The sequence below is a fragment of the Coffea eugenioides genome, chromosome 7, assembly GCF_003713205.1.
Source record: "Coffea eugenioides isolate CCC68of chromosome 7, Ceug_1.0, whole genome shotgun sequence".
Taxonomy (NCBI): domain Eukaryota; kingdom Viridiplantae; phylum Streptophyta; class Magnoliopsida; order Gentianales; family Rubiaceae; genus Coffea; species Coffea eugenioides.
In genome coordinates, this window is record NC_040041.1 from 7,467,752 (window position 1) to 7,610,792 (window position 143,041).

The 143,041-nt window shown below is 34.8% G+C and overlaps 14 protein-coding genes across 17 annotated transcripts; 6 read left to right on the forward strand and 8 right to left on the reverse strand.

The window, feature by feature from the left end:
• Positions 1-3,511: 3,511 nt before the first annotated feature.
• LOC113778664 (homeobox-leucine zipper protein ATHB-6-like) lies at positions 3,512-6,713 on the reverse strand. The gene is made up of 3 exons (XM_027324138.1): positions 5,893-6,713; positions 5,157-5,530; positions 3,512-5,021 (listed from the first exon to the last, which is right to left on the reverse strand). Exons 1-3 carry the CDS (start codon positions 5,954-5,956, stop codon positions 4,380-4,382), a joined length of 1,080 nt encoding a protein of 359 aa, XP_027179939.1. The 5' UTR covers positions 5,957-6,713; the 3' UTR covers positions 3,512-4,379.
• A 14,780-nt stretch (positions 6,714-21,493) lies between these two features.
• Positions 21,494-22,898, reverse strand: LOC113778344 (BURP domain-containing protein BNM2A-like). Its single transcript, XM_027323729.1, has 2 exons — positions 22,682-22,898; positions 21,494-22,542 (listed from the first exon to the last, which is right to left on the reverse strand). Exons 1-2 carry the CDS (start codon positions 22,742-22,744, stop codon positions 21,706-21,708), a joined length of 900 nt encoding a protein of 299 aa, XP_027179530.1. The 5' UTR covers positions 22,745-22,898; the 3' UTR covers positions 21,494-21,705.
• A 5,142-nt stretch (positions 22,899-28,040) lies between these two features.
• LOC113778571 lies at positions 28,041-28,827 on the forward strand. Its single transcript, XM_027324012.1, has 2 exons — positions 28,041-28,115; positions 28,312-28,827. Exons 1-2 carry the CDS (start codon positions 28,071-28,073, stop codon positions 28,624-28,626), a joined length of 360 nt encoding a protein of 119 aa, XP_027179813.1. The 5' UTR covers positions 28,041-28,070; the 3' UTR covers positions 28,627-28,827.
• Positions 28,828-30,263: 1,436 nt separating this feature from the next.
• Positions 30,264-35,488, reverse strand: LOC113778230 (dicarboxylate transporter 2.1, chloroplastic-like). 2 transcript variants are annotated; one of them, XM_027323554.1, is made up of 5 exons: positions 34,722-35,488; positions 33,426-33,739; positions 32,177-32,625; positions 31,518-31,644; positions 30,264-30,693 (listed from the first exon to the last, which is right to left on the reverse strand). In XM_027323554.1, exons 1-4 carry the CDS (start codon positions 35,397-35,399, stop codon positions 31,529-31,531), a joined length of 1,557 nt encoding a protein of 518 aa, XP_027179355.1. In that variant the 5' UTR covers positions 35,400-35,488; the 3' UTR covers positions 30,264-30,693; positions 31,518-31,528. The 2 variants fall into 2 exon arrangements, with proteins under 2 accessions (XP_027179355.1, XP_027179354.1); XM_027323553.1 differs by having other exon boundaries at positions 30,264-30,751.
• A 2,541-nt stretch (positions 35,489-38,029) lies between these two features.
• Positions 38,030-43,783, forward strand: LOC113778859 (bifunctional riboflavin biosynthesis protein RIBA 1, chloroplastic-like). The gene is made up of 7 exons (XM_027324376.1): positions 38,030-38,286; positions 39,513-39,873; positions 39,954-40,175; positions 40,512-40,834; positions 42,013-42,142; positions 42,550-42,846; positions 43,327-43,783. The coding sequence occupies exons 1-7, from the start codon at positions 38,237-38,239 to the stop codon at positions 43,552-43,554; spliced, it is 1,611 nt and encodes a 536-aa protein (XP_027180177.1). The 5' UTR covers positions 38,030-38,236; the 3' UTR covers positions 43,555-43,783.
• Positions 43,784-50,110: 6,327 nt separating this feature from the next.
• Positions 50,111-57,899, forward strand: LOC113777689 (ATP-dependent RNA helicase DEAH12, chloroplastic-like). Of its 2 annotated transcripts, none has more exons than XM_027322852.1 (3): positions 50,111-51,092; positions 51,910-55,048; positions 56,435-57,899. In XM_027322852.1, exons 1-3 carry the CDS (start codon positions 50,199-50,201, stop codon positions 57,673-57,675), a joined length of 5,274 nt encoding a protein of 1,757 aa, XP_027178653.1. In that variant the 5' UTR covers positions 50,111-50,198; the 3' UTR covers positions 57,676-57,899. The 2 variants fall into 2 exon arrangements, with proteins under 2 accessions (XP_027178653.1, XP_027178654.1); XM_027322853.1 differs by lacking the exon at positions 50,111-51,092 and adding an exon at positions 51,576-51,616.
• Positions 57,900-58,029: 130 nt separating this feature from the next.
• LOC113776781 lies at positions 58,030-58,647 on the reverse strand. The gene has a single exon (XM_027321842.1). It carries the CDS (start codon positions 58,645-58,647, stop codon positions 58,030-58,032), a length of 618 nt encoding a protein of 205 aa, XP_027177643.1.
• An 8,841-nt stretch (positions 58,648-67,488) lies between these two features.
• LOC113777745 lies at positions 67,489-68,917 on the reverse strand. Its single transcript, XM_027322933.1, has 5 exons — positions 68,580-68,917; positions 68,406-68,480; positions 68,208-68,290; positions 67,890-68,092; positions 67,489-67,734 (listed from the first exon to the last, which is right to left on the reverse strand). The coding sequence occupies exons 1-5, from the start codon at positions 68,753-68,755 to the stop codon at positions 67,627-67,629; spliced, it is 645 nt and encodes a 214-aa protein (XP_027178734.1). The 5' UTR covers positions 68,756-68,917; the 3' UTR covers positions 67,489-67,626.
• A 7,147-nt stretch (positions 68,918-76,064) lies between these two features.
• Positions 76,065-79,369, forward strand: LOC113778746 (cysteine synthase 2). Of its 2 annotated transcripts, XM_027324235.1 has the most exons (6): positions 76,065-76,329; positions 76,430-76,504; positions 77,373-77,516; positions 77,935-78,324; positions 78,401-78,636; positions 78,972-79,369. In XM_027324235.1, exons 1-6 carry the CDS (start codon positions 76,114-76,116, stop codon positions 79,192-79,194), a joined length of 1,284 nt encoding a protein of 427 aa, XP_027180036.1. In that variant the 5' UTR covers positions 76,065-76,113; the 3' UTR covers positions 79,195-79,369. The 2 variants fall into 2 exon arrangements, with proteins under 2 accessions (XP_027180036.1, XP_027180038.1); XM_027324237.1 differs by lacking the exon at positions 76,430-76,504.
• A 4,094-nt stretch (positions 79,370-83,463) lies between these two features.
• On the forward strand, positions 83,464-85,181 carry LOC113778747 (E3 ubiquitin-protein ligase RING1-like). Its single transcript, XM_027324238.1, has one exon. It carries the CDS (start codon positions 83,527-83,529, stop codon positions 84,754-84,756), a length of 1,230 nt encoding a protein of 409 aa, XP_027180039.1. The 5' UTR covers positions 83,464-83,526; the 3' UTR covers positions 84,757-85,181.
• Positions 85,182-88,982: 3,801 nt separating this feature from the next.
• Positions 88,983-90,482, reverse strand: LOC113778598 (transcription factor bHLH96-like). Its single transcript, XM_027324053.1, has 3 exons — positions 90,064-90,482; positions 89,404-89,808; positions 88,983-89,184 (listed from the first exon to the last, which is right to left on the reverse strand). The coding sequence occupies exons 1-3, from the start codon at positions 90,454-90,456 to the stop codon at positions 89,089-89,091; spliced, it is 894 nt and encodes a 297-aa protein (XP_027179854.1). The 5' UTR covers positions 90,457-90,482; the 3' UTR covers positions 88,983-89,088.
• A 10,929-nt stretch (positions 90,483-101,411) lies between these two features.
• LOC113778712 (probable glucan 1,3-beta-glucosidase A) lies at positions 101,412-106,372 on the forward strand. Its single transcript, XM_027324193.1, has 10 exons — positions 101,412-101,580; positions 101,703-101,818; positions 101,924-102,043; positions 102,555-102,740; positions 103,368-103,526; positions 104,045-104,214; positions 104,303-104,455; positions 104,981-105,333; positions 105,585-105,770; positions 106,035-106,372. The coding sequence occupies exons 1-10, from the start codon at positions 101,505-101,507 to the stop codon at positions 106,118-106,120; spliced, it is 1,605 nt and encodes a 534-aa protein (XP_027179994.1). The 5' UTR covers positions 101,412-101,504; the 3' UTR covers positions 106,121-106,372.
• On the reverse strand, positions 106,215-112,656 carry LOC113778711 (magnesium-transporting ATPase, P-type 1-like). The gene is made up of 8 exons (XM_027324192.1): positions 112,506-112,656; positions 112,169-112,285; positions 110,197-110,423; positions 109,886-110,097; positions 109,681-109,783; positions 108,964-109,334; positions 108,232-108,730; positions 106,215-107,566 (listed from the first exon to the last, which is right to left on the reverse strand). Exons 1-8 carry the CDS (start codon positions 112,642-112,644, stop codon positions 106,418-106,420), a joined length of 2,817 nt encoding a protein of 938 aa, XP_027179993.1. The 5' UTR covers positions 112,645-112,656; the 3' UTR covers positions 106,215-106,417.
• A 23,686-nt stretch (positions 112,657-136,342) lies between these two features.
• LOC113776782 (protein MIZU-KUSSEI 1-like) lies at positions 136,343-137,236 on the reverse strand. The gene has a single exon (XM_027321844.1). The coding sequence runs from the start codon at positions 137,234-137,236 to the stop codon at positions 136,526-136,528; it is 711 nt and encodes a 236-aa protein (XP_027177645.1). The 3' UTR covers positions 136,343-136,525.
• Positions 137,237-143,041: the final 5,805 nt, after the last annotated feature.

Sequence of the window (143,041 nt, forward strand, 5' to 3'; positions counted from 1 at the left end):
GGATATACTAGAAATAATTTTATATTTTAAGGGTTAAGGTGGAATGAGTTACATACTTGAGGGGCTAAGGTGGAGCAAATTTTATAGTTTAGATACTAAAGTGTTTTATTTTAAAGTTTAGGAACCAAAATGAGAGTTTATGTATAATTTAAAGGTGCAAAATAAAATTAACCCAAAGTTTTTTGCATCGACAAAATTGAGAAGTAATATACTGAGATCAAAAGATAACTAGTATAAAAGGGTGTCGAAGGAATATTCTTAAAATTTACAATTGGAACAGGACCTTGGATTTTTAGTTTTCGACATCACAATATATAATAATTACTATTTTAGTAATGTTATCGGGGGAAATATGATCATATAACAGGCCACTGGCCAGAATAACCCTGAGGGTGGTTTTTTTTTTTTTTTTTTAGCTTGAAATGAACTGTAAAATGTCCAAGAGGTTAACGTAATTTATCGATTTTAATTCCCCTTCTGTGAATGGGCACTCGAGTCGTGAATATGTTTTCATTCTTGAAATAAACAACGCATTGAAAAAGTTCAAAATCTTCTTTGAATAAATATGCAAACAACAGTTGATGGGTATATTTCAAGTTCAACAAATTTGAAAGAATATTTCTTTACAAGAAGAGTTAAGCTGAAAACATTTTTTTTTATGGGAAATGTTTCTTCTTTTTGAAGCGTAAATTATCCAAAACATAAACCGGTTAGAAATCAAAATCAAGAGCTTATGTCTAACTATATTTGGAAATTTTTCTTGTGACTAAAACAGTCATCTATATGATTCTCTTTTATCTTATAGGCATCATTATTCAGTAAATTAGACTCTCTCTTTTTTTTTTTTACCTTAATCACGTATACAATTCTTGCACCTTAAAACAATTCCTTTTAAGTATAGAAGTTGTTTCTCCATTAACAATTATGTATGACTCAGAGATAGATTCATCGGCCTTTGTTTACCATATTAGCACATTAGCTTATTGATGCTCCAAGATATGATTCCAAAGACAGATACTGATCTGATTGCAAAATGGCAACACAACTCCAAATTTAAACTACAAAATAATCCCTGCTTAACCAAAAGTTCAAGGCATCTCCAAACATGATTAGGTTGGTATTATTAATTAAAATGATTTATGTTAGTATAATAATGTAACAGTTGAATTTTCCCTCTGCAAATAAATCCATGTCGGTTGACACATCCCCACACAAAGCCGATATGATGAGATTTTGGGCTGAACTAATGATATATCGTTTTGGTTGACATGTTTTTTTTTTTTTTTTTTTTTTTTTCTCTTTTTTAGTGTAAGTAGAAGAATTCGAACCCGAGACCTCTTGCTTACACTCTCTCCCCCCATACCACCCAACCCATCCCTCCCCCCCTACAAGCTGATTAACCTCTCATAGGATTATTTTTATTTCTTTTTAATTTTGGTTGGAGTGCTACATGAACATTGCGAATTGGGCTGAAATTGATGGCCTTTTTTGACCTAAAGCATTTTATCAGAAAAATTCATTGGTTTAACATTTTTTTTGAAAATGATAGATATAAATAATCATAAAAGATTAGGATGATGTAGAGCGGAAGAATTTAGTGGCTCATACTTGTATGTTGAATATCATCGTTGTAGGATAACTGCAAAATTGTTTGCAGAATGACTAGAAGTTGGTGACAAAATATTGGGCTTCATCTAAGAAAATTGTTTCTTTTTTTTTTAAAAAAAAAAATCAAATCTGCAACTCCTACTCCTACTTCATACTATATTAAGGGAGAACTAAACTGCTCTAAGAGAGACTAGAAGGAGAGGATTGTATCTCTAAACCAAAATGGTGCACTATCGCGCATCCTTTAAAATTTTACTGTAGGTGCAGGGTTTAGAAAATTGATTCGATTGCTTAAATCGTTAACATCTAAGATGATTAATAAATATTTTGTAATGAAAGTTTGACCAAGCAAAACCAATGAATTGGATCCATTTAAGACCTAGACAAAAATTGTATATATGTATATGTAAAGTGTAGTTATTACACTACATACATTTTTTTTCAAATTGTTGTTTGTCTTATCTATGTGTGAATTGACTACACTTTTGTGATGATTTAGCACGAGGCAAAGAAGGGGGAAAATATATGAAATCGGAAAATGCAGCGGACGAAAGTGCTACAGTAAACACATTGGTTAAGCTTATATTTTTCGCTTGTATTATAAACACATTTCTCAATCTACCTTTTTTTATTTTCAATCATTTTTTTATCTCACATACATCATATCACAAAAAGTGCTACAGTAATTATTCTAAATAATTATTTGGAATAATACTCTATCCATACAAAACAGTACTAACGAGTACTCTTAATTCTTAACAAAGAGCCAATGAATAGTTATTTGCTACACGAAGTATTCAAATCAATGTAATTCCTTGTAATTTTTTGACGTGAATATGTACTTAGAACTTTAAAGCAAAATATTGGTTAAGCCTGATTACTAATCAATTATATAATTTAAAGGTGGCAAAAATTTTATAAGCCTCATATCTGGCAAAAAACATAAATGGTCAAAATGTCTACAAATTTTAAAAATTTAGGTAGAACACATATGAAGTATCAAGAAAATAGTAATGTGTCAAACACAAGTTTTTACAGTTCTTAGAAAAATTTTGAACTTCCCGAATTTTATCTAACATGCTGTAGTAGCACAGTTTTCTTCTCTAATGAATCCTACTGCATTGTTTTTTCTGTTTTAATTGTTGGTTTACACTCGTATTGATGGGACCAAAAGAACATTTTACATTAACCTACTCAAATTCAAACGTCAGTTTGGGAAGAGTATATATATTTCTTGTTAGTCCATTAAACTCAACTAATTCAAGTGTTCACTCTCTTTTTTATTATTGTATTATTTTTTACTGTTTCTTGTGCCGTGCACAGCCAAATAAATTCTTTTAAAAAAACCATTACCGTCCTCCTCCTTTGGTTGGGCTTCTAAAAAAAAAAGAAATTGCTCTTGCAAATGAGACGTGGGATAATCATATCTTCATATAGCGGCCCTGAAAAAATAGCAAAGCTAACTTGAAATTTTTTTTGAATAAATCTTATATACATTGACAGTGTATATACTATATAATGGTTGGATGCATAACACATATATGTAAAATTTGAATTTCAAAATTTAAATTCATATTACGTATCATGTATTCAACTGTGAAAGTGTATATATTGCCAGTATATAAAAAAATAATTTAAATTTTCAATTACATTATAAAAATGTTTTCAATTATCTTAATATATTTTTAATTATTTTTTATATTATATATATTACATCATAAAAAATAACGCAATATTATTTTTTTAAAAAATTCTCACATAATCTTCAATCGAAAGAGACCTATATTTGTTCTACCCTAGTTTTTTTTCTCTTTTAGACAAAATAAAATAACCGAAAGAAGGCACAAGGGCAAGAAACCAAATATGAGTAGAGGCCAACACACAAAACACAAAACACAAAACAGCAGCAGGCAATGTTAAGCTTCTTTTATTAAAGAACTACGTAATTTGAAGCTAGGTTTCACGAGGCTCATGAGTCTTTTTGCTTATTCTTTCATGCACTTAAACAAGTAGCAAAGACAGCTTAAACATTGGATAACATATAATATAGAAGATGCTAATAATAATAATATGTTACTACTTTAATCCATCTTTTACCACTTTCCTATATGATAATTCTCCATCATTCATCATAATTTACATCTCCCTTGGAACCCTTTTACCACTTTCCACCATCATAGGAATTCTCCATCATTCATCATAATTTACATCTCCCGTGGAACCCTTCTTTTTTTCCTCTCTTTCTTTCTCCAATGGTAAGCCAAAAAGCACAGGAGCGTGTGAAAATGTTGATCAAATTACGGCAAACCTATTACCTAATCATTCCCAAACAAAGGCCAAGGCCGCTTTTACCCAAATCCACACGCTTCTTTCTCTGTCACCTCCATTCCCACCTCTACACTGTCTGACTACAACCCCACGTGAACTTTGTATGTCATCTCTGTCATCTACCCATGCCCTTCCTCTCTCTCTCTCTCTCTCACTCATAATCTTGGATCCTGATGGAACTGCATTTGTAACTTCATTTTTGTACAATGAAGAGACCTTCTTCTTGATTAATTACATGATCATATTCAACTAAAATAAAATTACCACTATACAAAACTTCTTTCCCCTTGGAAGTGGGCATGGATGGGTTCAGAATTGAGATATATCTTCTTGATTTCTCCTTGTCTCAAGTATCATTAATTATTTTTTCCCCAAGGGTGGTTTTTTTTTCTTTTCTTTTTTTTTTATTGGACCAGGGTTTTTCCTTTTTTTTTTTTTTCTCTTCAATTCCACTCTTCAGGGCAATACCAATGAAGAGTGGGAGGTTGATCATCTGAAAAAAAGGTACTGCATGAGTCATCACCGCTGAAAAAATTGTGCTCCTCAATTTTCACAAACTGTGGCTGGTATGCGGCTGCTGCTGCTGCTGATGATGATGATTTGTGAGCTTCTCCAAGAATTGCTGCTTTTGAGTCATGACCAAACTGAAATCCATTACTAATGGTTGTTGATGAAGAACCACCACCTCCTCCTCCTCCATTGGATATCAAGAACTGGTGGGGTACTGTTTGAAGAACAACCCCTCCTCCAGATGAAGAAATAGCAGCATTTGGGCTGCTGCTGCTGTTATTGAGATTCTCCTCATTCAAGATTGCGCTTGAGTCACTATCACACGATCCATCTTTAAAATCAGTAAAAATTGAGGCACCATTCATTACTCCATTGCTGCTGTTAAAGCTCTCAACAAAGTTGAGCTCATTTGCATCATCATCTTCATCACATTCAGCTAGAACATCATCCATTGATGTTTTTGCTTGATGATCTATCGCCTTATCATCATCACTTTCAGACACCATTACCTCTTCTTTAACTAAAACTTTGCCTTCGCTTTTGTCATCTTGTAGCTTAGATTTCAGCTCACGAATCTACATAATAAGAGAGAGAGAGAGAGAGAGAAAAGCTAAAAATTATTCTTCTATCTCGTGTGTATATTATCGAGGACAACACATAAAAATGGAACTGAGCAAGTACGATTTAAAAAAAAAAAAAAAAAGGGTTACCTCTTTGATCAGAGCTTCATTGTCATGCTGGAGATTCTCATAATTGTGTTTGAGGGTATCATAATTGGCTTTGAGGACGCCGTAATCTCTCTCCAACTGCTTAGTTTTCCACCTAGCGCGGCGGTTTTGGAACCAAACAGCAACCTGTCGAGGCTGCAAACCAAGTTCTTGAGCAAGCTTAACTTTTCTCTCTGGTTCAAGTTTGTTTTCAACCTCAAAATTCTTTTCTAATGCCTTGACTTGATCCACACTTAGCCTCCTCTTTTTCTCTGGGACATGGCCAGATTCCTCCACACAGCCTTCCTCATCTAAGCCTTCCAACATGGATTGAAATTCCCTTGGGTAAACATGGCTGTTTCCTTGGTTATGCTCATCTATAGTGACCAAATAATGGGAAAAAAAAAGCACCAACAATCAGTAAAAATCTTAAGAAAAAAAAAAAAATTTTTGCTGCCCATAACAAAGGAGCTAGTACTAAAACTAGAATTTTCTAAAGATAGATTGAAGAGAAACCATAGTAGTGAAAACAGTAGTTTAGGTATGGAAAAGTTACTACTAAAACATGTAAAAGATCTGCTGTTTGGCGTAACAGGTTTCATTTTGAATGTCAGAAAGAAGAAGATTAGAGACAGGAAGACATGCAGTTGGTACATTTGAATCTTTGGAAAAGGAAAAAAGAAATTGAATGAAAGCACTGTAACAAGTCTTGTGTGTACAAAGTAGCTTAGCTAAGCACCTGTAGAAGTTGGACAGATAGACATCAAAGCACCCAAGGAATCAGAGCTGCCAAGTCTCTTCATGACTGATGACTGATCAAGTTGTTCAAATAATGGAAGCAGTAGAAGTAAATGGTAGTAGAAGTAGTGAGCAGTGAGTGACTTAGTGGTGTACTCTAATCAGATCTGTTTTAGATCAGAATCAGACCACCCCAATTACACTTTTGTTGTTTTTATTGGTGGGATGTTCTCAATTGTACGCACTTTGTCAAGACTCAAGAGTGAGAGAGAGCTAGAGATAGAGATATAGTCACAAGTCACAAAACTGATTAGTATTTAGCACAGATCACACTGAGCCAAAATAGGCATCATATGCTCCACAAGCAGCCCATCTTGCACAGTTTTGTATGCAGAACATTGATTCAACATGCAAGTCATTAACTTTCTTGGACACTCCATCTTTCTCCTTTTTAAACACTACTGCTTCCTCTACTACTACTCCCCCCACCTCTGAACCCATTAAAAGGAGGCAAACAAAAATACTAACTGAAACCCAAGAAAATTGAGTACCCCAAAACAAAAAAAAAAAAAAGAAAGAAAGAAACCAGTGGAGAAGTAATCAATTGTTTCCCTTTTTCCCTCCCAACCCCCTCTCTCTACATAATTATTACTCAATCACTTCAAGCAGTGTAGGAAGACTAGTAGGGGGGCTGATGAACATGGTCTAGGACTGTTCATCTACAAAAAGAAAAGTAAGGGAAAAGAGAGAGGGGAGGGGAGGAGGGGGTAGGCACTTTGGGAGTGGGAAAATGGTGAGAGAGAGAAAGAGAGATCTTCACAGCCCAGCTGGCCTTCAGAATTTGTGTGCCTTACTGTCTTTAAATAAACCAACTGGGGTCAGATTTACAAGGGTTAGAATCTGACTGGGGTTAGGTGTGGGCTTGCAATTTGGAGCCAAATGTGAAATGAAATGAAATTAACGCCAAATGCATCCCAAATGCAATTTCTTGGTTACCGTCTATAGCCGGTAATTTCAACCGATTTAGCAGATATTTTTAGTGGGCTGTGATGATTTTCAAGGATTTTAGATGGGCTCTGAATTCTGATAAGTGGACTGGGAATTGGGTTTTGGCTAACGGCTAGTGGCTAATGGCTCGGCTTGGCTGGAGTGGGTGAGATGGGTGAAGATGCGGATGGCGTCAGCGGATCCTGGTTTAATTAAAGTTTAACACAAGCGCGTGGTCGGTGCGAGTAATCGCGATCAAACAGAGGCTTGATTTTGCCAATTTTTCGTCTTCATTTTTGTTTTGTTGAATTGATTTTGCCAAGTGAAAGATATTTCCTTTCTATGTTATTTTTTAAATGATGATTGCCTATTGGAGCACTAATAATATTTATTTATGATAAAAATTTTCAGATGTTATGTATGTAAGATAAAAAAAAGTGATTAAAAAGATAAAAAAAAATGATTGGAAACGCATATTTATTTATGATACAATCCAAAAACTAACAAATAATACCAATGTTATTGAAACACGGTCTGTCCATAGAGCACTCGTTAAAATATATTTTAAATATTATATTTTTAAAATATAAAATTAATTAGAGAAAGTAAATAAATATAAAGAAGGGTATGCAAGATTAAATAGTGAAAGTGTATAATTGCAAAGGAAGATAATAATTATTAGTATATGTATACATATGGTAGGTTAAGTGAATGTTAGGTGTGTTAACGAGTGCCGTTAGACTGAAAAACCTATTGAACTACTTGACTAACAACACAAATAGTTAAGTTTTAAAACCTTTAATTAGTATAGATATTAATCAGATAAGGGAAAATCGTTCAAAACGTCCCTCACATTTTACAAGATGACTTTGTTTGTCCCTCACTTTTAAAAATGTAATTTTACATCTCTTACAAATTCACATTAACCAAAATTGGTCCCTACCTAGGTTTCCGACTAATTTTTGGCCGGAATCCACCACGTGACTTGCATGTGATCATCTTTAAGAGCAAAATTATCAAATCAAATTTTTACATAATCTGATTCATAGTCCCTCACATTTCACAAAATGAATTTTTTCATTCCTAACATTTTACAAAATGAGTTGTTTCGTTCCTCACATTTGAAAAAATGAATTTTTCCAGCCCTCATATTTTTCAAAATGAATTTTTTCATCCCTTATTGATCATGTATACGAATAACTTTTGTAATTTATCTCTATTGGATTTCATCTAAACATACTAATCGTAGTTATACACATGCTTTTTCAATAGATATATATAGGGGTTTAAAACTAATAATTTTGTTTGAAACCCATGTATATATTTATATGATTTCACCATTTGAACCTATTCAATAATTGTAACATTTCTCTTTTGGTAATAATTTATTTATTGAGCTGTATAATAAGGTCATCTAATAATTAATGGGTCCTAACTTGAATTCTATAATTGTGCTAACAAATTTCAATTTAAATCTGAAATTTCTACTCGACACTTTTAAGATCAACAGTTGAATTACTTGTCTTGTGATTGTATTAAAATTTGAAAGTGCCAATCACTTATTTCTTTTTGTCATACTTTTCTTTTGTTTACTTTTTCTATCCAAATTTAATACGATATAAACACTCGATAATATTTAGGATTAAATGTCTTCTTTATTTTCAAATTTCGAGTAAAAGAAAATGAATATAAGTGAAAAATTAACAATTTTTTTAAATCCATGTATATATCTATTTGATTTCACTTGAGCAATACGAATAGTGTATAATATATCTTTATTTGATTTCACATGCTATTCGTACTGTTCAAGTGATATCAAATAAATATATACATGGATTTAAAAAAAATTATTCACACACATGATCAATAAAAGATGAAAAAATTCATTTTGAAAAATGTGAATGATGAAAAAATTCATTTTGTGAAATGTAAGGGACGAAAAAATTTATTTTATGAAATGTGAGGGATTATGAATCGAATTATATAAAATTTGATTTGACAAATTTGCCCTTAAAATATGATCACGTGCAAGGCACGTGGTGAATTCCGACAAAAAAACTAATCGGAAACCTAAGTAGGGACCAAATTTGACCAATGTGAATTAGTAAGGGATGTAAAATTTCATTTTTAAAAGCAAGGGACGAAAAAAGTTATTTTGCAAAATATGAGGGACGTTTTGAACGATTTTCCCATCAGATAATTATGAAAATCCTTGATTCGATTCAGAAATCCTTCTTCATTCCCCCGTTTCTCTTGGTAAGATTGCGGTCTCCCATCCCATGTACAAAAGAACACAAATTTGGTGCAAATCTTTATCAAATAAATGGCCCTTTTACGAGGTCAGTGACAACTGATATAGGAAGTACCTCATTTGAGACACGATTGTAAGTCTAAAGTTTTCAAGCAAGTGATCAAATTATTTATGTAGACCAAAAATTAGGAGTTACGTAAGGAAATTAGCAAGTACCTAATCAAATACTAATCTAAATCGAAGTGCAAGAAATAGGGGCAATGCAAAAGCCGAAAGGCAATCTTTTCATGCTTTGAATTAAGACTATTACTGTCGTATTCTTTGATTTCGTACTTTGAACTCATACCGTGAAAGTAACAGCGTACATTTATGGCACGGCTGGGGGCTTCAACGGTTGTCAATCTTTGTTGCTCTATTAATCTTTGTATATTCACAACCAATTATCGTTTGAAGATGCTTTTAATTTATTAGTAAATAAAGATGACAAATTTATTAATGTGTGGAAAATAAATGGTCCCAAACAATTGAAAGCATGGATGGTTGAGGCCCTTAATCGCTTAACACAATTACTTTTCAACTTGTGTTTTCTTTTCTTCTAAGGAATTAGTTGGACCAGAGCATTTCAACTATGAGACCTGAATAGATAAAAATTGACTTGGATGGCATCTGCTTGGTAAATTTGATCTATTAGCACAAGCACTATTCCCAAAAAAAAATTTTAAAAATTAATTAACCATTTTTTCTTGTTATTTGGTGAAGAATTTAAATAAGTATTGCTTGCCCAATTGGCTGGATTTGTAGCATGTATTTTTTTTTAACGCTTAAAACTTGCCCCCTATTAATGGGCTTTGCAATTTGCATGTAACTGTAATTAGCCCATTAAGTTCCGTTTACACCATTCTTTTTCTTCTTGTAATTTGGTCAAAGCTAAATCTACAATTCGGGTTGGTCTTTTTCGAGGTTCAATGAAGGAGTTATTTAACTACGTGGCGTTATAGTTGTGCTGTTGAACCAGACACGCAAATAGTATCCGAGGATATTCGCATCAATATGAACTCGTAGGAATTTTTGCCCAAGTAAACAGAAGAAGTCCATGGATGTAGTAAAACTTTATGAAAATGGCAATCTTTTTTGTTTCTTGTTTTGGTGGTAAAATTAGTGCTCTTTCCCTCCTCCCACTTTGATATTCTCAAATAATGATCCATTTTTTAATTGAAGAATATAATTTACTTAAAACTTTTTAAAAATATTCTTATTTAATGTACTTTGTTATCAGCGAGTATAACCTACGTTATTCATCAATTGCTTAGATTCATGCCTCTTAGATGGTGCGACTTTTCATGATATTATTGTTGTAATTAATCATACTCCTAGTATTAATGTAAGGGTATTTTAAACAAATAGTAGGCTAGATTTACTCTCTCAATAAAGTTAACTCATATTTTTTTAAATAGTGTGAAAAAAAAAATCAAAACTATCAAAGAGAGATGAAGGAAGTAGATGACAATTGATATTCTAATATAGGTGTGATTTTGACTAGATGTGAACAAAAAAATGCCTTGTAACCCTTGGAGTTTGAAAATGGAAATTTAGTGTATTTTATACAAGTAGCAAAATCATGTTCACGTGCTTCATTAATTATGATTAAATGGTGGAAGGAGACATACATAGCAAGATGGGCTCTTTAAATTACACCATTCCACACTTGGAGAGCTGAATTAAAACTACTAGGGCACTATTTATTTGGACAATGTATTGATGGTATAAGCTGAAACCTCTTAAACAATCTTAAAACTTCCCAAATCAATGCTAACATTCCTATCATCAACAGCTGTATTTGTAGTGGGCAGAGGTAATTAATTATAGCAAGATGTCAGAATTAGGGCTCTGCTAAAAGAACCTCATTATGGCAAAATATTCTGCTTTGGGTTTCACATGTGTTCATAAATCTTGTTATCAAATTGACATGGGTTCTTAATTAACTCATTATTCACTCTTTCTTGATTCAGGCGTCTGCATTGAAATACAGTACCAAACAGTCCATTGAAGGCAGAGGATGCCAATTGCGACTGACATAATGACACGAATGTTAGATAAACTGTTTTAATCCGCCTTGACTAAGGAAAATGGGAATACTACTATTACTTTTTCAACTTTTACGGTACGAGATGCATATAATATTATTATTATTTTTTATATTTATGGAATAGACAAAGGCATCAAATAAATGAATAGGGAACATGTTACATAGAAAACGGATAATATACTGTGTGTCTAGAACTAGCCAATGTATTACACAACATGGGGCAAAACAACAGATTCTTTTTTGGGAGAAATTAAAAACTTTCTCGTTATTCAATTACAAAAAGAGAAACATATAAATTGGCCCTTTGTGTCTGAAAACCTTACTGATTACCACTCGTAGAAGTTAATTGGTATCATTCGTTCTCGAAACTTTTACCTTAATCTTTTTCTTGCTACTAATTTAGGGTTCATTTGTCGCGGTTGAAATTTGGGGTCATTATCGCATTATCACTCTTCACCTAAGTTTTTTTTGGGCATTTTAATTATGTTCACTTTCTAAGGATATATGAGAACTGTTAGACTTTCATGAATGGCATATTTATATTTCTTGGACATGTTTTTCGTTTTGGCCTTATTTTCAGATTAACTAATTGTTTAGCCTCTCATGTTAGTCACTCTCGTCTAAGTTATTATTTATCCCACCTCTTCTTTTTTTTTTTTTTTTTCTGTTGGGGGTACAATTATATTTTCAACTCTTCATATTCCTATCAATAGGACCAAGTCAATCTAGGTAGCCTAGTTATGAAGGAGTCTTACTTCGCTAGCTCTTTCTTATACCCTGGCAAAATCGCATTTCGACTTTGATAATTATATAAATGCCAAAATAAGTTCTGTCAAATTGAGAATGACTACAAAATACAATGAATCTAAATCCAAATTTGATGATATTTTTGCAAATGGGATTTACCCTACCCTTCCCGGGTCTTCCAGTATAATGTATAACATGGATAGCATCCTTTCTTCTCTCAGCTTACTCTAGTCAGAGATCAAGATTGCTGGTAGTTGAGTAGTGGCTGCAAAAGCAGCAGCGATACCATTCAATATCTCAATATGGAACTGCAAACTGCAAAGTTGATTGGATTCTTCTGTCGTCGAAATCAGCATATTTTGTTTTCTCCTCTTGTAATTTGAGAGAAACTGACAGCAAAAGTTGGAACTGTCTCCAATATCCCATATTTCTTATGTCACTTTTTCTCATAGAAAGAAGGGATATGCCTTAAAGAAGCCCCTTTTGCCTTTAGATTGGTGTCAACAATTTCATGCTAGTCCAACCAAATTTTCTTGTACTATCTTCTTACTGGTTTGGTCTTCTTCAATCCTTTACCGCTCTCCCTCTATTTTGCTTACTTGTACCTTGAATGTGCAGGAGATAACATATTGAAACTGATAATAGTATCTCATTTGGTTAAGTTGTCCCCTTATTTTGAATTTATCTGGAACAAAAGTTGGAGTGAATTATATCCCTTCTGGCAAAGAATTAGAAAACCAAATTAAAAACCTCTATTATTAGACGATGGGAGTTTCGATAAGAGAAATCAATTTAAAAATATTGAGCCAAATATAGTAGTAACATTTGCACCGAAAAAAATCTGCACTCACAACCATGAAGATATTGTGGAAAGCATCAAATTCAGTGCCAAAATTAATAGTAATACTAACAGGAATAATCAGAAAATTTGGGTCCATCTTCCCTGTTAAACACAAAAAACCACCAGTCTAGCAATCGTCCTCCCATTAGTGGCACAGAAATTTTTCCCAAGTATCTGTCGCATAAAGCTTGAACTGTGCCTGTACGTTAAAACTCACTTCATTCCCTTTTCTGATTCAACAGTCTCCAGCACAAAAGAATAGTAGTACTATTAGTTGCAAGCATTAATTTCCTAAGCTATGATATGAACATAGCCAGTGGAATTTGGCTGTGGTAGACTGAGGCCTAGGATTGCAAACGAACCGAATCACTCGCGAGCGGCTCGAGTCGAGGTCGATCAATATCTAACTCGAGTCGAACTCAAACTGACTAAATCGAATTCGATATCAAAATATTAAACTCGTTAATATATATGTTTTATTAAGCTCGAGTATATATATATTTTATTTTTTATTTAATAGTAAAATTACATATATCTCTAATATTTTATTATGTATTAAGAAAAAATAATTATTTGTTGTTTTTATTAGATTAATTTCTAGAAACTCGAGCTAATGAACTGCTTACAAGTCAGAAATTCGAGTTACGTTACGAGCTGATAATTCGAGCTGCTTACGAGCCAGAAATCGAGCTACAGCTCGCGAGCCTTGTCCACTCGAGGTTGAGCCTGGCCTTTCCTTGGTCGAGTCGAGCTCGAGCTCAATTTTCTTGGTTTATCGAGCTCGAGCCTACCTATTATTAAGTCGAGTTCGGCTCAATAAATTCAAAACTTGATTCGACTCGACTCGTTTGCAGTCCTATTGAGGCCTTGTTTGGCTAGTGGAATTAATTCAGCACCTAAATTTAATAGATTCAGATCTTAACATGTTCAGACGCGTTTTGATAACAAAAAATTAAACATCTGAATTAATTAAGTGGCACTGAATTTTTTAAGCAAAACTTGTTTTCAAAATTAAGTAATAAGCTATTCATTTATTATTGAATGTGATATACATTCAAATATATTAGATTTAATACTCAATAATTCAATGATTTAATGAATTTAGACTTCAGATTTCAGTTCTCAACTTCAATTTTATCAAACGCACCCTAATAGTCACAAAATCACACTGAGCAGCCCACATCACCTAATTAGAAACCAAAAACAAAAGCAAAATAGTCATGAATTTTTTTTAAAAAATCTATATATCTGAACTCCACCTGATGGAAATAGAATGAATGCATTCTACCGTAGTGTCGAATTCGATATTGTAGAAAGCAAATTAACATCGTTGCATAAGCAATTTACTATTAAAAAAATCAAATTTGTCTGTTTGAACACTCATTTTTTAACTATCATCGGCCCTATCTAAATTAAACTTTGGGAAAATGGTTGAAAATGTTCTCCACATTTAGTCAAATGAATATTTTTGTCCTTTACTTTCAAAATGTTAATTTAACATCTCTTACAAATTCAAATTAGCAAAATTTGCTTTCAACATAAATTTTCGATCACTTTTTAGACTGAAATCACCATGTGACCCATATATAGTCATATTTAATATACAAAAAATCAGATCCCACTTTTTCAATGCCAAAAATGAATAAAAAGTGAGTCAAATCTCATTTTTAGGAAAAATTGGGTATACTTTGGGTTAGATTCTATTTTTTAAGGACAAAAAATGAATATAAATCAAGTCATTTATTTAACAACATATGGGGTCAGGTGATAGATTTAGGATAAAAAGTGATTGAAAATCTAGAATGAAATCAAAATTATCGACTTGATTTTATAAAAAATGTAAAGTTATCATTTTAAAAGTGAATGACAAAAAAAAATTCACTTGACAAATTATGATGGACATTTTGAGCGATTTTCTTCAACTTTTTACACTCAAAAATTTTGCCTTGCTGGTAATCTCTTGTTTCAACATTTGCATGGCTCAGAGGAAAAGACAGAGGGGGCACAATTTCTATAATGTGATCGAACACCCTTTGTGGATTTCCGAACTGGGGATTTCCAAAGTATTTGTTGTGTCACCACCAGAGCCCACAAATTCAAAGGAAAAGATGAGTCGTGAGCACGTGGTTGTACTGGCTTTCATCACTGAAAGTTGGAACAATTTTTAGACTTTTTAAGTATTTGCCTGCCTCATTTTCAAAAGGACGAAAGCCACAGTAAAACAGCAACACACTTTTGTTATTGTCTCGGGACAGCCTTATTTATTCACGTGAACAAATAATACGACTGTCTAGAAATTGAAGTTTTCTGTCCGTATACGCATCTGTGAAAAAAAAGTTACATCGTGTTTAATCAATGTTACGCGCAGTGCAAAATGACCTGCAACCGTTTGTGCCAATCGTTTGTGCCCCGTATCCGTATACACTAAATTAGAACTTTAGACACTTGTTTACGAGGCGACTCAAAGATTTCCATCGTTCTAAAATGTTATATTTTTTTTGAATATACTAGAATCCTTTATATGGATCAGTTTAATACGTCCGGGGCTTGTTTGAATAGTAAATTATTTATAAAAATTTATTTGCTTGTATCATTAACGTATTTTTAATCATCTTTTTATCTCACATACATGACATCAAAAAAGTGCTACAATATTTTTTTAAAAAAAATTATCCCAAATAATTTACTATCCAATATCTTCGTTGAAATTCAACTTCAAATTTTTGATAATCTCAATTGTGTGTATATTTTCTCATTCTCTCGGGCATTTAGCCGTATTTAGCCATTTATGCCTTGGATTGTAAAATTGACAGACCGGATAAATCCATTAAATTTTTAAATCGAGAAACATGATTGCTTTTTACCCCTTCAAAATTAAACATCCGGAGTTTTAAAGACCTTAGGACTTTTATAAAAGTGTATATTTCCTTTCCTAATTGCCTTGGTAACTTCCTAAAAAATGACAAGATAGAATGTAGAGAGAAAAAAAAAAAAGGAAGAGGAAAAGACGAAAACAAAAGATGCTGCATAAAAGAAGCAACAACCCCCATAACATTTATGCATCGACCATCAACTGGTCAGAAAAAGGTGCAGTGACCATATATATACAGGCACTAAAGAACTGGAGGGAATGAACTTGAATTCTGACATATGGAATGGGTGAAATGGAATTCTAGGTGCATGGAGAACGAGCATGGGAACATATTAATTGGTATCTGCGACTATACATCTCAAAGCACATCCATAACATTTATTTATTTTGGATAGCCAAAATTTTTCAATGTCCAGATCATTTTTACCACGAATGCAAACTCTGAGAAACTGAAAAGCACGTTAGCTTCTTGAATTGGGTAGAAATGCACAGATGGAGATGCCAATAAACAAATGATTGGGTTCTCCTCATCAACACGGCATTAGATATTTTATGACTCTGCTGCCACGGACGCTGTGAAATCCTCCGTACGTTCGGCAGAAAGGTCAGTGTCCAGACATTAATTTTCAGCACTTGCAAGTTGCAATACCTAAATGAGACCGATGCATCTCAGTCCAAATCTCGAGTTTAGGTTTGAGTTGAATTTGCATATAATCGTACTCATAATAACATATTTACACTCGTCACATATGCTAGTAGTGTTTTTTCTCTAGCATGAAACTTGTGGGATTTAAGAGGGGAGGGTGTTTAAACTCGGAACGTCTAAATCTTAGAATTTTAATTTTAGCCACTATAATAAGGATTTGTGCCAAATTAAATTTTATAGACTTTTAAAGTTCATTATCATTATTAAAACAACAACAATGTCACAGAAAATGCAATTATGATCAACATTTAAAATGTAAAATATGGCTTTTTTTTTTTTTATTCTGGGGGAAGAACTTTTGTCAAATTTAATACGAAGCAACTTACATCCATATTTTAGCTTAGGGTTACTCACAAATGCGACAACATTAGATTTTTGATTATCAACAACTCGTGCATGAGCCTAAACTCAGATTTTGTTATGTTAAAAATCCATCATTACACCGACAAACACACATTTTGTTTGATTCAGTCGGCAAGGGAACAGTCATACATATTGACTTGATTTACGAATTAATCATATTATTGTTAGTGTGTATCTCATGGGACTTATATTATATGTGCCTGAGTAGTTAAGAAGGGCTATTCTAATTCCTTAATTAGTAGGACACAACTTTTTTGTGGCTTCCAGTAGTATTTCGACACAACTCCTAGTTTACCAAAACTTTCTTCAATTAACCACGGTTTGCCAACCTTTGAAAAGCAGCAGCATCAGTCAATTTTCACGTCTCGCAAATATTTTAAGCATGTCGGAAATCAAGCGTTTGAGATATACAACCACAAATAAGAACAATATACATCCTTTTCTATCTTACTGGCTATTTTTTTTTTTTTTTTTTTTGCTTAATGTGGGATCCAGAAACCCGTAGTTTACGACAATCATTGCTTATCAAATTGGTAACTCCATGTTAGCAGGTGTTAATGGTGCAATTGGGATCATAATCCCGTTGAAAATTAGCCTTCGATCCCCAAGCCCAAAACTAGTTCATGCATGCAGCTCACATATATATTCCAGAGCAGGTAAGATAATGTTTGACTTTTGTCATGAAAGTGAATCAATCTGCTTCATGTTGATGGGGGCTTTTTCTTGATAAGTAAATTTGGTTATAGACGTTGATGAAAGATCCAAGAACTTTTGCCATTCATCTTCAAAATGTTACTACTTACTACTTGAAATCCTACGTCCAACAGCTAGCAACCGCATCACACATGTCTCACATGGTTCAAATACAGGACCACAAGACCTCGAACCAGTTTCAAATTTTATCGAGGGTAATTATAAGAGATTAGACGATGAAAAAAACAAGTAGTAAAAGAAATTCTTTTACTGGCCACTCGAACTCGATTATTTCTTGCAACACTTTTAGGGCAAAAACCAGGATAATTTTAACCACCACAGGGTTTTTTTGCCCTAAAAATAATACTAATGTAGTAAAGCGCATAGAAGAAGGAAAAAAAAATCTTTTGAACACTCAAGAGATAGGGTTGGGGGGGGGGGGGATGATTTTGGTTCAATCATCAATGGCAGAGCTAGAGTTGCAAATTCCAGTAGCGCTATGGACCGCCTAAATATGAGAAAGTGTACATGGAATATCTGATGCTACTACAATATTCCATAGGAAAATTTGTGTAAAAAACAAAAGACAATAAATGCGGGGAAAAAAGAGGCTGGGTTAGGTGAGTGGCTTTTGTTGTAGAGTGTAGACCCCTTAATGGTAGGCAACTTTTCTTTTTAGCTTTGATTTCTATTTTCATGGTGGTGTCCATTGTCCCAACTCCAAAGGCTAAACTTGAAAAGAAAGTGCAGGAAAGTAGAATCTTGACAATGACTTCTTGTGTTCCAGTACTTGCTCACTTTCATTTTTTTTGAAAAAGCAGGCGTTTTCGTGTTTGAAAGGATCTCTTAGCTTTTGTTGTTGTTGTTGTTGTTGTTGTTGTTGTGGGGTGGTGGGTAATGAGGGCATGGTATTTAGTAACATTTAGGAGGCTTTTGAAAGACAGGGAAGGCCTCTCCGCTCATAGCTTATGAGAAGTGGCAAACGGCAATAGTGGCTTTCTAATCGCAACGGATTTTTTATCCCACATCCTATGTCATTCTCCTATATAAATACCATATTTTAGTTTTTTTTTTAATTTTCTTAAGATTCAATAACTATTAATTGAATAAAAAATAAATACAACAGTTTCAAAAAAATAATATATAATAGAAAATTAAAAAATACAGCAGAAAATTCATAAAAAATCTCATTTTTTATGCATTTTGATTTTTTGAGTTTGTTAAATTTTGTCTATTACTCAGTTAATAGTTATTGGATCTTAAGAAAATAAAAAAAAACTAAAACATGGTCTTTATGTAGGAGAAATAACAATATAATAAAAAATAGGACAGAGAATGACATAAAGTGTGGGACAGAAGATCCATTGCGCTTTCTACAGAATGATCTTAAAGGGCCTGCAAAAAGTGAAACAATGATAAATTTGATCTTAATTCTGATCGAAGAAGAAAGAAAAATAAAAAATGGGCCTATTTTAAGTTTATGACCAGACGTTATGAATTTTATTCTATTTGTGGCTTTCTTTATTTCATAGTAGTATGTATTATGTTCATCCAGTAAAAAAATGGAGGATGGTAACCGAGAGAGAAAGAGAATGTAAGTGAAAGGTTTCGACTTCGAGACCTCCACTCACACTTTTTAAAAAAATGGTTAAAAAAATCTAGCAAAAAATGGATTAATCCGATCTAATTTCTGAACCAAGAAGTTATGAACAGGACGATTGGAATATAGAGTTAGCAGAGAAGAAATGTCCATTTAAATTTTAAGCAATATTTAAGTTTTGAGAGCTTAAATATTCCAACTTTATAAGCTTGTGCTCCCATTGATTGTTTTGTAAGCTTGTGCTCCCATGAGAGTAATATTTAAGTTAACCTGTTAAAGTTTCTCTTTTTATTTCTTTGAAACTTCAGTTACTTTTCTGGTAAATCCTTATGGAATAGACTTATAAAAATATTCCAGCTTTAAAGCAGCAAAATCCCATGTTACTAAATGAAATATAACAACTTTTCTAATGTTCATTCACCCCTGTACAAGCGAAAAATTGCAGAAAAAGATTGAAAAGTTCAAAGATATACTTCATGTTTTGTTGGATGACAGAGGGAAGTCACAGAAAAATTTCCTGTTGGGCATGGCAGAGGCAGATTGTAGGAGCTTTTGAGGGAAAGACAAGATGCACTGAGATTTGAAGTCTGGTTGCAACTTTATACTCTTTCACGAGCATTGAACTAAGAAATAGGGACCATGGCTACCATTTCACTTTTATGAAAGTGAAAAAAAAAAGAACCTTTTATTGGACATCTTTATTGGAGTTGCGACAATTTGGCCTTTTATTTCTTTAACTTTTAGTTCACAATTAGTTCCTGAATTATTTTCTTTTTTTTTGTTTTTCTTTTTTCCTATTCGGCCTAAGCCTGAATTAGATCTATCTATTCTACTCCCCTGAGTTCCAGATTTTAATCAGAATATGAATTAATTTTATATCCACTATTAGTGTATACGCTATCACCATTAGATATATGATACATGCGTAAAATTTGAATTTGAAATTTAAAATTTACTCATGTGAAATTCATCTAACCGTAGTAGTGTATACACTGACAGCATATATAAAATTTACCCTCAGAATATTATTCAACCCCCATCTTACTACTTTCCAAATGCCATTCAATTTAACATATTATTAAATTTTTATCCATATTTGCTTTTATTTTAATAAAATAATAGGATTGGCATTACTTTCCCGTGTACACATGATTTTGGCCAGAATAAGAAAAAATATGTAAAAGCTGAGGTTTAGCCTTCTGCCATGAAAGTTCTCACTTTCGAAAAGGAGCCCTAGCCACCATCCAGCCCAGAAGAGCCTAAAATTTCTGAGTTTGTCAGAAAAGCCTGAAATTTCTGAATTTGTGACTTTTATTTTAGTTTATTGCCATCGTTAACTTGATCAAAATGTAGGCAACTTCTGTTTCAGGCAAATTCATACTGAAGGGAAAGTGTTTGCTCCATTGTTTACGTCAACCATTCCCCTCAAAATTTCTTGGCCCAATTGTTTCCTTGAGAAATTTGAACAGCCAATTTCCCAATCAATGCAGTCCAATAGCCTACCTGGGCAGGTCAAAATGGGCCAATCCACAACTTATACATGGGCCAGTTAATTGAAACAAGCCTTATACGACCCAATCTAGCCTAAATAACTACTTCGGCCATTGGTAAACCTTTAAGCATAGTTATTAGACTCGTCTTGGTTTAGCCAGACAAACCGGTGAAATGATTACTAAGTCGGGTTGGGTTAGTAGTTGAACTCTACAACCCAAGAAGGAATTTATTGACTACTGAATCGAATGACCTGTCGGTTCAATCGGTGAAATCTAAAAGATTGGCCGATTCAACCACAAAGTCAATAAGTATATATTGTTAATAATTTACATTATTATATTTATTATATTAAATAACCACCAATTTAATTGGTAAACTTGTGATTAAACCAGTAATCCGTTGACCTATGACTTTTCTCGATTGATATCGGCCAGATTTAATAACTATGCGTTTTAGATTTTGGGACATTTAGCACGCAGAAGGGTTCTCATTGACGATCCAATCTCTTTTAGAAGCATGTACTATCTATCTTCACCTTGACAAGTACAATTACATTGTGCACTTTCAACACTTCAAAAATGGTAAGTCCCTGGGTTTGGTTGGGTAGTTAAGTCCCTGGGTTGGCTCTAAGAGTTGCCGGCTTTTAGAGTTCAATCTGGAATTAGGTTTAATTAATTCAACGAAAAATCATTTACTGGAGTTGAAAAAAAAAACACTGCAAAAATGGTAAGTGTGACTTGGCCCAATGGAAGTTCACCCGCTTTACTGCGGTTGTTTCAAGTTCTAACCCCAACAACTTCTAGTTCCTGAACTTGTGCTGGTGGTTATGTTACATCTTCATGATTACATTTTAATCCACTGGATTAAGTCAATTGCTTAATTCAAATCTGCCAACTTACGATTCATGGAAAAAGGAAAAAAAAAATAGAAAAGAAAACAGCAGTAAGGGAGGGCCACCAATGGAAGTTGAACATTTTTCTAATCAGGTATGGATCCAGATTCAACTTATTTTCGTTAATGATCAATACAGCCGAAACTGCTGTATGCGCCTGCAAACATTTAAGTATAATCCGTTAAAGATCAAGCATTTAAGAATGAAGATCCGAACTACACATAGGAGGCAAATGATTTGCCATCTTTATGGTAGTAATACATGTTTTTGTCATGCCTGAATTCAATTGGATAGAGACGGTGATGGAATCCAAACAAGATTATCTGCTGGAAAGAAATGGCAAACTGACGATTTTCCAGGCTCAGTTTTCAGCACCAGAAACGCAACATGGTCAGGGTTCCACTGCGAGGTATCCATGTGACACATCGCGATAGCTTCGACTCTTCCACCATCATCGCCCATTAAAGAAACCTTAAACAACTTATTATCACTCTCTTGGCTGTGGCAGTAGAAAACAGCATAAGGATAAGGCAAAGGATGGCATCCCACAATTCTACGAGCCGAGATTTCTTTGGGAATTTCAAGAATTGCGTAGTTTTTCAATTGGGAAGCCGTAAAATTGGTAAGATGATTTGTAGTTAGAACTTTGAATTGAACTTTTGGTCCAAAGATGGCACGGGTGGAATCAAGCAAGGACTCCAATGAGGTTGCACAGAACTTAGATTCTCCTTTAATGGGCTTGTATTCGCAATGGTGAAGCGTGTCTTCTATTGCTTTTGCTTGTGGGGAGTCATCAGAGAAGGAGAATAGTTTGAGAAGCTTGGGAAGTTGAGAAGATGAGAAAGGAATTGAATCAGCTTCTTCCCTGGAAAGAAGAGGTGGAGACCTGGATGGGTCTTTGATGGAGAAATAGATTGGCATTCTTCTCCCAACTTTGAGATCATTGATAGTGAAAAAGATTTGCAATTCAGGATCCTTAGCATCCACATCTCGTTTCATTTTTAGCATCCTCAGATGGTCACCATGACCGTCTGTATGATCTGCATAGCTCTGATGATTTTGTACTTTGTTGAAAGGGCTCTGTCTAACAATCTCCCTGGAGCTAATACAGCAAAAATACTGCAATCATGTCAACAGAAAACATTAGAGACGAGACTTCCATTCAGTAACAAGAAATCTCGATGAACTTCAACTCCGGGAAAATAGTAATTAGATGCCTTAGCAAGATTAAGCAGATTTTCTGAAAATGGTTGATTACCTGTAAGACAAGAAGTGCAAGAAACAGGAGGAATCTGATAGAGCCAAATCCAGAGAAAGCCATTGCCGCTTTGTTCAGATATGAACACTTTGATGGTTGCCAATTGATTTAACCAGGCACTGATGATGCTCAGTGTGATGATGCTTTGTAGTTGGGCATTTGCAAATTTGCAAATTTTGCATATGCCTCCTCCGAATTTGATCTTCCTTTATGGTTGAAAATTATGTAGAAAGAACTATATAATCAGTACCCTGCACGCAGTGCTGGCTATTATTAATTAATGCAGTCAATTCACCGTATTTTTTGCCTTTTTGGGAGTCAGATGTATATCCTGTAGCAAATGGAAATTAAATGCTGAAATTTCCTTTATGCTTCAAAGCTCTATTGTATACTATGTCACAAAGCCTTCTGAATTAAGTATGATTAAATTCTTAAGTTGATAAAACTCAATAACCAAGCACAAGTCTATGCAGTAGTGAGGCTATTTTGCTCTTATTGCAAACTTTTTTCTGGAGCTTTTATGAAAAAAACTGTACCATAGAAAAATGAGTTCATAAAAATGACAATCCAACTAAAAACCGTAGAAAAATGACATGTACAGTAGAAAAATGAGTTCATAAAAAACATAAACATTTTTTTGAAGAAAAATGACAAACCAAACAAGACTAATCAGCAAAATAAATTGAATCCAACCAAGAACCTAAAGTACATAATGTATCTGTCAAAACAAAAAAAAAACTCCAAAATGCTGTACTATTTGTAATTTTTTTTCTTTTGTCAATTATTATCATCTATACCTACTATTACTCCAATCTATTTTAAAAGGTGATCCAACAGAATCACGAGAAATCGACGGGAACTGAACCATTATCAGATAGATATAAGAGAAGCCACTTTCAGTGGCAACGGGAGGTAAAAAAAAAGAAAAAACTCCAAAATGCTGTACTGTTTGTGAATAGATGATAATTACGTCTCACATAGTCACTGTACCAATAGTCACCCACACCATTTCAAGAGGTGGAATCAACTGAGCTGTTGCCAATCTCATGCACATGCAGCCAAATAAAATGCAGGTCTGACTTTGGCTTCAAGCCTATAAAATGGGATCCATGTTGGGAAAGGTTAGAAATGGATCTATCCTGAAACCCCAATTTTAGTGAATGATGAGAGAGGATGTCTCTATGACACTGACGAGGTCAACTTCCTGCTGAGGAAGGTATCAAGTACTGCTTTTGACTATTGTTGAATGGGCTGAAATTAAATGAAGGTTGGTCATTCAAAATCTACACAACAGATTTGAATATATATGTGGCAGTTTTCGTGGATGAGACCAAACAAGCCGCCACATCATAGTGTTTTGTGACGTCATTTGTTTGCTCAGCGACCATATATCATCATCATTTTTGCCAAGTGTGATCAGAATCAAGACTCGTAGTCTTATCCATAGTTATTAATCCCAACCTAGGAAGGAACCGGCGAACGAGGTGAGTCAACGGGTTACTGGTTCAATCAGTGGGTGAGTGGTTGAACCGGTGGGTTACTAATTATATTTAAATATTATATTTCATAATTTTTGATATAAGATATAAGATATATGATATAAATTATAATAAATAATGTCATAACAAATGCTCATATAATTTAATTTGCTATAAAATAATTAATTCATATAAGAATCAATAAAATATTAAGTTATTTAGTAATATACCAAACTTCAAGTATAAAATTTTATCTATGTTTAGTGTAATTATCTAACTTATTTATGAATTTTAAGTGCAAAAAATTATTAAAAATAATATTTGTCTTTAAAATGAATTATGTAATATGTCATTTTTTAAGTCCATTTTATAACTTATAGAGTTTGGGGGTCATAAATTTTTATTAAAAGATTCCAAATAAATTTATTTTAGAGAAATAAAAAAAAGATAAAGTTGACAAAACGTTTATATATTATAAGTAAGCTACTCAATCAACAAATGGTGAAGTAGCTTGGTGGTATGCGCGTTGCTGCAAGGACCAGAGGTCCAAGGTTTGAGTTCCAGCAAAGGAATAAAATTTTTATACGAAACCCGGTTCCTAGACAAAATCGGTCGGATTTTCGGTTTCATAGATCGAACCGCCGGTCCGTTGATTAGTCAACAGTTTGATTGCTTAAACGATCTAATTTAAAACCCAACCCGGTCCAATGCCCGGTTCACCGGTTCAATCGCCGATTCGGGTCGGGTTTAATAACTATGGTCTTATCTCTCTCTCTCTACTTTTTAGCTAAGCATATCCATGGTAATTAAGTTCCCAAATTCAACAATAATTCTCTATCTAGAAGGACGGCTAACAAATTCTTTGGTAAATTTTCTTTTTCACGAAAGGTCCAAATTAAAGTTTCAACTGTTGTATATGCATTGCACTATGCAACGTTATGTTTCTTAACATGATTTTCAATGTGTGCTATGATGTTCTTTCTATAGCAAAATTAAAACGCATTAGGTGTACATAGCTATAATCTCTTTTTTTTTTTTTTAAATAACAATGAATAAGAACATGCAAATTCATTAAAAACTTGTAAGAAACTTGAAAAATCTGACTAAATGTTACGGGAAAATCGTTGAAAACATTTCTTACATTTCGTTAAATGAATTTTTTCGTTACTTACTTTTATAATGTTAATTTTACCTTCCTTATAAATTCAAATTAATAAAATTTGATCCCTACCTAAATTTCTGACTACTTTTTAGTCTAAAATCACCACGTGATACACATGCAGTTTTTTTTTAAATACAAAAAGGTTATATTCCACTTTTCTAGGAGAAAAAATAAATATAATACAGGTCAAATTCTACCTTTTTAGAGGTAAAAGTGAATATGGATCAAGTTATTTGTTAACTACAAATGAGATCTAACCATTTTACTCCATAAAAAAAAAACTATGTGTGAGTCACGTGATGGATTTAAAATAAAAAAGGGTAAAAATTTAGGTTGAGACCAAATTTTATCAAATTCATTTTATAAGGGACATAAATTTACTATTTTAAAAGTGAAGGATGACAAATATATTTTAAAAAATGTGAGAGATTTTTTTAACTATTTTTTTATATAGTAACTTGTATAGTGCAATAATAATAATAATAATAATAATAACCAGGGTGTCATTTGTAGATTGGAAGTACACTGCCGTATGGATGTCACTCATTGACTTTTGTAAAGGGGCTTTCTTTATCTTTTGTTTTGCTACTGCTCTGCCTCTAACGTGATTCATGTTCCATCTCATCATGTTTTTGAGTCATTTCAGAGAAACGTACTGTTTATTTAGCTAGCTTTCTATTTATTAATGTATTTACTATTTAAACTTCTAAATTAACACGTCTTATTAATTAATGAGGGTATCAATTCAACTTTTTTAGCCGTTCTAGAGAAAAAAATATATATATCAAGAAAGTCATTTGTGTCGGCAGTGTTCTGCCTAGATTCTGTCCAGGACGTCCAAAAATTTCTTCACTACTCATGACGATTTTGAATCTATCCTGCTTTGGAGGCAGCAAATTTTCTTTCAAGGAGACAAACAAGAATTTTTGGTATCATTTAGTATTTGTTTACTAACCATTTGCGCTAAAGAATTCCAGAAACATGTGGTTTCTGCAGTACAAAAGCTAATAAGAAATTATTGATGATACTGACAATATAAATCTACGAGGTCGGCAGCACATCCAGATACCCTGCATCTGCATGGTTTGCCTGTTTGATTAAAAGAGATCAAGTACGCTGTTTGATGTGTTGACCACAAATTTTTTATCATGAACAGGAAATGGATACACTCCATCAGGGCTCAATTTTAGTGCCCTTTTTCTTTCTTTCACCTTTTGGTTGATCTTACACCAGGATGCAGACAAGGACTCACCATTAACCAACTCTTTCAGTTCTTTCTGAAAAAGATTGCATAATATTGAATTATTGTATGGTTGAATCAAGTAGCATACACTGTTCCAAGTTCCAACTCCGAAGTTGCAACACTTGCTCCACCTTTGACTTTAAGTGATGTACAACCTCATGCAGAGTTTAGCTTGCATGTGTTCTTTTTTTTTTTTTTAATGGATGAGTTGCATTTTGCACCTCCGACTTTACGTCATTCTCATTTTGCATTCTAAATTCAATATTAGACGCTTTACGCTCTAACATTTCGTATTTATTTCACTCAAATCCTATCCACACAAAATTAGGAAAACTAATGGAATAAAGGACTATGCACAGCTACTTTACTAGATGGTAGTGGATTACCTTCATTTTGGAATCGTTATCGGCCATGCAAAAAAAAAAAATAAAAAATGCATGGGGTGCACTATCATCTATTTTTTTCATTTTTGCCAACACTGTCATGAATTGGAGTTTAGTGGGATAAATGTGAGAGATTATGGCGTACAGTGTCCAAAGTTTGACGCATAAAATGAGAGTCGGGTACAAGTTCAGGGGTGCAAAGTAAGATTATTCTAAATTTTTATTGGTAGAGTTTTTCAGTCGGCAGTTATTCTTGAGTGATGGGCCAATTATACGTCAGTCATGAGTTCATGTTTTTCTGTACATAGTTATCTCAGTTCTGGGATTTTGATCATATGCAAAAGAAAAATCATACGAAGCAGTTCATGCTAAAAGCAGTACCTTAAAGTCTGTGTTTGGTTCTTTGTAGCAGTTGGAATTACAAATGTATTCTAGTAAGGTTGCATTACGTTTTCATGGAGTTGCATCAAACCAATTTCACTTCTAATCTATAAACCAAAAACAGCCAAACTCTTAAAAGATGAGCCAAGCGGTCTCCTTGTTTATTCAGCATCAAGAAGAAGATGAACCTATCAGAAATGATAGTATCAAGCACGTAAAATCAAATCCCAAAGAAAAAAAAAATGGTCCTTGATGCTTGATTGATTACCAAACTATGATTAAATAATCCATAGCCCATTTGCATCGGTTATCATCAACTTGATTTTTATGAATTTACGATTGCTACAAGGTATAATCAGACAGGCAAGTACGTGTTCCTTCTATGATATAGGACGTGTTTTTCCATAGCCATCTGCGATTCTCAATGCAAAATCAGGAGAAACATTGGTCAAACAAACTCATTGGTCAAATAAACCTCTTTTCCAAATATTCTTCATGTTTGGGTTGGTAATGAATACAGATGGTTGATTCACACAATTTGATAATGTGCATAACCGACCGTCAGATTACTGCCCAGGACAAAAAGCAACACATATATTAGTCAACCATTCTTTCTTCCTAAATGTCAACTATACCTTTATGGGTCAAATAAACCTTTTATAAATACTATGTCAGAGGTTGCACAATCCCATTGAAGTTGTACAACATTAATAGCAAGTTGCCCTTCAATACAGTTGCAGACATGAGATCTTACTCAGCCTTCTTGGTTCTCTTCCTCCTTGTTTCGGTAATTCTTCTGATTTCTAATCTGCCTGATTGTTCCCTAGTTGTATTCAGCTGGAAATTTGGCACTTCTTTCCCCACCCCACAAACATAGAGTACATATACAATATCTTGTTAATTCGTATGAATTAACTTTTGTAACTTAGATTATGTTATTTTGCTGCAATTTGTATTACTAATATCTCTTGTTTTGAAATCAGTTCACTTTCGGGATTGATGCAAGAAGATGTCCAGGAGATTATTGGAAGAGTGTCATGAATGAAGAACCGATCCCTGAAGTAATTTCAGATATTTTGCACCAAGACACTGCCTCAGAACCATGTGAGAAGGAAACTGTGGACACAGACCGTTTGGCCAGAGATTTTGACATGAGGTCTAGTGTGATAATTTATCACAGGGATGCTGATTCCAAAAGAGTGAAGACATTTGATGCTGATGGTGTGAAAATGAGGGATAATATTGATAGTGCACAATCTGAGTCGAGACAAAAAGTTCAAGAGCAGAATAATGCATAAAGACTAGATCAAGAAGATTTTCTGCACTAGCCGTAGTTACTGTATTTTATATTTAGAACATAGATAGTTTAGACCTATGTTTAAGATCAGTGTTGATCTTGCTATCTTTGGTGGTATACACAGACAAATCTATCTACAGTTGTATTTGCTCATATTTTTTCTTGTACTCGATTAAGTGCTGAGAATGTTCCTTGGGGATGATATTGATGTTCTCAAAGTGTCCTATGGATCAACACTTATCAATGTCAAGTCATCAGCCCACAGTAGGCTGTCTGGATGTGAGTTTCTGGAATTAATATGGATTAAAGTGATTCGTATAAAATATGACTTTTAAAAGTGTTTTCACAGCATCAATCAATAACAGTTGTTTTGCTTCAACAAAAACATGGCCGATCAAATTCTTGGATATTTAACAAATAGAACTGCACCTCAAACACCCTCTTAGTATGATCTAAAGGGTAATAAACTGTCAGTGGTACTTTGACACTGGAGATGCTGTTTTTGGCATTTGTTTCCTACACTAATATTTATGATTGGTATTTAAACCAATATTTGTTCCAAAATTAACTGGAATACACAGGATATCTACCTGCCAAGAAGTGTTTTTAGATTTAGCAACATTCCTATAAGTTCAATTAACCAAATTGAAATCCAAATAAACAGGGTATTAGAATAAAAGTAAGGGGCCATTGCTGGCATTCGCCCTTTCACTGCCATTTTGCAGCATGCTTGACAGGCCCCAAACTTGAGCCAGCCACGAAATTTGCCTACAATAAGTGCGCAAAATAGCCCAATGATGAAGCTCAAAATGTGGTTGGAAATATAAGGTATCTTGAGAAGAAAGAAGTTTTTAATGGAGACTGTCTTACTTTTCTGATGCACATTAGACAGTTCAATCAGAAATCGTTAAGCGACCGATGTTGTGCACAAGCAATGACTTTTAGGCCTTATGAGTTGGTTGGTGACAAATTTGCCAAAGTATTCCTTTTCAACAATACTTGTAGGCCTTATCTTTTGATGGTGGGATCGTCCACCTTAGTCAACTTAATGAAATTCATTACTCGTAAGTGATTGCTATGATAATTGTTAGGAACGTAGAGAAATGGGGGGTTGGACTTCTGGATTGATGTTACCTGATTCTTTCCTTAAAGTTTTGATTATATCCACTGTACCTGATTCTACTGGTTAGTGTTGTCTTGGTGACTAAGTGCTTCCCTTGGTGGTGGTCTTTTCATCCCTATGTCAAGATATTGCTTATTTGTGCTTCTTTTTCTTCATCAGACAAGTCTTTTTGACCTCCTCTTAGTCTCCGTTTTGGACCTGCAACAATTGTGGCTTTTTACCAAGATTCATTCCTTTTGCCTGATATCTATGGCAAATCAATGTCATACACGGAATTCCCTTGTTCAATTCAATGCATGAATAACTTATAATGGGCATAACTGCCGATTATGTGACCTTCATTGCATCTCCACAAATGTTTCTGTGATTGGAAATTCTGCTGAAACCAGATCACGTACTAATGTTAGGTCTACAACCAAAATGCTCCTTTTCTGTTTCTCTGCTTCAGGAATTTTTAATCTTAAATAGACTAACACATAAAACGTATACAAGGTTCATCTCTTTCATCCCCTGGCTAAATGATAATTTTGACTTATTTAAGGTTCAGATTCAAAGGTGTGAAACGAAAACAAAAATGTATCAGTTAAATTATGTCTGTACATGTGAATAATGATATTGTCATCAGAACCAAACTACAAAACAAACACCAGCCCTGTACACTAAGGTACCCCTTTGTAAGTAAAAGAAAAGAAGTTTAACAGTTTCTTATGTAGTATATGCTTTTGTACTCCAAAACCATTTCCCAGAACTAAAAGAAGCAAATTCCAGGGAATGGGATCTCCGCAAAGTCTTCACAATTGCATGACCTCTGAAGTCTTCTTAAATGTTAAGTAGCCACAAGATCACACAGACAGACAAGATCTTTGATGCTTCATCAGTGGCATGATCTTTTCCCCTTATGGTAAGAATTGAATGGTCGCTTTCCCAAGGCTTACAAACAGCATTCTTCAGCCAGCTCATGAAAAATCAGTGGATGAGCTTTGTAAATAAGCTTTTCAGCTCTCTGGAAATTGGAATGACAAAAAAAATCAATGGATATACGACAGAAATAAAAAAGAATTCTGAAAGCACTGCTGGTAGGACCTAAATTTTCTATTGTAGTTAGGAATCAGTAGGCTTGTGATAAAAACCGTTAATGACATACGTGCCTAAAATCTGTTATACTCCACAAACAGCATGCATTCACACAAAAGCACCATACAAAACCCTAATTACGATTTTTTCGCCCTTCCCATGTCTGTTTAGTCCGTGTCTTTATTACATATATATATAGCATAGCATAATCTCTTTTGATCATCTGAAACCACAAACGGATGAACCAATCTGAAGGTGCGACAGATGATGGCATCGCAGAAACGGGAAGGGCCTAAGAAGAAGTGGTATAGTTTCGCCTGATATGCACATTATCTCAAGTTAATATAGGCTCCCATAGAACCAGATACTCTAACAAACTTACAAATTAACTAAAAATTTCCATCACAAAAACTTTAACATACTTGCCCCAGAATCTGGTTGAAGATAACGTTTGGAGTAACAACTCATATTAGGCCAACTGGGAAAACAAATACATGCAAACTAAATCTTTAGAATTGATGGTTTGATATGGTGGTGCATGCTGTGGAAGAAACCTAAAGACCTGAAATCCGCTCAGTATAAGCATCTTTTGATTATATTTCTAAATGCCTCCAAATGCAAAAAGTGATAATAGAAAGCAACAAGAAATGGATGATTTAAAAGAGTTAAGAAAAAAAAATAAAGTGCCGACTTACTGATTTTAGTGTCAGTAAAAGTGCAAAGCTTTCCACCAGCCCAATCCAATCAATCCCCACGTTATAAGGTTGATGAGAGCCATGACTATACCCAGCTTAAAAACATCATTGAGTCTGACATAACCAGCTGTCAAACAAAAGAAAACAAATTTAAGATCCTAAGGTTGTCATGTTGAATGAGGAAAATCAGAAGAGAGAGAGAGAGAGAGTGAGAGAGAGGAAAGAGGAAAGAGATTACTAGGTCCTGAATCTCAAAAACAATACGAATCTAGGAATAGTAATTGGTTAACCAGAAGAATAATTCAAGAAGCCAACGCATAATCATGAAGTGATACTTTTATAACATAGAAAACCAACTGAAAAAAAAAGGGAGGAAAATTTGTAATCCCATTTTGATTCTGGAATTCCGATACAAGCAGGAGAAAAGTTGCTTGAAATATTACTAACTTCACACAAGACTAGGCTCAAAATGTATGTTTGCTTACATGTACTTCGACCACTAACCTTTTCATATTCGCAAGGCTTGCATAATCCTTACGTCTAACCAAGATTGTACTACTTCTTACATAATTCTATTCAGTCCATCTTCCACTGTAGAATAGATATTCAGGAGAACAGGGTGATTTTTGTGCATGTTGTAAAGATAATAGAAAGATTACCTCCATAATAGACAGCAGACTGACCACTGCTATAGTGTGTCAATGCACCAAAAAGGTTTGTGTTGTATGCCAGGGCCATAGCAGCTAACTGACCTGGAACTTTAGATGCCAAATGCATTTCAAGAAATGCAGAGTATAAAGCTGCAACATGGGCAGTTTGACTTGCAAATAGATAGTGGACAAAGAAATATGCCAATTGGAGGATAAAAAATGATCCAAACCAGCCTATTGACTGGGATTTAAGAAAATGCGCTACACGACCGGACAACCATTGTATAACACCAAGAGCAGTTAATTGGCTTGCCATGCCCACCAGAACCCCAAACCAAGCCAAGGTATCCCATGCTGACTTTTCACTCAGGCAGTCATTCCAATCAAGCACCCCCAACAGCAGAAGTAATGACAAACCTAGCAATGCTGCTATGACACTTGATATGTTAAGAGCCGTTCTGCACAATCAATAAGAAGATGGATTAGCCAGTCAAAAAGGTACAGTGTAAAGAGATGACAAGATAGCTACAAGTGTTGTTGTGCTGCTATTCAGAACTGTTAAAAACCAAAGAGAGAGATAACCAAGAAAGCGCTGATTGTAAATTTGGAATATATAATTGGATTAAACTGAGTAGAGGTGAATATGTAACAGAGAAAATACTAAGAGGATAACCAAAAGTACAGATAGTTCAATGCTTCTTTGTGAATAGATATAAAATGATACAACTAGATTCAGAAAAATTGAAGCAGAAATAGTCTTGCAGATTTGGCAGATTAAGGAAACCAGCTTTAGAACAGTAGCTTTGTGATTACAAGTTGTGATACCATGGAGTTCCCAAGGGCTCTTACAAATTGAACCTCTTCCACCAACTCATAGTAACACCAAACCAAAATTTGTTCTTTGACAAAAAGGGACCATGACTTTTTTTGGGCCACTATTTTTCAAGATGATAATTTGTCACAGAAACGTTGAAAACTGTAATCAATGTTACCCAACAGGAATACATGTAGCTGTTGTGTTGTAGCACTAATCACGGAGGCATCCTGTTGCAACATTTATTTGATATAATCCGCGATTTGAGCAATCTAATCAATTCAAGCATGATGTTCTATTTAATCAGAAGGGAAAAATATGAAAGCGATTAACTTAAGTTGGCAATCAAATAGACAAACCTAACTGTAGTGGGAAAAAATCTGCACATTAAAAGTAAAAGAACAAGTAAATTTTTCAGGTAGGCAATAGTGTATTCCTACGTACCCAGAGATCCAAAGTGCAACAGTTATAAGCATGGTTGCGATCATAAACCATTCTTCCCTCTTCAAAGGACCCATCTGAGCCAATTTCTGCTTAGCTATGACAGCAGCATCAGGTGTACATTTTATTTTAGGAGGAAACATCTTGTATACTAGGAATGGAGTAACTAATAGATTGACAATCGCAGGTACGCAGGACCCCTTAAGCCAGGTAACCCATCCATTTGAAATTTCAACCACAAGAGCTTCAGCTAATTTGAAACACAACATGTTTTGAGCTGCAGCAGTCAGGAAAAGGGCACTTGAGCTGCTTGAAGACTGTCATTCATCAAGAAGAATAAATTATTAAATCCCAAAAAAAAAAATATATTGGCAATGCAATGGCAACATTGTTTAGTCAAGGTCATGGATGCATATGGGACCATCTAGTGGTCAACTAGATTTCAAAAACCAGGTCAACTGACGTCATCTTCAAAACCAATAATGCAATACAAACAAAAGAGCAAGAATCTTCCCTCATTGCAGATATGACAAATTTTCATGTGTTGCTCTGATTTCATGGTTTAATAATCTAAACACTTGGCTCTTTTTCATTGAAATTGAGACTATTTTCCATAGAAGTTTAGCTACTTCCCATTCAATTTCAAATTTTACTGGGAACCAAATGCAACCTTGCATCCTTGCTTTAAATCCTGTAAAGGGCTTTGCTGCTTTTGTATCACTTGTATCCTTATTGTTTATTTGCAATTTCAGAATGTCCCTTGTGACATCAATGACCGCAATAATGATAAGTTTCATGGAAGATTTATAGATGGGGAAAAAGAAAGAGTAGAATCTTAATAGTTGTTGTCAATTTTGTAAGCAGAACAAGACTCAGACTTGGTAAAAAGTCTTCATACACAGAAATTACTTGGGAAGTTATGCGTCTACAGTGATATAAATGTCTTTCGAGCATTGATCTTAAGATACTGCAAAACAATGCAATAAGACCAATACTATCAATAGTAACATAAATGAGAGTAGGACCATGTTCAAGAAAATGACCACCCTTAATTAAATAAGATCGAAGCTACAGATGAATAACTTCATAACTATAGATATAACTATAGCTATCACAATTACTTACACTCAAGATTCCATAACATATATTTTATAATTATAAGACATATGCTAGGTAAATCACTCAGTTCAAACAATACTAACACCTTCTGTCTTTGGAATTATCCACAAAAATCAAAAGGGGTACGACACATTGATGCATTGTCCAAACAGAAAGCAACAAAAAACAAAAGCAGTTTACCTGTAATTGAGACTGTATCAGATAAGCCCCCAGCTTCCTAGCAGACTCATCTTTGGGAAAACTGTCACTTGCCTCTGCCAATGACTTAATAATGGGCAAAAATATCCCCCCAGCTCTAGCAGTAGTACTCGGCATGGCCGGAGAAATCGCGGCCTCGCTCAAAACCAACCCATAAGACAACCCCAGAGTATTCTTCCCCAGCCACTTCACGAACATCATCGCCACCCTCTCCCCAAGACCCGTCTTCACAAAACCTTTGGAGAAGAAAAAAGAGATAACAATGAGCCAAATGACCTCGTTCGTGAAGGCGGAAAACGCCTGCATGAAAGTTAGTGTTTTAGTTATGACCGTCAGAGTTAGGCAGAACATTGCCCAGGCGCCAACAGGCAGAGGACTCAAGATCAGGCCAGATATTGCTGTGAGGAAGATGGAAAGAAGTTGCCATGATTTTCTTGATAACTGGTGAGGCTTTGGGACTGCAAAGTTGAAGATGATGCCTATGGAGACGGAGATGATGAAGGGAATGAATTTGACGCCTTTCCAGTTGGAAAAAGTGGTCGACAATTTACAACGTTTGGTTTTGAGGGAAGACGGTGGTGATGGCGGAGGAGGTGTGGTGGTGGGGAGGTGGTGGTTGTCATGATGGCCTTCATGGGAGGGTGAATGTGGGGATGACATGGTGGTGGGGTGGCAGCGGAGAGCTGGGGGGAGAGGCGGAGGAAAGGGAAGTTGGGGTGGTGGAGGTGGAAGTTAGTTTTGAGAGGGAATTTGACGGTTGAAATGACAGGAAGGGGTATTTATGGAAGAGAATTGTTTACGGGATTTCGCACAAATTGTTGGGGGGCCATTTACCCATAAACCAATATGCCGAGGAGGACCCATTTTGTGGTCCATCGTTGCCATTTTCCTTTTTCTTTTTTGTCAAAGTCCATTGTTGTCACCAATTCATCATCTACGTGTGACTTCTCAATTGAATAGGCATTAAGGGTGAGTTTGATAAAACTTAAGTTTGAAAATTGAAAATTGAAATTGAAATCTAAAATCTAAAATTTGAATCTATTAAATTATTGAATTGTTAAGTATTAATTTTGATACATTTGAGTGTATATCGTATTAACTAATAAGTGAATAGCTTATTACTTATTCGTGGAAGCAAGTTTTGTTTAGAAAATTCAGTGTCACTTAATTAATTCAGGTGTTCAATTACACCGTGATCTCATGTTTTTATCTAGAAAATTCAGTACCACTTAATTAATTCAAATGTTCAATTTTCTTTTTTTTTTTTTTTTTTTGGGTTAAGAAAATGTTCTGGATTGATTAGGACTTAATGATTACTACAATCTAAAAAGATAAAAACTTAATACTACATTCATACTGTCTTAATCGATACAAATATCGTGTTTGAAAATTTTACACGTTATTTTTTTTTCAATTGGTGATACATATGCTGATGAAAATAAAATGTATGGTATTTCTTGATTTATTGACAATATAATTTGGGATATGCTTTTTTTTAAAAAAACAGTGTATACATATAATGCAAATTTATAGTTGTAATTACTTGATATTGACAAATATTCTCCTTTTTTCAGGAGCGCACCAGTTGGAAGCTATAGACTTCGTTTGAATGGATGAAAGATTTAAAATTCATTCAAATCACTTTAGTTGTTTGAATTATTTAATAGAACATTTGGATTTGTAATACACTAAGTATTAAATATATTTTAAATGCAAAAACAGTTTATAATTTACAAATCTAAACACTTCCTAAAAAATGTAAACATCACGAGGATTTCAAATCCTTAGACCGATCCTCCAATCCAAACACAGGCAACTTCATGAATTTCGGCTAAAATTTACCATCTTAAACTTTCAGGATGATTCTCTAAGAAACCAACACTTTTCGGATTAAATTCACTTTCGCCTAAATAAATTGGCAATAAAGCATTCGACTTCAATGAGCTAAAGCCCTCTTGAACGTAATAATCAACAGATTCGTCCTTATCACGGTTGGCTATACGAATTCTTGTATGCTTTTCTGAGTAAGAAATACTAATTATCTATCAATTCAAAGGTTCTTCACTTCATCTTTTCTGAACTTTTGTAATTTACATGCTGAAGAATAATTTAAGCTCATCTGTTTGTCTTTATCTTTAAGTCGTCAACCCAAGTTAATCTTTTATACTACTTTCTAATCCTACTGAACGAATGATTGTATTCCTAACTTTTACAAAGAACAAAATCTCGCTCAGGCACTAATAAATCATTAAATTGACAAAAGCCCAGCATTAAAATATGTGGTCGAATCTTAGTTAATCTTTAAATTAAACACACACACACACACACACACACACATATATATATATATATATATAAAGCACTAGACACCTATAGGGATAATTTGAGAAACCTCCCTTAAGGTTTCCTTGAGGATTTTTGACAACTTCACTTGGTACCTTCACATTTTAAAAAAATTCTCACTTTTCTCTCATACTTTAAACTTTTATAACATTTGAAACCCATTTCAAAACATAATATTAAAAAACTCATTTTGGAAGAGAGAATATAATTTTCATTCCTTATTTGCCATTCTCTTGTGATTTCTTAGTTCTCAAAACACACCAAATTTATCTTTTAGTTTTGTAAATTGATCGATGTAGTTCTTTAATAAAAATTTAAAAGTTGATAACAAGATCGAAAAACTCTAATAGTTTTTGTGTCATTGCTTCAGATAAGAAATATTAAATTACTTAAAATTATGAATGATTATAATACTCTTAAAAATAACTTGCAATAGTTTACAACCATGATAAAATTTTTTGCACTAGATTAAAAATAATAAAAACAAGTTTATATATAATATTTAGTGTATTATATCTTTTTAGTTTTCAAGCCATCGATTTGGACAAAAAAAATTAGAAAATTCAAAAAAATGTAAACAATTTATAAGATTTCTTAAATTAACTCAAAACACTTTATTGTGAAGAAAAAATACACTATATTCGTTCCAAACAAAAAAAAAGAATTCATACTTTTTGTTTTTGTTCATCATTTGTTATTAATATACTTAAATTTTTTGTAGTAAAAAGTAAGACAACAGACGGATAAATTTAGAATGAGATTATAGTAGGCGGAATGAGATTATATTTACTTCTCAAAATGAATTTTTTAATATCATAGTTACGAACATGCCTAAAGTTTAAAGTAACGGAGGCAAGTGAAATTTTTGAAAATTCAAGAGTGTAAATGAAATTTATAAAGAGTGCTATATGAAGGTTTCGACTGCCTCAGTTCGATGCCACGTACGATTTCCCAAATGCAACCAATAGAATCAAACTCACTCTACCCTTTCTGCACTTGAATTATCCTGAAGGACTAAAATCCATCTTCACCAAGGCTTGCTTCTTTCGCGGGATTTAATTCTTGGTTCCAAAGACCAAATTAGCATTAATGTCAAGCTGAATTAACATTTTTCCAGGACAGGTTTCATTTAACTCAAGTCGGATTTTCAAGAAATGGCTTCATTCCAGCTTTATTGCTCTTCCATGGCTATTTCACGTTTGCAGTTGAGAACTTGAGATCCTTCTTGCAAAAGCTCCTTTTTTTTTTGTCCTAGCTCTGTTATAATCGCAGTGATGATTTTTGTCCTGTTTTCTTTGGTTGCATTTGTTGGGCTTGTAAATTGGGATTTGTTCTTTGATTATTGTTTGATCCAGGACATTCAGTATTTTGCCTGTTAGAAGACAATTTTTGCATTTTTTCTGCCTCTGGTTTGCCAATTCCTAGTTTCGCCATGCATAAACATAACATCAAGTATTTCTGCTGCTAAAGATCAGATTTTTCTGGGCTTAGTCTTTCCCTGATTTATCATTTCTTATGTAAATGTCGATAATTGCTGTTTGGCTTTGCAAACTTCATGTTAACCTAAATGATTTCTATTCTGAGTTGATGAGTGGCCTCAGGATCAAGTTGTAGGTTGTTTTTGTCGTAAACTGGATTTGATGAAAAAGTAAAAGAACTAACTTGAAGCTTATCACAGTGTTCTTTTTATGTTATTCCAGAATCCGAAGCCTTTCATTGTTGTACTTGCAAAGAAAGTTAAACTTTTTGGATTAAATCTGGTGGATTGAAAGAAAGAAAGAAAGATAGATAGAATTAAAAAAAAAAAAGATGAGATTGTTTGGACTTTGGAGTAGAAATATTGAATACTTAAGGTGAAAGGTTACGGTAAACAGTATATCCTGGTTTATTGAGGGTGTTACGAGGTGAACATTTGGAGCAAAATGTTACCTTGTTGTAGGCTTACACTACGTTAGTCCTTAAGTTTTGAACCTTGATCATCTAGGTTCCAAATTTTTTTTGATTTAGCATTCTGGGTTTCTGTCTAACTAGGATCTCATTGGTCGCCTGAGGCAGCATTGCATACCATCCCTGCACGATACTTTTGTTTGATGCGCAAAGCATATTTTTAGTTGACCTTTGTCTGTTCTATGAGATGCTTATCTGGCCATCAATACTAAATGGAAATGATGTCCATTGCTTAAATGAACTTGGAAATTAGTTCCTGGATTTGTTAATGCTCAGTCAATGTATGATACGGATTTCTTTTTCCTTGCCACTGATTCTAAATGGATCTAGATGATCAACTGCTTAAATTAGAATTGTACTAGCAACAAGTTTTCACATGGAAATATTGCAGTACTAGCAACAATTTTCCAATAACTCCGGTATATATCCACATTAATCATGGAATTATTTCTTATTAGATCTCTCTCTTTCTCCATGTCTCAGACACCAGGATGGCCTGTATTGCCTAAAACCAGTCACAGGAAGCAAATATACAACTGATTTCATCTCGTTCAGTGTAGCTCAAAGTTTGCACTGGAATTGCAAGACCAATGGCACTAGATCTGCATTATTGTCAGAAGGAAGTGATTTCACATTGCATAATGGAAGCATTACTGATGCAAGTCAAGGTGACCTTGTCAATGAGTGCACACAACCTGATACTGTAGCCTTTGGAACCCTGGCAGAAGAAATAACTCCTAATACAATTGGGTATTTTACTACTGATGATGAATTTGACTTGGATCGTCCAACTGAAGGATTTTCATCCATACCAGAAGCAATTGAAGACATTCGTCAAGGCAGGGTGTGTCCTCTTTTAGCTTCTTTAATGTGTTGCAATGAGTTCACTGTCTAATGAATTGCTAATGTCGGATTAGTTTACAGATGGTAATTGTTGTGGATGATGGAGACAGGGAAAATGAGGGGGATTTGATTATGGCGGCATCAATGGTCACACCTCAAGCTATGGCATTTATTGTAAAGCATGGGACTGGAATAGTTTGTGTGAGCATGAAAGGAGAAGATTTAAAGAGGTTGGAACTTCCACTTATGGTGTCACAGAATGAGAATGATGAGAAACTCAGTACAGCTTTTACTGTCTCAGTGGTATGATTATGATATGCTTAGAACTTTTGGTATGACATGGTAGACATTCCATCCTACTTGTGTGGAAGCTTACTTGCAATAACAAATTTTCTGAATCCCAGCTAAGTAGTGTGATAGTTGTTGCTTCAAATGTATGCTAATTTATAGGTGGCATTCAAGTTAGATACTTAGGCACCTTAAGCCCTTCTGCACGCAGGCTGAAATATAATTCCTCTGTGTAAATGTTTTTGTGTAAGTATGCCAGTGTATATTTCTACTTACCAGGAAAGTTACTATTGTTTGTTGTCATTTGAAAATTTCCCTCACTAATTAACATTCATCAGTTGGATCTGGTAGGATGCAAAACATGGTACGACAACAGGTGTCTCAGCTCAGGATAGAGCAACAACGGTACTAGCTCTGGCATCCATAGTTTCGAAACCTAAGGATTTCAATCGCCCAGGACATATCTTTCCGCTCAAGTACAGGGAAGGAGGGGTGCTCAAAAGAGCTGGTCATACAGAAGCTTCCGTGGATCTTGCTGTATTAGCTGGCTTAGACCCTTGTGCTGTTCTCTGTGAGATAGTGGATGACGATGGTTCCATGGCCAGGTTACCAAAGCTTCGCCAGTTTGCACAAGAAGAAAATTTGAAGATTATCTCTATTGCTGATCTGATAAGGTCAGTCAGTTAAAGCAAAGGCATACTATTATTGGCTAGACTGAATTGCTAAGCCACATGAATCACAAAAGAAGTTGGAAAAAATGGATATTGTCTCTTTTCTTTGGTTCATCCTGGCATGCAGGGAGTAAGCAAAGCAGAAGAGAAAATGGTAATATGTAATATGAAGAGAAAGGAACAAAAAATGTACAATATATTACCCTGTAGGTTTTTGTCTTGATCAAACTTGGATGGTCTCTAGGAAGTTCATTTGGATAATTCTAGAAACTTATTTTGATGGTATTGATGGTGGTTGCAACTTGATGTTGTGCCATTGGTGTTAAAGTGGGTAAACACTTTTTTTCTTATCTTGGGAATCTTCTTGTGATTGAACTTCAGTCTGCTAGACTGCCATATATTAACAATATAGTTGGGGTAGGGAATTTTCTAACATGAAAGGATAAGTATACACACGAAAAAACTATGATCTTGATGGATGTTGGTTCAAATCCTCTACAAATTGTTTTGGTCATTGTTGAAAACCAAGTAACACAACATGTTATCCGATTGTGAGGAGCCAATTCATCATATATAAAATAAACCAGAAAGTTGCTCGATTTTGGTGCTGAAGCTCTTATAATATGCTTTTACAGCGTGTCTTATTAGGCAATACTTCCTCTTGTTCTCATGCCACTTAATTTGGGTATCTTCTCTCTTAAGACCGTGACAAAACCAATAGTAAGACAAAACAGATATCACTTTATCATTTTTAAGTCAGCAAATGCATGGGCTTAAAGCTTACTCTTCAACATCTGATTTGAAACTCCAGCATTACGTTTATTCATGATCTCTCAATCTTTTGCGATGCTTGAAAATAATTCTACAAATAAAATATACGTTCAATTTGGTACCCCTTGGTAAATTGGTCAAAATACTTGAGGTCTGCAGCACTAAGAATTTCCTTGTATGTACCATGTCATATTTCTTCATCAAACAGATTAATTACTCCCAGATAATTTGTATTTGAAATTATGTGCTTCTTCATTTTTGTTTTTCTTTTCTTTTGTCCCTTTCTTTCTTACAGCCCCTTTATTGTAGTAGTTGTTGTTCTTCTTTATCTGGGTGAGAAAGGGATGCGAAAAAGTTTTGCAAGTAAAAACCTTTTCATCCTGAATCATCAATATTCAATGCTTTGACAGGTTTCGCAGGAAACGGGACAAACTGGTCGAGAGGGCTGCTGTAGCATCAATACCAACAATATGGGGACCTTTTAATGCATATTGCTTTAAGTCTCTCTTGGATGGGATTGAGCATATTGCCATGGTCAAAGTAAGAAAGCATAACAAAAGACTTAAGAAAGACACTCATTTTATCTTCAGGATATGCTTTGCAAGACCTATTTTTGTTGCATGTGTCGTATCTTTATTATATTTTTGGCTTCCATCATTAGTTGGTCAAGAGTTTCAACCTTCAAGGCCAATGTTTTGGTGTTTGACTGAGGATTTTTTTAATTTATCTCTTTGGGAAAAAATTTTACTCGAAAGATAATGTTTGTATTTGGACCATTTAATCTGTAGTGCTGTTATGATTTAGGAAAGTTAATGACATTCAGCAGATTTCATGGTCATGTAGATCTGTAGGAAGAAACATATCATTTCCAATTTGTATTACACATGAAAATAGTATAAATCAGCTTTTGATTTTGACGAACTCAGGAATGACAGTAATTTGAACAGGGTGAAATCAGAGATGGGCAAAATATTCTTGTGAGAGTACATTCGGAGTGCCTTACTGGTGACATATTTGGCTCTGCCAGATGTGACTGTGGTAACCAGCTTGCTCGTGCAATGGAGCAAATTGAAGCAGCCGGTAGGGGTGTGTTAGTGTATCTCCGTGGCCATGAAGGAAGGGGAATCGGTTTGGGGCACAAGCTTCGTGCTTACAACCTGCAAGATGATGGGCGTGATACAGTAGAAGCAAATGAGGAGCTCGGTTTACCTGTTGATTCCAGGGAGTATGGTATTGGTGCTCAGGTATAAACTTGATGCACGCTTTTTAATTTGATGGTGAATTGATTGTTTAATCAGTTTTTATTCAGGTATCAGATTTGAATCATGTGTTTGGGAAGCTAATGGTTAATCCTCTTTGCAAGAGGCATGCTCTCATGGTTCCCAAGTGAAAGAATAGCATTTTTATGTCTCTATAAGTATTCTTAGAACTTGATATAGCTTGATTTAGCCAGGACTTTTCTCTATCAATTGATAGTATTTGCCTCGAATAAGCATTTGGAAAGGTTTTCAGCTTTAACAAAGATCCTCTGCTTCTTATGCAGTTACCTTAGTTCATTCATTTCACATTAAATTTGATGGTGATACATCTTCTTGTTCTTTGGATACATGGAACATCTTAACACTTTCTTGGTTACAGGGGATTTTTGTTTCTGTCATTTTGTTCCCATTTCTTTCTCAACATAATCCAACTTTTCAGTGCATATTGTATGACAAAATTTGCAGATATTGCGAGATCTTGGTGTTCGAACAATGAAGCTGATGACAAACAACCCTGCAAAATATGGTGGTCTCAAAGGCTATGGTCTTTCAATTGCTGGAAGAGTCCCACTATTAACTCCAATAACTAGAGAAAATAGTAGATATCTGGAGACCAAGCGTGCAAAGCTGGGGCATGTTTTTGGAACGGATTCAAATAGTCATGGCAATGGTAGTACCAGCGAGACAGCTTAAGGTAGCGTTTATTGTATTTGTATGGTATGGTTTGGACTCGAAGAAAACGTTACAAGTAATGCATCTTTGTTTGAGCATTTTAGTGGTTAGATATCATATCAGGAGAGCGTTTGTACCGTGGAATTGGGTTGAAATTTTGATCATTTTTAGGCTTCGAGATTTTCAATTAGTATTATTCATGGAACCCACGTAAACAGTAATAATTGAATGTCCCACCTCTATTGTTGAATTGTACAAGCAATTAAAAATGAATTATAAATTGCACCTCCATGCATCCAGTTTTTGACTTGAATATCAAACTGAGAGTGGTTTTCACTTTTCGGAAAGTTGAGAATGTAGTCAATTTTCTTGACCTAATAGCCATTTATAACAAGAGGAACGAGTGGTTCCAATACTTGCCATATTGTAGTTGTAGCGATTTTTTCCAATACATGATATGATTGCGGCTGAGATAATGGGGGGAGGATTACAAGCACACACTACAATATGGACAATTGAAACACCTAAAAGAGTAAAAGCAACTAAGGTCCGAAATGACATATGAAGCTTCCTTGAAGACATACAAATTTGGATGGATATACCTACCCTACTACCCTAGAGCAGATGTCAAAGTATCTAATATAAATTAAAATAAATAATGAAACTTTTGTCCCTAAGGAGCCTCCCATGTTTATGTCACTAGAGCAGATGTTCGAGTATCTAATAGAAATTAAAATAAATAATGGGATCTACTTCTAATGAATCCAACAATGATAATATATATACTGTCGGTGTATATATAAAATTTACTCCTTTTGTTTCTCAATAGTGTATATACTGTCGATGTATATATAAAATTTACTCCTTTTGTTTTTCAAGCAACTTCTGATGTCTAAGTCAGTGTTTCTTAAACTTGGAGAGAATAATTCAAATACTAAATTAGTAAATAGTACTAGGAGAGTGTGGAATGAATTAACTAACCTTGCACTTTAACTACACATACTGGCGAGTGAACGAGCTTTTTATAGATACGACATAATAGCTCAATGGATTTGTAATAATTACGTTTCGATTGTGATTTTTTATAAAAATTAATTTTTATGTTTTCTATAAATACATTTTGTAATCATATTTTTAACTCACATACATTAAATCACTTCAGTATATTCTTCTACAAAAGCTCCTGAAAATAACAATCCAGACGGGAAAGCCTAGTTAAAGGAGCAAATTGCATTTTAGCCCCTTCGATTGATGGTACCTATATTCTTCTAGTATTCATCTCAAATGAGCGATCCATCTTGTTTTAATCTTTTCTTATAGCTCTTGGTATTCAACTACAGAACAAGTATAAAACCATTTCATGGTAAATGAGCTGTAAGCACCTAATATTTTCTTCTTCTGCAAGGCTCAAATTAGGGGTGTGAATCGAAATCGAAATCGGTAATTCGGAACTTTAAAATTGGAATTTTTTTGAAATTTTGGTATCAGAATTTTCGACCGATTTCGATTTCAAATTTACCAATTCCGAATTCGAATTCGTTCCGAATTCAATTCGGAATTCGGTAAATTCCGATTTCACCGAATTCATGAATATAAAAACTATTATTATAATATAAATGTTATATAATATATTATATATATATACGAAAAACAGGTTTAAAATCGAAATAGGAATTCAGAATTCCGATTTCGAAATCGGAATTTCCGATTTGAAAAATCTCATTACCGAATTCGACCCGAATTCGACCAAGGATATTCTGATTTCCATTCCGAATTACCGAATTCGAATTCGGTCGGTAAATCGAAATTTTTCGATTTTGCACACCCCTAGCTCAAATAATCAAGGGAATATTTTGCTTGTTTGAATTGCATATTGTTTATACCTTATTTATAGTTTATAACATTGACTTACTTGTATCATTAACATATTTTTTAATTACACTTTTATTTCATATATATCACTAAAAAAAGTATTACAATAGTTTTTTCAAAAAATTATCTCAAATATCGAAACACACTTATTGGTTTCCTGTCTAAAACAAAAAAGGACTAGTTAAATTCCTGTCCTAATTAATTTATCATTCCAAAAAAAAAGGAAAAAAAAGAATGAAATGTGGGAGCCACTGATTCATGAGCTGCTGGAATACGCCAGAGTTGATCATAGAGGTTGCAGAAATAGCATGCTTGACAGCTACCTAAGCTAACCACTGGGCCAATGGCGCAGTGGCCGCGAGGGAGGGGCTTAAGTCCCTCCTTGGACTGTAGTTTGAGAGTTCAAATCTCACCTGCAACGAAAAAAATCTATGGGTTGTGCCATAACATTCCTTTGATCTAGTCAGGTCTGTATACCCACTAGCTCCCTACCACAGCCTCCTTAGGCTCCCCCTTCTCCTTAGATTATGATAGAGTAGGTTATACAAATGTATCGTTGCTGACAACAAAAAGACAGCTTTTTTTTTTTGTCAATTGTCATCCCTATTCCTACTCCTACTCTATCTACGGGGGGAGGCTCAACTGAGCCTATGGGGACCGATGGGGACAGAATCACCACCGGACCAGACGGATGCACTACGCACCCGTCTGAATTTGAAGCAGAGCCACAAGAGTGGCATTTTGGTGGGAGGCAAACCTTGCCTCCCAGCCCACCAAAGTCTTAAGGGCTTGGTGGTGGCCACCAGCCCAAGAACTGGTGGTTTCAAAAAAAAAAAAAAGACAGCTACCTAAGCTGATTTTATCATTTTACAGCAAGGCTAATGCCTGAAGTGAAGGCCCTGAACTTTACTGGCCGGTCACCTGCATCTGGCTTGTCGAGTCTTCGTCTTTCCAGGACATCTTTTTCCACGAGGGGTAATAATTTGCCTGTTGATATTAATACTTGCTATTTAGTGTTTACAATTGTCCTCCATCATCCATTGTACGGTGTAATTATCATGAGTAAACCTGAAGTACTTATTCATGGCTGGCTGCTCTGCAAGATCTCATTTTCTGAAATATATAGAGAATTCTTCTCCTTTTTCTATCTGCCCTTTTGTTTGCTTAGGTTATATTACATAACAGTAGTTTTTTTCCTTTTTTAGCAGAAGATAGGCATTCGAATTTTGTAGAGGAAATCTGATGTTATTATATTAACTTTTCATGAGGTCTTAACTCCTAAGAACGTTTCTAGTGAGTAGGGATGCAATTGAATCGAATCGAATTTAAATTAAAAAATTTGGACTCAAATTTGGACTCATCGAGCTCTTGAAAGTCGACTTTGAACTTGAATTTGTTTTGTATTACTCGAATTCGACCTTGCAGTACTCGAAGTCGAACTCGCATTTGAACTTGAGTTCATGTTAATCGAGTTTAATCAACCCTAAAAATATAAATATATATTTTATATGATTTTAATAAGGGAGAAAATAGATATTTCATATTTATAAATAAAAGATTAAAATACATATTACGTGAAATTCATATGAGTTCAACTAAGTTCAACCAGTTTCAAGTTTTACATATTAAAGTTCAAACTCGACCTACCAAATAGTTCGAACTATTTGAATTCGGTCAATGCAAGTTCAAACTACAATTTTGAACAAGCAAACTCACGAACTACTTAGATTTATGTTTGGATTGTTATTTTTATGATTTTTCATAAAAAAATATATATTATAATAATTTAATGTATATGAGACAAAAAGTGATTGAAAAATGTTCCCAAAACATAATTTTTTTTTTGGGTAGAAAATCTACGTGGGGTTAGACCGGTCCTATCAGAGGGAGAAATCTAGAAAGGTGACCCTTACAAGTTACCATTGCTGATTTCAGAAAATGGCGTCACCTTGCAAGCTACAGTCAAACCCCGCGAACACGAGAGGGAGGGCCCATTGGAATTAGTTGAGTAACTAGTAAGTTTGCATTACGGAAGGAAGAGTCGAGACTTTTCTTTTTCTTTTCAGGGATTTTTAGTTGGGAAATAAATGGAGAAAAATACAAGGATGAAAACGTAATAAATCTTCTTTTCTTATTTAAAGTAGAGAAAATAAGGAAAGCAAATATACTTTTATATTTACCCATCAAAAGAAACCCTAATAATTCTGAATTCATGATAAATGAGTAATAAGCATATAGTTTTTTTCTTCTTTTCAATGCTCGCGACTAATATATAGAAGGAAATTATATCATCTTTTCTCTTCTCTTTTTTCTTTTTTTTTTAAATTAAGTCTTCTTCTTTATTCTTTATACACCAGGCATTTCATACGAAATTTTTTTTTCATGATGGGATTATTGCAATGACCACATATCCATAGCCTTGAGGCTCAAAATCGATGGAATATGGCAATATAAAATTCAAGAAACCAAAGCAATATTAACCTTCAACTTTTTTAAGCAAAGGTTAGGCCTTTCACTTTTTCTTTGGCTAACCTTTTCCCACCCTTTGTTGCACGTCGGTTCCCTGTCGCATCTGCTTTTTGAATTACGTAGCAGTTAAGGCATTGAAATAATACTAAAGACATTTCAGTCTTAATTAATTCAGAATACAAAATACGTAGTTGTAAATAGTAACTGATTAAAAAGCAAAATCCAATCCATTAGTGTGCAATCTAAAGGGGCGTTTTATTTGAGATTTGCTGATACAGACATCTTTAATTGCATGCTCCATATAAATAATTTACTATGTGGGATATTTAGAAACGACAACAGTATTTAATTTATGAACTTCAATTATATACATTGTCAGTGTCTTACACCTCTGTAGGAGTGAGTTTGAATTATACACGCATGTGTTACTTACGAAATCTACTTTTGTAAGCATAAGTGAGAGGAGGCATCGAATTTGAAATTTCTCACTTACACCTTTTCCTTCCCTTCCAAAATTTTTATAATTTATGTATGGGAAATGACGAGCAAATAGAGTATTATTTGAAATAATTACTGTACCATTTTTTGTAATGTGGATGTATGTGAGATAAAAAGATAATTGAAAATATAAAAAGATGGATTGAAAAATGTGTTTATGATACAAACGAAATATAATGTGAAATAATTCAGCTATCCAGACACTCTCAATTGATTCTTTTTAATGGGTGCACATTAGATATTTATTAATATATCAAAAATCATACTTAACTTGTCATGCGGGTGCATATATTTTCAATTATTGTCCTCTCTTATATTTATATATTTTCTTAAATTAAATTTATTTTCTTATAAAATTAACACCTAAACATCATATTAATTAGGTACTCGTTAGACAGAAACCAACATTTTTTCCCCCACCAAAAGCTATCTGACATGATATTTTTTTAATAGAAGAAGATGTACATTAGCTCCAAATCTGAAGAGAAATCCCATTCTAAGCTCATTCCAGTATACAATTAACCTCGATAACAATACGAAGCACCTAATTTTTTTTTTTTTTTTTTTTTTTTTTTGGGTCATCACACCTAATTAGTTGGGTCCATTCTTCTATAAATTGTCCTTAGAAGTCACGTCAGTTAATGATTTAATTCAAGTTATGTGGAGTTACCATATGTATTTGACAGAAAAATAATAATGCATGGAGGTGATTTGAAAGAAAATAATCCATACACGTCATATACTAACTTAAATTAATAATCCAATCTTATTATACTCTTAAGCTACATATATTCTAAAACGATTCGTCTATTAGTCTGCAGAAGTAATATACTATCATAATACAACTTTTTTTTTTTTTTGCCCCATGTGTTATTACTTCGTTGTATATGGGAGGAATCTTGATAAATGGAAGCCTGAAAAGAAAGCCTCTTTCTTGTCATACAATCCATTCAGATCTTGTCATGTCACACTCACAATTTGTTTTAGTTGAAATAACAATTACCTTAAAAAAAAAATTGTTTCCTATTTTAGTTTAGACAAGCAATATTATATTGGTGTTAGAAAATGATTAAATAATCCTATTAACACTAGCCTATTTTTTTTTTTTTGTCAAGATTTATAATCCTCTTAATTTTCTTATTCGAGCAAAAAACGTAGCATCAAATGAAGAGGATTCCTAGAATTTGTTGTTAGTAGAATTTTGGTTAACCATTAAATAAATGATTATCATAAACTTTCACCATTGAAGTTTGCCATGCGATCGTTAATCTAGTCATATGAATAATTAAAACCTATATTTAGTGAAAATAATTATATGGCTGCTTGTTACTAGTTAGTATTACAGCACTAATTTGTTTGGTAAGGGCTAGTTCGTCCAATTATTGAATTCTACTAGATTAAAAAAACAAAAAAAAAATGTGTCTACAAAAAAAAATCCAATGTAATATGAAGGAAAACAAGTATTTAAATTTTAAACTAAAATATTTATGAATTACTTGAAATCCTAAGGAAACTAACATGACAATTTCATTGTTAAAAAGAAAATCTTAACCAAATTAGGAAAGGAAATAGAGAGAGTATTAGGTGCAGTTCCACTTCCACATAGAGAATTTCGAAATCAACAACAATATTATATTAGTAATATAAATATTCCCATAATTCGATTTTTCCTCGTACCAAATACCTCTGCTTCATGCTTTTTTGTCCTTTTCGCTTCTTCTTCACTCTCGCTCGCTACCCAAGCTACTTTCTCTCAGTCCCAAACTCTTTTCTAGGGTTTTTGTCATTTTTCCAATACCCTTTTTTTTTTTTAATTTACCCGTACAATGCAACGTCCATCGTCTGCTTCGTCTTGTGGGCACCGGTGTTACCCGCCGGCGAGTTACGACCGCTGCGGCCAAGTTCCGTTCAATCATCACCAAGTCCGGCAGCCATGGAAGCCTCAATTGTCCCCGAATTACCGCCGTGATCGCCCTCCCGGACCTCCGATGGTGCCTTCCTTCCGCCACCACAACTTCGTCATCCAGCTCAGGTTGAATTCCACCGAAAAACGCCCAGAAAAGCTCGAAACTGAGGGCTTAGTTTCGAAATTGACCTGCAAGCCGGAGAGTTATCGGGTTTCCAATACTGGGCCCGTCATAGGAAGCTTATATTATCAGCAGTGGGTTGAAGCCCTTGAAACTATGGTTCAGTTGTGGGAAATTCGGTTGAACAATGGGCATTCTTTGACTCCAAGGTTGATTCAGAACGTGGTGGTGTCATCTGATAAAGATGAGTTGAAAGATCAGTTAAAGACACTGTTTTTGTCTAGATTGAGAGCGTTAATGGAGGATGAGTCGGTGAACAAGTGGGAGAAGAAGTTAGAGATGGTGTTGAATGAGAGAAAGGAAGTTAATTTAAACTTAAAAAAGCGAAAACAATTGAGGGAATTTCATGAGTTGAAGAAAAAGAGGGATGGTTTGGAGAAGGAAGGGGATTTGATTGCTAAGAGGATTGAGGAGTTTAAACGTGGGATCCAGTGCATGGTGGACTATTTGGAGGGAAAAGGGGTAGATGAAGTGGAAGCAGTTGGGGTCAAAGTTGGGTTGTTTATGTTTGGAAGAGAGTTTGATTGGGGGAAGCTTCATTGCTTGATGATGAGGGAATGTCGTCGGCTTGATGAAGGATTACCCCTTTTCGCATTTCGTGGTGAGATTTTTCAGCAAATTCATTGCCAGCAGGTAACCTGTTTTTTCCTTGTCCCTTGCTTGTCTTGTGTAACGTTTTGTTCATTTGGTTATACTGTGTCGTTTTCAGTACTCTTTGCACGTAAATTTTAGTTGCAATCTCGATTTCCTGAGAAGAAAATAAGAAACTGATGGGATGGAAGGAGATAGAGGTGTAGTTAAAGAGTACGTTTATAAGTGATTCATCAACGCTTTGTTTTTACTTTTGCTGTTTTAGTTTGAAGAGTCTGTTGTGCGTCCTTTCTTTGCGAAATCATCCCTGTTGTTGTGCGTCTAGTTGTCTTTTTAGATTTATGATACACCAGCCAAGAACATATAATCTTTTCTGTCAGACATGAACTGTGGTGAATGCTTAAACATCTATTCATATTTCGCTCTTTAGGATTGGAAGCATGATAGCCTGTAAGATATGCTTTTTTTTCTGGTATTATTATTTTTTTAAGGACATTTTGAGCCGCTAGATGACCATAGGGGATTGGAAGTAGAGAGAAGGAATCAGCAGGAGAGAGGACATGGTGGTATATTTTTTTTGTGTTTCCTTGTGGCTTTATTTGTGTCGCATTTTCCTTTTCTCATGTTGTGGTCTTTTTGTTTTTGGGTGGCACGGGGGTGGAAGGTGTATATGGTGTATTTGTAAAGTTCTTGTACTCAGCTCTAATTTTTTATGGTAGTCAGGAATGGTATTGTTAACCGTGTGATGATTCATGGTATTTACCCCCTCCTCTCTCCCTCTCTCTGTGCTTCAGGTGGTATATAGCTGCCTCTCTCATTCTATTCATTTTTGTGTCTTTTCTCTTGTCCAATGTTTCAGATTACAGTTTTGATTGGGGAGACTGGTTCTGGAAAGAGTACGCAATTGGTTCAGTTTCTTGCTGATTCTGGCGTGGCTGGTAAGGGATCCATTGTTTGCACTCAGCCTCGTAAACTTGCTGCAGTTTCATTGGCACAGAGGGTTAAGGAGGAAAGTCGTGGTTGTTATGAAGATCATTCAGTCATCTCTTATCCATCTTATTCATCTAGTCAGAACTACAATTCCAAGGTAATATTTACGACAGATCACTCCTTACTGCAGCACTACATGCGTGATAAGAATTTATCCCGGATTTCATGCATTATAATTGATGAGGCACATGAAAGAAGCTTAAATACTGATCTTCTTTTAGCGATGATTAAGAAATTACTACATCAGAGGCTTGATCTGAGGCTTGTCATTATGTCTGCGACAGCTGATGCAGAACAGCTTGCGAATTACTTTTTTGGTTGTGGAACCTTTCATGTTGCTGGCAGAAACTTTCCTGTTGATATCCGCTATGTACCTTGTGAATCTGAGGGCAAATCTGATTCTAGCATGGTTGCACCTTACGTTTCTGATGTTGTGAAGATGGTTTACGAGATCCATAAAATGGATAAAGAAGGAACTGTTCTTGCCTTCTTAACTTCACAAATGGAGGTTGAGTGGGCTTGTGAGAATTTCCGATCTCCTTCAGCTATTGCATTACCTCTACATGGGAAACTGACTTTTGAAGAGCAAAATCAAGTTTTTGCGAACTATCCAGGAAAAAGAAAAGTAATATTTGCAACAAATGTTGCTGAGACTTCTTTAACCATTCCAGGCGTTAAATACGTTGTTGACTCGGGCATGGTGAAGGAGAGTAAATTTGAGCCTGGTACTGGCACGAATGTTCTCAGGGTTTGCAGGGTCAGCCAGAGTTCTGCTAATCAACGGGCTGGCCGTGCTGGGAGGACTGAACCTGGGACATGCTACAGGCTTTACTCTGAGAGTGATTTTGAGATAATGCCTCCTCACCAGGAACCTGAAATTCGCAGGGTGCACCTTGGTGTTGCAGTTCTGAGAATTCTTGCTTTGGGTATCAAGAATGTGCAGGATTTTGATTTTGTTGATGCACCTAGTCCAAAGGCAATTGAGATGGCCCTCAGAAATCTTATTCAACTTGGAGCTGTCACCCAAAGGAATATTCTTTATGAATTGACTCCGGAAGGGTATGACTTGGTTAGGTTGGGAATTGAACCTCGGCTTGGGAAAATAATTCTGAAATGCTTCCATAACCGCCTTGGTAGGGAGGGCATTGTTCTTGCTGCTGTCATGGCAAATTCCAGCAGCATATTTTGTAGAGTTGGTTCTGAAGAAAGCAAACTAAAATCTGACCGCCTTAAGGTCCAATTCTGTCATCAGAGCGGTGATCTCTTCACTTTGCTTGCTGTTTACAAAGATTGGGACGCTGTGCCTCCTGTGAGGAAGAATATCTGGTGTTGGGAGAACAGCATCAATGCAAAATCCATGCGAAGATGCCAAGAGGCAGTTCAAGAACTGGAATCTTGCCTTCAAAATGAACTAAGCATTATTATCCCAAGTTATTGGCGCTGGAATCCACAGATTCATACTGAGCATGATGAGACTCTTAAAAGCATTATACTTTCTGCTTTTGTGGAAAATGTAGCTATGTACTCTGGTTATGATCACCTTGGATATGAAGTGGCGCTTACAAGGAAACATATCCCACTACATCCATCATGTTCTTTACTTGTTTTTGATCAAAGACCTAGTTGGGTTGTTTTTGGTGAAATTCTTTCAGCATCTTACCAATATTTGGTATGTGTTACTGCATTTGATTTCAAATCTTTGGCTGCTGTTTGTCCACCTCCTTCGTTTGATTTCTCCAAGATGGAAAGCGAGAAGCTTCACATTAGGGTTTTGACAGGGTTTGGCAGTTTGCTATTGAAAAGGTTCTGTGGAAAAGCTAATAGTTGTCTGCATCGTCTTGTTTCATGTATCAGAACAGAATGTGTGGATGAACGAATCGGTGTTGAAGTAAAGGTTAATGAGAATGAAGTTTGGTTGCATGCTTCTTCTAAGGACATGGACAAAGTTTCTGGCTTTGTGAATGATGCATTGCAGTATGAAGGGAGATTATTGCAAAATGAGTGTTTGGAGAAACGCTTGTACAGTGGAGGGCCCGCTGTCTCACCTTCTGTAGCTTTGTTTGGAGCTGGTGGTGAGATCAAGCATCTAGAGCTTGAAAAGAGCTGTTTGACCGTTGACATATTTCATTCAGATATGAATTGTGTTAATGACAAGGAGCTATTGATGTTTCTGGAGAAATCCACGTCGGGCACTATTTGTGCTGTCCATAAGTTTTCAGCTATCGGCCAAGAAAGTGAGGAGCAGGAGAAATGGGGAAGGATTACATTTCTCTCACCTGATACTGCAAAGAGGGCTACTCAACTTAATCTGGTTGAGTTATGTGGCGGCTTGCTGAAGGTCATTCCTTCACGGAGCACATATGGTAGTGACAAAAAATTGCCCTTTCCTGATCTCAGAGCAAAAGTTTGTTGGCCTCGTAGATACAGTAAAGGCATAGCAATTGTTAAGTGTGAGCAAGAGGATATTGAAGCCCTGGTAAATGATTTCTCTGACATTATAATTGGAGGAAGGTATGCTCGTTGTGAACCAAGCGCAAAGTACATGGACAGTGTTGTGATTACAGGACTTGATAGAGAAATTTCTGAAGATGAAATTTTTGAAGTATTATATACTGTAACAAATAGGAAAATACGTGATATTTTCTTGTTGAGGGGAAACACCGTGGAAGGTCCTTCGCCTGCTGCTTGTGAAGAAGCACTTCTGAGAGAAATATCTGTCTTTATGCCTAAAACGAACCCTCTTGGCAGCTGCGTCCGTGTCCAGGTATCCCAGCCAGAACCAAAGGACACTTACATGAGAGCCACAATTATGTTTAATGGGAGTCTGCATCTGGAGGCTGCAAGAGCTTTGGATGAAATTGATGGAAAAGCATTGCCGGGATGTTTTTCATGGCAGAAGATGAAATGCCAGCATATGTTTCATAGCTCCATTTGGTGTCCTGCATCTGTTTACTTGGTTATAAGGAGTCAGCTGGATCATTTAGTCAAGAGCTTCCGTTGCCGAAAAGGTTTGAATCTTTTGATTTTCCTTCTTGGGAACAAGAATTGATTCATTATGTGTGCATTCTCATTTTCAATGCTCTAATAATACAGCTTGAACCATAAATTTTCTGAGGCACATAAAAGTAATTATGCTACTGATTCAACATGAGAAAAGATGACACTTTCTTATATTATCTCACAGTAATTATGCGACTGATTCAACTAATAATTATGTTTTTTCTTTGTTTGCCTTTGGATCTTATAGTGGTTTTTCCTTCATATTCTGGCTTTATAGATTTTTTGGTTTCAATTTTTAGTTGTTCCCAAGATATCTCACAATTTACTGATGCTTTAAATTCATTCTTCTATACCTTTCTGGTAAATGACTTGAATTTATAAAATCTCACAGTTGTGCTTTTGTCTGAATATCTAAGTGGCTGAATATAACAAATTCCTTCTAAACAGCTGAAGATTGTAATGCATTTTGCATTTTGCCTAGTGGAGTTGGCATATTTGACTTTCATGGACAAGTACTGACCAACAGGCTGAAATTTTATGGCTTCTCATTTTCAGCTGAACTGTGGCAGTGTCTATGGGTGATTCCCCCCCCCCCCCCCTTCCTTTGGGGCTTTAAATAATTAAATCTCTTTTGCTTCTTTAAAGAGAAAGGGATTGTCTGTTTGTAAAATACTTTTCTCTTTAGCCACTGCAGTACTGACACGGGATGGGTAATTCTGTGGTGAAAAGCTTTTCTTCAGATGAAATTGGCCTGAATTTTTCTTTGAAATTTGATAGAGAAGTGGTTTTCCACCATTTTCCCTCTTGAATATGTCAAACTTAGTGATATTTGTTTGATATATATGCCCACATACCCATGTTAGGGTGTCCTTTTTAGACTCCCTTTCTTTTTCAGTACTAAGGAGGTGCCGTAGGTGGTTTAGACTTTGTGCTTTTTTGTACTTGTATTGGTGCTGTTTAATGTAAAGTGCAACTCTAAATACAGCACATCCTGATGAGTAACTTGATGCAAAACAACAGCTTTGAAGAAAATTTTGATCCAGAATATGTGATGGAATTTGCAGGGAAGTACAACACATATGGCCATCTTTTTTTTTTTTCATCAATTGCAACACCATTTGTTGGTGTAGCACTCCTGTATTAGCCATGTTGCCATGTTGTCTTTGCTGTGGCAACCTCTTTTTAGACCCTTGTTTTTAAAAAATTTTTTTTTGAGCTCTTTTTAGACATTTAAGCTGCTGTAACTGCATATGGTTGGCATATGAAGCAACCTTGAAATTATCAGCATGTTTGTGTGCTTATGGTTTTAGAAGTGCCCTAGTTAAAATTCTTAAAAAGGTTATAAATGAACCAATCCACTGTGATAATTGAATATTGGTTTTGATTGTTTCCAGGTGTTGAATGCAATATGGAAGTAAATGAGAATGGTTCATGTCGAGTAAAGATATCTGCAACTGCTACCAAAACAGTGGCAGAATTGAGAAGACCATTGGAGGGGCTCATGAAAGGCAACAATATAGACGATGCAGCAATCACTCCAACAGTTTTGCAGTTGCTTTTCTCTCGTGATGGTCTCAATGTTTTGAATACGATTCAGCGGGAGACAGGAACCTATATTCTTTTTGACAAGCAAGCCCTCAGTTTGAGGGTTTTTGGCACAACAGCCAAGATTGAGGTTGCCAAAAAGAGACTTGTTAAATCCCTTCTCAGACTGCATGAGAACAAGCAACTGGAAGTCCATCTTCGTGGTGCAGTTTTACCTCCTGATCTGATGAAAAGGGTTGTTCAGAAGTTTGGTCCGGATCTGCATTCGCTTAAAGAAATGTTTCCAGGGGCAGAGTTTTCCTTGAATACGAAGCGCCATTGCATCTGTCTTAAAGGAGTAGAAGACCTGAAGGAAGGGCAAGGTCTTGGGGGCACAAAAGACCTGAAGCAAAAAGTTGAAGAGAGAATCTATGAGATTGCACGGACTAGCGGTTCACCGAATCAAAATGGAAACGAGGAGGCTACCTGTCCCATTTGCTTGTGTGAAGTGGAGGATAGCTACAAGCTTGAACTGTGCAGACATGAGTTCTGCAGATCATGTTTAGTGGAGCAGTGCGACTCTGCAATTAAAAGCCAGGACAGCTTTCCAATACGTTGTGCACGGAAAGGTTGTGGGGCTTCTGTGTTGCTAACGGATTTAAGGTCTCTATTGCTGGGTGAGAAGTTCGAAGAACTTTTCAGGGCTTCTCTGGCTGCATTTGTGGTGGGAAGTGGTGGAGTTTACAGGTTTTGCCCCTCTCCCGACTGCCCTTCAGTTTATCGAGTAACTGAGTCCGGTGCTCCGTTTGTCTGCGATGCATGTTACGTGGAGACGTGTACTAGGTGCCACCTGGAGTATCATCCATTCTTGTCATGTGAGAAGTACAAGGAGTTTAAAGTTGACCCTGATTCATCTTTGAAGGAATGGTGCGCTGGGAAAGAAAATGTGAAAAAGTGCCCTGTGTGCAGGTTTACAATTGAGAAAGTGGACGGATGCAACCATATTGAGTGTAGGTGCGGGAAGCATGTTTGTTGGGTCTGTCTGGAATTCTTCGAAAGTGCTGATGATTGCTATAATCATTTGAGGTCTATACACCTTGCCATTATTTAATATGGAATCTAACAATTTCATTCCCCATCTGTACATATACCGCCTTACCTGTGTTAATGTAGTAGCCTGATGTACAAGAGTATGATCTGTACTTATTGCAGACCTGCATTAGACTGTAGAAGTCGCACAAAAACATTGCCTTGTAAATATGCTTAGAGAATCTGTAAATTTTCTCTCCTCGACCGGTATTGGTCTGATTAAGAAGGATATGAGTTTTCATTTAACATCTCAACTCTCAGCTTGGTAATGTCACATGAATATGCGTGTAATTCTGTTTTATGAAGCAGAAAACTGAACTGTGAAAAACTAGCCTGTAATTATGTACAATTAATATTTGGGAGGATAATAAAAATATCAATAGTAACTTGAAAAGAAACTGTAAAATCCAAACCCAGCAATGCCCACACAGATTGCCACGGTCACTAGCCATGTCATGCCTTTTTCTCCATTGTTTTCGCCTTCCTCCTTAGGCATATTTCCCTCCCAATTGGTTGCAGCAGAACTAAGCTCTCGTTTTTCTTGGTGCTTATTCAGTTTAGGCAACTGGAGTTCCATCATTCTCACCCATTGCTTATAAGCAAATAAATGCATTGATTGTTGCAGCAACAGGTTAGAAAGATCATCCCTCTCCCTGGACAAAACAGCAGCTTTCCTCTCTGCCTCTCTTGCTCGTGTTTGAGATAATCTCAAGGCCTTAAGAAGCTCCAATTTTTCAGTCTCAGAAGTTTTGTCGTAAGCCATTTCCACCCCAACATCCTCATCTTTCTGCCCGGCAATCATGCTGTAAACGTTATTCATCGGTGACACAATCGTCTTATCATGACCAGCAAAAATCTTCACTGGTGGTGGTAAATCACAGTTCTGCATGAGATCAAATCCGGGTTTCTGAGAAAACAATAGACCAGCAACCATTTCTTGATGATCACCTCGTCCATACGAGCCTCCTCTAGGATTTTCTTTCTTATTAGCCATTTACCAGCAGTGTTCTTTCTTGGCCGGCAGCCCTATCTCAAACCCTGCAAGGATTCTTGTTATCAACTCAAAATCTGTTTTGGTTGGTGGGCTTTGGGTGGTTTTTCAATTACAGATAGCAGAGCAGGTGAATGATCTTATCAGCAGATGAGGGAGAATGATGGATTGGAGAGTAAACAATGGTGCAAGAAATCGAATGAGGTTTCATGGGACTAATGGGACCCAGAAAAGGTGTAGATAAGAGCTGGTGGGCAATCTTTTGATATATTTCTGAAGTTTTTGTTTTCTGAAAAAGGAAGTTCTTTTCTTGCGGGCAGAAGCAAAGTAGTAACTCGTTGCCTAAAAGTCACAGTCAATGGATTCCATGACTTATCCATGCGTAAAAGTCACAAGTTGTGTATTTTGATAGTTACCGGCAGGTCTCGTGATTAATTTTTATGAACTATTTTATTCTGTATGGGCAAAGCTCTACATAATCTTAGGGGATTAATCTAATCGAAATAATGGAATACCCTAAGTGAAAAAAAAAAAAATGGATTCCATGAAAAGGCAAAACTTGCCTCTTCAGGTAAAAATGAATTTTGCATATTACTAAAAGTTCTTGACCTTAAACAAATGATCTTGACACTTAAAATAGAATTATATGTGGAGGGCCAGGGTCACTTATAGAGTTTAAATTAGATTCTTTTTTTTAATACAAAAATACGTGTTTGGATAGTAGAATATTTTGAAAAAAGAAAACTGATAGAATGATGGTTGAAAGATATATGGATGATATAAGCAAATGAATTTATACAAATAATTCGCTGTATAAATGCTTTTCACTTACTAATCGTAATCTAGATTACTCCTTGATACCATCCACTTTAATTGCGTTTAAAACATGCCATATACTCTACCTTGCCATCCACGATGCCTTTGCCCTGCTTTAACACCTGAGACATTAAGCAAGAACCAAGGACCATTATGCATATTTCCCGGAAGCACTTTTGATTTTAACCCTTACTCTTATCCTAATAGCAAGAGACATCGAAATTAACAAATTTGCTCGGTAGAATCAATTAATTAATTCTTAAAGTATATTTTATTAATGGTGGCTGCAGTTTGATCCCTGATTTCTCTGGTACTTTTTAATGTTTACAAGTCCATCAGAGGTTTGTGAAGCAAAATAGATTGATGCATATGGCAATCAAGGAAAAGATTAGCTATGCCTAAGGTATTTTGGAGATGAACAAAGGATTAGATTCTTAGGTATCATGATCCAATAGGAAAATCATCCTGTCCTATTGCTAACGCATGGGATAACTCCCGATTGGACTTCAAGTTGCTAGAGACAAGGGTTTCAAGAAGTTGATTTTTTCTTTTGTCTTTTTGAAAGAAGAAGTTGACTTTTTCTTTTGTCTTTTTGAAAGAAGAAGTTGATTGTTAAAATTTAATAAAATATGTAGCTGAAGAAAAGTAAATAAGACTGGATTTTGCACCATATAATAATTAAGCAAATAGATATCACTGTTGTATGCATAGTTATTAAACTCGACCACGTAAGGAACTTGGCAAAAGGATCGAGTCAATGAATCATTGGTTCAATTGGTGAACGACAAAAATAATATTTATAAATACAAATAATAATTTTAGTATACATAATATGTATAATAAAATATTTTTAGATACTAATTATAGTACTTAAAAGGATATATTATGAACATATAAACATTAATAGAGGATCTCATTATATTTTATCGTACTTATACACAAATAAATTATGTAGTCAAATATGAAGCAAAATTATTTCACTTATCTTCAAGGAAATAACATCATTTTTTATTATTTTGCTCTTGGTTAAAAACAAAATAATTTTCTAACTAGTCAAATATTATTATATAATGATAACATTTTTAGTTTGGAAGCTAAAAGGATTAATTGTACAATAAAAAAAGTGAACAAATTTATTTAAGGGAATATTTAGTTATCAAATAAAAACTAAGAAAGTCTTACACACATAGAAAAGGAGATCCAATGTCCAAAAATCTTTTCAAAACCACATATACAAATTGGTTAAAAAAAGATCCAAAATTGTAAAAAAAAAAGAAAAGAAAAGAAGAAAAATCAACTAGAAACCAAGTAGGTTTCAGTTGAATCCACGGATCAAACTATTTTGACTGGATCAATTCTTTATCTAGTCAAACCAGGAATCCGATCAAGTTTAATGATCGGTTTATTAGGTTGAACGGTTCGATTTTTGGACCGAACCTGATTTTATAACAATGTACACGAAGTTTTACTTCACCTATATATATATATATTTTGTTTTGCGCTGCTGAATACAAAATTCTCACCATTTTGCAGTCATCCTATGAAGGAGCCCAGAAATATGCTATTGGAATTTATACTAGTGGCATCTTTTAGAGCCACCAAGGCCTACTTGATGATACGAGTACAACCGGTTTTCCCAGAAAGGAACTACTCGGCTTTTCTCTTGCACGCATCAATGCCTCGAAAGGTTCTTCTTAGAAGACAGGAATTCTCGCTTTCTTTTTGCATTTGTTTTTTCTTTTTCCCCATACTTTGATTTGATCTGTTGTGGTTGTTATTGGATTCACCTTCCAAATTTAGCAAGCAGTCTTTTACTAGTTTCTAGCAATACAGCTTTTGCACCAAACTGACAAGAGTTTAACTCTACATTAAAAGACTTTCAAATAAAACAAATGTGAGTCTTGTAGTAAACGAAAGACTATGCTCTTATCATTCAGATGAATCATCATCTAGTCAGTAAGATCATAGGCAAGAAATTAATTAGCATATGTTTTGATAATAATAATAATAATAAAAAAAGTCACTAAACAAGCTACCAAAGTTAAAACTCACCTTGAAACTAAATAATTTTGTTGTCATCTTCCTGACTGAAAGCAACCAAACAATCCAGTCTAACACAAAATTTCTTATTTATGTTTTAATTTTCATTTCTTTTCTGAATGCATTTCTTTTCCCATGTCCCAATTTCTTTCACCGGATTGAGTAGGAATAACAGACACCAAGCTTTCTACATAATCCATTAAGAAGAAGTGCTTTTGAAAGTCATCTTTCGTGACCTTAATCTGCAAACTTTCTTCAGCTTGTTGAGTTTCTGGATCATATAGGATAATATGACCTTTCTTAACAGCTAAAAGCTTTCCATGTGCTGTAATAACTCTAGTTCCCCTGCGAGGAATGGTATCAAAATCCCGGGATATGAGAACCTGTATTAACCACCGACCTTTGGGCTGGTGGCCACCACCAAAGCATTTAAGCTTGGTGGGGTGGGAGGCAAGTTTTTGCTACAATTAAATGTGGCCTTGTTTAAAAAATCCAGGCGGGTACTTAGTGCACTCGTCTGATTCGGTGGTGGTTCAGTCCCCTCCGAATTACCTTTGGATCTCTTCAGGTCCTCCCTGTTGGTTTTTTGGGGCATGAACTAAGAAACAACACTTTAGTGTTGCAAAAAAAGCTTATAAGAGACTTGTATTGAATGTGGAAAATGAGCTTATATTCTACATTCATCAACTCACTATTTATAGCGATTACATGAAACAAACTATCAAAATATCTAACTAACAATTATCCTAAAAATCTCAACAAGATATAATCTTCTTCTACTAGCAAATCTTAGCTATAATATTTGTTAACAAACCAACATGATCTTTGGTTAATAAATATCTTTATTTTTCTAATAACTAAATTATTTTGATATCAAATATAATCTAGCAAAATATGTAGAAAAAGTTGCATATCCCAACACTCCTCCTTGCCACTTTTGCTGCAGATTTTGAATTGTCTTCTCAAATCTTTGAATCTTGTTTTGGAGGGACTTTTGTAAGAAATTCTGCAATTGATGATTAGCCTTGCAATGAACTTCTTCCTTTGGGTTTTTATGCAAGCTAAATAGTAGTCTTGCAACAAGTCACTTCTTCTGTCTTCTCATGCCAAACTCCACATAAAAGATGATTTTTTTTTAATGTTTCCAAATAACCTTCTCATAGGTTTAAAGTGGAACATTCTTTGACAATATTTGAACCTATACAGAAAATATGAAGTTCTGCATGATTCTTCATTTTGTCATCATCATCAAAATCTGTAGACTCAAAAACAAAAATGTTATAATCTTGATTAATATCAGGAATCAATTTGATACCTCCTGACTTATCAATGATCTCCTCCTGAATTTTTTCAGGATCTGAATTCTTGATTTCATCATCATGTTCCACTTTAAAATTGTCAAAATCTGACCAATTCATAGTGAAATTCTTTCTTTTTATTTTAATTGAGAATAATTTATTCTCAATCAAATCATTAGCCATTATCCTTGTGAAAATGGCATCAAAAACTGATATGTGAATGCTGGCCTTGGATCTCTGTCTAACTGCAACTTTGTGGTCTCTAATTTGTGTATCTATCAGCTCTTCAAATGCTGGTGAAACAAAATTCGTTTCCACCATATCTCGTAGATCATTGACTACCAAATAAGTCCAAAATTTTATGGCCCAAATTTGGTAAGTTTCACCACTAAAAGTAGAAACATTTAACAAAAAGTTCTTTCCTGTCATGACTTTGAACTTATAAAGGATCCTCACCAATGCATCACCCTTAAAAAAAACAAGCCCTTAAGATATAGGCTCTTGATACCACTTTGTTGGTTTTTTGGGACATGAATTAAGAAACAACACTTTAGTGTTGCAAAAAAAGCTTATAAGAGACTTGTATTGAAGGTGGAAAATAAGCTTATATTCTACATTTATCAACTCACTATTCATAGTGATTACATGAAATAAACTATCAAAATATCTAACTAACAATTATCCGAAAAATCTCAACAAGATATAATCTTCTTCTACTAGCAAATCTTAGCTATAATATTTGTTAACAAACCAACATGATTTTTGGTTAACAAATATCTTTATTTTTCTAATAACTAAATTATTTTGATATCAAATATAATCTAGCAAAATATGTAGAAAAAGTTGCATATCCCAACACTCCCCCTCTCCCATAGTATATGAAGCTATCATATCGACAAAAAAAAAAAAAAAAAGAGAACCTGTATTGCTTGGTCTAGGAATTATGTACACCATATTCCTTCATCATCCAGATTTCACATTCATCGCCTAATGAAAAATCAAATATAGAAAGCCACCCTTCGAATATCCAAAAATCACTTGTACCTGCAAATAGAATAGAGACATCAAAAGGAAGAAAGAATTCTTCAAAATGTTGTAAACTTGGGTCAAACATGTCCAGCATCATTCTCGATTTGTTCGAGTTGTAACTTGTAACCAGTCCAGTGGAGACAGCCTTTATGTTCTATAGCCATCCTGTCATCCCATTTCCATGCACAATCGATCAAGTTGATCAGTTTCCAAGAATTGCTTCTCAAACCATACATCTCACATTTGAGAACCTGCATCTCATAGAAAACTTTCACAACTTTATAGTCACCAGCCAATTCCTCAAATAAGAAGCCTACGACCAGACAGAAAAATTAATATTGACTGCTTTGATAATAGCTCTGTGGAACAGTCCAGAATTGGTGCAAAGCTGGATTCCATAGATATAAATTAGAATGTCGGTAATGACCCGGAAAATAACAAGATGTAGTAACGCAAAACACCCCGTTAATGGAGCCTGACATGTTTATATCAGTTCCCAGAAACAATGGCGGATCACTATTTGAGAATGCTTTCCCCAGAATCTCCTATTTGCTTCTTCAACTCCTGATGTTTTGTTTCTGTGCCGCAATAACAGCCCGAGCGACGGTTGGCCTCTGAGGTTGTCAGGCTTTGCCAGAACTTACAGAGGCAACGAAATCGAACCAGGGATTTCACGCGGAGTCTATGCAAGATTTCCATGATGATTTCGTTGGCGAGAATGGGATTGAGGTGTTTGAATTCTCTCCCGTCTCCATCTTATGCAGCTGAAGCTCTGGCAAATATTACTTGAACCTGCTTATCGGGGCTGCAACTTGCAAGAAAGTATTTGTTGGAGGGCCAAAAGTTTAGGGACAAAACCAAAGCAAAAACAATGCCAATATTGAGCAAATAGCCATGTTGCCACCTTTTGTGTATAGATAAAGTATGTTATTGTAGGGCTAGTAATTTTTGTATTCCTGATTCGATTAGAATGCTGAAGTAGAAGGGGAAAAGGAAAGAAAGGAATTTTTGTGTTGTTGGTAGAATTTCTTTCTTAATTTTTGTTATAGAATGGAGATTACTTTTCTCCTAACGGAATCTTGTGTATGTTGAACACAGAACTGGAAAGAGAGAGAAGAAAAAGAAACTCAATTGTAAGGGTGAGGCTCTGCCTCAAGTGCAAGCGTGCTTTCCTTCAAATATTGCTTGGCGTTCATATCCTGACTTTATGCATTTTTCATGCAAAGGCGTAATTAGCGAACAAAGGTGAAGGACGTAATTAGGTTCGCGCTAAACTCTTAACATAATCACTCCTAGTCCTACCATCTCCTTCTTTTGTTTCTTGTTTGAATGGACATACAATTTTCGAGCTGGAACAGAGCAGACACCGGGCTTTCTGCATATATATTCAACTTGGAAGAAGAAATCAGGAGGTGAAGGTACATCAAGAGCATGGTTTGCAATATCGGTCGAGTCGTAACCGAAACGGAGAGAGCTGGTACGATACCGATCTCTGAATCGCGAGTATTACCATATCGGTGACGACTCACTCTGACTAGGCCGATATTGGCCGATTCGAATCCGTGATGCATGATATCGGCCGATATATCTGAAACAACTAAGAATCGACTCGGATATTTTTTTAAATTGTGCACTTTTTTTTTGGGTATTTTCTAATTTTAGTAATTTTTTCAAAATTTTTGGAAACTTTCATGTGTTATAATGTGCGTATAATCCAATATTCAACCGATATGTCGCGACGGATGTGGAACAACTGAGACTGCGACGTGACCGCGACCCGCGATGGCAAACCATCATGATCAAGAGAGGATTCTCCAACTCTTTGATCAGTCTCTGTATCCTATAGAACTAAATAACCATCCTTCCGGGCTAAAAGCGGCCCATGTACTGTGATCACCTTAGTCTTAAAACTGGAGAGTCCAAAGATTACTAGAAAACAAATATTTTTTTCGTCCAAGAATTATCTTCATTCATCATCCACATGTCCCATCCAATCCATAGTCGATACCCTTTGAAAGGCCAGAGTAGATTGCAACGGCCAAAGAAGTCGGAATTGGATCAATAGGAAGCAAAGTTTCTCAATAGATTTCTGAATTCATGTCGAATTCATTGAGATACAGTCCTCCTGATTCGATTTCTTTTGTGCAAGAAGAAGTCCAATGAATAAAGCCATGCATTATGAACCACACCGATGGATTTTATCTCACTCACAAACCCGTGCTAGGGTTGCAAACGAATCGAGCCGCTCGCGTCAAACTCGCGTCAAGCTCGAGTCGAGCTCGAGCCGACTCGAGTCAAACTCGATCTCGAACTCGAGCTCAAAATATTAAGCTCGTTAGCTCGCGATCCGGCTCGCGAGCTTGAGTATATATATATATATATATAATTTTTATTTTTATTTAATAATAAAAATACGTATATTATATATATATTTTGTTATTTTTTATTTTCATAGTAAAATTACGTATATATCCTTAATATTTTATTATTTATTAAGAAAAAAAATATTATTTTATTTAATTTTTTAAAAATAAAATAATTATTTTTTATTTTTTTCGAGTTCGAGCTCAGCTCGACTTGATTCAAGTCGAGCTCGAGCTTGAAAATTGCCGGCTCGTCGAGTTCGAACTTGGTAAAATTCAGTCGAGACTCGGGTCGATTAGCTCAAAATTCGACTCGACTCGGCTCGTTTGCATCCCTAACCCATGCTTAGTAGTAATATCAACATCTGTGGAGTCCATCACATCACTTTCCAAGAATTGTTTCTTAAAACTATTATGACTCGAAAACTTAGGCAGTTGGTTTTGTATCGAATTTTCATCACTTTGTAGTCATCGTTCACAGCATTAAATGAAATGATGGTCCGTCGTAGAGCGACGTCAATCTTATCTATCTAACCTACTCTTACGCTACAGGGAAGGAATATTTACAGACCCGAATGAATATTTACAGGTGAACAAGGAAGGAATCAGTCCACATCCAATCAAGACTAGTGCAACTAATTAAACATTAGGGACTTGATCGATCCCCTGCCTGGCCGTCAAATCAGCTACACATTAGGGATTGGTTTTCTTCCCTTGTAGTCCATACAGATTTCCGTCATAGAATAGCCTTCGGATAAGAATGACAATGATTGATACTTCAGCTTTGCGAGGCCGATGGTTCAATTTTAACTATTCCATTTAATTTTTGGATTTAACTCGAATGAAGACCCTTAATTAAACAGGCTACGCTCAAAATCCGATAGTTTCCGGTTATGTGAAACTTATGGCCACACAATATGGACAATAGAATACCACTTCGAAACTTTTTTCTTTGGAGGTTTTTCAGCAGCTGCTTTCTCTTAAAAGTTGAAGGAGTGTGTCAAACAAAAAGGGATAAAAAAAAGTTAATATCTCAAAGTAGACTATTCCACTATTAAAGTTTGTGGTAATCTAAAAGTAATAAAACAAAAGTTCCTAAAAATAGAAATCCAAACGAACTAAGAACTAAGGTTGAGATTTCGGGAATTCAAGGTCTTAAAATTAAAAATTTTCTTTCCCCTTCGGCTTTTTTAATACTACCCCTCTCTTGTCGAAAAACGAAAATTTCTTTTTTTTTTTTAAATAACTTATTTTTAAAAATCTTTAACTCTTTCCTGTATTATTTAGTTACAATTAGATTGAGTATTTTAAACCGAAGTTACAAATCTATATATTCCATCAAAAATCTAGAACACAAAATACTCACCATTTATCCTCACTAATGAAGACACGACTAATGAACCAAAACGACATTAAGTGAAGCCAACTTTGCACAATTATGCCTTGACGGACCGATCCACGTCTTTGTTGCTTGGTTCTTTTTCTGCTTCATTGCGTTCAGGTCCATTAAGCGATTCCATAAATTTATCCTCAACATCCTTTATCTGCAAAATTTTCGAGAATCATCATCTTCATCAGATTTCTTGTTGAATTTTCATTTTCTGAGATTTCGTTAAATATATCAGCATCGTTTAATGATTAGCTGCAGTACATCAAACTAGAGAACCCACAAAACAAACTTGCAAACCAAAAAAGTTACCTGGTCAAGAAGCTCATCAGCTTGTTTTGCTTTATCAACGGCTTTTTCAGCTAGATCCTTGATCATATGAACCTCATCCCTGAGCTTTGAATCTTCAGGAAGCTTCTCCTCTACTGTTTCTACAACATCTACTGCTGCTTCAGCTATGTCTTCCACCACCTCTGTCACTTCGTCCACTTTTTCTATGACCATATCCACCTTGCCTAGAACCATCCACCAGCTAAATAAAAATGGATCTACAGTATATTAAAATGATTCTAGTACTATTATAGTAGTTCTGTAACTAAACCTTTACAAGGCCCAGAAAAGCTTACTGACTTTTGAGAAGCATTAAAGGTCCCATTTTGTGTCCAACTGCAGGTAGAATTATGGAAAACACAATCCCAACAGTCCATTTTTTCCTGCACGAATTAAATTGGCATCGGAAAAACAGATCCCTTGTTGTTTTCATGCTGAAAATGTTGATTTAAAGGTTGATTAATCCATATATGATACTGAAATTAAAAGGTGGCGTACCAATCGGGCATATCAGATTTTTGAGGAGTTGGAGCTTTGGGTTCTTGATGATCAGTGCTAGATGAGCACATAACCCTATAATAGAGTCAATTAATAGTGATGTTCTTAGTATTATAAAGAACTTACTATTGGGAATCTGAAATGTGCTGATGAGAAAACGGATGAGATCCTTACCTTTTGACTCCATATTTAGCGCTCAAATTGCAGAATTTGAGCTTTGTTTGCTCAAATGAATGCTTTCTTAGGCTGAAAAAGTATGAACTACTACTAGACTTTGGGATATGGAAATAACGAGTTATAGAATTGTGACCACAAACATTTAAGGTGGAAAATGAGTGAGAAGATATCATGTTTGACGACAATAGAATGAGTGATCAAACACAGCTGGATCGGAAAGAACTTAAACTGTGGAACCCTTCTGCCTTTTTGGTGGGGATATTAGATGGTGCAAGTAAAATCGACATGCCAAGGACTTTCTCACTTTTTATGTTCCCTCTTCTGATTAGATCAAATGAGTGGTGTTTATTATCAGTGAAGTAGACTGCTCAACTGATTCTTTAATCATACGAGGATATTGCAAAATAATTACAAACGTTTCTTTCAGATCGATCATGAATCACGTGTAAATTATCAAGGAGAAAATTCTCAACTACTCTTCTACAAAAGAGTTAGAGGGGAAATTATTTTTTTTTTTAGCCTGCATGACCCACAGATGCTTGAATATTACGAACACTAGCCAATCACAGAAGCAACCAAAAGCTGAAATTGACAATTTGTCTCATTGGCAAAATGACCTTAATTTCTAGCAAGATCTTTTCTAGGTGAGATTTAATTTCGACTTCAACCTCATCATCCCAATACAATTGCAATTCCAGGTTGAAGAAAATGCAAGGCTTAAAGACTTGGTTTGACAACTTTGGGACTTTACATATTCTGAATTCTGATCCGAGTTATTTACTCCCATGAACGTAAAGAAAGAGACATTGCAGGCAGGCAGAAGCCATATACCTCCACCTCTTTGTTCACTCTAATTTGGAGACACCTTTTCACATGGTTCTAAAACTTGTGCGGCTGCATTACTCCAAGGGACTATAGATGGGCACTACCCAGGCTGGCAGGAGGTACATTATTTCTTGGTCATAAAAAACTTTTGTCTCGGAAGACAAGAAAAGAAAGCAGAAAAATTTTAAAAATGAAAGGAAAATGGACCATTTAGATTGGCCATTTGCGATTATTCTTTATTCTTTAAATAATGTAGTAAAGAACAATTTGGATAGATAAATGACTGTTCGGTTTTGTTTTTCTGAGAAATTATCAACAAGTTTTTTGGACACCAAGAAGGTGTTTTCACTATTCATTTCACATTTCAACGAAAACTCAAGAATGATATGCGGTTAATTCTATCAAAAAAAAGAAAATGTTGATAGCAAGAACATTTAAACGGAGACAATATTGACACTCAATTTTATTAGTTGTACACTATCTCAAACCCCTTTTTTCCCCCTCAAAGGAAAACAAATAGATTTATTCTAGTATTTCTCCACTTCTTCAATCTTCCAAAAACAAACACGGTTCACATTCAAAAGAAACAAAATAACAAATGGCCCAACTCTTTCATTTTATGATAAAAATTTTATCACGTATAAAATAAGACGTTACTGCAAAAAAAGGAAAATTCCTAAAAGAAGCTTGTTTGAACTCTAGGGTAATTTACCAAGAGTACAAGTTTAGACCTTTAATGTAAAGAACTCTTGACTCTTATACGAAACAATATTCTTTTAGCGTCCATTTAGTAAATCATACTATACAGAAAATTGTAAAACGCTTTAAATAACACATAGCCTCAAATTGTTTGCAATGAATTGCAGGTGCATCATTGAAAGTGTAAACCAATTTAAAATGGTACTACATTAGTACGTAAAGTAATAAAAAGTGGCGATATACCATTCAAACTATGAAAAATTCAGGGTCCGTTTGTTTCGGGTGAAAATGTTTTCCAGGAAAATATTTTCCTAATTTCCCGTGTTTGGTTGCATAAAAGTTACTGAAAACATTTTCCTATGTAAAATATTTTCACCCATCTTATGGAAAACAACTTCCCTTCCAAACTTATTGAAGTTGTTTTCCGAAATGCATGCATCCCGCCTGTAGTATGTTCCAAACTTACTGAAAACATCTTGTAGTATGTTCTTCTTTTTTTTTTAGTGTAAGCAGGAGGATTCGAACCCAAGACCTCTTCATTACACTCCCTCCCCCGTACCACCAAACCCTCCCCCTAGTATATTCAAAATAAAAAAAAAACTCATCTCTGCTCATCCTATGCTAGTAATTAATTATGTATAATAGGGACATTCTTTTCTAGAGAAACTTTCAGCAGTGGAAGTGCAAGATATATGTCACAATAAGCATTGCATGTAATTGATATTTGACACTAAATGGCCAGCAATTTGTTTATTGCTTAAGGAGATATTTTTTATTCATATATACATTTCTCCAAGATTTTTTAAAGTTAAACAATGAGATAAATTTTCTTATTTTGCATGGGAAGAAGTATGTAGTTATAATGTGTAGAAAGTAAAGATAGATATAAAAGTGAAAATATTTCAAAAGTTAAACAAACACCAGAAAAATGAAGTAAGAAAATATTTTCAATAAGCTAACCAAACACCTGAAAATGATGAAAAGGAAATGATTTTTATGGAAAATTACTTCCACGGAAAATTTTTTCCCAAGGAAAATATTTTATTTCCAACCAAACAGATCCTCAGCAGTGAATTTTTTTACTAATAACACATAATAAGTAACTACTAATAAACCACTGAAGTTGATCCAATAGAGCTTTATTCACTGTCAGATTTAAAATTCGAGTCCTAGCTTGGCAGTAGTGGATAGAAAGGATATAGGGAGGTAAAAAAAAAGGTAACTAATAATAAAGGTAGAATATATAAATATTTGAGGAAAAAATCTGGGGAGCCCTTAAACTATTGCCGTTGTCAACTTTTGGCCCCTCATCTAAAATTTGTTTCCGATTGATCCTTAAACAATTAAAAATGCATACTTTGAGGACTTCCGATGACTTTAAGCACAAATCTGACCGGAATTAAAGGAGAACTGAAGATGAAAAGAAACCATCCAAAACTACAGCAGCCATCAGCAGCAGCAGCACGAGTGCAAGTCCAGGAAAGTAGCTATTCAGGTGGGGGTGGAAGTTCAACGGGAAGTGGCAGCTATTACAGCACCATGGCGAGTTGCAGCGCTGCAGGAGGAGGAAGCCAAAGCAAAGGGAAGATGTGGGTTGATGAGTGTCGCGCCCCATTTTTCGTGATGGAAAATAAGAATAAAAATAGGTATTTACAAATATGTGTTTACAAGAAATGTGATTTTATTTTAAAATAAATGAAAAGGACCTAGAATGGGACTTAAAAAAATGCGACAATTTGGGTCCAAAATTTAGTCTAAAAGGGTTTTTAAAAAAAATAGGAGTCGCCACTTGGTATTGAGTTTTGGTGTACCAAGTCACCCAAAAATAAAGTAAAATAAAATAAAACCCTTTTTGACAACTCCAGGTCTTTGAAAACAAGAGAAAATGAATTCGGGAGTCACGATTGAAGAAAGGGAAGGCAAAAGTTCGATCAACTCAAACCTAAGGCACCCTTTCGACCTAGTCTAAGCTAGTTGCGAGGTTTAGTCAAAATTTTCCTAATCTAACCCTTAATTTTATCATATTTGGATGTTTCCTACATGGATGCAAATCTAAATTTAAAAATATTGAAAGGGACAAAATGTTCATTCAAGGGTTTAATTGAACCAATCGCATTAATTGCGAAGGCCAAAATAATTCCTTGAAGGTGTCACGAGTATGCAAATGATGAATTTAAAGTAAAGAAAAGAAATTATGTACATATATATAAGTGATCAAAGAAAAAGGGAATGCAACATAAAGGGTACGGGAGGTAAAAACTCGTGACATAATTTTCTTATACATGGATTAATAGGGTATTTAAACTAAAAAGTTATAATCACCCATTTCCCATGTTTGAAAAATAATTCTCCTAATATGAACAAGCAAATGAACTAATTTAAATGAAATGCAATTCTAAATGACATGATTAGCACCTATAGAGGGTAGGAGATAATATAATAGGGAATATCATACAAATGAGAAAAGATCCTAAAAATGAAAATATGCATGAAAATGTAGTGAATAGCACACAAAGATGAATCTAGCGCAAGACGACCTAAAAGGGTCTAGCGTTGGACTAGCCCATCTCTAAAAATCCTTACTAGCATTGGACTAGCAAGTAAACGGAGGGAGAAGCCACAACTAGCGTTGGACTAGTGTGGTGACGTCATGCATTAACAATTCATAGTGAAACAAATAAAACATAAATTAAAACAAATAAACACATAAGAGCACGTAGCACATAACACGTAAACATAATATCTAGATGCCAAAATCCTAAGAAAAGCGGATAAAACACATAACACATAAGCCACATAAACACGCAACCTATCTATTACATCGGGGAGCGCCTAACTACAATCTAGAAGGGAAAAATATAATAAAACAAATCTAATTATCCTATCTATTACATTTTTGAGGTATTTAAATGCCTCTTGAATCATTGTAAAAATTAACTAAAACATATATAAGAAAATTTGAATGAATATTTAAATCAAATAAATAAAGCATATAAAAATATAAACACATAGGAACACATAAGAGCACGTAATTGACATTGAAATAATAAAAATAGGGGTACCTCCCGTTTGAAGTGGTGACTAAATGGAGTCAAATTGTCCTATTTATACTCACAATGAACAAAAGAATCATGGCACCAATTTAATTGAAAAAACAATAATAATAAAAGTACTAAGCTCACGCTAATATGTCAAACATAAAGAAATTTAAAACATCTAAAAATTACAAGTTGAATATGTTCAAAAGTAACATAATTAGCTATTAAAGAAAAGAAGCAATCATAATAAAGAGAGTCAAAATTCATCAGGGACTGAATTGCAAAAATTGAAAAACTTTTGAGGACAAAAATCATATTTTTCCAAAGTTAAGAGTCAAAATTAAATAAAAGATAAAATTCAGGGACCAAAGTGAAATTAATTTAAGGACCGAGTTGAAAGGAATTTAAAATGTTATGGGCCACAGTGAAACTACTCCAAAGATCAGAGATTAAAGTGCAAATTTCGGTTTCTGATATGGAAGAAAAAGGCCATCGGGCCATCATTTTTATTTATTTGGGCCGGATGCTACCTAAGCCCAGCCGAAAGTCCAAGCCAAAACACACAGGCCAGCCCGTCTTCTATCACTCAAACCCAACCAAAAATACATGGGCTCTGACCTTCTAGCCCATTCGAAAATCAGAAACAAGCCCACCAAAATTAATAAAAATTAGCCCAACCCTTTTTCTTTCTTTTCTTTCCTTTCTTCTCTTTTTCTTCTTCTCTTTCTTTTCTTTCTTTCTTCTTCCTTCGTTTCTTCTCCTCCTCTGGCCATCCGAAGCTTACTTCAGTTGGCGGCCATGGTGGCCGCCGGCGGCGGTCGCCGGCGACTTTCCAGTCGTCAAAATTTCTCAAAATACACTTTCCCACTCCATTTTTCGCGTAGATTCCAATTCTGGACTTAGTTTTAACAAAAATTGACCCTAAAGTGGCCAAAATGACAAGAAATCAGTCCAGTTTTGATTTTTTCAAAACACCATATCTTTCATCAAAAATCATGAAAATTATACTACAACACTCTTACAACTCCTACAATACAAATATGATTTTATTTTGACAAGAAAACAACATAAAAGGACTAAAATAAATCAAAACAGTCCCCTAAGATTCTTTCTTTTTCATTTTGGTATTTTTTCAAACGGTTAACATGCATGCATAAAAAACATTTCCTTTTCCTCAATCTAGTTCATGCTATTTCCCAAATTTCAGCAATACAACAACAACAATAAAAACCAGCAAAAGCAAGATAAATTAAAATCAAAATGTATCTAATATGCTTAAAAAAAAAAACTGGAAAATACCTCAATGAAAGTGGAATTGCCTTGGCTGAAGTTTTTCTGATGCCTGTGAGTATGTTGGGGAGAGGAGAGTGCTTCTTGTTGTGACTTTGTCTGTTGGGAGCAAACAAGAAAGAAAAAAAAACCGAGAGGGAGTTGGGAAGAGGAAGAGTGCCTTGCTTCTTTTTTTTTGTGTTTCTCTCCTCTGCCCAAGTGAGCCGAGAGGGATTTTTTTTCTGGAGGAAAAATTGGAGTGTTGGTCTTGTTTTTGCTTGTCTGTCCAGTCCCCTGGGGTAGAGCCGAGAGAGACTTGTAGCCAAAAAAATGGAGCGTGTGTGCTGAATCTTCCGAAATGATGACTTCTGCCAATGAAAAGAAAGGTGCATGGCAATTGAGTATGGAATGGGTTAATAGGGGTTTTGGTAGAGAAAATGATTATGATGATTTTTTTTTATTTTCTTTTTTGTTGTTTGTTTTTTTTTTATTTTTTTCCCTTTTTTTTAAAAAAAAAACAAACCTGCAAAAATGAGAAAAATGCACATTAAAATACTAGAAAATAAATAATTCATTAAATAGAAAAATCTAGAGAAAATATTAAAAATTGACAAAAATTTGGTGTCTACAGTGAGTCTGACCGGCAAGATGATGAGCACACTATCAAACTTATCACTACACAAACCCCATCCTTATGCACATTGCGCGTGAACAGCAAACCATCCGTCTTGAGGCGGTTATGCCGCACCAGCCACAGGGTAAAGGAGGCACGTGTTGGTCCTTTGAATCTCCAAAATGCTTTCCAACCTTTGTCCACAGCAAACCCCGCTCCTTGCAGAAGCTGAGAGTAGACTGAGTTAATGGAAAACTCCCCTTTAGACGAGTGCTTCCACAGAAGTTTGTCTTGAGTTTCGCTGTGGCCTAAGGCCAAAATGCCGCTAAGCTTCGACAGGATTGCATCCGGCAAATATTGCCGTAGCACCCCCCAGTCCCAGTCATTGGTCTGAAGCCAGTAGTCGTGAATGCTTTTCCCCAGTTCCGCTTGATCCAAAGGATGGACCACACAGGAAGCCAAAGGAGCATTTTCGAGCCATTTATCCTTCCAAAAGGAAGCTGTCTTCCATCCCTGATTCTTCTGCAATTTTCAATGAATTTAAGCACAAATCTGCAAAACATGAATAGACAAAAATGCCCTTTGATTCCGGTCAGATTTGTGTTCAAAGTCATCGGAAGTCTTCAAAGTATGCATTTTTAATTGTTTAAGGATCAATCGGAAACAAATTTTAGATGAGGGGCCAAAAGTTGATAACGATAATAGTTTAAGGGCTCCCCAGGTTTTTTCCTCTAAACATTTTAGATATCTTTCAATTTTGTAAGAATCATATATATACCAAGTTGATAACCAAGATTGGAATTGGGTATCATTGCACTACAGAGGTTAATTAACATTTTATAGTTGTGGCAAGACTTAATTAAAAGGAAAGAACTTGTGGCAAAGCTTGTGGCCCATAAAACTTAGAAAATAGAAATTGACAAGGGTCTGTAGAACAACTAATTAATCAGCCCAGTAATGATGTCCAATGGGCTTCTACACTTTGACCATCAATTTGCAATTCCACGCCATCCTCTTCTACTTTCGGGTTCAAACGAAAATAGACTCGACCCGGTTCGTATTTTGGAGCTAACGCTTCCCGGTGGCCATGGCGCCGCCGCTGAGAACAACTAGCGCTATTGCGACTGCGCTCTCCATAGCGCTTCTCTCGTACCTCCTCTGCAAAAAGACTCGATCAAAGGCTTCATCCAAGAAAACCCCCAAAACCCTTTCAGTTAAAAAAGCTAGAAATGGGCTGGTGGCCGCTATTGGCAACACCCCTTTGATCAGAATCAATAGCCTTTCTGATGCCACTGGCTGTGAGGTAATCTTTTTCTCAACAAGCATATTATTTTCCATAGTTATATTCAGCTTATTATTTGCTTGAATTGATTGACAATTATTGGATTTGTTTACTATGCTAGATTTTAGGCAAAGCTGAATTCTTGAATCCTGGAGGGAGTGTTAAGGATAGGGTGGCAGTGAAGATTATTGAAGAGGTGACTTAATTGTTTTTCTTAAATTTGCTGCTTTTAATTGAAGGGTGTTAAAGTATTCTGACTTTACTTCGAAAGTTTTGAAGTTTGGATCCTTTATTACAGAAATTTGTGCTCTCTGAGTTTGGGATACCTTGTTTGAAATATTGAACTAACTTGAGTTTTTGTGTGATAAGATGGTTTTATTGAGCTAACATGTTTGAGCATGAGTTTCTTGAGCTGGGGTAGTGATAAGTTTTCTAACTGTTTTGATATCAAAGCTCTATATTTGGCGGTAGACCAGCTAAAAAATGTGGCGCAAAATTTGTCTTTGGAAGTGAAAGATTAGTTAGTCGGAAGTTTTTTCCTTTTTCATTTTTTGCCAACTCATCTGATATATCCACAATTGGTCATACTAGTAGCCATTTTTTGCTCCTTCTTTCTGCGTTTCCCAAAATATTAAACCAATGACTTGTGTTATCCGAGCATTCCTTTGCAATAATTTCCCCTGTTTTTTCCCTTCTGAATCCCCATTTTTCCTCCATGTAGGTGTGTTAATACGTTTGTTAAATTGTTCTCCCCATGTCCAAGAACCAGATCTAAGTAGTCAGAATATTTGTTACCATTCACATGGTGGTACACTGAGGGACTAGTTTACGTTGTTTGCAATATGTTTTGATACTTTCTTGTTCATATGCTCGAAGTTGTCTATGATTTGTTCCGAGACTCTTTTTGCCATAGTTGCAATGTTCCTTTTTCCTATGCTTGACCTTTCTTGTCATTATCTGCCTTCTGATATCATTGGCCTAATCCATGATTCCATGGCAATACTGATATTGTATGCTGGAAAAATGCCATACTCTTTAACTTATTGGTATGTTACACCCAGCAGGCCTTGGAATCTGGAGCACTAGCTCAAGGTGGCATAATTACAGAAGGAAGTGCTGGAAGCACAGCTATTAGTCTTGCAACAGTAGCTCCTGCTTTTGGATGCAAATGCCACGTAGTCATCCCTGATGACGCTGCCATTGAGAAGGTAAATGCATATGGCAATTTGGCACTGAACTTTGCTAGTTTATTATTGCAAATGGTTATGAATCAGCTCAGCTGGGGTAGGATTCTACATGCAAGGTCAATTAGCTGATTTGAGTAATACTACTGGTCCAGAATTACAGACTGTTGATCAGTTCCTTAATATTCTATTGGAAATTCGAGTCAATTAGGCCATTCTTGCATTGTCTGTCTGCTGGGCATTAATCCCCAAAAGTTGGAGAACTGAATGCTCAGTGTCTGCTGGAGAACGTGTATATATCGCAGCAATAAAGGCGTTGAAAGTTATTTGTTCAACCAAATTTGGAATGGTTGATTACATTTCAATTATTACGTTGCAAGTATGGTGTCAGTGCATACTGAATTAAATTGTACTGGTTTTAACTTTGTTGCTCTATATTCAGTCTCAGATATTGGAGGCCTTGGGTGCTACAGTTGAAAGGGTTAGACCAGTGTCAATTACACACAAGGACCACTTTGTCAATATTGCTAGGAGGAGGGCATTGGAAGCAAATCAAGTAGCATTAAAGCATGGGAAAGGCAACCAAAATGAATATCTAGATGTCAAACAGATCAATGGCTACACATCAGATTCAGGAAAGCAAGACCCAATATTCTACAGTGACTGCAAAGGTGGCTTTTTTGCAGATCAATTTGAGAACCTTGCTAATTTCAGGGCTCACTATGAAGGTACTGGGCCTGAGATATGGGATCAGACAGGTGGCAAATTGGATGCTTTTATTGCAGCTGCTGGCACAGGAGGGACTGTAGCTGGTGTCTCACGCTTTCTCAAGGTTAATTCCTCCTGAAATCCTGTAGTTTTAATTAAGTCCTGCAGTGGCCATGATCTGATGTTCGTGCATTTAACAGGAGAAGAATGCCAATGTCAGGTGTTTTCTCATAGATCCGCCTGGTTCTGGTTTGTTCAATAAGGTGACCAGAGGAGTAATGTACACAAGAGAGGAGGCTGAAGGACGGAGGTTGAAAAACCCATTTGATACCATAACTGAAGGAATTGGAATTAATAGATTAACAGAAAATTTCAAACTGGCAGAATTAGATGGGGCTTTCCGAGGCACAGATTTGGAGGCTGTTGAAATGTCCAGGTTCGCACTCTTTCATCAAGTGCCATTTTCTTTTTAAACAGCAGGATTTGTTTGCACAATGATCACAAATACCCTTGTAATTATCTGCCAATAATGAAGATAAAATAGTACTGGTTGAGTATTTTATGTTTGTTCTCTCAGTTACTTGTCTTCCTCTAGAAAACCTGCTTACAGAGGCTAGAGTGGTTTACTTTTAAGTCAAATTGGTCTTTCAATAATATTGACAGAACCCTGAAAGTATGAACTATACTGTCAACGATGCAATCAGAAAATTTTTGGAAATGTGTTCAAAATATGGTACTTATCTGCAATATTGATCTATCACTATTAATCAGGTACCTCTTGAAGAATGACGGCCTCTTTCTCGGGAGTTCTTCCGCTATGAACTGTGTGGGGGCTGTTAGAGTGGCGCAAGCACTTGGTCCAGGTCACACCATTGTGACAATTCTTTGTGACAGTGGGATGAGGCATCTTAGTAAGTTTTATGATGTTGGATATCTCTCTAAATATGGTTTGATGCCTTCAGCTGTAGGATTGGAGTTTCTTGGTCTCAAATAAGATTTTATAGTGCCATCAATCCCTACTTTATATGTATAATTTTTTTTTTAACCTGCAAAGAAGGTGAGAACATTAGGCTTGTCAGCAACGGCTTAAGTGCATAGGCTGCAGCGTCAGCCTTTGTGATCAAAGTAGTTTTGAGGTGGAGGTTTTGGTTTTGAGGTTTTTTTTTCCTCCCGCGGTGGCGCTTGGGGGGGGGGAGAGAGAGAGAGAGGAGGGGAGGAGGGACACCCGAGACATTTTTGTATGGCTAATTTCTCAATATATTGCTAAAAAAAATGTCTCCAAGACTGACTTTGTTTTAAGCAATATACTGAGAAATGAGCCTTTTTGTACGTCCATGAAGATGTAAATGGGATTAGGATTCTTTTTGGATTTTCCGGAGAAGAGAAAATGCAATTAAAAGAATATTATTTGTAGATCATTATTCCTGTTTCGCGGGAGCATTATTGGCTTTGCTGTGTATACTTTCAAACACTCGTTCAAGTTTCAGCAGAAAGTAACTCAGAATCTTTGTGAGAAGGAAATGAGACTTGACATTTTCAGTCAGCTTTTTCTCATCCCATAAGAGGCCTTTTTCCCCAGAAAAAGAGAAGTGTCCAAAGGTTAATATGAAAGCTCAACTTAGCTCATGTTATGAGGGCTTATTGATGCTAGAAATGCTTGCGTTCGTGCCATCTATCAAACATACGAATAAACTTTCTTCTTCGACAAAAAAAAAAAGGGAAATAAAATAAAATAAAAGAGAATAAGCAACCTTCCTATATAATTAATTGATAGAGGAATACGATATCTATATGTCATAAACGCATGGTAGCAGTTTCCAGTTTATATTTACTATCTCTTTCCCATTTTGGATACTTTTTTTTTATTTGACTTCAGTTTTACAAAAAATTAAGGCCTGAGGATCCTGTTAACCAGAATGTATTGTCCACCGATCAGAAAAACTTTGAAACTATACTCTCAGTTTCGTTTTAGCTTCTAAATTGAGCCCTTCTTGAATCAATTTCTCATTTTATATTTAATTTTCACAACATGTTGTATTTGGCCCTTGGAGACACTTCTGACCATCTTTCATTGATTAATTTTCTTTATTGATTAATCACTGTCTTTAACAGCACCTTCTATTTTAATGACCATCAAATACATCATGTGTCAATATTTAGTTGTAAATCTGACCCCACGACATGGTGGCTTTGTTGTAATCTTGTTAAAAAAAATTGAAATTAGAAGGTTAATAATGTGGTTGAGATGTAATCTGTAAGTAGTAATACCAACATATTGGATAAATTATAATTTTATCATTTAAACATGTGAAATTGAGAAGATTAATGAAGGCCTCAAATGATCCAACCCTTTTAGGGCTAAATTACATACACCAAGAAGTGCATAATGAAATATAGCAGTGCATGAGCTAAAGTTATTATCTTCACAAGAAAAATTTGAAATTCATAAATCATGAGAATTAGTGGAGAGAAGAATTTTTTTGCATTCATCATCCCAAGTAGACATGTCAATGGATTGGATCTTATCCAGATCCAACCTAGATCCAATGTACTTTAGGTAGGGTTGGATTTCATTTCTCAAAACTAGATCCCACCCTGTAAAAGAGTTGTGGGTTTGGATAGGGTCTGATTTTCTATAATTCATATCCAAATCCAAACTCATACCAGAGTCTATCCATACCCATGTACACATAATTAAATTATATATATATATTAGTAAATTTATAAAAATATTCTAATATTTTTATGGTCATTGGATCGAATACAGAAAGATTTCATGATTGCTTTCTTTTTTCAAGCTAATTCTAGTTGTTATCGTAGTTAGTACAAACTTTTTCAGAAAAAGAAGAAAAAGTAAAGACAAATAAATGAAAGATTGGACATAAATATAATTGAAGTTTTAAAAGTAAATAGAAGCAATCAATAATAGTTTTTTTTTTGAATTCATAATATTGCATTCAACTTCTCAAATATTAATTTTATTATTTGAAAATAAAAATTGGATGGTGTTTATATATTTTTTGAAATCTATATATTTTTACTTTAGTGTATTTAGAAAAATACAATGGATACCTAATAGAAATCGAGTCTGGGTTTTGATTTATTTTTTTAAACCCATAAAGATCTTGATTTAATTAAATTTAATGAATTTAGATCTCGAGCAAAGGATCCAACTCAGACCTTGGCAATTGACATAGCTAATCCCAAGCACAACCACCCCACCGCCGACCCAAAAATTGAAAAGAAAAGAAAGGCAAGAAGAATTGGTCCACAGTCCACTTTTTGAAAGGGGTTAAGAATGATTGAAATTGCCAAGAATGACAATGCTCTATTTAACCATTCTACCGCAATGGACCTTTTCAATTTAGATGCCCTCAGATTCGTCATACAATGAGGAGATTTCATAATGTTCTACACTAATTTGATAGCCACTTGAGCAAGGGATCAATAATGGAGTTCCTATGATCTAGTGGAGTGTGGACAGCAAAGCATGTGGAAAAAACAAATAAGAGCAAAGGAACAAGTGTGTACATTTAGAACCAATAGAAATATATGAAAAATGAAGTGGTTGCCTGGTTGGTTAAAGATGATGATAGTATAATCTATTTATGCTGGCAACTGCATTTATGGTTGCTGATGTGATCAGCATTGAAATAATTGAGTTCTTGATACTTTGCCAAAATTGTGAAGACAAATTTTTTTTTTTTTTGGTATATGAAAAGATTGAGCTCCTCAGCATGGTGAAAGTTCCAATCTACTCAAATTAATTTAGATATTACAGGTAGCCATCTGTGGAAATTTTCACACGTTGCATTTGTTTTTTGATTTATCTATCTAAGATAATCTTACATTGGAAATAAAAAAAAAAAAAGAAGACAGAATCCAACTCATTCATTTGCTCCGTTTTATTTGGAATAAAGAGATCACTTTTTTATTTTTTTAAGCAGGGGAGGGATGGAATTTAAAAACGATGAGAAGGTAGGAGAATTAGAATCTAAAACCTTAAATATTATCTGGGATCTCGACTTTAGTCACTGGAGCAGGGCCTCCTCGGTAGTAAATGAACTACTTAATATAATAGAATTGTATCTTAAATTGTGAATTTCGGCAATTTTGAGAATTTTGGCCCCCTAGAATTTTATTTTTTCCGGTGAAATAATCTATTTTGCTTAAAAATCAAACTTTACAACTCAGGAAGCGTAGTGTCCTTAAACCTGGGAAGAATTGTATGTTTGATATAAAATCTTTCCTTGACAATCAAAGAGAGTCTTCCCATTAAGAGCATTTAATGTTGCTAACAAATGCCAGTTTTTTTTTCCCCTTGCAAAGGATTATAGTAGAGAAAACATGAGATTCACCTTTTTACTGGTGGCTGCACATTGAAGTGGATATTAACACAAGCAAAATGTTGAACGTGAGTGCCAATATGACAGTATCCCTTAAACTTCCCATCATATTAAAAGCCAGTTAACTATTAACAACCAAACACATAATGGCTTAACTTTTGTTTATTCAATGTGGTACACAATATTGGCTTTGTTTGGATAATAAGTTTTATTTGCCTAAAAAAAAAATGCTTGCATCACAAACAATAATATCTCCGACCACCTTTTTATATTTTCAATAACAATTTCATCTCATCTTAAAAAATGTATCACAGTATTATTCTAAATAACATTTTCAAATAATCTCCTGTGTCCAAACATAGGATAATGAGTTATTTATTAAAATTTATTTGTTTATATTATCATTACATTTTTTAACTATCTATTGATCTCATATATATTATATCAAAATAGTGCTATAATTTTTTTTTTAAAAAAAATTATCTCAAATAATCTACTATTCAAATGCAGTCATAAATTTTCAAATCGACGAAGGTCTTAAAAGATTGCATGTAATTTCTGAGTTTCTGGATATTAATGATGATCACAACGTAATCCCTCGATTCTCAGAAATCAGTGGGGATCTTTTAACGTCAAAAGTCCCACAAAATTACGTTAACGCGTGAAAAAAGTATTCAAGTCCATTGACTTCTATAAACAGGTAAAAGAATGAGACAAACAGCATTGACAAGTAAACTCCCCCTGCCTTCAACTGAAAGTGAAATGCCCCCACATATCCTACCAAAGTCTTAGCATATTGGGTCCTCAGTTTTATTTGTCGCAATCGAAATTATGGCCTGGCCAAAGAGGAGTTGTAGAACCATATAATTTTTTGATCAAGAACTTTATCACCATAGTCATAAATCATTCATTTTGTTTCATATCTAAGGTACTTTGTTGAATCCCTTGTTGAATCTTCCTCTGATCTTTGATAATTATTCATGATGTTTTTTGATCATAGGAAACTGTTAGTTTCAGATAAGAACACTAGAGTTCTTCTTGTGAAAGAGGCTGTTACATCTTCATGTTTTATAGGTTGTCCATCTCCTCCTCACTGGAATGATGGTTCAGAAGGTGATGAATTATCTCCACCTCCTCCACCAAGCCAGAAGAATAGTATGCCTACATTCTTGGTTCTCATGCTTTGTATTCTCGGAGCTGTATTTGTTTTTATTTGCTATCTTGCTTTCCGTAGAAGATACCAGACGAATTTGAGGAATTCTATAAGGATTTCATCATCAGCTGATGGTGCTCGTGACGAATTTCTTGATGAAAATCACGGCCCCAGGGTGCATCATCCCGTATGGTATATTCGCACAGTTGGTTTAGAGCAATCGGTGATTGACTCCATAGCTGTTTTCAAGTATAAGAAAGGTGACGGCCTGATTGAAGGAACTGATTGTTCTGTTTGCTTGAGTGAGTTTGAAGATGATGAATCTCTTAGGCTTTTGCCAAAATGTAGTCATGCTTTTCATATTACTTGTGTTGATACATGGTTGAGATCCCACAAAAATTGTCCACTGTGTCGTGCCCCAGTGGTTTGCGATACTGATGTCAATACTAGTACAGATGTACCTCAGATGAATACATCACAGCCAGTTTTGGATAACAGATTGGATACATCAGGTCCCAGGGAAGATGATAGATTGGATAATCAACAAGAAAGTGATGCAGTTGCAGAAGCCATGACTAGTGAGTTGAGAATCGGAGTTGAAAATATCGGTCCAATATCGCATGAAGAAGGCAAGGTTTTGGAACTGCTGAGGAAGAATTGTAATAATTTTGCTGCAGGGAAGAACAGGGTTCGAGTATTGAGTGATTTGGCTGATCATCGCGTAAGGATTGGGGAAGAAATGCAACCAGTAAGGAGGTCACTTTCAATGGACTTGCCTTCTGCTTCAGTGATTTATGCTGCAGTGGCTAAGATTCATCCAGTAATAGACGAAGGGTCTTCTAGTATTCAGGATCTGGAAGTGAAGAAACAGAATTTAGAAATAGTTGCAGCAAAGCAAGGGGATAAGAATTCAAGCAGACATAGATCAAGAAAGAGTTTTTCATTTGGGCGTTCGCTGCAGAGTGTGCCTATGCGTATGAAGAGGTCCTTCTCATCCAGTGGCAAGGTCTCGATACCCAGACATGGCAGAAGCCAGGAGTTAGTCCGTTCATTTTGAACCTTCCCCCACACTCAGTTCAGGTCCTCTGAATTCTAGCTGAGGCTAAAAATTGGTGTATGATGGTCCTAAACAGTTGAGGAATTACCACTAAAACTATTACTTTGCAGAACTGAAGTTGTAAGTGGGCTGATTCCAAATTTCATCGATCTTTGGATGGATCATTCTCAAGGGATGGCAAATGGACTCATTAAGATGATAGTTATCTCAAAAAGCAATAGATTGCTATTCATTTTTACTTTTCTGATGAGCAATGATGATGTATTTTATTACTCTGAATCAGGAAGAAATTCAGGAATATCAGCTTTTGCATAGAGCAATGGATTGCTATTAGCGTGATAAATTGTAGGTCATCTGTCCAGCTTCTAGTTGCAGGTTATCTCCTTGTAATTCATGCTTAGTTCCCTCTTTTTCTTGTTCCTCAATTTTGTCTGTAGCATCTTCATATGCATCTTCTTAAATGTGGAAATCCCGGTCTAAGATAATAAACAAGATACGTAATTTCTTGCTGCAAGATCGTCACTTCAGCACATAGAAGTGGGGAAATCGTTTGAATTGGTATATTGTATCAGCTAAGTAAATACTAAGCCCAAAAATTTTCCAAATGTAACAATTAATCTGATCAAGAAATGATCTTTATCTGACAACAAACACGCTGATCCCCTACGTGAAGATTCAATCTATTTTAGCAAAACATATTAGGATCATTAGATCCATAATGATTCATATCCACTACTTTCAACATTCTATTAAGCATCTAGATTGAGTTTTCTACAAGTTGGCTCTCGTCAAAGATTTCTAGTCCATGTCCATTGCATCAGACTTGGTTTCAAGTTTATAATCATCTTGGTTTCTTCCCGGGGGAGGTGTCAACTGTCCGGAAATCTAAAAAATGCTAGAAGATGAAGTTAATGAAAGAATTTATTATGATTCCAGCAGTCGACCTTGACCTTATAGATAGTGCAATTTGCTGTATTACACATGCTGCTTCACCTAGTTACTACTACTACTACAATCTCTTGAACTTAGTAAACACATTCATTGGCCTCGGACATCCAACTTCAAGCCAATTAACTAAATAGAACAACTTGTTTCCCTTTCTTTTCTTAGCAGTGTCTTCATGTATTTCTGATAAAAAAGATTTTTTTTCTCCATGACAACTAACTAAAAGATTTGTTCCTTCTGCCAAACTGCTGATGCAGAAGAAACCAGGACTGATAAGAGCCACAAGCAATTAATTCATACCAAAAGGTCCATTAATCAACGAAACTTATAATTGAGAGCCAACAGTCCCTTGATTGACAAAACTTGTAACTAAGAGCTTTCTGATACTGCCTCATTTCCAGGAAGCAAGAATTTGTCATGCTGTAAAGAAAGTAGGCTCAAGCTGAATGGCTAGAATGTTAAGATGCATGCCGATCCAACTCTATCCTGACTAAAATTGCAGAGAATTTTTAAGGGATTTTGGGTATTCAGAACTAGGAGTGGCCTGAAACTAAAGAATCATTAATAAATTGAACACTGATGCTTCTGTCAAGACCCAAGAAAAGGTAAAACAGGTTTAGTGGTGGCAGCTTGAGAAAGCGCTAAAGTTGCAAGGAGCTCTTATTACCTCTACAATTTGCCTATAATAATTACGCGGGCTTTCTGCTGTTAGAGATCCAAATTTGACAACTCTAATAGAGACCATTTTGTTCTTAGCTATGCCTTTTTTCCCCCTTCTTGCAAGGCAATCATGTTAGTCATAGGTCTTAAGTCACCATTGCATAATCCAGTAGTGGAATATATCCTTCCCACTGAGGCCCATATTGATAATTTGACGTAGGCCAGGCCAGTTCGTCATATCTAATTAAGTTAATGAAAATGTCTTTGTTTCATTCTCTAACACCTCCCCCGCCCACAATTTAGCAAGATATCCAAAGAGAAAAAAAAAAGGAAAGAAAACGTACGAGCTTGAGAAGTTTTTTACATGAAGAAAGAAATCCAACTGAGTTAGCCTCCAGATTCATCCTGATTTATCTTGAACTTGTAAAGGGTAACTTTTCTCAAGCCAATGGGGTGGTAAACTGTGGTAAGACTATCAGACTGATAACATGTGTGTCTTCCCTGATTGATTAGGCCTGCAAGGAAAGATCCAGGAGCAAGATTACAATTCGTCTGTCATCAACCTTTTTTTTTTTTTTTTTTTAATTACTGATATAGGAAGTCTACGGGCACATGAGCTCAGAATGTAAAAGCTTTTTAAGGGGACCAAGATTCTATGCTTTTTACGTCCAGGGGAAGAAGGGTTTGCAGGTTTTAGTGTACCTTCAAGATCCTACTTCATAGATAGGTAGCTTTCTTCCGGGATGTGGGGATAGCGTTTTGAACATCTAGTGGGAACAGAATTTCTCAATGTTGACTTCGCTTTGCAGGTTATACCAAGGCCTCTGGACTTTTCTGCTTGTCATGTTATGTTACTTTTGAGTAAACTTAAACAAAATAATTTTAGGGGGATAAATCCATATGATAGATCAAATATGATAAAAGTGAAACACAAGGGACTAAATTAATAAGATAAAACACAAAAAAAAAAAGTTCAGATGGAATTTGTGATCAACTTATTTGATAGCTATAGAAATTTGATGATTGTGCTGAATTCTTGACAATTGACAAAAATAGTGAAGATCAACCTAGCAGGGAGAGAGCTTGGCTCCACCTCCACAGCAGCTCTAAAGTCTGACCATTAAATTAATATCTTGAAACTCTAGGGGCTTTTTCAGCATTTTCGTGATAATAACATTATAGTACTCATTAAAGAAATGATTAATTTTTTGTATATTAACAGTATATACACTTTTACTATTAAATGCATGATATATATAATTCGAATTTGAATTTGAAACACAAATTTTACGTATATATCGTATATTCAATCGTAATAATACATACATTATCGTCAGTATATATAAAATTTATTCTTAAAGAAATCATAATAGCTCTTCTTCTTTAGTTAAAAAGGAGAAAAAAGAAAAAAAAATAGAGTGACTTTCCTCTCGACCGGTCAACTTGGAACTCATGAGTCATGACTTTGCCTTATCAGCTGCCAATTTAGTTCATAATTATCTGACGTGATGCAAATATTGCTTTGGAAATAAAACCCTTTTCTAACCGTAACTGGTTGGCAGTTCTGCAATCATGTTAGTATTTTCATTTTGCAGCAAACGACGAATTATTTGCAAAGCTTTCAACCTTTTAGAGACCCACAGCCACCATCCCGAGAAGTACCAAATTTGGGGAAGGCAACGACTCAGTTTCCTCATACAATCCAAAACCGAAAAAAAAAAGGTCGTGGGTCCATATGCTTGTGATGTTTTGGTACACAAGATCTTTCCCATTCGTGATCATATTGAAAGATTCCCCCACAAAATTGACAGATATACCTTAATGAAAAACTCCCCACAAAATTAACAAATACATACTGCATTGCTGGTATAAGGTACTTGGTTAATTTTGGACCTTTTGAAGCCTTGTTTGGATTGGAGTTTTTCCAAATTTTTTTTTAAAAGTTTTTCATAATCACGTTTTTGAATCTTTTTTTTTTTAATCACACATTCATCAAATCGCGTGATTTAGGTGAATTTTGAACCTTTTGAAGCCTTGTTTGAATCGAAGTTTTTCAAAGAAAAATTTTACATTTTTCATAATCACATTTTTAAATCTCACATTCATCAAATCACGCGATTTGGGTAAATTCTGAACCTTTCGAAGCTTTGTTTGTATTGGAGTTTTCTAAAGAAAAATTTTACTTTTTTCATAATCATATTTTTTAATTAATTTTTTATGTCACATTTATCAAATTGGTACAATATATTTACCTCTTTTGTAATCTTTTACACAAGAACGTAAGAATATCGTTAATGAAAATGAAACGCTAGAATATTAGACTCTAGAAAATTATTTGGGAGGCGTAAACTTTGGGTCATGTCTCAATCAAGTAGGCCCACCTTGAGAGGCCCATGTTTTCAATTGATGTAACATTCAGTTGGCTTTTGATGGCACAGAATTTTGAGAAGTTTTCAACTTTTCACAATTATTAGTGTTCTAGTTGGCAAAACAAATTAGGAATTAGCCATTGCACGGTACGGGAACAGAATATTCCTCTGAAAAACATAGAATTAAAAATTAACAATTGCAAATCTATTTACTTCAAATTTTATATATATAAAAATATTGCAAAGTACAGAATGGTTGTGACAATAATGAAGATAACAGCTAGTTTTCAAGAATAATGGAAGATGAAAGGCTGGGGTGATGGATGGCATGGCATGGCACCATATTTAAGCTTTCTTCTCAGCTGGACGCCGCCTCCTCATGTATCATGCCCACCAAATCATGCACAGCAGTGGCTATTTCATTCACTGAAGTTAGCTGACAATCATCTTCAACCTATTTTGTACCAAAAATGTTGGTTAATTTTCACACAAATGATTTTTTTTTCGAGCAGGGAGGATGAAATTTAAGAAGTGAGAAGGGAGAAAGTGAACTTGAATCCAGAACCTCTAATTCTTCGTAACTCGATATTAGCCACTAGACTAATTCACACTAATAATATTAAAGAATGGAAAGCAATAACATGCTAAATAAGATAGCGTAAGTTGAACTTACCTTGACACTAAAAGAATAAAGTACCAAATGGTCTCTCGTAGTAATGTTCAAGTGAAGGATGGCAAGGCTCAAAGAGTGAAACCCTGTGATTAGTGTCAATAGCTGTTTTGGTCTTCTTCTCGTCAGTAGCTTAATATTGGCATGGTTTTCTGCCATGGTCACTTCAACATCAGCTATTGTAGAGTGCTTCTCAGCCATGGCATCGTCAGCGGCCATGGAATTATCCATGTTTTGCCGACTTGGACAAGTTGAGTACTGAGGAAAAGTGAAGAAATTGTCGAAGAGTTTGGAGTGGATGGTGGACGATTGCTGCCTCACTTGTTTGTGTGATTGAAGGAATTGGAGGAGTTGTTCAAGCTCCTTCACAAAATTAATGGCTCCCCCTACGATTGATGCTTGGTCCCCCTGCTTACATTAATAAGTTAAAAGAGCAAAGGTTAATTAATTAAGCAACTGTCGTACTATTATTAATCATTTCAATTACGCAAAAACAGTGCCGATATTGTCAGTTTCTGCATTCATCATCATTCAAGATTTGTGATTCTTAACTTTGGGAATTGTGTTAATCGTTATTATTTTACGTGCACCTGAACCTATACATGGCCAACCCACCTAAATTATGCAAAAAATATTAGTGTGTGTTGTGTGTGTAAAATATACCCTTTGAGCGTAGGAAGGTGGCATCATCGATCGGACGACGGCGAGATAATCATTCATTTGTCGCCGGCGATTTCTTTCCACCGCAATGTGAGTCATCCGCTGGTTCTCCATTTCTTCCTTATTCTTGAAGCTTTTGGTCCGCCTTCTTCTCTTCCTGCCAGGCATAACAACCGGAGCTAGATTACTTCCGGCTATCGATCCCTCAACAGTGCTTGTATCCGATGAAGAATTGATGCTGCTCTCCCAAGCCCCACTTATCAAGCCTTGCTCAAAAATTTCAGAGTTGATTTTTCCTTGATTTTCATGGATTCCAAGGCCCCATAGGTCACAAAATTCTTGGTTACAACCATAACTAAAAGGATCTTGTTGAAAAACTATGGTTTCTAAGGCCATTCTCTTAACTATTGTTCTCTTCTTTCTTTTTTCTTGGCCAGCTAATGCATGTGAAAGGGAAAACTGTCTTTGTCCTCCTTATATAGGCCTCATCAAGTCCTAGAATTGAAGGACGAAGAATTGATAAATGCAAGTTGAACCAATCAATTGTTTATGTTTAAGAAAGAATTACAGCAGTTACACACGTGAGGCCGTGTCTTGACATGTATGTGTCCTCAAGGGGGAGAGAGGGGGCAAGAGAGAAGACATTTCTCTTTTTCAATTGACAAGTTGAGATGAATCATCTAAGACCTTTGAATGATGTTCTTGCTAAACTTACTAATAAGGTAAAAGAAGTATATTATAACAATTTTTATGCTTGTTATATTTGGAAACATTAAGCGTGTGGGCTAGACACACACACCCACGCTTTTACCAAAAGAAATTCGAGGCTAACTTTCTTCCCAAATAGTGTACGTAATTGCCATTTTTATTTATGCTGCTGCTACTTCATTTTTTTTAATCTTTAGGTGTGAAGGTTCGAATCCACACTCTCTCATTTACACTCTCTTTTCTTGTAGTTTCGTATCACTCAATCCATTCATTCCCTTTATCTTGCTATTTGACAAGGGAGAAAACTGAGCAATTGCATAACCAAGGACTGTGATTAGATAGTATCCAAATATATGGACATGGGGTGATTCAGTTGAGTCCTGTCTGATTACTTTTAATTGGTCTAAATTTATACGATTTCGGTCAGTGAAAAATATATTAATCTTGCAAGAATTACATTAATTGAATATAAATGGTCAATATTCTAGAGGACTTGCCGAGTTGACTATGTGAAGTATCTCAAGAAATCATTCGCCAAGAAACTCTGAAAACGTGAGGATATTGACATCGAATACTGTTACTGGCAGTCCGACTACTTAGTAGTTTTTTGTAAAAAAAAAAAAAAAAGTAAAGAAAAAGGTGTCAATAAACATTAGCTACTCTAAAATAGTGTAAACATTTATCTACTGTACATCTGCTGCATTAGAAAATTACTGTTAAAAATGCTAGTACATGGGTCCAATATATAGGACGTCAAGGAATAATTACTTGATAATTCCATAATGAACTATCTCACAGTTTTCATCACGACAATTATTAGTGTCATGACAACTTCAAATGGCATAAAAATCCCAAATGGAAAAGGTCATCCAAACAAGAAGCAATGCTAGATTGCAATCAAAATTCTTGCAAGTCTCCAACAATCTGTGGAGCCTAAAAGATCAAATAAGACACCTCAATCAACTCATGGTAGTCAATCCTTTCTTTCATCACCTACCATAGTTTCGACCCTTTTCGTTCCTCAAGCAAAGAAGTTAGTAGTACTAAAAACCAAATTGATGCATTAGCAACTTTCTTTCTTGGTCAAGCACCATCAAGATTTGATATCGCATTTTTGTAAGGTCCTGGCTTGTCTTCACTCGGTCACCATCTATGTTTGTGCATGCCGGAAAGAAGACTTGAGAGAGAGAGAGAGAGAATATAAATACAGTAATTTTGAGGACAGACATGGGACGTTTAACAGAGATAAGTCAGTAGGGTTGTCGTTCGCATTGAAGAAAAAAGAATCCATGTGAGTCCTGACCCCTCAAAACCAAAGCCAATCTGCAATCATCAATGACAAAGACCATGAATTTAGATAGGGCGCCAATTCCAAAGATTTTCTGCTTTTGTATTCGAACCAACATGTACCTTTTAGCTTGTGGTCTTCCAGTAATCAACCTTTTCGTGCTAAACAAATTTGAAACAAACATTTCTTCTTCCTCACTCATGCACATGTAATAAAGAACGGGTGCATAATTTTGGGTGTGGGTGAAAACTGCTTTCTGACTCATCAGACTGCAATATATGCTCTAGTTGTTTCGGCTCCTAAAATTCAATTGTAGCTTTTGGTTGGAATTTTGTGCTTCGAGCAATGATATTCAGACCCTATCTTCTGTCTGAATGATTAGTCTTGCAACTTTTCTTGTTTCCCCTTAAGCATTGAACATTTATTAATTATGGTGCCGAGCCAAGTCTCCCCAAAAGAAAAGGAACATCACAATCATAGCCATACTCTTTTATCTATATATATTTGGACATCCACTTTTACAGTTCAACAGATAAAATAGGTTAGACTGCAATATTAATGACAAAAAGAAAAAAGTGACTGTTCTTTATGGCATTAATACTAGCTAGATTGACTCGCCATTAATAGATGGTCTCGAACTTACATTTACTGTACCACCTTTTGGCATTAGCCTCAATTTCAAATATTCTGATCATTGCTAAGCAAATTGAAAATGGTCGAACGTTCTCCTGTACATGTAGCATGACTCCCTCTTGCAAGGCCCGTAATTCATGCATGGTGGAAATAGATATATTCATTGCTTTTGTCTCGACCTCTCTATATATTAATTAACACGTCCTATTTTAAATAGTAAAAAAATTGTAGTTGGGACCATAATAGAAAATCGGTATAGCAAAGCTTGATTTACGGTATACCACTAAATGGGATCCATTTGGAGAAAAGATTCGCAACTGTATACTTGGCCAAACTGGAACCTTTGGTTTCCAGCAATTTGTCAAGATTGAATCCTATAACTTACTAGTGCAAGATTTGCTAATGAAATGCATCGATGTTTCTTCTTCTTTTTTTTTTTTTTCCTATCCTAAGTTGTTATTGAAAATGAGCAAGGATCACTTAAAACTTTTCTGCTCTTGTCAAACTATGAAATTGTGGCTTAGAAAGAAGGACTCTTAGCTTGTTCAGAAGACAGAAAAAGTTGGTATGCATAATTACCAAGATCCACTTTTTAGCCTAATAATTTCCGAATATGAGCAAGGGCCACTTAATTTGTGAATTTTCAGTGTGTTGAAACGGAATATTGTTCAAAGATATGCATGGTCTGGTTGACGATATGGTAGGATGTGCAAATCTTAGTCAAACTAATAGTTATGCCCATTGGAGGACTCAGTTTTTATATCTTTAGGTGCAGTTTTAGTTTGATATAAGATTCAACAACTAGCTAGTAAACTTAATCCTGTTTGTCATGGGAGGTATAAACTGGTCAGTTTGGCATGGGACATATAAAATGGTCATCCAACTCAGTTCCAGTGCTAAAGTAGATAACGTGTTCAATTTTTTTTTTTTTTTTTTGGTTAAAATGCATAATATGTAATAGATATATTGCAAATCAAACTCTGAAGGTTCTTTTTTTTGTTGATAGCATGTGCTTATAAATTAGCACGTACATATTTCTTGATCTAGCCAATTGTATACACTAAACCGGAAGTGCAAGCAAATACAAAATTGAGAAGCGAATAAGATACTAATTTGTCTTGTTACCCGTTTCAACGACTAAGCAAAAAGGGATAGCACAGTCAAAATTATCCGGAAAAAATTAACAAAAATCGAAGAATGTGAGACAAAGATGGCAAGCCATCATTTTCTCTCCTTGAGCAAGCAAGAACACTCGAACCTTTGATGTTAGGTTATTAATTCCAAGCTTTGGCGGTCTCCATCAGAAGGGGTTTAAACAATTAAAGATGATATCTCATCTAACTGGCAACATTTTGAATGTATCAGAAAAAACATTGTTTAAAAGATTTGATACCGACTGAGTATTTATGAATTAAGGATATACAATTCGATTATTATGTCCATTCTTTGCACAAGTTGGTGATTGCTAGTGTTCATCCCCATCAAAACCTTTTGTCTAGTACGTAATCAGCATTATTAATAAGTATTATAATTATTCTCTCAAACAAAACTCCAAGTGCACGTACTGTGGCAAAATGACATGACAATTAGAAACTCCCTTTGGAATAATAAACGTTGCAAAATGGATTTAAGAAACGCAGAAATCAGCTTTAGCTTGACCATGCAATATATGCATATATACGTCTGCCTCATTTGACCCTCGAATGCATGCATGAGATTACGAGGAGATTGATTCTTCGTTGGTTTTTTGTGCCTTTTTTTTTTTTCATAACTTTTCTTGGTATTCTCAACTTTATGAGAGAGTGAAGATCTGATTCATTCTTCCTTAGGAGTGAAAAACTGATAGCTCCCCGACATATTAATTCTAGGCTTGTTCAAGCTTTTAGTAAAAAAAAATCTATGCTGTAATTTGTAAACCATCTCTTACTTATTTGAATCAACAGAGGGGAGGGAGGGTTGGTGGGGGAAGAACCCAAAAACATTGATGAGAAATTCATCTTGCTGGTTCATCAAAATAGAGGTGTAAGAAATCATATTGAAGCCAGTAAATTAGAACCTTCCTTTGTGTTTAGTGCCAGATTTTTGAACAGACAACAGTGTTATAAGAGTTGCTGCCATGACGTCCACTTTAGTCTCTAAACAAAGTTATCCATAAATAAATCCTAATTTTTTTTCCAGAAAAATTGAAAAGATCAATGGATACAAATTCTTGATTAGCAATATGACGACTTTAAGCATCGCCTAATTTCTAACTTTTCAGCTATATCATACTTTTGTGGCAATATGGAACAAGCCAGCAATATTCTATCAATATCTGGTATGGTGAATTTGAAGAATCATCACAAAACTAAATGTAGAGAATCTAGTTTACCGTTATTGCTCAATAAAGGAGGAACACTAAAACTTTCTGGTCTACCTTATTTTCTGTCTCACCCTCAACCACCTCTTTTCTTGATGAAAGTCCTTAGAATATATGTATATAATCTTCTGGGCTTATCTAGAAAATAAATATATGCACCTCTAAAGATGAGACTGATTTTTCAAATCAAAATAAATAGTAGACAACGAAACTTAACTCGTGAAATTGATTACTTATACTAGAATCCCGTGAAGAGATATTGTTTCAGCCCCAGTGTTACTGCAAATAAGCTTTTCTTTAGTTTTATGCTAAATGTTTGTTCCTTATTTCGATTAGCAGCTAATTTAGATACTAATTTATATTTTTGGTCAAAGATTGCCAAAGAATAGTAGTTGTGATAGATATCCTATCACATTTTAGATCTAGCATTACGGGTTTTATTCTATCAGAAACCCAAGCGTTGATTGCGGACCTAAGATTCCGGCATCTACAGTCTTGTTTTCTAGTTTTCCTTTTCTTAACATTATTTTTTTTCTTTTGTCAATCATTTTCTGAACATTATTGTGATGCTAACTTTTTTGCTTTTTCTGTGAGAGTTATAGTATTTTGATTGCTCAGTTTGCACCTTCTAGGAACATGAGATAGGAGGAGTACATTATCGTCACAACTTGCATGTCAACGGATGGGGTTTGGATTGAATCCTGATCTAAATTCATTAAATTTAGTGAAATCTAGACTCAGACCCGGATCCAAATCCTTATGGGTCTAACAAAGTAAATCTAGACTCGGACCTTTATGGGTTTGAGTATCCAATGAGTATCTATGGATAGTTTTCTAAATATACAATGAAGAACTAAAGTAAGACTATTTTAAAAATATATAAAGTTCAAAAATAACATAAATACCATTGACTTTTTGTTTCCAAATAATAAAATTAACATTTAAGAAATTGAATCCAATATTATGAAATTAAAGAAAGAAGTATTATCAACTACTTCTATTTATTTTCAAAGTTTCATTTGCATCCACATCTAGTATTTCATTTAAATACCTTTACTTGTTCTCATTTTTCTGAAAAATGTTTGTGTCAATTATAATGCCAATTAGGATTAGCTTGAAAAAAATAAAACAACCGTAACATATATAAATATTTAGCCCTTATTCAAAAAATATATTTTTGTATCTCTTTTCCCTAAACTTCAACATGAATCTGGGTAGAGCCTAATTTGTATTTAAATTTAGGTATGAATCATAGAAAATCAAACCTTACCTAAACTCATGACTCTCTTATAGGGTTTGAATTTGGGTAGAGTCTAAATTTGAGAAATTATATCTAAACATTATCCAAAAATATTGTGTCTGGATTGAATTTGGGTAAGACCTGACCCACCCATTGACATACTTTCACAAGCTACTATGGGTAATAAAATCTTTCCACGAATTTAACTTTACATGATAAAGTAACTTCCTAAATTTTTGCGAAAATTTGATTAGTCCTTTAAACCTTGTCAAAAAAATACCAAATTCGCTCAACAAATTCGTTTGTGATTTAACAAGCATTCAATCATGTAAAAAGAGACTGTTGATCTCACCAATCCTTAAGCCAAAAAATAGTACTAGTAATAATTGCTTGCTTGCCCGTATGGAAGATTGATGACATGTTGCTTTTAGGGAAAGGATCAAACTTCGAAGTTTCAATGAAAGTCGCAGCAACAATTAGAAATACCAAAACTAGGATTATGACTTAACCACTAACAGCCATGCATAATTAACATTATTTGCATCATTTGGGAATGATTGAGTATTTATTATTTCTGTCTCACGCTTTATAGATACATCAGAAAGTATAGCCATCAGGATGGGATATATAGGACAACCAAAATATTATTATGTATAATCATACGTACAAAGTTAGGTTAAGCCTTAGTCTACTCTTCCTTAGAGAGAATGTTCTATACATAAAAAATATCCTAAGAAACTAAGAAATTAGTCTATGAATCATAGGAGATGACATGTTCATTCGCCTTTATGCCTTTGAGAAGGACAGGTTCTTTGTTTATTGATTCTGGCCAAGAACTTGGCTGCTGCCAAGAAACACTACGGTCCCATGCACAAGAAAGCAGCGGCTTTGCAAAAACCAGTTTCGCTGCTTTCGGATTAGGTTTTGAAACGAGGCTTCCAATGCTATTACGGCCAAAGCAAAATTTTAGGAGATGAAGGAAATTATGAAGCAAGTGTAGCAGGATAGAAGAGGAGTCATCTATAACTGTCAGGGAAAAAATTGGATCTTGGAACTATTGTGGTTCTCCATTCTTCTTCACCATTATGGTTTTCACTCTATATATAGTGTTTGAATCACAGTCTGATTCTCCAACTTGCTATCTTCACTGCAAGTTTTCAAAACTTTAACTAGCGTTCGTGACATGCATGACGTGTACTCAATTACATACAGAGTATCTTTCTAGTTCATGAAATATTCCCTTCAAATCAAAGATCCCACAATTATTTAGTTAATATTTTTACTAGCTGAGTACCATGCATAAACGCCTATAGTCAAATGCTACAAGCAACTAAAACAACATTTTATTGTTCATGCGTGAGATGAACTATATATTAAAACACTAAAATGTCTCACATTAATTGATATTTTAATAATTTTCAATCATATTAACAAAAATTTTGTGTTACTCCGGTCATTGCCAAGTAATTTGAAAAATGAAATTGAAATTCTTCGTCATGGTATCAGAGATAGACATTTGATATTCTCAGAATTTTCAACAACGTTAATAACATCTTGGATTACTCCACTCATCGTTAATTAGTTTTGAAGCGAAAGTTTAAGTTCTTTATCATAAGCTCAAATCAATAGATCACGAGCTTTGAAATTACCATCAATACAGAATGCCCTGTGACATATTTTTAGGCAAATGCATACCCTCATTGGATTCAGGATTCACGGAGTGAATATTTATGGTTTTAACTTTTGTGCAATGCTAAAACTGTAAAGTCCCCATGCTTACGAGGGGAACAGACTTTTAGTTTCATTTCATTGTATCTAATTTTTATAAATGTATGCAATGGGACGTCCTTGTTATTGTCTCCATCTTTTCTCCCATTCACACCCTGATCAAAATCTTTTTATCTTTTTGTGTCTGCCTCTGAGAGCCGTCAATTTGTGCTAAAAGTCTAAAGAGAACATATAATTGAATAATTCCCTCCAGGTTCGTGCACATTGAACATATAACACGCAAATCAGCCAATCATTTCACCAACTTGGTTATATTAAAACTGTCTTTTCTTTTCTTTTTTTGGTCAAAAACTGTCTTTACATGCGAGTAAAAAACCGAATTTGACAGCACAATTGTCAACTTTCAGCCAGCACACAGGGCCTCACGAAACTAAATATCTTATGCCACTATTTCTTTTTCTTTTTCTTTTTTTTTTTCATTTTTACTTTGTTTGGGGAACCATTGTTTTACTATTGGGCCAACGGGCCACCCAACCAGCATTGCTTGCAGATAGGAATGCGTCCTATAGTCATGCTAAATGATGGACGGGAAAAGATCGGCCCAATTAATGACGGGCTGTTCTCCTGCTATACCAGTCGAATGGGCGCCTCGCGCACGGCGTGGCATCAAAGCCTTTCCAAACATTCTGATCTCATCTCTATCTTCATTTCCGTAAACTGGTGTAGCAGACCATATAAAATATCCTCCTGGCCTAAGAATCCTATTATTATTTTTTTTTTTTCGACACAGGGTGTTCGGGTCAATTCTTACGGGGCCCGACTAATCCCCTGCGGTCCGAGCCCGGCGCCCCAACCCGACCCGAACACGATAAATGCGCGGAGGAATCCAGCAGAGCGGAGACTCGAACTTGGGACCTCAAGGGTCACCGGTGAGAGGCGCTACCGCTGGACCATTCACGCGGGGGCCTAAGAATCCTATTTAGCTCCATCAAAAGTTTTCCACCTGTCACTCAATCACATGATTACTTGATCTTAGCCAAAATAATATAGATCAAGGTATTAAAACTTTATAAAACATTTTCCTACCATTTGCATCGCTGTGAAACCTAAATCTTGCACAGTGAATCACATCATAAGCATTATCTGGAAATGTCAACCTCTCTGGGTCCAATGACAAAATGAGCAGGAATCCCCCTTTCAAGTGCAAATTGTATCTGAGTTTCGTGTTCATCCTTTGGGGCAAATGACATAGTAATAACATCTTTCTCCAACGATTGGTGCAATTCTGCCCCACTTTTATGAACATTGAATTGCTGGTTAATGGTAAATTACAGTTGGGCTTTTCTCTAATAGTAGGTATTCAATCACCAATTTCCTTTGGATAAACTTCAATCCGCCGCTAGAAGTTTGCTATTAGGTTTTGTTTTGGGTTGAGATGAATAACAGGTAATTGGGGGGGGGGGGTTAGATTTTGTAATTATTAGTGAATGCTTAACTAAGTTTTGCGCCGTTAGTCCCTTACATTTCTGGTCAATAGTGAGGTGGTTTGCCAATTTTACCCTTTAAAAATTGGGCGTGTGATGTAAGCGCGATTTGTTCCGGCCAAATTTTGCTCGAAAAAATGAAATGGGACCAAATGTAATCATTTTTATATTGTTAGGGATTAAAATTAATCTTTTTTTTTTTGAAGGACTAAATTTTCACATCAACAATAAGTGAGGGAAATTAGTACAATTCTCCCAAATAGTTAAGATTGTTGGGCATACATCCATGTATAATTGTTGGAAAAAAATTATTTAAATGGAGAGGTAACGCAAGTGTGATGGTTGCCAGAAGAATTTTGTGCAGCATATACATCAAATTATTTAAAAATTTGAGAGGAAGATTGGGTCACTAGAAATGCCTACCTTTCATTTTCATGGGCCAACCCATAAAACCAAAGTCTTGTTCACGATAGGGCATCTATCAAAAGAAAAAAAAAGTTGTCTTGTTCATAGTATCGTTATCTGTACTGCAAAGATTTGGATGATTTTATGTTTTGCTTCTTATTGAGACATACAACTGGATGTGAAAGGAAAGCTCGGTAAAATACATTATCTCCTCTTGGCTTTTAGTCATAATCCTTTAGGGAAAAAACTGTGCTCCAATTGAATTTGGAGAGGCCAGATAAACATAAAAATTGGCGAATTATTTAATGCAGATTGCAGCATAATTGGTGTTTCTTCGAGAATTCGAGAGAAACCTGTGTCAAATTAATCAATTAATAATTATTGAATTTTCAGGAAACAAAAAAGAACTAAAATATGATGTTTATGAAGTGACTAAAAAATATGACAAGGCCAAGGTGAATCAATGCAGAGTGAATTTGAGGAAACATTTGTTATATTGTTCTTGAATTTTATTACTTATGTTCATGTTATTTTTTTTATTCTGTGTCTTAAAGAGCATAATGACAAGGCCAAGGTTAACTCATAAAAGAATTATGATATTGTTATCCACCAACATGATACTTTAGCATTGAAAATTCAATTTAATCAACAAAAGTCACAAGGGAGTAAGATGGAAGAATTCTTACTTGTGCACTTTTTTTTCCATCCGGTGCCTTTTGAAGAATCCTGCTTATATTGATATTTCACTAGTTCATCTATTCTTAGCAAGATCATAATGCAAAATTCCAGCAAGCGAAAAAAAAATTAGAAAAAAAAGAGAAAACGGTGGGTGCAGGGCAGGAGCACATTTTTATTTGCAAGTTGGCGAAGTCATTCTCAATTGAAAAATAGTAGAATCTATCACTCTTTAGTCTTTAGAGCTCGAGCACAAAGCAGAGTGGAAGCCATGCAGTGATATTTGAAGTTGCTGAATGAGGAATACAAGCTACACAGATGTATCCCTTTTGGCTTTTCCCAACTCTGTTATACCAGTACTCGCCAGCTATAGTAAACCCACAGAAAAAGGTCAAAAATTGTTAGCAGAAAAAATTGCTTGCTTTCTGAACAATTTTTTTGCTACTTAGTAACCTCTTGTTTCTTAGCCAATCAAGAATCAAGAGATTTCGAAACAAAAGCCAAATCTTCAAGCAAAGTTACCACCTTTTTTATTCTCCCTTTTCGCCTGTTCTCTATCCCTTTGCCTCGTTACATATTCACACTTCTCTTCCAGTTCTATTTCTACATTTCTTTCTCTGACTGGAGAATGTAAATGTGTTCTTTTCTTGTCCCGTCTGATCAAAGGATTGTTCGGAAAGTTCTTAATAATGCAATTAAATATTGAAAACCCAAGTTAGATCCTAGTCTTTTATCATTTTATGGTTGTCTGCAAACTAAGTTATGGAATTAATTGAGTGATAAGGAAGGTATTGTTGAGATTCTCCACCTTCTTCAAAAGTAATCTTTTCTCTTTTTCTCTTTATTTGGCTTCTACACGCTTTCTGCTGAAGATGGATTCTTCGAAAATCTTCGACGATAGTGTCTGATTCTTGCCGCATTTTCATGGGACTTGCTTTCTGCAAAAGAGCCATTGCATTTCTTCTTTCTTGTTGGCTGCTTTTCTGCGTTGCATGCTCAGGTTTGCCGCGCTTTAACAATTTCGTTTTGAGAATTTTATGTAGATGAATTGTAGAAATTATACAATTTCAACAACTTAGTGGATGGTTTTCTTTTTTTTCGTTGTTAATTTTGTAAATCAAGTGGAGGGACTGCATGAAGATTCAAAAGTAAGAGGAGTGAACTTGGGTGGTTGGTTAGTAATAGAAGGGTGGATAAAGCCTTCTCTTTTTGACGGAATTCCCAATGGAGAAATGCTTGTAAGTTATTCTGTTTGATATTTGGTTTATTTATTACTCTCACTGTGTTTGTAGTTAGTTTCTTTATTGGAATTACTAATTTAGTATGTGTTGATTGCAATGTAGGATGGAACAGAGGTGCAATTAAAGTCCGTGATGTTGCAGAAGTATGTCTCAGCTGATAATGGAGGTGGGATGAATGTTACAGTTGATAGAGATACTCCTTTATCATGGGAAACTTTCAGGGTGAGAGGACTAATTTAGTTTTTTGAAGCTTGATTTCCTGTCTTCTTGAAATTATCCCCCTCAATAAGCTGATTGATTTCATTGTAACCAAGTTTGAGAGTTTATGAAGTTTCCCAGTTGGTATTTTAGTAATTTGATAAATCCCATTTGCATTATTGCTTTAAAGGTTTTTCCCTGTCTGAATTGTGTTTTCTTTAGCAGCAGGAATACATTTTTCATAGTTAGGTTGATCACATTTATAGTCATGCTCAGGAAATTTTACTTTTCTGCGTCTCCTTCCATATCCATTTGCAAACGTCTTTCCTCTGAGATCATGAGGCAGTGAATTATTTTATACCAGTTACTAAACAAAGTGGCCTTTTCTTACTCGTCCAGTACGAAACTTGCAGTAGTGATGCTTCTGCTTAATGTGCAGTTTTTATGTACCCCAAACAATAAAGTTCTGATATGCCATAAAAATCTGGATTTGCAAATTTCTGATTATTTGACAAGATGATTTCTTTCTGAGCAGTTATGGAGAGTCTCTGAATCAATCTTTCAGTTTCGTACTTCTCAAGGCCAATTTCTGACTTGCAATGGCAGTGGAAGTGTGGTGACTGCCAGTGCAGAATCAGCTTCTGCTACAGAAACCTTTTACCTTGAGAGAAACAAGGAGAATAGGATTCACATTAAACTTAAAAGTGGAACTTATCTCCAGGTTCTTTTTTTTTTTTTTTCTTAAACTTCTCTATCCAAAACCGGCCATTTGGTTGTCAAATGTTTTTAATTACTGATTTAGACGGATTAATATTTCCAATGCAAAGCTTGTTTTCCATCTTGAACCATAGTACTTGACTTTGGTAATCATTCAAATTTTGTTGTTAATTGTTTAATTTTGGGCAAAAAGTAAACAAAAGAAGATTTTGTGTAGAAGTTTTGGCAATAACTACTAGAGATGATGATTCAATTATGACTATAGGAAACAATTTTGGAAATCATTAACCTGAGGAAAGTGATAAAGATGGTCAAGATAGCTATATAAGTTTGTATTTGCTCTGTTTTCCATGCTTGGAGAAAAGTATTCAAATGATTTAACACCATATAGAGCATCTTAGGATGGTACCAACATTTTGACCAAGGAGATTGGCATTTTCGAGTTCTTGCTTTATTTCTTTTTATGTTCTATACAAGTTGTTGTTTCTTTCTTTGTTCTTCAGAAATGTTACTGGTGAATCACCAATACTGACAAATAGAGTTTTCAGTCTATTTCAGTGATCAAATAGCTCTGTATTAGTGAGTGAATATAACAGGGAAAGTGTGAGAGTTTTGTGCTACATTTGTTTAGGCTTCAAACTCGAACCAGCTCACAGCAGACTATCCTGGAACACCTGGTTGGGATGATAATGCTGCCACATTCGAGATGACCATAACAGCAAATAACCTGCATGGTGATTACCAGCTTGCTAATGGATATGGGTACAATAAGGGAAAAGAGGTTCTTAAGGTAACAATCTTTTTCCTGGTTTGATAAGGAAACCATCATCAGTTAGAGATCCTATGTGTTATATAAATCTTTTTTCTGTCGCCTTTAGTTATGTTGTCTTGATTGGTGCAAGATGTCAAATTATGGGATGATCTCCATAAATGAATATTTTTGTCTTAAAGAGGTGAAACTGCATTAAATCCTTCATCTGCAGAAAATGTTTGCACATATTCTGACGTACTTCGCAATTCCCACTTCTTATGGTGAATAGCACATAAAACTGTCTTTGGTATTACAATGTCATTATTATATAGGAGGCACTTGCATGACATTCTGAAATCTAATTCAGGAATGGATGGGAACACGGTGTCCTACAACAAGTTTGTCTTCCTCTTCTTATTTGCTTTATTACTTATTTGATTGTCCATATATCCTGTATTCAAAGTGCTTCATTAAGAGCGCCAATGCTATTAATGGAACAAATATTTTCTGGTCAAAGACTTCCCCTTTTCTGATCTTACATGAAATGGTCATTCCAGAAGCACAGAAACACATTCATCACCATCGAAGATTTTGACTTTCTGTACAGAAATGGGATAAATACTGTTAGAATACCAGTTGGTTGGTGGATAGCTTTTGATCCCAATCCTCCAGCTCCTTTCATTGATGGCAGCTTGGAAGCTCTCGATAATGCATTTTCATGGGCTCTGTACGTCGTATGTTTTCCCTTTTTGTTTCAATATATAGGCACATTCAGATTTACCATTTTCATACAACCAAAATCCTTTTTCTGACAGAGCCTACAGCATAAAGTGCATAATAGACCTTCATGCCGCTCCAGGCTCACAAAATGGAATGGAACATAGTGCCAGTAGGGATGGTACAACAGGGTGGTCGTCTCCAGATTTCATCTTACAAACATTGGATGTCATTGAATTCCTCGCTTCCAGGTAAGCTCAGGCCACATACAGCTTCTTGTTTCCTCCTTCAGTTATCAATTGGTAGAATTAATTCACTTTGCAGTTCATAGTTGTTTTTAACAGAGTTGAAACCAAAACTAGAGTCTACATGTTATTGTTACTCGTACATCTTATGTCCTAATAGATTGATGATTGTACAAATTTAGTTCGGTCTTACTTCACCTCCCTCTCCATGGAATGCTTGCTTGTTCAAAATTGGTCCATGGAGCAAGTAAACTCTAGATTTCTGTTAAATATTTCTATTACAGAAGATTAAGAGCGTATGATTAGAGATAGACAGTAATTTTTTTCTCATGTCTCTAACTCTCTTCATTGGCCAACCACTTCCGTTCAACATGTAGAGCTTATTTCTGTCTGATGACAATTTGATGGTTGCGCAAATTTATACTTTGCTGTCTACCTCATCCATCTAGCTTTGTGTTTGTACATTTGATTTATTACTTTATCTAAAACAATACAAGGAAATAGTAAAGTAATTAACTTTGATGCCTGCAGATATGCCCAGCATCCTTCCTTGCTGGGAATTGAACTTCTAAATGAGCCATGGGCTGCCACAGTTCCATTGGATGTCCTTGTTTCATTTTACGAGCAGGGATATCAGATTGTTCGTAAATACTCGTCCAGTGCGTATGTGATATTCTGCCAGAGAATTGGAGATGCAGATCCATTTGAACTCTATCAAGCTAACTTAGGCTCAATAAACACAGTAGTTGATTTGCACTACTACAATATGTTTGACCCATCCTTTTCTAACATGAGTACACTGGCCAATATTGAATTCATATACAAGAGCAGAGAATCCCAAATACAAGCTCTAAACAGTGCCAATGGTCCACTTGTTTTTGTAGGTAAGCAACTATACCGGCTTGTCCACTTTTTTCTTTGGAATAGCCTATTGCAATTGGTCTAGACTCTCAATTTGTAGTACCTTATAAGAAATGAGTGTTTTAGCTTAGCAAGAGTTGATAACTTTATTAACTTGAACATTTTTTGAGTAGTTGTAACAAGAACCAGTATCAATCAGCTTAACTATTATAACTGAACCTTGTTAGGAGTTTAAGATGCAGAATCATGACACTCAGTAATAAACTGATTTTAGGTGAGTGGGTGAATGAGTGGAATCAGACCACTGGAACCCAAACAGATTATCAAAATTTTGGCACAGCCCAGTTAGAGGTGTATAATGCAGCTTCCTTTGGGTGGGCTTATTGGACACTCAAAAATGACAGGATGCACTGGGATTTTGAGTGGAACATCCGCAACAACTATCTTCAACTACAGCTGGGTAAGATCTCCACGTATTATTTATCTCTTCTAGGATTTGATCAAACTGCAACAATTTTATGAAATTTATTCATTAGTGTCTCAAAGTCACTACCATCTGACTCGGTTTCGGTATTGGGGATGCACATAGTACTAGGCATTGCCCGTTCCCTATTGAACAAATCCTTAAATGAGTGAAGTTGATGCTATCAAATGCGTCAGCTAAACTGGTTTTTCTATGTTCATTCAAATTGTCTGCCTACACCATAAAACATTACTTTTGCAGGTTGTACGTCAAGCAGGCAAATTTCAAACATAATCCTGTTGCCTGTATTGGTGTGCTGCTGCTTCTTTCAACATCATTTGTTGTGAGAGATGGTGTTAAAACTTCTGTTATGGCACAAAAATCAGTGACAAAATCTGAAAGTAGCTTATTCTTTGCCTGTTCTGCTCAGGCACAAGCATCACACTCTAATGTTTTTTTATTATTTGAAGGTGATTCTGGAAAAAGAATGTTCCAAAACCCCCATCAACAAGGGGAATAGTCTTGTTACAACATTGTAGCTAAATTTTGTAATACACTGGAATACAAAATGAAAATGCATGCTTTTAAGTTTCTTTCAACTATTTGTGATGTTAGAATACCGCCTGTTTGGCTGAATCTGCTGTCTAAAGCCACTTCTCGTACACCATAATATAAGCTCGCTTAACAATTTGTCCGAAAATAAAATATCCTAAAAAGAGAACAACTAGAAAGCCAAAGTATGATAGTGGTAGTGAAACCAGTCCAAGTACTGTTCCCAGAGGTGTGTAAGGAATTGCAATGCCTACTGCAGAAATCAGAACTGTGGAACATATAACAGGCCAGGAAGCCACCTCTTGGATGAACGGAATCTTGTCTGTCCGAATCAAGTGGATGATTAAGGTCTGCATTAGAAGTCCTTCAACGAACAAAGCAGAATGGATGAAATTGTTTGCTACAGATGATTTCTTCTTATAATAAAACCAAAGGAACAGGAGAGCTACTAAATCACATATAGAACAAACAGGACCATTCCACAATGTAAACATGGTTAAGCCTCTGAGAGACCATCTTTGTGGAATCTTGACATAATCGTCTTCTATATTGTCCCATGGGATTACAATTTGGCCCAAACTATATAAGAAGCTCTGCACAAGTAGTTGGTTTGGTGTCAATGGTTCAAACCCAAAAAATATGGTTGCAATGAGAATTGAAACAATACTTCCCAGATTGGCAATTACTGATATTCTGACGTACTTCATTGTGTTCCCAAATGTAAGCCGACCTTGCTCCACACCAGCCACCAGAACATTAAGATCCTTTTCAAGTAAGATAATATCAGAAGATTCCTTTGCAATTGATGCGCCTGAATCAACAGAGATACCGACGTTGGCGGCATCCAATGCAAGCGAGTCATTTACTCCATCTCCCAGGAACCCTACAATATGGTTGCCCCCTGTCTGCAAAGATTGCACCACTCGAAGTTTCTGAGTTGGGGTGAGCTTAGCCAAAACTGTTGCTCTTTTCACATTCTCATGGAAAGAGTCATTGTCAAGTAACTCAAGTTCAGGGCCTGTAGTAACATGAGTGGTTCTAATCCCAACTTCTTTGCAAACCCTTATTGCGAGGGATAGCGCATCCCCTGTTAATACCTTTGCTTTTACTCCCTTTTCAGCTAGGTTCCACAAAGCTTGCTTTGCTGAATCCTTTGGTGGGTCAAAAAAAGTTATGAGGCCTAAGAAAACCATGTCAGATTCGATGTGTTCATCATAAACCATGCTTCTGCTATCTGTTATCTGAAAGAAAGACAATAGCTGTTGGAAGTAGATACAAGGTTGACTAAAATATCAAACGTAATTCGTGCAGTTAATGCTTTATATATTTAAACCAAAACTTTGATCTTGCTTGTAGTTTTATGAGCGATATTAGACCAATATCTAGCATTTCACTGATTAGCATTATTTGGTACAAAACTGTAAGGTACAGTCATATATGCATGGTCTATTTTATTCAAACATCGTACCAAATGTTGCACACCAGAAACACAAACATTTAACTGTAATTTGATCCTATCTCCTGAACAGAGAGAGAGAGAGAGAGAGAGAGAGCTACTTTTGAACCAGAATAGTGGTCAACAAAATAGAATTTCACAAATGTGGATAAGTTTTCATGTCTGAATTTCCATATACTTGAGTAAAGAAGAGACTTTGTGCTGAAGGCAAGGCAAATTGCGTAAGAAACAACGCATGATCGAAGCTTGCGTGCTGTTCTTAGATTAAGTGAAGAAAAGTTAACTACTTTCCTCCATGCCAATGACAAATCAGTAAGAAGCAATAAAAAAATTGCATAAAAGTGTAAACTATCTATGAATGATAGACTGGGAAGAATCAGAGGAGTTTATCGAATGAAAACAAACAAGAAGCACAGATATCAGAACCAATGAAAAGAGTTATGCACACACCATCTGAAGCCTTTTGACTGCTACAGCCAGAAGCCTTAATCCTTGACTACTTAGTTCTTCTGCCATATTTAAGATCCTTTGATAGGCCTCAGTGGAGAATGCCAAAGTATCACCACTATCAACATGCTCGATAAAGGAACAAACTTTTATCACTTCCTCCAGTGCTCCTTTAGTTATCACAATTCTGTCAGTAAAGTAGTTGCTCACACAATTTTCAGTCATTCTTGTTTCCAAAATAACGGATATCCTTCTACGCGTAAAATCAAAAGGAATCTCATCTACCTTACTCCATTCAGATGGCTGAAACCTGAAACCACTTGTATATACATGTGCCATTATGGCATCATCCAAAGGATACCTCTGTTGTGTTTTGAAGAAAGCATTTAGGAAAGCAAGTCTTAGGACCTTCTCTTTTTGCAAGCCCCAGCTGTCAAAGTAATTGATCATGATTGCAGTATTCTTGGTAAGAGTACCAGTTTTGTCAATGCATATAATGTCCCTACAATAGAGAGTAAAGCAGTCAATAATAGAACAGCCATGTGTTTTCATACAATCATCTGCATCATAAAATTGATGTGGGCGACTTAAGATGTGGAGAAAGGTATAAACGTTACAGTCCGTTATGCAAAATGGAAGTCAACAGTAGTTGCGATAAACAACTCAACAAGTTCTGTGCTTATCAAGTCTGAGCACTGACATTTCACAGACAATGCTGAAGTAAATTCATCTTACATGGATCCCATGTCTCGTATAGCTCTTAAGCTTTTGACTATGCATCTATCTCTGGCCATAGCAAGTGCACCTTTAGCAAGACTAGTGTTAATGATGAGCGGAAGCATCTGAGGAGTGAGTGCACTAGCAACTGACATACCAAACAGTATGCTCTCACTTGGTTCACCTGATGAATAACAATCAATGAGGATTATTATGCTGACCACTATAAGCATGAGGCTAATGAGTATATAGGAGATGTGTCGGATGCCTCTCTCAAAGCCGTCTGGTTGCTTCAGCTTCCCTGTAGTTGAAAAAATTGTGCTCATATAAGTCTTGGATCCAGTGGAGACAACCAGACCAGTTCCAATCCCTGATACTACAGTTGTTCCCTAAGACAAAAAGAGGAACCCATACTCTCCTCAGCTACTTTGTTAAGAACTGGCCACACAAGCAAAATAAATCTATATCAATTCTTTTGTTATTAGCTATCAACTAATACCACTGAAGGCACAATGAAGTAGAGAATTAACCACCCCTTTATAATGTTCTATGTTGCCACTCACCAGCTAGAGAAAAATGAAAAAATGCTTATATACTCCACCCATTTAAATCTGTTCCTCAAGAAGTAGACCCCGGTCCCGTGTCCAAAATAGCTTATATACTCCAACAACTATATGGCAACATACATACTATAACATCATGCAGACAATAGAGCAAGAAATATTGTGGACTAACCATGAAGCATATATTCTTTAAATCCAGCAACGGAGTGCTTGAATCTTCTCTGATATCAGCTGTTTTCTCTGTAGCTCCAAATTCTCCTGTCAGTGAGGACTGACTGTTTCATGAGGCAGTAAGTATCACGAGTTAAATGACGGAATTTACGCTACAAAATCTGCTGATTTCAGTCTCAATGATAAGGAGAACCTTTAGCCTATACCTCACTACCAGATTTTTTGAAGTTAGTAGCCTCACGTCACCAGGAAAGAGGTCCCCAGGTTCAAAAATGATAATATCACCTGGGACAACATTCTTTTGATCAACTTGAACAACTAATTCTGTCTGAACTGTTCTACCAGCGCACCTTTGAACTTTTACTGGGAAGCTTAGAAATTCAGACAACTTCATTGCCGCTTTTGAGCTACTGTATTCCTGACATTCACAAATACACACCTTCAGGTGTCATGTTTCGCATGTAAGAAAAATATGATAACTACGATAGAAAAATTGAACCAATAAACTAGACAATACCTGGTAAAATCGAAGGGAGACACTAATGAAGACTAGTACAAGCATGATGCATCCGTTTGGTTCGTCGCTAGTAATGTAAGATAAAACTGACAAAACAATGAGGATGATGTGGAATGGATGAAATAAGGCATTCCAAAGAAGATGCCACCATCTGGGGAATTTAGTGTGAATTGGAATGTTTGGCCCGGTTTCCTTCAGTCTCCTTTCAGCCTCCCTGAAGCTCAAACCTGCAGAGAAAATTTGTGAATTGAGTCTAAAAACTGATGACAACAAGCCATTTTCCAAGCAATGTGCAAAATCACTATTAGAATACTTTGTTATTCTTAAGGAATATCAGTAAACCATAGATGAAAATGAGCTGACAAACCTGAACCAATATGAGAATGGCTTATATGCTGCACCAAATGCTCCTTGACAAGCACTAGCATTCTACCAAATGTCTACCAGATATTGTATTTAAAATCCACAAAAAAAAATAGAAATTGTAGCAAGGACATTTAATAAAGATCAGCTTAACTATCATTTTAAGGGGTTCATTGGAAAGGAAGTGGTTATTGTTAGAAATATTTCCCTTATTTGGGTTGGCACTAATTATTTATTTTGTCAAAATAAGTTAAATAAGACTGGTAAAACCTATTGCAAATTTGCAATATAATCTCTTGCTGTCTACACCTAGCTCTATTTCAGTCAAATTGTTTGAGTGTAGTATGTAAGCTGTAGGTAGGGCATGGGAGGATTCAAATCAGAAATTAGGGCTAGTATAGTTGAATTAGGGTTAATTTTCTATACACCAACTAACTAATAGTATAAATACTAGCACTAGTTGATGTATGCCATATATGTAAAATATATAAATATATATATATATATATATAAATTCAAATTGGAATTAAGTGACATGCATTCAAGGGTGTTGAGGAATATATTGGCAGTGTAAATAAGATTAATCTTAATTATATCATCCCTCCCATCGTTATTGATATAATCAAAAGTAGGCAAATAAGTCCAACTTTAACTGCAAAAGGTTAAGGGATAATTTCAGAAGCCTCCCCTGAAGTTTGTAAAAATTATCACTTAACACCCTTGAACTTTGAAAAAAATCACTTGCCTCTCCTATTTTTAACTTTTCATAACATTATAAACCCATTTTATAATACATTATTAAGAAACTAATTTTTTGATAGAGAATATGTTTTCATTCCAATATTGCCCTTTTCTATGCACCTTCTTTTGTTTTCATAATTAGTCTTTTTAATCCCTTAAACTTTAGAAACTTGGCCGATATGATTTTGTAGTTAAAAATTATAGACTGTTAACAAGATTGAAAGATTTTTGAATACTTTTCATGTCATCAGTTGGCACAATAAATATGAAATTTAGAAATTCACAAACATTTTTTAGTAAAAGCATCTCAAATGAGATTTTAGTCATTGAAAGCATGTCAAATGAGTTTGTAAACATAATTTTAAACATGTTTTCTTTTCCAGTTTTCAGAAATTCTAACAATTTGAAAACTTCTCAAGTTGATTGCAAAACACTTTGTAGTAAATTAATAATATTATTTGGCGTGAAAATACCTTAAATATACTCTTAAAAATTAAATTATGCATACCTTAAAGTGCCTACTATAATATTGTACCCTACTAAAATTGTGCGTACATACTATTTGCTTATTGATTTCAAGCTTTTCTTAATATACTTTTAATTTTGGAAAAAGAGCAAGACAACAAAGGGCACATTTGAAAATGAAAATAATTTCTCTATCCAAAAATGAGTTTTTTTAAAAATAATATATCTTAAAATGATAATGTTATCAAAAGTCATAAGTAGGGGATGTAAGTGATATTTTTCAAAGTTCAAGAAAGCTAAGTGAAATCGTTGGAAATCTCGAGGGAGGTTTCTGAAATTACCCGAAAGATTAAATCAAAGAATATTCTAGCAAAAACAGAGCAAATTTGCAGAAAAGTCTAACCTCTTTCAGTTGATTGCACATATTCATAGACCAAATCCTTCCCAGATTGAGCCAATGCATATAGCCACGAGTATACCTTTGCTTCCTCTTCAGTCCTCGAACCCCCATCAATTGTCTCTGTTATAAAAAGTTTAAAGAAAAAACCCATCTCAAATGCAATCTAGAAAATCCAATAAACAACAAAAGATTCATATTTACAAATTTTAATTGCAGTGATTAATCAGCTACGCTCTCTTGTTTACTAATTTTTAGCAGAAGAAACTATCTTCAAATCCAACACAATAAATGGCAAAACAAAGAGGAATTTACAAGTACAGAGGGACGAATGCTTATTTACTTCCAAAGAAGCGCTGCCAAAGGCCCCAGAATGATTTTGTGAGACCATTTTTCGAAACATTATTGTTGCCAGTGACTAGATTTTGGCGAATTTCTTCTGTTGTCTGAGAAGGCAATCTTTTGTTGAAAATGTGGAGCATTTTGGTGTTTCCCACAGAATGAATGCTTTAGTTGAAAAACACAGAGTCAGCAGATATTTATGGTACATACAAATACTAAAACTAGGATAATTAGTTGGCTGTTACTAACTATGTTGTCGGGAGATTTTGAAAGTTTGAAGAGAAGGTGAAAGGGAACAAGATTAGTTAAATTTTGATGATGAAAAAGAAAGATAGATGTGATGAAGATGTTGGTTACCAACTACCAGCAGTGAGTTTCATAGGAACTCAGGAAGGGTAGGTTTGGCCGTTGGATGCCTTGTTGGAAGACTTTGGCGCTTCCCTACAACTGAGGAGATCGGGCATCTGCAATTCCCGTGAAAAAAAATTGCACCAATAGTCAGTAAAATAAGGGCGGATATAATACGTACAAAAAGATTGTTTGAAAACAACGATTTTGCATGTTATATAATACGATATTCAATGCAAAAAAACCTGTTTGGCAAAATTACGTGTATAAAAAAGTATGTGATTAGTAGGAATATATTTGAAAGTTATGAAACTAAAAAGAGGGGCTGCAAATTGCTATATTTTTCGAAGATTATGCTACATTCATACGGATTTTAACCCTTATTCTTATATATGAGACGTTATATGTCATTGTTATTTCGTATGTAATCAAGTCATATATATGTATTAGAGCCCAACAACATCCCATGTTCCTCAATTATCAGGGCTTGGCAATAATCACCAATCATTTTGTAAAAAGATGTTATAAATTCATATGGTTTAAAGGAATTATTGATCTATTGGTGGCTTAATTTCTTTGCGCTAGCCATGGATTCCCTTTACGAATTTATAAGAAAGACAAAATTCTACTTTAGACCTTTAAACTATAGAACTTTAGTTTTTAAACTTTAGTTTTGGATATTTTATCTCCTAATGTATGAAATTCATTAACTTTAGTCCTTAAGTTTTGAACATTTTACCCTTTAAAGTATAAAATCTGTCCCATGGAATTGGTAAAACTAACAAAATGGTAGACAAGTGATGCTCAAAATTGAAGAACTAAAATGAGATGAACTTCAAATTTTATAGAGTAAAATATTCAAAAATAAAGTTTAAGGATTAAAGTATAAGTGCGTCCATTGTTTAAGCATCCAAAATAGAATTTAGCCAATTAGAAAACCGGTGTTAGTGCTCTAACCAACTCAGGACAAATACAGAATCAATCAGTCGTCAACAGGAAACTATCGTTGCACAGAAGGAAAAGGAAAAAAAAAAAAAAAAGGACCTATAAAGAAAAGGCAACTCCAAAAAGATTAAATTTCATCGTCTTGTGCTTCTCTGGATTTTATTCTTCTCTACGCAATAGATATATGTTTATAATTTGATTAATTCTATATTTTTCTTCCTCTATCATCAATCAGTAAAGTAGTTATATTCTGTACGCTGCGTTTGGTTGTCAGAGGGAGGGAGACAAAATGAAGAGCCTTTAGAGACCTTAGAGAAATCCGAAAAGAGCAAGAGGACAAGATCAAAAGAGGCCGACCTTAAATGGAAGGACAAGATCAATAAAAATACAAATAGGGAGGAACTTCTAACGGCATATACAAAAGACCTCACACACTAATATTATTTTATAACACTTTATACCAGTGGATCTCCAGAAATTTGGTTGCTTGCACACCTCAAACTAGTAGTACAGACAAGAAAGTAATGCTAAAAAACCACAACTAGGAGGCAAGACAATACAAACGAAGGAAGAAAAGAAAGAAATTAGCACAAAAAAAAAGCTACAAAGTGGTGACACCACCACCAAGTACACTACTTAATTAAGAAGCAACATGCATGATGAATTGGATTTCCATCTCAATTCAGTGAGACCTAACGAAAAAGAAGATTAATTCCTGGCCAAGTTACCATCTGAACAGGATAGTGAACAGATATAATGGACAGAGGATCCTGTCTGACTAGAATAGGTCTCACTTTTCTGAATCATATGATTAGAACATGATTAGTTTGACTCGTCTCTGTAAAAATTATCCCGGTTGTCTCATCCTAGTTTCGGGCCAAAATGTTGTTGTGGAACTTGGAACTAAATTAGTGCGTTTAATTTACTTAGGAATGTGTTTTATTCATTCGTTCCTCATTCGCTCCAAAAAATTTTAAGCCAAAACCTCCTCCAACTCTCTCATGGGGAGATACCAGAAAATCTGAGCTCTCCCCATGGATGGGAGGGTGCCTGTCTCTATTTATATTTCATTTGTTTTAAATAAATTCTCTCTTAAAGTTAATTTAGTGAGAGATTCTTCTTTTTCATAGTTTCTGGCAAGAGAATCTTTTATCATAAATTTTTTAGTGGGAAATTTATTCTCTTCAAAGATTTTTTTTGTAAGAGTTTTCTTTGTGAAATCTGAGAGATGTTGTAGATCCAGTTTCTCAAATATGAAAATTTTCACGTCTATTATGTCAAATCTAAATTTGTCTTTGGATTTGAAGAAATTTTTATCATATTTCACTATTAGAAGATACACATAGATTTTTGGGATTGCACTAATATTCATTTGATGGAAGATACTTTTGAAGTTTTAATCTATATTATGTTTATTATTTTTTTAGATTTGTTGTGTCAATTGAAAAATCTATGTATATTTGTGTCATGTTTAATGTATTCTTTGTTACTAGTGAGATATTGAAATAAAATTATCTTTTTTTAATAAAAGAATTACTTAGGAATGTAAATAAATCATATTCTTTTTTTTGACGCAATGATAACATTCCTATAACCTAATACTAGTGCTCAATGCACACCCAATGTGTGTGCAATCAAAAAATATATAATATTTATGGTCATATATTTTAAATAAAATTTTTATTACTGAAGCAAACTTTAATCTTTTAAATATATTTCATAAAATAATTTTATATTAGCAGTTATAATATTTAGGGATAGTTATGTTGAAAACATATACCTAAATTGTTAAAGGTAAAAATAGTCATAAGTAGTTATAAGTAGTTAAAGTAATAGTAGTTTTTATGAGGGCAAAATATAAAGTTTATGAAGTGACGATAAACGTTAACTTCAAACCTCTTTGTCAAGCTTTATATATAATATAAACTGGTGGGTGAGGTACACATTATGAGTGTGCATATTTTGGAAAAATAATTAATAAAAAATATATAGATAAAAAAATAGTTAGAGAGTTTCTTAGGAGGTGATGCAATGTTGATTAGTGGATTAGTTAATCAGTTAACTGGGGAGTGTACTGATAATTATGTAGTGGTAATTATGTAGAAGTGGAAGATTTTCTAGATAAGACGTGGATAGATAATGGTAAATGTTGAAAGGGTATTTTTGAAAGGGTAAATGTTAATACTTTTTGTTAACACCTACTCACGTTATATAATAAGATATAAACTAGTAGGTGAGGCACATACTATGTGTGCATATTTGAGAAAAAAATAAAAATATATAGATAAAAAATAGTTAGAGAGTTTTTTAGGAGGTAATGCAATGTTTATTAGTGGATTAGTTAATCAATTAATCGGAAAGTGTAGTGAAAGACTAGTAGGTATACAAATCGGATTAGACCAAAATGGTGCTCTAACACCTCTTTTGGTGCGAACCCCCCGACCTACAGGCTAAAAAGGGAGTTAATCCTTTTTTGGTGGCCAGTGAACCAAAGTTCGATGGCTGTAAATAAATTATATTCAAAATGGAAAAAAGTCAGAACACAAAATGTGGGACTATATATGTGTGTTCATGTGTGTATGTATGTGTGTGTGTGTGGTGTATATTGTGCATTTTTGCCTTGGGGATTTTCTCATAAAGTCTTGTCTACTTTGGGCTGAAATACAGAGACATGCTTCCAGGAGGTTTTGACGCACGTTCCTTTCTATAATTTGTATTGGGACAATCGTCTGCAACCTGTGGTTTCATTCTTTGGACGGCTGGGAAAGAATTTCTATCCACAAACAAACAGAAGCGACAAGTAAGATATATATGAACATATGCATGGCTTTCTATCCTGGCTTCTCCACTGATGTCGTCTAGCTTTTTATTGACATTGACGTTTGAGGGACAGGACAAGGGGAGAAATTATGGCATCTGCACAGAAACTGATCAACTTTTTAAAATCCACAGCAGGTATAAAATGTTACCAATTCAGGTCTAGTTGCTATGAATATCCATGAAAAAAAATCTATCTCATTAAATTGACTACAAACGTTTAACTCAAATTGACTACAAACGTTTCTTTGATAGGCATGAAAAAAAATTGATTTCTCCTGATAGATTGGATATTATTTGACTCACATGTGAGTACGACATGTAACATCTTTATTTCACGAATGACCCTTCAAACGTAAACCTTGAATCCTCTCAAATGATAGATATAGACCTTCAATACCCAAATTGAGGGAATTTATCCACTAGATGAGCTATGCCGTTCACAAACATTTATATCTGACAGTAATACCTTGCACATGCTTTGGTCACTTGAAAGATATAGCTATGAAATGGCATGCATTACTCAAGAATAATACCCAGAAATTTGGCAGTTTTCTCCTCGCACTGTTTTCTCTCGTATGTGATGGTCATTTAAAGGTTAGAGCCACAGATGTGGAGACGAGACTTGGTGTAACATCTCAATGTTTGGGTCCCTGCATCTTGCAATTGCCTAGTGTCACGACAAGGTTTGTTTGCTCAACTGGGGCCGATCAATTATTTATTAACCATTCTTGGTGATATGCTTTCATGTAGACCACAAAATTCAGGAGAGATTCAGGTTGCTAATTTGTTATGAAGCACCATCGAGACTTCTATTGGGAAACCAACTGTTGGAGATTTTAATAAAAGAGTTATATTCTCAATTAAATGTGTAAGTTATAAGGAGAATAAATTGGTAAATGTTTTTGAAATGTATTGGTCTTTGAATGTTTTTGACGAATGACTTATTATATGAAATTATGGCTTTTCAATTACAATAAGTTTTTGTAATTGAAAACACATTATAATGTTTTTGTAAACTTACAATACAAATTTCAATGTGTTTTGAGTGGCTAATAATTTCAGCATTTACTTTGTATCTTATTAGTAGTATAGGTTATGTTTGTCTAATTTTTCTTCATCTATAAATATGTATAGTTGAGATGGAAAAATACTACTACTACAACTTATATCTTGTGAGTTTAAATTCACTATTTTCTATCTCATAGTTAGGTAAGAAAAAAAGTGTTTGTAGAGCTATACTCTCTTAGTTGTTCAATCTAGAGAAAATGTCAACAAGTGTGACTGGGCTATTATATTCTGGGGGCGACAAGTTGGAGATTCTACTGCACCAGAATTGATTCTTCACCTTAAAGAAAGCGAGATATCCGTGCCTCAACCCTCTACATTTGTGCATTATTATATTATTATTTTAACTATTTTATTATAGTTAATTTTATTATTGTTATAATTATTATTATTATTGTTGTTGTTAATATTTCTATTTAACGTTTGTATTTTTATTCTAGCGGAACAACGCCAACTAATTTTTCAACAATTCTTTTTTTTTCTTTTATATCCATTAAATATTGTTTACTTTTCACCTTCCATTCGAAGAGAAGTAACAAATTCAGGCAAAGACCAACCAATACAATTGGAATTGAGTTCAAATACAACTCCCAAAATACGATTATCATTAGTCAACTTAGTGTAATCACTATCTCAATAGGGGAAAGGACTTAGTGCAGTCAAGGTTCCGTGCAATTCGACCCGATTGTTATACTTTTTGTATTACTTAATGTACAACTACATTGCATTGTTGTATTCGTAGTAAAAGTGATGTACAAGAATAAAATACTTGACATAAATTCAATACAACATTTTCATGTATTTATATATCAAAAAATTTGAATATGTATAATAATTAGACAGCATCACACAAAATATAACTGTACTGAATCCTTGTCCATCTCAAAGCACAAGAATAAAAGAATTGCAACCATCATACCACATATCATACCTCATAGACAGACTGGTGATTGATCATAATTTCTAAAATAGAGTTTGACAACTTTGACAAAGGGGCAAACAAACTGCTTCCAATCCTCAGCCCCTGTGGAGACCCTATCAAGTCTCATTTTAAAAACTTGGCGTAGGTAACAACGGATCATGTGAAGTCACTTACTAACTCGAGACGTATTCCTACTCAATACAACTTGTCTAGGCTATTTTGACTTCCCAACCAATCATACGATCACTACAAATCAATTAAAAAATATATAAAACTAAAAACTTCACCTAGCAGCCTAAAACCTGGTTCCAAACTTCTAATAACCCTAAATCTTTTCTTTTCCATTAACCTATTATAATACAATTGGCATTTAGTAGTTTGTTTAGAGGGCAAAATACAATTGACTTCGTGTGATTTGTTACATGTGTCATTTTTTTGGGGTGGAACTTAGTGAGGGATTCCGTAAGGGACTTAACACATCGAAATACTGATAAATAAACAACAATTCATGCCACATAAAAACTTGTGGGGCGGCTTTTCCTGTTATTTAACAATCCCTCCAACTTTGTGTGTGGGATATTTTGGATAGGTGAGGGTGGGTGTTTCTGTGAAAGATTGAGAGGGAGGATTTTAGCTGATTATGGGGGCAGAGTGCGGAGAAGGTTAGTCACTTGGCAACCGTGAGACTCATTTGGCATTGAAATTCCCAACCAACCCTAGCAAACAAGGACTATTTTGGATCAGCCTGAATTTGACCTGTTTGATCCTAAGAAAAAGAGACCTAGCTTCATATAATGTTAGGTTGGGTTGAGCTTGAACTTTAATATGAAGTACAATTTTATTGCGTATTGAGTTTGGGCGTCTGTAGTTCATAGCATAAAGCTCCGATGTAATTATAATTATACATAAGGCAGATATTTCTATGTACCGAGAATGGATTGAATTCGGGCTGTAAGATGATTTCTGTATGAGTTGAGTATGGACTTATTAAAATTCGACTCACAAAATGAGTGTATAAACACTCACATTAATTTTAAGGGAAAAATATTACTTAAAAGCCAATTTTGGCACATTAAACAAAATTTCCTAGTCAATCAAACGAAACAATACCCGACAGAAAGACAATTCTGTCCCAAGAAGCTCAGAAAATCATGTGTCTATGTCCCCTAGGAAATGCTTAACCATGAATTGTCATGGTCGTGGGCTTTATAATTTTGTTGCCGTGGATTTGTTAATATCGATAAAAAGATGATCTGGGATTGGAGATGACATCTGGGCTCTTTTGGATGGTGCTAACTGCAATGGTATCCGTAATAGAGAACTTTCTTGTTGGATAGTTGTCAATTTGAAATAAACGTGTACAAAATGATAGATGTTCGCTGAAGTGGAAACTTTCCACATCAATGAGTGATTGCTGCATAGTACTTAACTGGCAAGTTTTACTATATATTCATTGAACAATGTATGGATTATCACGTACAGGTTGCTCAATAATTAATAAAAGCTTATCAACTAGATGATTAATTGATTAGTGGGCAAAGTGATGCAAAGGCAAAGTTTGATTTTTATGCACCACCTTCTTATCCAACAAAAAGAAAAATGAATAATACGCCCCTTATTCTACTCTATCCTTCCACTTTTGGGAACTTGATATCATGATAGTTGCATTGTTTGGGCTTACAAGACTAATCTTTTTCTTTCAGTATGACATGTTCTTAATGGGCAAAAAGCTTTCACAAGTGAGGTGGATACCCATACAATCTGTCAAAGAAACAGAAATTATGAACTCGACTCAAACATAAGCAGCAATATTGACAATGCATGTCAAATCATGGAATTAGAAATATCCAATTCTGTACAAAGATTTAGAGCTTTGTGTTGCTTAAGTCCCTTCTTGCCCAACCAGCCACAATATCCAGAATCCCAGATATCTTTCACTATCTGTTTCATCAGTGTACTCCACAAACATTTCTCCACGCGTGATAAACTATTGCTGCAAAGGCAAGTCTTCTAATAGCACATTAGCACCAACAAAGGAGTGCTGAGAACCAATGCATGTTGAACCATCCATTGCAGCTTAGAATCCCAATGTCCAACTACACGATAGATCAATCACAACTTCCGCACTGATTACCATACGTAAGCAAGAAAAGGCCAACCAAAAACTACAAAAAAAAGAAAGAAAAGAAAAAGAACGTGTGATATAGATTCAGAAGCTAGCTGCTGCACGCATGAAGGATCCACACTCGAACCCCAAGCTAACAACCTATCTTTAGTTGCTAGCCTCCCACCACACGCCAGCCACGGGTTTAATGCATCCCTCAACACATGTACTTTGAACCATGCAACATTGGCCTGGTCTGGAACATGATGGCCATTGCAGGCTTAGCAGCGTAAACGCCTGTTTTGCTTGGAACCTAATGTAAATTGTCTTCCTCATTCAGCCTAGGCAAGATACACGGCCTTTAATATTGTTCCTTGGATCAATTGTTACAGGGCCTTTAATCTGATATATCTCTGTCAGATGTCATTTATAGAAACAGTCCATAGTCAATTTCTACAGATAACTTTCTGATTGGTTAAAGTTCTTCCATCTTGACACGTCTTTATCATGGTCAAACTTTTGAACTTGTTAATGTTGTCATAGCCAAGGACGGATCCAGGAGCAGCCGCCCCAAAATTTTTTAAAAATCTTTAATTTGTACCTATGTTTTGAAAGTCATACCAAGTAGTGGCTCAGCTGAACTCAAGAATCAAAAGTTAATGGATTCGATCAGAATCGGATTGGTCTAAGAACCGGGTGCTATCATAGTATTGTCATAAATATATTAATTAAAAATTAAATAGATCATACACACAAATATGTGTAAGTGTATTATTAATATGAATAAAAATGTTCCTTTATCTCTCTATTTGTATTTTGATACATCCTAAATTTTAACATCCTCGAATCCTAACTCTAATTGAATGTTTTTAAGCTTTACATGTAAATTGAGGTGCCTAAGACTCATTTATGAGACTTATTTGAACAAAAAAAGAAATTTATGGAAGCATTTACGGTTTTGCAAAACTTTAGAGGTCAAAGCAGAATAATAGAAAAGTTGCAGACCAATGTCTAATTCTTTGCTTCTTTCTTATAACTAGTTTGGGAGTTTAGAGTAGAAAATAAAAGAAGAGAAAGGAGAAGTTAAAAAAGAAAATAAGGATGGGACAGGATCCAAATTTCTATCTAAATTATTTGGGAGTTTTAAGAAACAAAAGAAGGTAAGTGATTTTCTTTTGTTTGGGAGTTAAAAACAAATGAAATTACTTTACAAGTTTGCCTTTTCTGTAAACAAATATGAATTAGGTAAGGGGGGTTTTATAAAAATGTGAATAATTAAACAAATCAAATAAAAAGGCCTAACTGATAATTTAACTAAAAATGAAACAATAATAAATAAACTCTAGCCAAAAAATAACTTTGGGAATGATTCACTCAATTGATCATGGATGGAATAATAATTTCATTCACTCGCTGATAAACAAATTATAACTACCAAACACGTGATGATAATCAACTTCTCTTTACTGTATGTATCGGTGATCAAGATACGACCGTTAATCACTTTCCTAATCAAGAAATAATCCTAGATATGATCTTAGAGTTTGATTTTTCAATTGCCTTAAGAATTTGAGAAACCCTGTTCTAACCAAATAACACGTTACGAGAGTTATTATAAGTTAACACATATGTTCCCCTGATATAAATTCAATCATGCCAGCCACTACTAATTTAAAGTAATTAAACTAATTTAAAGTAATTAAACAATTACAGATTTAACTACTTTAACTGGTTTTAGGTTATTAGATTAAATTAAATTAAATATCGGGCGCTCTTGATAGTTAAATAAAATAATAATCATAAGAATTTAAATCAGAGAACATACAAATACCAGCAAAATAAAGGAAATAAATATAATCAATTCAATCTCACAATTTTGGATGAACCAAATTCTCCGTTGTTCCTTGACTAAAATAAAAGCTTAGCTCATCTCCATGAAATATGCCACGCACAAAATATTGAAATTTATTGCTGTGGCCATTCTCCAAGTGAGATGAATTCCCCAAGAAAAGAAAAATGAATTCGGTTCTCTTGTTTCTTCGTAAAAAGAAACGAGACCTCCCTACTGACTAGTCTCCCCTTGGAGAAAAGAAAGGATAAAGAAACCGTAGTCCTCCCCATCTTCGTTCCTAGCACTAATCAACTACTACTACTTAGTGGAATCAAATTGTAACAAATCAAACCTTATCCCAACAAAACGAAACGTCTTAGTAGACAAAATAGACTAGCATCCTAGCAGGAATAAAACACTATCCATCTAGTGAGACGTCTGACCCTTGTGACTTCAATTCAAATTTTGGAGATCACGTGCCAAATTTCGAACTTTTCAAACATGCGTGCAGGATTAGACTTTGATGTGCCCACGCCAAATTGCATAGAAATTAGTTAAAATTCATGTACTTAACTCCTTTTCACTCGAAATCCCTACAATAAACTCAATTATCAAATATAAATAGAATACACCAATTAACGCAATATTTGGTAAAGTAAAAGGAAAAACAATCATGAATTTTATGACAAAAATACAACCTATCAATTTTCCTTACACCTAAACTGTGCTTGTCCTCAAGAACTAGAGTAGCTAATCAAGTACAACTAAATAATTAAATTCAAACAATGGTTATTACTCAAATTATCTATTGTTAAGTTACACTTAAAACACATGTCAAGTATTAGTGGTTAATTTCTAAGAAATATCTCTCTAATTAGCTTTTAAAATCAGAGACTTTTGCAATTTCTGACTAATTAATCTAAAAACATAAAATATTCAACCAATATTTTTCAGCAAATGATTCAACTATTAAGCAAAATCTCAACATTAAAACTCATGGATCAGCAAACTAATATAACCATCCACATTCTCGTATATTTTTTCATTTTTTCACTCTTAGCACAACTTTTCTTCTTTTTTTTTCTTTTTCGAGGAAAATATTTAGATTTTAACCATTCAAATCTTTTGACGCGAACTTCGACATCTACCAAATGAAGGAGTCCGATTACTCAACTCTTGTCGCTTAAGAACCACATACTTATAGCTATAGTCACTTTTTGACACAAAAATCGATACTTTCGATGAAAATTCCCGATTACTAGGTAACGATAACTAGCAGAGTATAGCCAAATACTATTTATAAATAAGCACCAAATTAAAATTAAAAATCATACAAACCTGCTTTATTTTTTAAATATGGAGAACTAAGATTAATAATTGAATCAATTTGCACAAAAAATACTAGACAAATATTTACAATACACAGAAATTAATCAAAAAGTGCAAAAGTCACAAAATTTCAAATATTCACTAAATAGACATCATTAAATTTAACCATGTCATACTTAACACCTTAAAATATAAAATATTAACAATAGAAAATTATGAGAATCTAAGATAACCATTAATATGCACAAAGATAGGTAAAAAGTAGATAAAATTTTAAAAATTGAATAAAAAATTTCAACAAAAAATGCATACACTTGCACTTTTCTAATATATTACTCCCCCCACACCTAAATCTTACATTGTTCCCAATGTAAGCAATAAAGTATTAAAAGAGAAGGAAAAAGGGACAACGGAACTTCTCTGATTAACGAGGGGTCACGGATGACTACAGGTCAGGAGCAAAATGTGGGTTGAATCCTACGTGATGAAAGAAGGTGACCAAGTTCTGCGTCATCTTGAAAATATAAAGTTCGAGGCAAGTAAGACGTCCAGTCATCCGCTTCATCTCTACTTGAAGAGTCTAAAACTGCTCATCTTGAGAAGATGGTGGAGGCAGGATGGAAGCAGAAACCCTAAGGGTTTGATCATACGACCGGGAGAGAAAAAAGAAAGAATGAAGAAAAAAAGAGAAAGAAAGAAAGAGAAAAAAAAAGAAAGGGAAAAAATTTTTTGATTTTTTTTCAACCCCACTTACTGGAACAAGATGTGGGCACGTCATAAAGTGGAAGAGTTTTCTGATCATGATTTTAAGAAATTTATTCCTAACATGTAATCAGAAGGCACGGGCACATCATAAAAATTGAAAGTCTTCTGACGTTGCATCGTGAAAATTTTTTTCCTAGCGTGCGATTAGAAGGCGCGGCCACGCCAAATTCATAAAGAGTCTTCTGAAAAATTATGATGGATATAGAAATATTCAACAATCAATTCTGACTTGAGCATGTTTTCTAGCGAACTACTTTCTGACACAAAAAAAAATCACTTAAATTGCACCTAAAAATTAAACAATAAATATGAAATGACTAAAATTAAAAATTAAAAATCATTGGATTGCCTCCCAAGCAGCGCTTTTCTTTAAAGTTTTTGGCTGGACATTATCATGCTTGTTCAAGGAGAATAAAATCGTGTTGTTCGTTTCTGTGTTTTATCCTTTATATAACCTTGGTAACCTTCATCAGTAGAGTGATCTTTAAGTACATGAGTTACGTTTTTTCATTGACTAGTAGATGGTATCAAACAATTAAACAATGTCCTAAATTCTTCACTTACTCCTCCATCACAAACAATTATCAATTCAAGATATTTGACTATCACAACTTTTAATTTATTCTTGTAATGAGATTCAAAAACTTCTGGTATAATAAAATCAATCTCACTAACAGAAATCACAGAATAAGAGTTAGAAAAATATTGGTTAGAGAATGAAAGAAATGTCACCACATTTGAGAATTACTCACTAGATTCATTCACTTGAATGATTTAAGATTGAGGTTTTATTTCTTTATTCTTAATTTCTTTTTCAATTGCATCTTTTAATCCTTCTCCTTGAGACTGTTGCAGTTTCTTATCACTTGTCAGGATAATTACACTCTTATTTTTCTTAAGGTCGATAATGGTCTGTAAGGCAATTCTTCACAAATTAGAGAAAGCAATTGGTTCATTGTAGATGCAAATAGATGCCTTTGATCCTCCATCCTTCTAATTCTCATTTGTATCTCCTGTTGAAAATAATCAATCATTTTTTCAAGAGACATACTTGACGTGGATAATAATTGTTGACGCATTCTATCCTTCATCATTCTAATTTTCATTTGTGTCTCTAGTTGAAATAGATACGTATTAGCAATTAGTATTTCATTATTTTTTTAAAAGACATACTTGACATGGATAATAGTTGTTGATACATTCTATCCTCCGTCTGTAAGGATCGAAGACAACTTAAGAAGGGGGTGAATTAGGTTGATTATAAAACTAATCAAATTATGGGCACTTTTTGCTCAATATGAAATTTACCCTCTTTTCTTAAATAATCACACAATGAATCAATCAATGAAGGAACAATATCACTTGAGAGAAATAGAAAATATAAGCAATTTAAAGATCACACGATAACAATAAGTAACTAAGAAGGGAAGAATTACAAACCAATTGACTACCAAACTCCTCTTGAGCTTGTAGGTCAATTCAAATAAGGTTCTTCAAATTGATGAAATACAACCAATCTTGTGTACAAAGGAAGACACACTTCCTCCTTACCCCAAATCTCACTCGGTCAAGTTAGAAAGTTTTACTATCTCTCAGGACAACCTTCTCAGAGCTACACTATTGAAGTATTCACTCACAAATGAAAAGTTTACAAAGAATTTCACACCACCAAGACTACAAATCTTCTTTGGTGAGTGTTTTTTCACTAAAACTACTCTAGATCTTTTGTATTTTCATTGTGCAAAAGTTGTTTGAAGTTCTGATCATACACTATTTATACAAGATCAAGAAAGTGCTTCATTAATACTTCTAACGGATAGAAAGTAGCTGAACAGTCAACTAGCTGTTGGGGTATCGGACGTTCGGTAGTCCGGTTTCTTGCGTCCGACAGTAGGTAGCGAGTTTAAGAGATTTTCTACAATTTTATTGAACGTCTGGTGCTTGCGTCCGAAAGCAGACAATGAGTTAGAAAAAATATTTCAATTCTTTCGGACTCTGGTATTGTCTTTGTGAGCGTCTGACAGCTTTCGTCGAATTCGAAAGATTCTATCGGACGTTCGATGCTTGCATCTGATCGAGATCAGTGAGTTAGGAAAAATGTCTTATTTCCTTCGGACGTCCAGTGATGGAGTTTTCCATGCATCCGAAGTTGCGCAACGATTATCGGACGTCCGACCCTGTTTTTACAAGTGTCCGATAGCTTTCAGCAACCTTTGTTTCTTTCAATTGCGTTTAATTTTTGAATCTGATTTGTTTTATAATTGAAAGTATATCTTTAAAAAATATTAGTATCATCCATTTATTTTGTAAATATCAAAAGATAGGGACTATGATCTACAATCTCCCCTTTTTTTATGATAACAAAACAATGGATGGAAGAAAAAAAGATTGAGCATAAACTTCCCCTTACTCATTGCAACCAAAATTTCAAATTTATAATAACTTTCCCTTACACATAGCATCTATTTCTCCCCCTTTTTGTCATCATAAGATAAGGGTAAAAAATAGCAATCATAATCCATCAGCAATAACAAAGAATCCAATATTTCAAACAAGAACAGAAAAATGATACCAGAATTCAGCAATCATCAACATACCAACATTCAACAATCATCAGCCAAAAAATAGAAAATTGATACCAAACAGAAAAATAACAGTCAAAGTAATTATCAAAGTAAACCATCATTAGATCAGCATTATTTTTTTCTCCCCTTTTTTTTTGTCATCGTAAAAATTCAGTAATATTCAAAAACATCAAGGAAAACTCAGTTCAAATCATCAAAAACATCAAAAGAAAAATATAAAAGAATATTATGAACAAGAATCTCACCAATCTTACCAATATCTCCTATTCCAATTGTTTTACTTTTCATGTTATCTTCAAATGTCACTTGCCACAAGACTTTGGTTTGAGTTTTGATGAATTGTGATGGATCATCGGTCATGTGTTTTGAACATTCACTGTCTATAACCACTTTATTTTCTTAATAATGTTCACCAAATTCACCTATTCAAGAGATCAAGAACTAATATATGGTACCCAAAAATTTTTGGGTCCTTGAGAATTAACATCATGTCTAACTATCCACATGCATTTCATGTCATTTCTCATATTTTTCCTCACATAGCAATTATTTTTCATGTGACCAACTTGACAACAGAAACTACACATAGTCAGGTAATTGCTTACATAAACAGGTTTAACAAATCTGACTTGTCTTCTTTTATAAATGATAAATTCATTTGCATTAGAATTCAACCTTTCTTATGAATGTCAAAGTGAGGTTTTGGTTTATTCTTTTGAAAACAGACTTGTTTCTTGTGTTTAAGCAATTCATTTAGATCATCCATTCTTCTTTTCAAACTCCTTTGTTCCTTTTTGAACAATTCACAAACCTTTATTTTTCTATGAAGTTTAGCACGTAGATCAGTCTCAACTTTTCTTAAGTTATCATTTTCAGCTTTCAGATTCTTGTTCAGTCGAAAAAGATTTGCATTATCCTGAATAAGAAAATTGATTTTCTGTTTTAATTCCTTGTTCCTAGCACAAGAGTCTTTCAAGCTACTATGCAATCTTTCAATAAAAGAATTAACATCATCATCAGATTCCTCATCACTGTCAAATTGAGAGTTGCAAGTAGTTACCTCAGCATCACCAATGGCCATGAAAGCCATTTGAGTAGATTCTTCTCCTTCTTCAACATCACCATCCTAGTTGCAATCATCCCATGTGATTTGAAAGTAGTTAAACTTTGGTTTTCGTTCAACTTTTCTTTTTTCTTTTTCTTCATTGGGCACTCATTCATGTAGTATCCCAGCTGGCCGCACTCAAAACATTTTTCAGATTGCTTTTTGTTGACCTCTTGCTTTCCTTTGTTTCTTGTATTGTTGAATTAATTTGGAAATGTATTGATGGATTCTCCTCTTTTAAATTTTCTATTGTTGAGAATTCTTTTGAAACTCCTTGTGATGAGAGCAAGGTCATTGTCATCAATTTCAACATCTTTCCCATCTAAGGAAGCCGAATCATCTTTATCTTGAGAAGCTTTTAGAGTTATGCTTCTCCTCACCTTAGCATCATCTTTCTCTTTCACTTTAGACTTAAGTTACAACTCATAAAATATTAGAAAATTTATAAAAGATTCAATAGACATAGAATTCAGATCTCTTGCCTCTTAAATAGCAGTTACTTTACTTTCCCAATCTTTAGACAGAGTATTCAAGATTTTTCTATTTTTCTCTCCTAAGGTATATTTCTTTTCCAGACCCTCTAGATCTTTAATAAAATCATTAAATCTACAATACATTTGATCAATATTTTCATGAGATTTCATATTAAACGACTCATATTTTGTAATCAAGATAAATTTTTTCTGTTATATAACATTCTCACTACCTTAATGAATTTTTTGTAGTTTGTCCCAAATTTCTTTAGTTGACTTACATCCCTTGACTCTAATAGATTCATTCGAGTCTAAAGTACAATATAACACATTTATAGCTTTTGCATTTAAGGTGAGATGAGTTCTATCAACTGCAATCAATTCATTTCTAGTTTTTGATCTTGATCTATGAGTAATATCATCTACTATAGAGGTATCATATGGACCTTCATTAACAATAAACCACAATTCAATATCAATCGATTGCAAGAAAATAATCATTCTTTCTTTCCAACTCACATAATTCGATCCATTAAACATAGGTGGTCTAATCACAGATTGTGTTTCCAAAAATATGGCATTGTTGGTGACAGGTGTCGAACCTGTGCAATAATAAATACCTGCTTAAATAAAATATAATTTCTGTAGATAGTGATAAGTAGGGTCGAATCCACAGGGATTGGGGATAATTCGTTTCTTCTAGAGTCCAAAGTATGGGGGATTTTGGATTAAATGCTAACTACATAAATTAACTGCAGAAAATAATTGATTAAGAGGAATAATTAAGGGAAAACTCTAGCCAAGGGTACACTTCAGAAATGGTTCAGGCACTGATCATTGATTCACCGATAATTCCACATTTATTAATAGATTAGTTGTAGTTGCCATGCACGCGATAAACAACCAACCTTTCCTTACATTCTCGATAGTTAAGGTACGACCGTTAACTATTTCTCTAACCCAAAAACAACCCTAGGTACGACCGTAGGGTTTAATTTCTAGATTGCCTTAATAATTAGAAAGACCCAATCCTAACTAACAAACACGCTATGAGGGTTTGTTTAAGTTAGATCGTATGTTCCCCTGACATAAACCCAATTACGCCAGTTGCTACTGAGATAAAGATAACGAACAATTACGGATTCAATTATCCCTATTTAGCAAAATAGCCTATGTGAATAATTAAATATTGCGCATCTATTCAATCACTCACACGAGCTATAGCAATTAAAAGCAGGAAACATATAAATACCAATAAATTAAGGAAGCAATTAAAATAAATTAGATCTCACAGTAATTGTTGAACCAAGTCTTCAGTTGTCCCCTTGACTAGAATTAAGAGGTTAGTCCTCCATTAATGGAGAACAACCATGCGAAAGAGCTAAGAAAAGAAAACTAAAAACTATGCTCAAAGCCTAAACTAAAACTATTGATTGATAAGAGTTCTCTGTACGTTTGTCTCCTTTTTAAAGCCAACAATGACTAAAGCTTCTTATCCCTGTGGTCCCCGCTGGAATTGAGAATCAAACCAAAAGTGGGGCTCTACCGAATTCCTTGCTTTTAGTTTCCTATTGCCCGTAGGACTCCAATCTCCTAATCAGCAAAGGAAATGCAATCTCTTTGTAGCACCATGTGGGCCCGGTTGTTTGAAATCCCAATTATCTCCAAAAAGTCCCTCATTTTTGTAGTTTTCTGTTTCACTTCCTGAAATTGAGTCCAATACCAAATATAAGTAAATATTAATAATTAAAACAATATTTGGCAAGGATAAAGGGAAAAATTAACAATAAAATAACCAACAATTAACACCCTATCAGTTGGTTGTCATCTTTACTCCAAAACTGCTTGAGCTTAATCTCTAAGAGACCAAACTCTGATACCAATTGTAAGAATCGAAAACAACCTAAGAGAGGGGTGAATTAGATTGATTATAAAACTAATCAAGTTATGGGCACTTTTTGCTCAATATGAAATTTATCCTCTTTTCTTAAGTGATCACACAATGAATCAATAAATGAAGAAACAATATCACCTGAGAGAAGTAGAAGATATAACCAATTCAAATATCACACGATAACAATAAGTAACTAAGAAGGGAAGAATTACAAACCAATTGACTATCAAGCTCCTCTTGAGCTTGTAGGTCAATTTAAACAAGTTTTTTCAAATTGATGAAATTCAACCAATCTTGTGTACAAAGGAAGACTCACTTCCTCCTTACCCCAAGTTTTACTCGGTCAAACTAGAAAGTTTTACTATCTCTCAGGACAACCCTCTCAGAGTTACACTATTGAAGTATTCACTCACAAATGAAAAATTTATAATGAATTTCACACCACCAAGACTACAAATCTTCTTTGGTGAGTGTTTTCTCACTAGAACTATTCTAGATCTTTTGTATTTTCAGTGTACAAAAATTGTTTGAAATTTCTGATCATGCACTATTTATACAAGACAAAGAAAGTGTTTCATTAATACTTCCAACAGATAGAAAGTAGCTGAACAGTCAACTAATCGTTGGGGTATCGGATGTCCGGTAGTCTGGTTTCTTGCGTCCGACTGCAGGCAATGAGTTTAAGATATCTTCTTCAATTTTATCAAATGTCCAGTGCTTGCGTCCAAAAGTAGACAATGAGTTAGAAAGAATATCTCAATTCTATCGGACGTCCAGTATTGTCTTTGTGAGCGTCCGACAGCTTTCGTCGAATTCGAAGGATCCTATCAGACGTCCGATACTTGCGTCCGATCGAGATCAGTGAGTTAGGGAGAATGTCTTATTTCCTTCGGACGTCCGGTGATGAAGTTCTTCATGCGTCTGAAGTTGCGTAATGATTATTGGACGTCTGATCCTGTCTTCACAAGCGTCTGATAGCTTTCAGCAACTTTTGTTTCTTTCAATTGCGTTTGATTTTTTAATCTGATTTGTTTCATAACTGAAAGTATATCTTGAAGAGATATTAGTATTATCCATTTGGTTTGTAAATATCAGAAGATAGGGACTAAGATCAACACCGTCCCTTTAATTTTTAGATCAACACCATCCCTTTAATTTTTATTTGTGTCTCCTGTTGAAATCGATATGTATTAACAGTTAATAATTTCATCATTTTTTCAAGAGACATACCTGACATAAATGATGATTCTTGAAACTCTGTTGATATTGATGTTGAAAATCGATTTGCTCTGTTGCATAATTAAAGTTAAAATTATCCCACCATTCTTGATCATACCCGTTTGAATAAGGGTCATACTACCTTCGAAATTGGAATGAAAAATCTCCAAAAGTATTGAGTGAGGTATTCAGGTTATTTTGAAATACGGGGCATATGTCGATTAAATGATTTGAGACATAACAAATTTCACAAGTTGCAACAGTCAAATTTTCTACATGAAAGGTTAATGTATCTAAATATTGATTATTAGAAAAAACACAAGTTTCATTATCCTCTTAGGAATAAAATCCAGTCGATCACTAAAATAAAGAATGTTAGCAGGCATAAACTAGCAAAATAGAAATAAGAGAAAAATAAAAATAAAAATAAGATGAACTCAAAAAAAGAAACAAATTAATTAGATACCAGTCCCTGACAACGGTGTTAAAAATTGACAGGTGTCAAGTCTGTACACTCAATTAAAATACAAATTTTGTATATAGTAGTGAATAGGGTCGAATCCACAAGGAATGAAAAATAATTATTTCTTTTCGAGTCCAGAATAAGGGGGGTTTTGTAAAAATGTGAATAATTAAACAAATCAAATAAAAAGGCCTAACTGATAATTTAACTAAAAATAAAATAATAATAAATAAACTCTAGTCAAGAAATAACTTTGGAAATGGTTCACTTAATTGGTCATGGATGCAATAATAATTTCATTCACTCACTGATAAACAAACATGCTATTACAATCAATTTCTCCTTACTATATTGATGATCAAGGTACGACCGTTAATCACTTTTCTAATCAAAAAATAACCCAAGGTATGACCTTAGAGTTTAATTTTTCAATTGTTTTAAGAATTAGAGAAACCCTGTTCTAACCAAATAATATGCTACGAAGGTTATTTAAGTTAGCATATATATTCCCCTAACACAAATCCAATCATACCAGTCACTACTAATTTAAAATAATCAAACAATTACGGATTTAACTGCTTTAACTGGTTTTAGATTATTGATTAAATTAAATATCAGACACCCTTGATATTCAAATAAAATAATAACCATAAGAAATTAAATCAAAGAACATACGAATACCAGTAAATTAAAGGAAATAAATATAATCAATTCGATCTAACAATTTTAGATGAACCAAATCCTCCGTTGTTCCTTGACTAGAATGAAAAGTTTAGTTCATTTCCATAGAAAAAGCCACGCGCGAAATATTGAAATTTATTGCTGCGGCCATTCTTCAATTGAGATGAATTCCCCAGGAAAAGAAAAATGAATTCAGTTCTCTTATTTCTTCCTAGAAGAAATGAGACCTCCCTACTGACTAGTCTCCCCTTGGAGAAAAGAAAGGATAGAGAAAAGATAGTCCTCTCAGTCTTCGTTCCTAGTACTAATCAACTATTACTACTTGGCGGAATCAAATTGTAATAAATCAAATCTTATCCCAACAAAAACGAAATGTCTTACTAGACAAAATGGACCAGTATCCTAGTAGGAATAAAATACTATCCATCTAGTGAGACATCTGATCGTTGTGACTTCAATTCGAATTTTGGAGATCACGTGCTAAATTTCGAACTTTCCGGACATGCAGGATTAGACTTTGATGTACTAATGCCAAATTGCACAGAAATTAGTTAATATTCACGTGCTTAACTCTTTTTCGCTTTGAATCCCTACAAACAACACAATTACCAAATATAAATAGAATCCACTAATTAATACAATATTTAGTAAAGTAAAAGGGAAAACAATCATGAATTTTATGACAAAAATACAATCTATCATACATGTTGTGTGTGGAGTCATCTAAAAACGGGTAGAAAGTGTAAATAGCTAATGTTTTTATCTCCAAAGCAGATTGCTGTAGAATTTGAATAAATTCAAAGGAAACAGATGCTAATGTTTGCAATCCATCGGGACAAGGGGAACATAGAAGCGAATAAATATATAGTAATTGCTTCAGTTTCAAGTGTTCAAACCTTTTCATATTTTCCAATGTGTTGTTGTTTGTCCTGGACGGTTTGTTGTTTTGAAATAGTTTCCTATCATCAAAATAGCTTAAATTGATCCTTTATTTCTTCCCGCAAATTAATACTCATTATTAATACTTTAAAAAATCATACTTCCTCTGTCCCATATATTTAATCATATTTGGGGATATATGTTTTTTGTACACAGTACATTCCACCAAAAAATGTTTTCTTTTTTTTAATTTTTGCCCTTAATTATGTGTTGGTCAAAGTAAGAAGTAGAAAATAATCCTATCACATTTGAAATGGTATAAAATAATTAAAAATGTCAAACATGACAAATATTTTGGGACAGCCAAAAAATAAAGTACGACATCTTGAATGGAATGGGGGAGTAATACGACAAAAAACAAGTAATGCCTTTTCCAAGGTTGAATTAGTAAGGAGATGCATTATAATATTGTGAATCCACGTGGTGTTCTGTACAGCTCAAAGTGGCACTTGATAGGCAAATTCCGTTTCTCAAAGAAAAATACTCCTACTATCGTTATAGTAGTTTGTTTGCTTTCTACTGTTTCTTATCTAATTCATTCCTGTGCAGCAGCAGGATCAAAAAAAAAAATGATGAAGTTCTTTCCCATTACCAAAAATCCGTAAAGTATGTATTTATACACACCGAAAGAATAAATAAAATAAGAAGCACGTAAAGGATGGATGCAAGCATAGACTTTATTTGCAACTATTATGATTTCCTTGGTTCTCTTTGCTTTCCCTTATACCTTATGTCTCGATATTTCTCTAATTTTTATGATTTGCAGATGCTCTGATCAAGTTATATCTATTAGAGCTAACATCCCTTGTTCTTTAATTATCATGTTACTTATGATTAGTGGTGAAGTCAGAAATAATTGTTAGTGGGGCAAAACTAATATCAAATTTTCTTCTTTGTCTTTCCTAAAAATAATACATAACAACAATATTCACATAAAATGTATTGCACAACTGAAAAATTCTCAAAATTACTTAGATCACAGTAGAATTATTTGGGGGCAGTGAGGGCATGTGCCTCCAGTGCCCCCATTGTAGATCCGCCTCTGCTTATGATCATGGTTTGATATTATATCTGTTATTCATTCTATAAGTAGATTTAAAATTAATATATTATTTTGGGGAACTTCTAATCAGTTAGTTGCTTGATTTGTTTGTGCTAGCCATAAATTGTATTTAAGAAGAAGTTCCTCAAATCAGACAAATCATTTCAGTGCTTATGGCCGGCTTAGGAGCACAGAATCAAGTAGTCAGCAGGCAACTATTATTGCGCCAAAAAGAAAAAGCTCAACAAAGAAAAACGCAACTCCCAATAATTTCATATATTGATTTCTTGTATAAGCTCTAGATATATGTTTATAATTTCATTTATTCGAGTTTTGTCTACCTCTAACAATCCGTACACTAGTTATATTTTGTATTTGTGGCGGATTTACACTGGGGGCACTGGGGCCCTTAAATTCCTATGATACCTATAAAAATTTGATGTAATTTCAACTGTACTCCCTGGAGTTTTGTGTATCTATTGGTTTATAGGCCTTCATTGTCCTCTTAAATTTCTATAATACCTATAAAAATTTGATGTAATTCAAAGTGTGCCCTCTGGAGTTGTGTATCTATTGGTTTATATGTTTTTAAAGTTATCTTTGATTTTACTTATTGTTACAACTACCGTAGAAAGGGTTTTTTCAACAATGAATATAGTGAAAAATCGGTTACAAAATAAAATGGAAGACACTTGGACGAATAATTGTTTAGTTACTTATATTAAGAAAAATATATTTCGTGAAGTTCAAAATGAAAAGGTTGTAAACTGTTATCAAAATATGAAAACTCGTCATGAGCAATTATAAATAGTTTAGTTTGCTTTTGAAATAAAATTATTATTACATTAATAATTTTGAGTTTATTTTTTGATATTTTTCATGAAATATATGCATCATTTGTACTTGTTGGTGAATATTTTTTTCCTTAAAAAATTAAAAAAAGAGTAGGTAACAAATTTTAGAATTGCTTTTACTCTCACTGAAAATTTTTTCTGACTCGGCCCCTGTTTTGTATGTTGTCTTGGTTGAGAGAGAGAGAGGGGGAGAGAGACAAAAGGAAGAGCAAGAGGAAAAGACAAAAGAAGCATTGAAGGAGTTTCGGTTTAAATTACCAATATCCAAATTTTGGCAATACTATAATACAGAAATCATAAGATGCTAACATTAACTACAAAAACAGGATCAATAAAAATACAAATAAAAAGGAAAATCTAACTGCACAAAAGGCCTCACATAATTATATTATAACATTTTCTACAAGCGGATCACCAGGCATTTGGGTTGCTTGGACACCCAAAACTAATAGTACAGACAAGAAAGTAATGCCAACAAGAAGGCACAACTCGAAAGAAAGCGCCTGGGGGGTGGCAAGACAAGTAAAAGGAAAAAATGAATATAAAGAAAGCAAAAAAGTGATACAAAGTTGTTGACCACTACCAAGTACGCTACTAAATTAAGAAGCAATATGCATGGATGAATTGGATTTCCATCTTTAGTGAGACCTAAGGAAGAAAAAGCTGAATTCCTGTCCAACATTACCATCTGGATCAATCAAATGAAATGATTCTGAATTTGATGACGCTTGAACTCTTTGGAATTTTCCTCTAAGGTACATAATATCATCTTCACTCTTGAGTTCTCCTCTACGTAGAGTACCAGCACCTACAACAACTGATTCCATAAGCTGCAAAACCTCCATATCGACTTTTGAGGGATTTTTTTTGACAGCAAACCCTACTTCCCTTCCGTTGCAAAACATACTCCAAACGGGCATTGAAAGAAGATCAGAGGAGCCTGTGCCATTTCCACACGTATTGCATTCGAGGGCAATTCTGACGAACCCTCCTCTCATTTTCCTAGCAAGTGTGCTTGTGGATATAGCAAGTTCAAGAAGAAGCATCGGGATGGTGGATTTAGGGTTTTCCTGGATACAAAAGCTAACTTTTCCACGTCGATGACCAAATATGGTGCCACTGATGGTGGTGTTAGAGAAGAAACTAGGTTGTCGATAATAGCAATAGCTGTAGTCACAGCATTTTTTGTCTTGCAACTCATTTTCTTTAACAAAGACGCAATTGCAACTAGGAATAAGTAGCTCTAAGATAGAACGGAGAAGCCGCCACGATCGGACTTGTTTCTGGCAGTCGACTGTGGTGACACTGCTTGTAAGAGTGGTGGTAGAGCTTATTTTTGTGTATGGCATGATCACTGTGCGGCTATAAAGTCTGAGGTTGATACTGGTTTGCAGCATTCTTGGGAGTTTATATAGAAACTATGTGGACTAAAGTTTAGGATTTTTTTAGGGGTGGTAGAGAAAAAGTATAGGATATATGCATTTACAATATGTAAGGGCTATGCTTGTTTGTTTGTTTGTTATTGTTCTTGTCCGTTCCACTTTGCATAAAGTTGCAAATCATCAAGTAGATCTTGTCGTGGCAGTTTTTAAGAAGCAATTTTATTTTTTTTCCTTTTCGAAATATTTCTCTCATTTTCTGTTGCATGATTAAGTGATCAGACCGTGAAAGGAAGAATATTCTATGAGCAAATCGTGCAAAATATCACTGAACTATACACTTATTCTAGTTCATGTCGCTAAAATATTTTCTTCACCAAAAATATCATTAAACTAATTAAAATGCATGTTTTGTATCATTCCGTCTAATTTAATTGTCAAGGCAAATGGAATTGCTGTCACGTGAGTTGCAAACTTGATTTTTTAGGGGTAAATTCGTTAGTTCAATTTTTTGATTGAAGTTTGTCTTCATAAACGACCCCTGAACAATATAGGCAGCTCCTTCTCTCTTTCAACCCATAGATCTGATATGGGTTTACCAACCATTTAGGAATCTCTGATTTGGTGGATAGGTTGAAATTTCATGATTTCAAGACATAAGGAAGTATCTCCGATTTGTCGTTGTGGAACAAAAACCATTAGAAACCCAGCAAGGCGATACTTTGCATGTGCTTGTGATGAGGTGGGTTTGGAGATGCTAAAATATTGATTAGTTGTAGTAGAAGGCAATCGAGTTAAAGTTTAAAAAGGTGGAAAATTAAGGCCCCATCAGAACAGCCTTTTTTTGCCCAAAAATTACGTCGTTTTCTGTGATCACATTTTTCTATTATCTTTTTTTCCTTACATGCATCAAATCAAATCGGTACAGTAATTTTTCTAAAAAAAATCCAAGAAAATGCAATCCAAACAAGGCTAGCTCAAATCAAACTGCATTCAAACTATACCATTGAAATGGATCCATAAATTCTTCATAAAAAATCAACAACACAGCAACCAACAAATCAAACAGCAATATAATACCTTAAACGACCTGTTCAATTTTGAATCGCTCAACTACTCAAGCCCCAAATTCTGACTCGAGGTCTAATAAGCAGCCCTGAACACATCATCGCCATAAACCCTACGCGAAATTGCAAGATCCCACGAATTGTTGGCAAAATCGAACCTGGGTTTGAAGATGGTCAGAGGCCGCCATGGACATAATTGTACTTCAATTTACAATTCCCCGACCCCAACACGTGACTAGCCGATACCTTATTGGCAGAATCAAACACCAAAGTCCCATCCAAACTTGTCCGATTATCACCCCTGCTGTGAATGTACGTCAAGCTCAATGGCTTCTCCGATACCCCAATTGTGTTCATAAATTGAGCTTCTGAATTGAAGGGTCGGCTATTGTGGCTTCTTTAGCGTGTTTAAAATTTTTAAACCATTTTGCCCTTCAAGCCCTACATGTGATGTTCATTCCATTTGTCTTGACAGTCAACATTTACTGAATGATATAAAACATGCATTTTGGTTAGGTCGGTGACATTTTTTATTAAAAAAATAGTTTAGTGACCTGAACTAGTACAAGTATATAGTTTAATGACATTTTTCCCGATTTGCTCATATTCTATAGTTAGCCAGTAGATACAGAAGCCCGATGATCTTTTAGTTTGAAGTTTTATGTTTCATGGAAATTCCACCAAATCAAACGCCATAAGTAAGAAATATATATAGGTTGTGGTCAAATTCAATGAAATATAATTATTTGGTTTCATACATGAAGTGGTAATTCAAGGTCATATCCCACCACAAGGGCCACTTTTGTATAATTAAAAAAATTGAGCAGAATTAAGCATTATCTTTGTCCATCCTTCAATGGTCGGTAATATAATAATTTCTTTTCATCGAAGGCTATATTCGATTAAGAAGCAATACATATATTTGAGAAAGAACACAATATGATGTCACATATAACCTTAATTAATCACTAGTAAACGGCATTGCCACTACACAATAATCACTAGATCGTCTTGATATGCCAATTGGAGACTTCCACTGATCTAAAAAATATACGACAAAAGTATTTTCACCTGATGCAATCTAATGTGAAACCTTTTATACGTCTAATCAGTTGAAGTAGAGCTTTTTTGGGTTCCACTTTTTTGGTGTGATCGATCATAAAAACGTAGGACGACCAGCATTCTGGGCTAATCAATCAAGATCCGCCATGTTATTATCAGCAATTTTCACTGAAATTTTCAGTGAAATAGATTGGACGTGTTAACATGAGGTTTATTCCAAGACACACTACGTGGCATGATTGGGACGATATAGTTTCCGTGTAACATCAGGTTTCATTGTTTAATTTGGACCGACGCTGAGAAAAGATTTCTAAACCGCGAACAGACAAAAGTTAAACAGTAAGACAAAACCATATGCATCGTTTTCTAGCCTGGTTTCTCCACTCATCCATGTCCTTTAGTTTTTTTTTTTTGCCCTTTTTTCTGGATGTTTACTTTTGAAGTACAGGACAAGAGGAAAAGCTTTTTGGCAGATGTAATATAATGAAAATTTCGTGCAATGTAATATAAGCTTTTCAAAAGTCATTACAGGTTTAAAAGGTTAACAATTCAGAGTTGCTTGGAAAATCATCTCATAAACTTGCTCAAAGAAAAATCCGTCTCATCAAATTTGCTTCAAATGTTTAACTCCAAATGACTACGTACCAATCTTTTTAGTCGCAGGAATGGTACAAATGATGGAGACAGATTCATAGAATTTTTTAACAAACACACACACATATATGTGTATATATATATATATATATATGTATATATGGCTTTGACATGTAAAGGTTTTCTTTATTTTACGAATGAACATTCAAACATGAACCTTGAAGGTTGAAGCATGCAACGCCCCTTTATAGTGTCGGACAGCAATATCTGGCACATGCTTGGTTGGCAGAAAGACGTAGATAAAAATGACTTGCCTGTAGATAAAAATGATACGTGGAAATTTGGCACTTTTTCCTCCTTTGGTCTTTTTACAGGTTAGAGCCTCAGATCTGGAGACACGACATAGTGTGGCATCTCAATGTTTGGGTCCTCAAGTGAAACAATGCCAAGTATCACGAAGGGGTTTGTTTGCTCAATTTGGGCCGTTCAAGTGCTTGAGGAAATGTACTTTTCAAAAAAAAGTACTTGAGGAAAAGGTATTGGTGATGCGTGTTCATTGAGACCGCAAAGTTCAAGGAGGGTTTGTTTGCTCAATTTGGGCCGTTCAAGTACTTGAGGAAATGGCCCCCCGTGACGGCATCTTTCTTAAGAGCCTATATCCAGTCTCCCGTAAGGGTTCGAGTCCTATGATTAACGTGTTCGGGGGATGGGGCCTCTCCTCTCGGACTGGTGGGGGATTAGTCGGATCTGATTTATCCGATGGCCCGGATACCCCCTCCGTCAGGAAAAAAAAAGTACTTGAGGAAATGTACTTTTAAAAAAAAAGTACTTGAGGAAAAGCGCTTGGTGATGCGTGTTCATTTAGACCGCAAAGTTCAAGGAAGATTCAGGATGCCAATTTGTTATTCCAGCACCATCAAGATTTATTAAGGTTCCTTTTGGATCGCTACATTTAAAAATTTTCGTAGAAAAATATATTGTAATAAATTTATATATATATATATATATATGAGTTTAAAAAATAATTAAAAATATGCTCATAAAAGAACGTAAAAAGTTTTCTGTAGAATACTGCAATTCAAACATGGTCTAAGCTATTGAAAACCAACTAATTCTTTATCGTTTTGAACACTTCACAAGCTTTAAGTTTTTCAGTTCTTCATCTTGCATTTGAAGAGAACTGAAAATTTCAGGCAAAGGCCAATGAGTACGAATGGTGAGATTTCTATATTAAATCCGAATATGAGTTTGATTCTCATCTATCTCTTGCCTCCCGAACAATCTCAGCATATTTGGCGCAGGACCGAATTTTAAAGGAAAATGCATAAGCATTCAATTGTAGAATGTAGATTGGAGGTTCATATCAATCAGTTTTGTTTGTTGTTTGTGTCTACAGTTATGCTTAAATATATATGAGGAAACTCGTGTATAAGCTCCTTTGATGATCTTAATTAAATTTTACATTTGCTCAAAAGAAAATTTGAGTTTGTATGTTCGCATCGTAAACATGTTTTCTAAGTATTTTTTTTATCACATTTATATCACGTTAAAAAAAATATTATGGTACTACTCCAAATATTTTACCAAACATTCTTTACATCGAAATGCAAGCAAAATTGTCGTGCTGTTTGGGCTTCCGCGGCTTGTATTGATGTCAAGGGCACAAAAAGTTAGTAATATATTTGTGCAAGTGAAAAAGATTGGATACGAACTATTGATGTCGGCATTACCATTAGTTAAAAACTTTTGATAGGTTTCTTTGGATACTTTCAAGATCAGTTAGTGATTTTCTATATTTATTATTTTTGTCAGAAAAGAAGTGTAATGAGTTGTTGCTGCATAATAATTTAAGAGTGTTTGTAACGGATGCACAATGGACGCTTGTTAGTTCATTTAAATCACACCTAATCTATTATGCGAATGCACATACTACTAATTATTACTCTTTCTTGCATGTATACATTTTTTCTAATTAACTTTACTTTTAAAAAATTTAATATCTAAACTACATTTGAGCGAGTACCAATGAGAGCTCATACATTTTTTCTAATTGACTTTATTTTTTCGAAAAAAATTTAATACCTAAACTACATCTTAGCGAGTACCAGTTGGAGGTCGTTAGGCAGACCCAGTTGGAGGTAGTTAGGCATATGGGTTGGGCTTCCATGGCCAATCTAATATCATTCGTTGGGTTGGGTCAATTGATATAGGGCCTTTTAATTCTATGTCAAATATGCCGTTTACAAGCCCATGATCAGCGTGTACAGTGACATCCTAGATTAGTTTAAATTATTCCATCTTATCATGGTCAATTTTCCAAACCTTTGAAACCAGACCACTATGTCTGCAAGTCAACAAAATTTGATCCTAACTCAGCTAATGTTGCAGTTAAAGATTTTGGTTAAAGATTTTGGTAGCTCATGTATCTTTGTAGAGAAAAATTAATTTCTTTTGTGACTATTGGTATAATAGATTTATAGCAAATCAGTATTAGACACATTCTCATAGGAATCTGCAGAAAAATAAGAACAAAATAAGGTTCTGCATCTTTTGGATTTGCACTACAAATAATTTCCCTGGACTTGGAGGAAATTACAAAGAGATTACTGGACCAAAAAAATGAAGGGCATTAGCTGCAAAAGCATTCTCTGATTTCTATTTCTTCCAATAACCATAAGTAGTAGCATTTATTTTTACCATATGTTATACTACCATTTTTATCCAAGAATATATGCAAGTCTAAAAGGCCTCCGATGACCCTTGGCGGCATTTTCGTAAAGAAGAGGAGAAAAGAGCAACACCAAATTCCATTTTCTCTATCCCAAAAAAAATTAAAAGAATCTTTAATCTTTAAGATGATGAAAAGAAAAATCCTTGAAGATGGACAAATGCCTTGTGGCTATGATTTCTTTCTTAGTTTTCTCGTCGTCCGATTTGTTGATAAATCGGCTCATTTGTTGGCTTGGAGGAACCATACAAAAGTTGGAGATCCAGCAAAATACATGTTTATGTGCATGTCAGCAAGAAAATTAGAGAAAGTCAACAAGTCTAT

Bases quoted from the DNA above. Each gene is read 5' to 3' on its own strand.
- LOC113778664 (XM_027324138.1), bottom strand. From the start codon at position 5,956: ATGAAGAGACTTGGCAGCTCTGATTCCTTGGGTGCTTTGATGTCTATC. The intron at 5,531-5,892 runs GTGCTTAGCTAA...TGGTCACTATAG, and splicing joins TATCTGTCCAACTTCTACAG to ATGAGCATAACCAAGGAAAC. The intron at 5,022-5,156 runs GTAACCCTTTTT...CTTATTATGTAG, and splicing joins ATGAAGCTCTGATCAAAGAG to ATTCGTGAGCTGAAATCTAA.
- LOC113778344 (XM_027323729.1), bottom strand. From the start codon at position 22,744: ATGGCTTTCTCTGGATTTGGCTCTATCAGATTCCTCCTGTTTCTTGCA. The intron at 22,543-22,681 runs GTAATCAACCAT...ACATGATTGCAG, and splicing joins TTGCACTTCTTGTCTTACAG to TATTTTTGCTGTATTAGCTC.
- LOC113778571 (XM_027324012.1), top strand. From the start codon at position 28,071: ATGAGATCTTACTCAGCCTTCTTGGTTCTCTTCCTCCTTGTTTCG. The intron at 28,116-28,311 runs GTAATTCTTCTG...TTTTGAAATCAG, and splicing joins TTCTCTTCCTCCTTGTTTCG to TTCACTTTCGGGATTGATGC.
- LOC113778230 (XM_027323554.1), bottom strand. From the start codon at position 35,399: ATGTCATCCCCACATTCACCCTCCCATGAAGGCCATCATGACAACCAC. The intron at 32,626-33,425 runs GTACGTAGGAAT...TTGATTGTGCAG, and splicing joins GTTGCACTTTGGATCTCTGG to AACGGCTCTTAACATATCAA. The intron at 31,645-32,176 runs GTAATCTTTCTA...TTTGTTTGACAG, and splicing joins GTCTGCTGTCTATTATGGAG to CTGGTTATGTCAGACTCAAT.
- LOC113778859 (XM_027324376.1), top strand. From the start codon at position 38,237: ATGGCTTCATTCCAGCTTTATTGCTCTTCCATGGCTATTTCACGTTTG. The intron at 38,287-39,512 runs GTTGAGAACTTG...TCCATGTCTCAG, and splicing joins ATGGCTATTTCACGTTTGCA to ACACCAGGATGGCCTGTATT. The intron at 42,143-42,549 runs GTAAGAAAGCAT...TAATTTGAACAG, and splicing joins AGCATATTGCCATGGTCAAA to GGTGAAATCAGAGATGGGCA.
- LOC113777689 (XM_027322852.1), top strand. From the start codon at position 50,199: ATGCAACGTCCATCGTCTGCTTCGTCTTGTGGGCACCGGTGTTACCCG. The intron at 51,093-51,909 runs GTAACCTGTTTT...CCAATGTTTCAG, and splicing joins AGCAAATTCATTGCCAGCAG to ATTACAGTTTTGATTGGGGA. The intron at 55,049-56,434 runs GTTTGAATCTTT...GATTGTTTCCAG, and splicing joins GAGCTTCCGTTGCCGAAAAG to GTGTTGAATGCAATATGGAA.
- LOC113776781 (XM_027321842.1), bottom strand. From the start codon at position 58,647: ATGGCTAATAAGAAAGAAAATCCTAGAGGAGGCTCGTATGGACGAGGT.
- LOC113777745 (XM_027322933.1), bottom strand. From the start codon at position 68,755: ATGATATCTTCTCACTCATTTTCCACCTTAAATGTTTGTGGTCACAAT. The intron at 68,291-68,405 runs GTACGCCACCTT...TAATTCGTGCAG, and splicing joins AAATCTGATATGCCCGATTG to GAAAAAATGGACTGTTGGGA. The intron at 67,735-67,889 runs GTAACTTTTTTG...AAAATTTTGCAG, and splicing joins CTGATGAGCTTCTTGACCAG to ATAAAGGATGTTGAGGATAA.
- LOC113778746 (XM_027324235.1), top strand. From the start codon at position 76,114: ATGGCGCCGCCGCTGAGAACAACTAGCGCTATTGCGACTGCGCTCTCC. The intron at 77,517-77,934 runs GTAAATGCATAT...CTCTATATTCAG, and splicing joins ATGACGCTGCCATTGAGAAG to TCTCAGATATTGGAGGCCTT. The intron at 78,325-78,400 runs GTTAATTCCTCC...TGCATTTAACAG, and splicing joins GTGTCTCACGCTTTCTCAAG to GAGAAGAATGCCAATGTCAG.
- LOC113778747 (XM_027324238.1), top strand. From the start codon at position 83,527: ATGATGTTTTTTGATCATAGGAAACTGTTAGTTTCAGATAAGAACACT.
- LOC113778598 (XM_027324053.1), bottom strand. From the start codon at position 90,456: ATGGCCTTAGAAACCATAGTTTTTCAACAAGATCCTTTTAGTTATGGT. The intron at 89,809-90,063 runs GTATATTTTACA...TAATGTAAGCAG, and splicing joins CACCTTCCTACGCTCAAAGG to GGGGACCAAGCATCAATCGT. The intron at 89,185-89,403 runs GTAAGTTCAACT...GGTACAAAATAG, and splicing joins TTTATTCTTTTAGTGTCAAG to GTTGAAGATGATTGTCAGCT.
- LOC113778712 (XM_027324193.1), top strand. From the start codon at position 101,505: ATGGGACTTGCTTTCTGCAAAAGAGCCATTGCATTTCTTCTTTCTTGT. The intron at 101,581-101,702 runs GTTTGCCGCGCT...TTGTAAATCAAG, and splicing joins TTTCTGCGTTGCATGCTCAG to TGGAGGGACTGCATGAAGAT. The intron at 102,044-102,554 runs GTGAGAGGACTA...CTTTCTGAGCAG, and splicing joins TATCATGGGAAACTTTCAGG to TTATGGAGAGTCTCTGAATC.
- LOC113778711 (XM_027324192.1), bottom strand. From the start codon at position 112,644: ATGCTCCACATTTTCAACAAAAGATTGCCTTCTCAGACAACAGAAGAA. The intron at 110,424-112,168 runs GTTAGACTTTTC...TTTTCTCTGCAG, and splicing joins TGTGCAATCAACTGAAAGAG to GTTTGAGCTTCAGGGAGGCT. The intron at 110,098-110,196 runs GTATTGTCTAGT...TGTGAATGTCAG, and splicing joins TCTCCCTTCGATTTTACCAG to GAATACAGTAGCTCAAAAGC.
- LOC113776782 (XM_027321844.1), bottom strand. From the start codon at position 137,236: ATGCCATACACAAAAATAAGCTCTACCACCACTCTTACAAGCAGTGTC.